The sequence below is a fragment of the Heteronotia binoei genome, chromosome 3 (genome assembly GCF_032191835.1).
Source record: "Heteronotia binoei isolate CCM8104 ecotype False Entrance Well chromosome 3, APGP_CSIRO_Hbin_v1, whole genome shotgun sequence".
Lineage (NCBI taxonomy): Eukaryota > Metazoa > Chordata > Lepidosauria > Squamata > Gekkonidae > Heteronotia > Heteronotia binoei.
Genome location: NC_083225.1, coordinates 50,224,829 through 50,369,007, shown reverse-complemented (window position 1 = coordinate 50,369,007; position 144,179 = coordinate 50,224,829).

Sequence of the window (144,179 nt, the reverse complement as noted above, 5' to 3'; positions counted from 1 at the left end):
CCATTACAATCTCCTGCAGTGCTTGCATTCCACTTTGTACAGACTTCTGGTGGTGCCTGCCCCTCAAATAGCTCATTTAACTTTGACCTGAACAAGGGCTTTTTCAGTTGTGGCCCCAACCTGCTGGAATGTTCTGTCTGAAGAGGCTTATGCTCTGTGGGACTTGTCTAGGTTTTGCAGGGCCTGTAAAATGGATTTAATCCTCCAGGCATTCCATTGTGGCCATCTGACTGGGCCTTCTTTAAGCTCCTCTGATTCTCATGCCCGATTGCTGGTGTGTTAAATTGTTTTAAGGAATATTTGCATTTTTAATTTATGTTTTTTTTATTCTGTCATCAACCATCTTGAGCCCCGATTGCTGGGGAAGGGGTGGGATAAAGTTGAATGAAATAAACAAAGTAAAATAAATAAAAACTCAGAATGCAAAAGGGGACTGAGCAGCTCAAAGTGGGTCAGGTATCAGTGATCTGCATAGCTTTGTACTGATCCCCAGAGTTAGCCAAAGTAGAATGCATGCAAGTCACATACCTGCTTTCCTTGGTCCCTAACCCAGGTGCAGAATTAGAAGGGTATGTGTGTTAATACAAAGTAGGCACAATCTTGTTTTTAGCTCATTGTTTATTAGTGTTGTTAAACTCAGTGCATAAAGCCTGTACAAGTTAGAAGCCTGCTCCTTGCTGTATTATTAACTTATTACACAAAACACAAGGCAGAACAGAGAAGGAGAAATGATGGCTTAATCTGCCAGCCACTTCAGGTTTAAGAGAGAGATTTTCTATAGCTGGGATGGGTCTCTAATGAGTAGCTTTCCAGATGCTCATCTTTTATGGATTAGAAGTTTCCAGTATTTAAGCAGTGGTAGAGGTATAGTAATTAATTTTCCTTAGATGCATCTAAATGGTCTTCACATGCAGCAGACAAATAAGATAAGTGGTGAAATTATGGTTTAATTATTTACCCAGCGACAGCTAAGAATCAATACACCACCTCCAGGTTGGTGCCAAAACGTAATCTCCATTCTATTCATATGATTATATGTGGCTGACACAAGAGGCAGGAGTGATTTCATGCAGGTTTTCACAGCTTATAAAAACATCCTTTGTTCAAAAAACCCAAACTAGTTCCTAGCCTTTTATATTGCTTGTTGTGATTTAGGAAGGTAGAAGGCAGTAGAATGGGTCTTTGGGGGTAAACAGTCTATGTGCAAAGGTTTATTATTTGCAGTTTTCTTTGTGAAAGAAGCATCACTCCCAAAATTTAAAATTGTTATAAGTCTGTATAAAAGACATAGAAAAAAGCCATTTTGGGGTACTGGTCAGAGTGTCAAACTAAGATCTGGAAGACCCAGGATCAAACCCCTTCTCTGCCATGGAGAGCTTGTTCATTGGTCGGTAATTGTTTCTCAAAATAACCAACCTCTGAAGTTTGTTGTTTGTGCCGGCTCCATATTGTTCATTTCTAAGCCAGGCAGTACAGGGCACATATGATTTGGTGGGAGATATCTAAAGAGGGGCATTTTGTCTCAAACTGCCCATCTGCAGGAGGGGCTTGGCTGCTAACAGTGGCATCTGCCTACATCTCTCCTGGTGTGTGTTTTTAGGAAAGGTGTGGGGCTTTTGCCCAGTAGGGTTTATTTTGGGCCATTTGAGATTGGATTGGCTGTGCGGATTTTTAAAATCATTGCTTTGGCAGTGGATGCCACCACTCCACGAGGGTCTACACTGCATGACTGAAGATAAATATTTCAAACAGTATGTTCATTTATAAGGCATCCCATGCAATATTTCTTTATGAAACATTGAAAAGTTATTATGATAGTTATGCATAACCTCACTCCCTAACCTTTTGTGATCGATTCCACCTCGTGTGGCAGCCATTTTATCATAGTGCTACCACCTTGTGTCAGAATTCCAGTGATGCCCACAGGCTGAAAAAGTTTTGGGACCCCTGTACAAGACTGTTTAAAACTCTTTCACAAGGGACACAATTTTTTCTCACATGGTTCACAGTGATGGCCATGAGATGGCCACATAGAGTTACCAGGGGTAATCTCCTTGAGAACTTCTTCATTGCCAACTGGCTACTAAAGTACCAGCAGAAGGAAATTGAATAAAATTGTGGGTGTGCACCAGCATACAGATGTCATTTCTGTCAAGAAATAGAAATGGCACGGCATCAGGGAGCACTCTAGGATTTTTCTACCTCTATGGTAAAACCCTGGAGTTTTTGCAAGTCCTAAAGTATGTTCCTCTCACATTGTGATGTGACTTCTGGTTTTTGATGGAAGTGACGTAAGTGCCCAGGTTCAATGCAAGCTCACCAGTCATCACCACCCCCAAAAGGGTCCTAGAGGTTGCCAGCTGCACTACACCTCAAAGGGAGGTGTAGTGTCTAGGATCAGACACCTTCATGTGTGGGGTTATACTGTAGAATGAGTCACTGTGCATTATCTTGGAAAGAACCTGTTCTGCTTGTGCAAATCACTGTGCTCATGTGGAATCCTAAACAAATGAGGCCTTCAAATGCCCACTGCCAGCTTCTTCCTGTGTTTGTGAAGGTAATTTTGAGGGGGCTGCCAGATGTGTGAACCAGCTAAAAAGCTGGGAAAGTATTGGCTAAAAAGTTGGAAAAGGTACCAGAACTCATAACATTGTGCTGTTCTTGATCAGATACTTCATGTATGCAAGGAGATTTGGAAAGATATTAACAGGTAGGGTGTTTTTTTGTTTTGTTTTGTTTTGCGGGAGGGGGGGGTTGCATTTTGCTTGCATGTGTACACACTTGGTACCACAATGGTTGCTGGAAATGCCAGGACAAAGAATGGCATCTCTGTTTGATGAACTCTGACAGTCAAGCCAATTAAGCATTCATATTTAGTCCAAGAACATGGTGAATATGTCACTATGTCAACAGCATTATAACAATAAATTATATTTTACTGGGTTGCTCTGGTAGGCAGACATAACACCTTAGCATAACAATTAGGCACACAATTCATGTTGACAATCTAATGAAAGTTTGTGACACAGGGTGGACCCATGTGGGAAAATAAAACAGGATTTATGTGTAGAGTACACAGTAAATGACTGCTCTTTGCAATAGCTGGTAATGAAGTCAGTAAAAGTGATATGATTAATTTAATCATAAATACTGCTGAAGATCTGTCACAAGATACCAAAAGAAGACCACTACACCCCCCCCCCCCAAAAAAAAACCTATCTATCCAGCATCTTGTTTTCCACAGGGATTCTGCCAAAGTTTCACATGTAGGCAGGCCTCGGATTCAGCAGGAGCTCACAGGAGCACAGCTCCTGAACCTTTCTGACAGTTCCGCCTCCTCCTTTGCACCTTGTCCTTTGAATAGTAGGTGCAGCTGCATAACAATCCCTGGATGAGCTCCACCACCTTTTTTTCTACAAAACAACCCCTGCATGTAGGAATACTGCCTTTCCCTAATGGTGTTTACTAGCAATGAAAAAGAAGGGAGACCTCTGTAAGAAACTAGTCCTATGATTCCTACCATAGCTAATTTATTCATGTGTAAGTTTGACCTGAATAGCCCAGGCTAGCCCAGTCTCATCAGATCTCAGAATATAAACAGGGTTTGACTTTGGCTAGTGTTTGGATGGGAGACCACCAAGGAATACCAGGGTTATGAAGTGGAGGCAGGCCATGGCAAACTACCTGAACATCTCTTGCCTTGAAAACCCTACAGAGTCATTTGAGGGCAAAAGAACAAAATGTTTTTCAATTTCCTTCCACCTTGTTGAATCATTTGAAAGTTTGTTATAGATATTACACAATTAAGGGCATTTTTTTTTTCTTTTTGTGACCTCTAGTACTCAGTTCCTTTTGTAGGCTCACCAGCAAAGGACATTCCATTAAGTTATCTTGACTAAGAGCTATTTTTGCAATAATTCTGGCACAAACCTTTGACAGTAAGAGGAACGGCCACAGTATTATCTATTCCAGTGCATGTGTGAACAGAAGCACAACATGGTTGTATTTGATTTTAGGAGTAAAATTGTTTCCCAGATGGTAAAATTAGTTATGTAGAAGCTGTAAGGTCCAGCTAGATCTGTCAAATCCCTGCAGCAGCCTTCAAGGTTATTTTGAAATGTGAATAGGCAATTCAAATAAAATATATTTCATGGGTTTAAAAGGTTGAAAGTGTCCAAAAGAAGGTCAGTTTGTTTAAGTAGCTGGGTCAAGGATGCGATAAATGTAGAAAGGGCTCATTTTAAAAATAAAACCTTTTTTTTTTTTTAAGATCTCTTGGTAGGCCAAGAACAAATTTAAAGTACAAAATGGCTAAAGGTTTTTTTAAAACTAATTAAAAAGTTTCCTTAACTATTTCTGAAAACAGAGGCAGAAAAAGCTAATGAAGGAACTGTTAAATGAAAACTGGATTAATTCTTCATACCTACTTTCACTGCAGAAGATCTTAAGTCACAGTGCTGGCCTCAAAGACTTGGGCCAGGCTACTCAAAGAACCATCTGCTCACAAAGTATTAAGCCTGCCAGTTAAGATCTGCCTATAAAGCCCAGTTCTCTGTGCCCTCCCCAAAGGTGAGGCAGATGGGGACTAGAGACCAGGCATTTTCTGTGGAGGCACCATGCCTCTGAAATATCATCCCCCTTGAGGGTCTCCTGGTGCCAAATTTACTTTCTTTTAGGCACCAGAATTAAAAAAACCCCATCTCTTCCCCCAGTCTTTTACCAAGATTTTTACTGGTTTGCCATGAAATGGATGTCCTCTGCAAAAGAGTCCTCTTTTTGCCAGAGGGGTAGCAGGGGGTTTATAAGGGAATTGACAAAGACCCTAGCCGGAAAAATCTCCTTGGTGTGAAGGAAATCTTTCTGGGACAGCAGCAGACTGGGGATCCTGAAACTGCTGAATGTGAGCATGATTCTTTGAGCCTGGTTTGGGCTGGTAAGATGTTCCACCATAATTAAATCAATTGACGGTAATTTCCCCCTTAGAAGGGCTTTTAGATGGTAAGTAGCCCATCAAATTGAGTTCCATGGCTTGTTTTGATGACTTGTTTTAATATTGTGACACTATTTTAAGTCACTTTAAGCAGGAGTCTGAAAAGGTGGCGGAGAAATAGCTATCAATAAATAAGAGGTAGTGCAAATTTCATTAAAAATCTGGTTACAAGAGACTGGAACCATGTAATTTATTTCTTTTGCAACCTGTGATGCAATCCTAAAGAGAGCTACACATTTCTAAGTCCATTCAACTCAATAGGCTTAGGAAGGGTACAACTTTGCTTAGGACTGCAGTAAAGACTCATGAGAAAACATAAGAGGCATGAAATAAAACCAGAAGACTGGTAATAGATTGCCATACAGGAAACAAAAGACAAGCAAGTCTGAGAATCTTCAAGGGAAGGAGATAGGACTAGGCTTCCAAATGACTCTTTCTTTGGACTGGCTCTTTTTATGTATTCCTATGGCTCGAAGTCAAGATGAGACTATCTGATCTGGTGAGTCAGTTACTCAATGTGCCAAGTAGACTGTGATGGCCTAACTGACTTCTCCAGAATCCATAACCCAAGCCAGTGTGATAGCCAGTGGCAGATTATTTTTAAAGTTTGTATAAGGATCATCTGTGTTTACTGATTGCCAGACACCCAGGGACAAAGAACAGGGGCCTGATTATTACCATTATCATACTCTTTCTCTACAGTACCTGGTTGTTGTTGTTGGAAAGCACCATCAAGTTGCAGCAGATTTATGGTGACCCCATAGGGTTTTCAAGACAAGAGACATTCAGAGGTGGTTTGTTGTTGCCTGCCTCTGCATTGTGACCCTAGTATCTTATCTTCCATTGTGACCTTGCTTATCTTCCGAGATCTGACAAGATCAAGCTAACCAGGGCAATCTAGGTCAGGGCAATGTAGCTTGCTGGCTACTTCCGAATGGAGAATTTTGGCCATTTGGTGTGATCCCACAATGTCATGACAGTTTTCATTTCTGTACTCTCACTGCCATTTGACCAGAAGGTTAAGATCCCTTTCAACTAATTGTCAGCACATCAACATGATGATGAAAATCTATCTTTGGCAATGTTTAATTCTTCACTCCATAAACTGTGCAATTCTCTTATCTTGCAGACTTTCAGAGTACTTTGTTCCTTTCCCAGATCTCAACAGCAGCTATATAGACCTTCAAAAATATTTGAAAGTGGTTTTCAGAATTACTGTAACTACAGTGAAAAGGTTTAAAGCCAGCTTCATTTAAGGTGGGAGGATTTTTTTCCTGTGGATTCTCAAGGTCCCATGTGGGCACTCTGTCTTGCTCTTTAGATAAAACAGCTGAATCAAATATTGGCAGCTAGGTGGTTCATCTTTCATCCCACACTTAAGGATAAGCTACAGCAAGTCTCTGAACACTTCTAGGCAAAACTGTGAAGGAGGAGGGGGCTTCACTCAGAGGTTAGGTTTCTGGGGAACAGCTTACTGCAGCCCTTTGTCTGCATACGTTGACGCTTTGCATATCCTTCCCTCGTCCTTCCTGAGTTCTGCCTGTGCTAACACAAAATGACGGCTTTGCCCATTTAGTACTCCAGGCCTTAACGTTAATCTCATTATTATGTATGAGCTCTATTTTCACTCCAATTTAACGTTAATAGGCTAATTTGCCGGCCTCTTAACCATAAATCTTTTAAATGACCCTTTTATTTGCTTTTGGGGGGATTAAGTTTCATATCTGCCATTTCTTCTAAATGTTCTTTTGTGAAATAGTCACACTTTGGCTCCACATGTGTGTGTATGTATGTGTACACACATGCAAATACTTCTCATTTGGTTAAATCTATTAAATAGATTTTTATCCCATCCTTCTGCTAAGGAACACAGAATGGTTTCTGTAGTTCTCCCTTTCTTCTTCCATTGAATGCTTGCCTACACAATGTCCAAAGAGAGACAAGCACAATAAAAACAGACACTAATAGGAAGAAACAAGGGCCTCCTCTCTGCCCCAAGTTTTGCTTGTGGTACTCAAGCAAGATGTACAGCTTCCCTTAGTGTAACCATTGAACCAACACCTGTGCCTTGTGAAGGGTGGCAATGGAAGTCTATCTGCTGTCTGATGGGGCAGTTCCATAGGCCTTCCATCCTTTAAGGCACATATAACTTTGAAGTTTAGTGAGAATCCCCAAGTATAGCGAATTCTGAAAATGTGGGTAAGGAGAAAACTTCAGGTTTGCACCTGGTGAGGAAAAAAATCTACTGTGGAAAATTTCACATAATGCACAGTTAAGAACATAAGAGAAGCCATGTTGGATCAGGCCAATGGCCCATCCAGTCCAACTCTCTGTGTTACGCAGTAGCCAAAAAACCAGGTGCCATCAAGAGGTCCATCACTAGAAGCCCTCCCACTACCCCCCCCAGCACCAAGTTTTGAGAGTATTTGATAAACATTGATAGTTTTAAAACATCAGTGTGCAGAAATTGGTCTTTGTTAATATCCTAGTGTTTGGGGGGGGGGGGTGGAGCTGTGGGGAAGGGTTTTTTACTTGAATTAACCTTATGGCACTGTGGTCAACAGTAGCTCTCCAGATGTTTTTTTGCCTACAACTCCCATCAGCCCCAGCCATTGGCCATGCTTATGGGATTGATCTGAGCTGCACCAGGAAGTAACACTGTGCCAATGTCACAGGACTATCCTGGATAGCAGGTCTTAGGGAACTGACCAGGTCCCACTTGGAATGCCCCTGACACCACCCAGTTCTATGCTGTTGTTGCTGTTACACCAGCATAGCGTCAGCAAGGTTTCCTGCCAGCTTGTTTCCAAGATGCCCTAGCATAGACCTTTGTTGCCATTCTAAACTCTTTTGAAACGGTGCTTAAGATGAGGTTGCCAAGTTGTCCAGAAATGAAAAAAAATGTTTCTGAAGCATGGAAGTGCACACATTTTTATCAGAATCCCTCTGTACTGTTGGGAGTTTTGAGAGTATTTGATAAACTCTGATAGTTAAGGAATATATTGAAAACCTTATAACTTTGAAACGAACCTGTAGTCATTAGGAGTTAAGGGGATAAACTAAGGCAATGATTGTAAATATGCTTACTCGGAAGTAAGTAGAAGAATGAAAGTCTAAATGAAATCAGTGGCACTTATTTCTGAGTAAACACAATGGACTTAGATTCATATTCGTGTAATGTCCAGCAGTTTAAAACCTTTAATTTGGTTTTCTGTAGCTTATTGAACAACCCAACAGGAAGCAGTGCTGCACATACTGAAATGAAAGGAATGGGAACCAGCACATAGGCCCAAAAGAATTCTTCTGTTGCTCCCTTTTATGGAGATGGGACTTGTGCAGAACAGCTTCCCAGTGGATTGCTCTTTGTCTCTATTTTTTCCCCAGATAGTGGGAATGAAAGAATAAAGAGCAGAATAAAATGCTCCCTTGGACATAAGATAGACATATCTTCGGTGCTTTCAACTGGCATTGCAAGTATTCAGTCTTAAACTTCAGAGTGTGAAGCACTATTCATATATTTCTTTGATATCCAAAGTACAGGAACCCTCTATTTATATTCTCTTGCATCAACATACAAAGAGCTTTACATGGATCCTCTTAACATAGTGTCTTTTCCCCCCCTCTTAACACAGTATCTTTTTTTTCCCAGTCAGAAATACCCAAGAATTTAAAAAATGGTGAAATAATCCCACCAATCTTTCAGACCTGAAAATCTTGGGCACTGCAAAGTGTATTTCTCTGAAGAAACTGTGCTTCTTGGTCATGTTTAACATTTTTTTCCCAATTCTTCACGAAAGCTGTCTTCAGTGCACTTAACTGACGAGGACAAACTGTGGCTACCTTGCTTTTTTGCTGCATACTCACTTTCAATGATCCAGTGTTCGAGGACTGACAGCCTGTTCCTACGTGGCCAGCAATTTTAGAATATTGAGAGTGGGGGGATCAAACAGAAGATAAATTCTACTATAGACACAACAGTGTTATTAATCTGCAACATCAGAGAGGGATTAAGAGTCTGGAGCTGTATGATAGGCACTCAAGTGGAACTAAAGCTTACTGAATAGAGGAAGCATCCTTCAGAGGAGGAAGTTACAAAGGGAGGGGAAATGAGTACATTCTTGGAAGCTTCAAACATATGTCAAGTCACAACCAGTTCGTGCCACTTTTCTCCTTTGATAGACAGCCTATGAAAACAACTTGTGACTAGAATATCTTTTTTTAAAAAAATTACCATTACCTTTGGCATCAATATGCAATGGGCCTCTGCTAAGGATCGGTAATGGACTCCATTAGTTCAGTGGTGCCTCAGAAAAAGATCACCTCATCCTCTACTTGCCAAATAAATATTTTCCCAGAGCTTGAAAAAGTAGTATAAAGATTAACCTGCTGCACTGAAGAAAAAAAAAAAACAACCCCTATGAGGTTGTTTTATAAAATCGTTTATGAAATATCAATAGGAATATCCAGCCAAGAAGGATATTAACATCAGTCAGAATACCAAATGTACCACGAACGCGGTCACACTTTGGCTTTTTTCCATCAGTCCACCACATCACTTGGAAAAGTACTTGCCTGCTTCTTCCAGACCTTCACTCTGAAAAGAGGAGAGAGTTTGAGCTTTACCCCATCCTCATTTCCCCTGACTTTCTCCTCCACTGCCTATAGCAGGAATTGGTCTGCCATCACCGGTCTCTCTTTTGCTTTTAGGCTAACCTAACGAAGAGGTGGGTTCCTCACAGTGTCCTGGTTCTCAGAGATGGGTCAGCCTTACCCCAAGAGTAGAGAACTGAGTTGCAATCCAGTCATGTTCTTCCCTGTTTTAACCCTATAACTCTTCTTTCATCTGGCAAGCAAGATATTCTTATCCCTGTCAATCAGCTATGTGATGTCTGTGGTATTGGCACTCTGCTGGATGGTGGGCAGGGTTCCTACCATGGCCAGAATGCATCCCCCTCCCCAGCTGAGCAACTCTCCAGTGCTTCAGTCTTACCTTTTGTAGGTGTCAGGGGTACCACCAATCAGGGCCTTTTTTGTAGCAGGTACTCCTTTGCCTATTAGGCCACGCACCTCTGATGTAGCCAATCTTCCTGGGGCTTACAGTAGGCCGTGTACTAAGAGTCCTGAAAGCTCTTGGAGGATTGGCTACATCAGGGATGTGTGGCCTAATAGGCAAAGGAGTTCCTGCTAAAAAAAAAAAAGCCCTGCCTCCTATCCTTACCAAAGGTCTGAAAATAAATGCCATCATCCAAATAATATTATTAACATTCCCAGCGAGGATATATGATTATTGTCAATCTAGAAACTTCAAAAAGTAAGGGGTGGGAGACAGGGGCTAAGATCTAGATCCTCTTCTCCAATGTCCTTCTCCGAGTGATCTCTGTAAAAACTAGTTGCCAGTTGATAAGGGTTTAACATGAATAGATATCTCTAAAGGTACTATTATTTGCCCCCCTAAATCAGAATTAAGAGTTGAACACAAGGTATTGATATAACTAAGGGCCACTTTATTAAGTATAATAATAAACAGCAAGGGCAACAAGAACTGCAGCCTGGTCAGGGCCAGGGGTCTCAACAGACCACTCCCCTGCCATTAGCGGGTGAGAGACCCAGCCCCCCCAGCTGGAGCTGTATGGCACAGCTTCCCCCAGGCTGGCCCAGCAAGGAGACAATTCCCAGAGGGCCCGACCACCAGACACACATCTCAATGGAAGGCACCCTCTAGTCAAGCCTCCAGGACGGACTGCATTCTCACAGCCCAGGTCATCAAACCCTAAGGTTGATCCTGCCAGACCCCTAACTCCCCCAAAGGGGGATGCTTTCTGGTCCTCCCCTAGCCACATAGAACCATAAACCCATTAATAACCTGCCACTACTAAGGCCAAGTCTCTATTTAGGGCTTAGCACCCACTGGGAGGCCTAAGGCCACCCGTAGCCCTTGCCGGAGATCTCTCAAGAAAAGCATGTTACCTGTTTCAGAGAGATGCACCCCATCCCCTCTGTAGAGGTCAGGAAATTTTGTAGAAATATCTGGATGGGGCAGAAAGTGGTCCACCCCCCCCCCCCTTCCAATGATTTCACCATTTGTATAAATAGGGAGTTGCCTCAAAAGACCAGCACAACTCGTTTAACTTTAAAAGGGGTAAATTCTCTGAGATGAGGAGGCATGTGAAGAAGAAACTGAAAGGAAAGGTAAATACGGTCAAAACCCTTGGGGAAGCTTGGAGGCTATTTAAAACTACAATCCTAGAAGCTCAGATAAAATATATACCACAAGTTAGGAAAGCACAAACAGGTATAAGAAAAGGCCTGCATGGTTAACAAACAAAGTATGGAAGCTGTAAAAGGTAAGAAGGACTCCTTTAAGCAGTGGAAAACCAGTCCAAGTGAGATTAATAAAAGGGAACACAGGCTGTAGCAAATCAAATGCAAGACTGTGATCAGGCAGGCAAAAAGGGACTATGAGGAGCATATTGCAAAAAACCTAAAGATCAACAATAAAAATTTCTTCAAATATATTAGAAGCAGGAAACCAACCAGGGAGGCAGTGGGGCCCTTGGATGACCAAGGGGTCAGAGGATTACTGAAGGAGGATAGGGACATGGCTGAGAAGCTGAATGCATTTTTTGCCTCCGTCTTCACTGTGGAAGATGAAAAGTGTTTGCCCGCTCCAGAACCACTAATTTTGGAAGGGGTGTTGACAGGCCTGAGTCAGATTGAGGTGACAAGAGAGGAGGTCCTATAACTGATAGACAAATTAAAAACTAATAAGTTACCAGGTCCGGATGGCATACATCCAAGAGTTCTGAAAGAACTCAAAGTTGAACTTGTGGATCTTCTGACAAAAATCTGTAATCTTTCATTGAAATCTGCCTCTGTTCCTGAGGACTGGAAGGTAGCGAATGTCACCCCCATCTTTAAAAAGGGTTCCAAAGGAGAGCCGGGAAATTACAGGCCAGTCAGTCTGACTTCAATACTGGGAAAGTTGGTAGAAACCATTATCAAGGACAGAATGAGTAGGCACATTGATGAACATGGGTTATTGAGGAAGACTCAGCATGGGTTCTGTAAGGGAAGATCTTGCCTCACTAACCTGTTACATTTCTTTGAGGGGGTGAACAAACATGTGGACTAAGGAGACCCAACAGATGTTGTTTACCTTGACTTCCAGAAAGCTTTTGATAAAGTTCCTCATTAAAGGCTCCTTAGAAAGCTCGAGAGTCATGGAGTAAAAGGACAGGTCCTTTTGTGGATCAAAAACTGGCTGATTAATAGGAAGCAGAGAGTGAGTATAAATGGGCAGTCTTCGCAGTGGAGGACGGTAAGCAGTGGGGTGCCACAGGGCTCAGTACTGGGTCCCATGCTCTTTAACTTGTTCATAAATGATTTGGAGTTGGGAGTGAGCAATGAAGTGGCCAAGTTTGCAGATGACACTAAATTGTTCAGGGTGCTGAGAACCAGAGAGGATTGTGAGGCACTCCAAAGGGATCTGTTGAGGCTGGGTGAGTGGGCGTCAACATGGCAGATGAGGTTCAATGTGGCCAAGTGCAAAGTAATGCACATTGGTGTCCAAGAATCCCAGCTACAAATACAAGTTGATGGGGTGTGAACTGGCAGAGACTGACCAAGAGAGAGATCTTGGGGTCATGGTAGATAACTCACTGAAAATGTCAAGACAGTGTGCGATTGCAATAAATAATGCCAACGCCATGCTGGGAATTATTAGGAAGGGAATTGATAACAAATCAGCCAGTATCATAATGCCCCTGTATAAATCGATGGCGCGGTCTCATTTGGAGTACTGTGTGCAGTTCTGGTCGCCGTACCTCAAAAAGGATATTATAGCATTGGAGAAAGTCCAGAAAAGGGCAACTAGGATGATTAAAGGGTTGGAACACTTTCCCTATGAAGAAAGGTTGAAACGCTTGGGGCTCTTTAGCTTGGAGAAACGTCACCTGAGGGGTGACATGATAGAGGTTTACAAGATAATGCATGGGATGGAGAAAGTAGAGAAAGAAGTCCTTTTCTCCCTTTCTAACAATACAAGAACTCGTGGGCATTCGATGAAATTGCTGAGCAGTCAGGTTAAAATGGATAAAAGGAAGTACTTCTTCGCCCAAAGGATGATTAACATGTGGAATTCACTGCCACAGGAGGTGGCGGCGGCTACAAGCATAGCCAGCTTCAAGAAGGGATTGAATAAAAATATGAAGCAGAGGTCCATCAGTGGCTATTAGCCACAGTGTGTGTGTGTGTGTGTGTATTTGGCCACTGTGTGACACAGAGTGTTGGACTGGATGGGCCATTGGCCTGCTCCAACATGGCTTCTCTTATGTTCTTAATGCCTTCCTAATTTCTTTGTTAGCTTTATAACGGGCCCTCTCTATACCTGCGGGGTCCAAAGCACTACGCCAAACAAGGCGGGGGATCATGGCTGACCAAATTATAGTGGTTCCAGGCCATCTCTCCGTAATGTACCATGTGTCCGCGCACCAATGTCCATGGAAATAAATCCCAAAACCTAAAGACCCAGCAGCATCAGACATGACCTGAAGCTCTGCCTCAACCCTCATGTCGTCTCTCCAAAAAGAAATCCCAATAAAGGACTCCACAAATTCTTGCCATACCCTTAAATCCTCCCTCATGCTGTTGGTAACCCATGTTCTGTGTTGGGGCAGTCGGAGGCCCGCCATAGCATCGCATAGCCTATGAAGAAAAGGAGCAACCACTTTGCAAGCAAAGTTAAGATGCCCAACCAGCTGCTGGAGCTCAAGCAATGTGACCTTTTTCTTAAGAAGGAAGGAATTAATCCTACTCCTCAAATCTTTCACTTTTTGAATAGGAATTCCGGACAGTTGCGCCAGGGTATCCAGCTCAATCCCCAAAAAGATAAGTTTTTTTGGGCCAGACCTTCCATCTTTTCCTGAACCAACGGAACCCCCAGTTCTGCAGCCCGCTCAATGAAGCCAGAAAACAACTGTGTGCAACGCCCAGTCCCTGTGGGACCCACAAAGAGTAGTCATCCAAATAATGAACAACATCCTGCAGACCAACTTTTTCACTAACTGCCCATTCCAAGAACGTGCTGAAACATTCAAAAGTCTCACATGAGACAGAATAGCCCATTGGCAAAGCTCTGTCCATGTAAAATTGCCCCTCAAAGGAAAATCCTAAAAGCTCAAAATCAGCGGGATGGACAGGTAGAAGGCAAAACGCAGACTTAATATCGCATTTAGCCATCTCTGCCCCCTTTCCACAGCGTCGTACAATGTTCACGGTCTGATCAAAGCTGGTATACCTAACTGAGCGTAAATGCTCAGGAATCCCATCATTAACCGACGCACCCTTGGGGTAGGAAAGGTGGTGAATCAAATGAAATTCACCAGGCACCTTCTTTGGCACCACTCCCAAGGGGAAAACCCTAAGGTTAGGCACTGGAGGATTAAGAAATGAACCCAAACTCCTGCCCTCTACTAACTCCTTGGCAATCTTATCCTCAACTACATGCTCTAAACCTTTAACAGAACTAAGGTTCCCAGACCAAAATGCAACCCGAGGGCCCTGAAAAGGAATTCTAAGACCGAACGTGAAACCATTTAACAAGTAAACCCTATCCGCCCTCCACTGCTCAAGAGGTCCCACCTTTATCGGACTGGGCCCCTTTTCCAGCTTGGTAAGTACTTCCCCCCCACACCTTATCTCTTTTGGTCCTTACGTGGCTGGGCTCTGGGGCAGTTACTAAAGGAGTGCGGGCCACCACACATGGGGAATTCATGATTGAACTGACAAGCTTTCCTGCTGGACACTCCTTGGGAGCCAAACTCCCAGCAAAGCAAGTGGGGTTGAACCACCTGCCCCGCAGAACTGTGGGAAGAGGATGACAAAGCAGAAGAAGTAGCCAATGTCCTAGCAATCAAATGACCACTGTCACAGCAGTCACCCAAATTTGGTCACTCCGGGGACATGACCTGAAGCCACAACTGCCGGTGGATGCAATCCCACTGAAGGGAAGGGTACAAAGCGGCCCTCATCCTGAATTCTTCATCATATTGAATCCAGGCGGGTCCACTAAACATCATGTACCCTTTATAAATGATATCCATATACTGCATAAGCACAGCCGCCCGCCAAGGCTGTGCGTGTGCAACCATGCCAGCATATATAAAAAACCCAGGTAGCCAATTGGTCCAAGTCTGATCCACTTTGCGCATCTTCAACTTCTCATTTTCTTTGTCATCCAACTCCTCTTTATCTTTCTTCTCCAACTCACGGAAGAGGAGGGAGAAAATGTTAACATACTCACCCTTTAGGATCTTATCCTTTGTTGCAGGCAACAAATGATCGCCTAAAGGTAACACTACGTCCCCGAAAGGCATGGCAGTAAATGGGACTGACACATATGCAGCACCAAAATGAGGGGAACAGTCCCATCCCCCCGAAAAGGGGCATGGCATCCCTTGCTGACAGGCCGAGGCCAGGGTCTATAGGGGCCAAACTGGCCCGTTGGCCATGACCAAGCTTGCTGTTGACCCATGCCCATGGAGGGAGAGGTACCTGAAGCCCTAGCAGCAGCATTTGGCACCACCTGAGAAGCGAGGACCCAAGGACCCCATGGCCAAGCCATGCCTGTGTATGACTGTGTAGTGCCCCCAGCCTTACCCCCGGATCCAATCGGCACCAGTGCTGACCCTGCTCCAGCATCCGCTGGAAGCAAAGCTGCACCTCCATCTGCACCGCCGGTGCCCTAGACTCCTCCAGCACCAAGTTCTGCAGACCTGCCCTCAAGGATGGACAACCTAGTTAATATATCAGCCTGCAATGCCACCTTAGAGGTTTTTCCCAAGCCCAAGCCTGATCTCTGCGAGGAAGGAATGTCTACCACCTTTTTCAATGCCAAAAGCCTTTGCAGAATAGCTGTATTAACCCCCTCATCGCCCTCCTCATTGGAAGAAGATGAAAGGGGGGCTGACCTTTTTGGTGGGGCCTTAGAGGCCTTGGGTGCCAGCTGCTTGCCTTTAGGCTTCCCAGACCCTTTCTTTCCAGGCATTTTGCAAACCGAGATAAGAATAAAAACAAACAAAATGCCTCTAAAAATTGGTTGCCCTTAAATTCGCTGAAACTGACCTAAAATGGCTGCCACCGGGCACCACTTAAAATGGCTGCCTACACCTTCACAAAGAACAACCACTGGAAACTGATACTGGATGCCCATATGAAGCCCCTATATACTGAAACAGACCCCCAAAATGGCCTCCGCTCCACTGCCTCCAAAATGGTCGCTGTCCTTATGTAGAAGAAGCAAATATGGCTGACCCTGCCTGAAGCAGTCCAGAAAACAAAATTCTTTGGCCCTGAACAAAATCCCCTTCCCCTTAGCCAAACTGAAAGGGAAAAGTACACAGAAAAACACCACCACCCTGAGTACTCTCAGATCCTTCGTTTGGGGGGGGGGGGAGAGGAAGAAATAACAGGCCGTGGAATGGAGCTCCTCTTCCTAAATGCCACCAGTCCAACGTAGTGAAACAGCCAGCTGCAGGGCCTTATCAGAGGCCCGATCGCAGCAGCTGAACTTAATACAAGCCCCTACAGCCTCCGTCCAGGCTGCTCTTCAGAAGCGCACCTTATCTACGCTCTGATCAGGCTGCAGAGGAGCAAGCAAACACACTGCCTCCCAGCCTGAAATTAACAAACGTAGCAGAGCAGCCCATGGAGCTCCATCTGCCCTGATCTCAGCCTGGAGACTGAGGTAGAGGGCGGATGGTGCTGCTGCTATCACAGCAAGCCCCACCCCTTCAAAAGTGCACCCAAATGGGCTGCGGAAGTCCTCCCTTTCCTCTCAGGGAGGCAAAGACGTTCCAGCAGCCTAGCAGCATGCTGCTGGCTGCTAGAAATGAATTGCACTTATTAAGTTACAATGACTGTTTATGTGAGGCAAGTGAATCATGTTCATATACATTCTTGCTCTTTCAGTGGTACTGACAACAGTATATTAGACGCATAGGACTCTGTGTTCACTTGCTTCGCTCCCACACTTTTGCTGTAGAGTCGTTACTGGAAACGGAAGTTGCTGGTTATACTGATGCTGATCAACTCTGTTGCACTCGTACAGCATTTGAAATAAGCTGACATTGCAATGCCTATTTCACACATTTATTCACCCATGCAATGTCTTGTGAAATAGGGATCCTGGAAGTGTTCATATCATTCTCAAGATATTTTTCGCTTAATTAAAGGAAGTGGCACGCTGTAGTAGATTGAGTTTTGAACTGCAAACCCTTTTGTTTTAGTGTTTAAAAATGATGAATTAAGGCAAGAAGGTTTTGTACACTGAGAGCTGTTAGCAAGTCCCAGATAAAGACAGAGAGTTCTATCACCCTAGCTCTGGAAAATCAGTATGAACACCACCGACTATTTTGCTCACCATCATACTGTATTGTGGGCAATTGACTGAAGGAGTTTACTATCACATGTTGTAGTAAGGGCTTCAAAACAGCATTAGAAAAGTGATGCGCAATTTTCTAATAGCAGACTAGAATGATGTTTATAATGTATAGATTGTTGCTGATAAATAAATTAGGTAGCCTACAACTAGGAAATATATGTCCTTCTGTGATTTGCAAAAACACCAATTGGCAGGGAACTTTATTACCTTTTATGGCTATCCAGACCAAATGGCCAAGTCACACTGTTGTATCATGTGACCACAGCCAGTTTGCACTCTTAAACAACAAACTACATGTATTTCAGCCCACAATACGTGATCCCCTCATCTGTTGAAATGTGTTTAGAGAGCACATGAAAGCTTACGTTCTCAATAAAACTTGGTTGGTCTTAAAGGTGCCACTTGACTTCTGCTTTGCACAACACACAGTGATGACTAAATGGATTCTTCGTGTTCAGAGGCAGTAACTCTGTGAATACTAGTGCTGGAGTGGGCAAGAACAGTAGAAGTTGTTTGGATTCCATGTATTGCTTGTTGGCCTTCCAGGGGCACTTGGTTGGCCACTGTGCAACAGGATGCTGGGCTAGATGGACTAACTGCCTCTTGTGTTCTTACTGTAGTATACCATTCATGCGTAAACTTGTTTGAGATATACAGTTTGTATGTGTGGCTGAATAAAGCATGCACGAACATTTCTGGGACCTTTAGAATGTTAGGTACAATAAATACAGAACTATAAATGGAATTAGGTCAAATATGATAGGCCAGGAACATTTTCCAGGGAAAGCAATAGTTCTGGACATGGTATATGAATTCAAATTTGAACTCTGCTTAATGCTGTGAAGCCAATATCTTCATATGGAGTTGCACATAAAGGGGAAAACATCAACATTTTTGCCTTTATAATACAAGAGAAAACAGAATTTTTCCAGTTCTATTTGGGTTGTTTTTCTATTTGGAAATCTATTGTTGTGGTTTCCTTCTGCTGCAAAAGCTGCCAGTAAGACTGCAGGTCTTTTAATGTGTTAATTTATTATATTTCAGCCAGCATGCATCAACCGGTAAAATGAAAACTGGGTAATATGTTTCCAAGCTGGTTGATGACTTTGAGAAAATATTTGCCTTGTGGTTGAAGCAGTGAACACTGCCATTAATCACACAGGAAATTATTCAGAGGATGATTACTGGCCAGCTACATGTCTGGTTAAAAAACTACCAGACATATTAGTGGGTTCCACAGAAAACAACAAAGTTTGCAGCATAATGTATCCAAACACTCTTCATGGGTACATCATCATTCCACTCTGCTACTGTTTTATACATGGCATGCTAATAAGCTTTTCTTTAAAAAACAAAACAAAACACCAATTACAGCTCATGTTTGAAAGCAAAACTATTGTTCTGTATTCCCAAAAAGAATGCGTTAGTAACAGCAATAATAGTTTCCCTCAGAAAATTTCCCTTAAATATTTGGGGGTTCTCTTAATGGTATTTGAATTATTTTTTTAACTTGTCCAGGAGGTTTTCTTCATATTTCACATACATTACTGTACAAAGTCGTAGTGTAAAGTGCTGTCATGTTGCAGCCAACTTATGGCAAACCTACATGGTATTCACACAAGAGATGCTCAGAGGTGGCTTGTCACTGCTGCCTCTGTACGGCCTTAGTGGTGTCCCATCCAAGTACTAAACAGGGCTGATCCTGCTTACCTTCAAGGCATCCTGGGCCATCAAAATGAGAGCATATCCATGTTGTTTTATGATATAACATTTAGCCTGAGAAATTTATCACCGTCATTCTTCCCAGCTCAACATCACTACCACCAAGATGTCTGTTTCCAGCTGCAGAATAAGGTTGGTCTTTTCTGTTGCCATTTTATGTAAGCTGAAGTCTTTATGAGCTCTTTTGAAAGGAAGAAGGGAGGAGTCAAATGAACATCCTCTAACAGCTCTGCCCCTCCAATTCTGTTGGCAGACTGCCCTCTGTGAAAGACTAGAGACAGGGCATGGAGAACTATTCACTATTTTCCTTAAGACACATAAATGAAGACAGGTATTAAGGGCCCTCTCAGTGAAGGCCCCTTTCTTCTTCAACTTAATGCACTAATATTCTGTATTCTTAGATGGACCTGTTTAATGGTCCCTACATTCTAAAGCTAACGGATTTCAAAGGATGTAACTCTGTTTCAGATTGCACTGCTAATTCTTTTAGGGTGCAGTCATTTGCACATTTCCTTGGAACTAAACTCAACTGAACTAAGTGGGACTCTGTTCTGACCTGAGTAAGCATGTGTGATTTAGGCTAAAAGCCTTAAGTCATTTTTCTTACCTTTTTTTTTGGGGGGGGGGGGGTTGTTGGACTTCTTCCCCCCCCAAAAAAAATATTTTTCTTTTTCTCCTGGAAGTGTTTCAGCAAGAGTGCACTCCAGCAAAGGTCAAACCAAGCGCAAAAATTCCTCCCATGTCTTTTAAAGGAATAAAGACAGAAATCTAAGGGCTTATTAAGAGCTGTGGGCAATCTTCACTAACCATCCTAAGAACAGAAAGTGCATGAAGTGTATTATGTGAATCATTTTTTTCAATTATATCTTCAAAAAGGAGAGCAACAGACAAGGAAATCACATGGGGTGATCAGCCATGGAGTAAAGGTTTATGTAATATATTATATATAATATAGTATATAAAATATACTTCTGCATAGCCACTTTGGGTCTCATCAGGCATGCATAGGCTTCTTATACCCAGGGATGATCATGGAGGATCTTTAGAAAACCATGTTCATGTATGGCATGGTCCTTTAAGAATGTGTCTGAGGTTCTAGAGCAGGGGTGTCAAACTTATGGCCCATGGGCTACAACTGGTCCACCCAGAGCTTTAATCAGGCCTGCAGTTCTTTTCTCTCCCCTCTCCTGTCTTCATCCTTTGATGCTCCAAGGCTGCCAAAGATCCCAGCTCCTTCTGCCTGTTTCAGCAGGAAGCTCTTCTGAGCTATAAGCTGCAAAGAAAATGTGGAATGGATTTCCACTAAGCTCTCTGCACCCAGATAAACTACTCTGGAAGTCGTCTACCTGGGCACAGAGACCTTAATGGAAAATCTATTCTGTGTTTTCCTTGCTACTTTGTCTGTGCTACAATGTATTTCAATGGAGTGGAGCTCAAATAATTTCATTTTCCATCATTTGTAGGCCTGTTAAAACCATTGTTTGCTGTTGTGGTCTCCTTGCAAACAAAGGACTTGATGCTTTGAGTCAGCTTGTCTCTTCTGAATGGATGTGAGAACTGGTGCCTAGTGAGTACTCTAAGTTGGGAACCCACGGGGGATATTACACTTGGAGAGCCATTGTCAAATTTGAGTAGACCCGAGGAAAGAAGAGAAGCTTGCAATGCCCAGCCATTTCATGTTTTTCTAGGCTCAGAGCGTTTTATATTTTTTGTTTATATTTTTAGCTTCTGCTGTGAGCCTTGTGCTTTTTCTTGATGTTTTATTTTTAAAATTACATAGCCAAGTCCCATTATTCCCCCACCTTTCCCTTTTCAACAAACTATTGGCAAGAGTTTTTTAGCATATTTATGTTTTAAGTTAAAAAATAATACCTTTAATTGTGTTTGTCTGTATCGTTTATATAGTTTATATCTTCACTACCTGCCATTACATTTTATGACACACATGGCCTGGCTTCACAAAGTCATATTTAAGTTAGCTTTAGTCCTCATAGCAAATGAGTTTGACACCCTTGTTTTAGAGTGGCTGCCATTCAAATAGTGATATGTTATTATGGACTAATGGTTTGACTCAGTGTAAGGCAGCTTCCTATGTATATAAATATGTACTACCTCTTACTACCTTTTCTAACACCTCTTAAAGAGGCTGTGGTCCGCCCCCTCCTGAAAAAGGTTACATCAGATCCAACCAAATTGGCACATTACTGGCCAGTCTCAAATTTTCCCTTTTTGGGCAAAATCATTGAGAGGGCAGTGGCGTTGCAATTGCAGAGTTTTCTGGATGATGCTTCCATCCTAGATCCATACCAGTCTGGCTTCCGCCCAGGCCACTGGACAGAGACAGTGTTTGTCGCCCGCATGGATGATCTCCAGCAGCATCTGGATCGAGGTGGTTCAGTGGTACTGTTGTTGTTAGACCTATCGGCTGCATTCGATACGGTCGACCACCAGTTACTGACCCGCTGCCTCGCCGACACAGGGATTTAGGGGCTGGCCTTGCAGTGGCTTTCCTCTTTCCTTGATAGTCAGGGACAAAGGGTGGTGATTGGGGGAGAACTATCCCAGAGACACCTACTTAATTGTGGGGTGCCTCAGGGGGCGGTCCCATCCCCGATGTTGTTTAACATCTACATGCGCCCCTTGCCCAAATTGCCCGAAGATATGGGCTGGGTTGCCACCAGTACGCTGATGACACCCAGCTCTATCTATTGATGGATGGCCGGACTGACGATGTCCCTGAAAATCTGGACCTGGCGTTGCAAGCCGTGCCATGTTGGCTTAGGCTGAGTGGGTTGAAGTTGAATCCAGCGAAGACAGAGGTCCTTTGCCTGGGCTGTGGCGGTGTTGGAGGGGAAATTCCCCTATTGGCTTTTAAGGGTGCCCCACTGAAAGCAGTGCACAGGGTCAAGAGCCTGGGGGTGCTACTGGAGTCTTCTCTGACTATGGAAGCCCAGATAGCAGCCACTGCTAGATCTGCCTTCTTTTATCTTAGGCGGGCGAGGCAGTTGGCTCCCTTCTTGGAGTGCGATGATCTGGCAACAGTGATCCATGCAACGATCACCTCAAAGTTAGACTACTGTAATGCCCTCTACATGGGGCTGCCCCTGTGCCGAACCCGGAAACTGCAGCTAGTGCAGAATGCGACAGCCAGGCTGTTAATGAGACTCCCTAGGCGGGAACATATACAGCCTAGGCTGCGGGAACTGCACTGGCTGCCAATTGTGTACCAAGTTCGTTACAAGGTGCTAGTTATTACCTTTAAAGCCCTATATGGCCGAGGACCTGCCTACCTTAGGGACCGTCTCTCCCCATATGTTCCCCAGAGAGTACCGAGATCTAGCTTACAAAATCTGCTGAAAATCCCTGGGCCAAAGGAGGTTAAACTAAAAGCGACAAGGGAGCGGGCCTTCTCGATTACAGCACCCCATTGGTGGAACCAGCTATCAGAAGAGGTGCGGGCCCTGCAGAGCCTTAATCAGTTCCTCCGGGCCTGCAAGACCACCCTCTTCCAGCTGGCCTTTTAAGGTGGAACCATTGTATCATCGCCATGAAAACTATGTTTATATGCATATACCAAGACTGTAGCACGATATCATACTGTGGTTTTAAATTATTAGTTTAAATGCTGTTTAAAATGTAATTGTACTTTTAATTGCTATGAATTTTATTGCTGTACTACTGTAATGATGTATTTATGTAATGTAAGCCGCCCTGAGCCTGCTTCGGCGGGGAGGGCGGGATATAAATTAAAAATTATTATTATTATTACTAATGAGGAAATCTGCTTATTTAAGTTGCTTACATGTTGGACTTTAATGATTTTTACTCCTTTTTAAAGATATAACTTTGGCAATCACTGTGCAAACACAAAGAAAGACACAACTGCCAGTAGGTAGAGCTTCCTGATGTCCTAATCCAAAAGAAAATAGTAGAATGCTGTGATTCCCTAGCAAAAGCCACTGAGGGTTTCTGTTTCTTAAAGCTACATGTGCTCGTTTTATCATTTGTAGCTTTTTAAAAAACCTCCCAGTCTATTTGATTTTTTAGATTTCACTTTTTTGGCATTCCTCAGGTTTATAGAAAGATCTGTTTTGCCCATTCACTGCATTTAAGTATCCTCGCTCCTCCACTTGCACCTGCTGGAATGGCCTTGGGTCAGCCATAGTTCTGGCAGAGGTTGTCCTTGAAAGGGCAGCTGCTGTGAGAGCCCTCTCAGCCCCACCCACCTTACAGGGTGTTTGTTGTAGAGGAGGAAGATAAAGAAGATTGTGAGCCGCTCTGAGACTCTGAGTGGAGGATGGAATATAAATCCAATGTCTTCTTCTTCTTCTATTCTCAGATTTGGCCTACTTTGCTATTAAAATATACAAGTGGGGACCTGCAATATTTGCTAGGGGATCCCTTCTCCTCTTAGATTTAATATTTTCCATGTCACTGCTGGCAGCCCATAGTGCGTCCCACTTTAAGTTAAATTAAAACAAATGGGAATCCCCCTGTGAGTCTTGTGGCTCCAGCCCTCTTCCATGGTTGCAGCCACCATTGATGACTCCAGTGTTGCATTCCTGGCCCCAACCCACTGACCAAGATTGATGCTGGTGAATCCAGTGTGGTTCCCTACCTCCACTCCATGGCTTACTGCAGATTCTCTTCCTGCCACACACACCGAGATTCCATCATCGCTGCCAGCCTGTTGTGGCTCCCACTTAAATTAAATTTAAGTTAAATTAACATAAAAGGAGGAAGGGACACCACCATAAGTATTGTGGCTCCCTCCCATGGTTGCAGCTGCTGTCTGTGAGCCTGGCATAACTCCTAGCCTCCACTGCCAGACCCACCACATTTCTGCCCCCCAACACTCCACACATACTGACATTAATGCTAGTAAGCTCAGCACAGCTCTTCAGCTCCTCCAACCCTCACAGTTGCCATGGGAGAGCTTGGCACAAACTCCTACCCTCCTATTCCCTGACATCAATGCCAGTGAGCCTAGTGTGGTTCCTGTGTTCTGCCACTGGGCCCACTGAGGCTCCCAACCCTTTACACCCTTGCAGCTGCTACCAGGAGCCCAGAGTGGTTTCAACCTCCCCCACTAGGCCACCTACAGGTTCTGTCACTAACAAGACTGTCCCAACTAGGGTTGCCAAGTTCAATTCAAGAAATATCTGGGGACTTTGTGGGTGGAGCCAGGAGACATTGGGGCGGAGCCAGGAACAAGGGTGTGACAAGCATAATTGAACTCCAAGGGAGTTCTGGCCATCACATTTAAAGGGACCGCACATCTTTTTAAATGTCTTCCTTCCATAGGAAATAATGAAGAATAGGGGCACCTTCTTTTGGGGCTCATAGAATTGGACCTCATGGTCCAATCTTTTTGAAACTTTGGGGATACTTTGGAGAGAGTCACTAGATACTATACTGAAAATCTGGTGCCTCTACCTCAAAAAACAGCTCCCCCAGAGCCCCCAAAACCTCCAGATCAATTCCCCATTATACCCTATGAGAATCGATCTCCACATAGAGAATAATGAAGTGCTCAGCAGACTCCCCCGCCCCCATTTCTGGTGACTCTGAAGGGGGATTGGCCTCTCTGTTCACGAGTTGCTGCCAACTTCTTCAAAGTAACACAGACACACCATCCCAAGAGGAAGCCTTTCAATCCGTGACTGAAGCCTCCGGAGGTAGAAACGCACATGATCCTCTGGGGGCGGAGCTCCCCCCCCCACCAGCCAGACTCCCTGAGGAGATGCCACCCGGCAGCCAGAGAGGACGCAAGGACTACGAGTCCCAGCATGCACCTCGCGAAGGAAGGCCGGACTGAAGCGAATAGCAGGCCGGCGGTGGGCGGGTCTTTGTGACCCGGAGGAAGGGAGGAGCCTGAAGCCTGTGAGGGAGGGAGGCGGGCAGGGAAAGAGACACGGCACCGTTCCCCCCCCCCCGCTTCCGGATTTTTGGAGAGCGGGGGAGGAGGCTGCTAATCTGGGGGTCCCCCGGCAGGGTGGGGGGTTTGGGAAGCCTAGCCCCAACAGAGGTCTAGGGAGGGATTTAAACCCTTCAATGTAATCTTTAAAAGTTTTCAGATCTTTCTGCATATCTGGGGAATCCCCAAATTTCAGAGAAAAATCTTTCTTTCAGTTTGGGCCTGATCCATGGATTTTGTTTTGATATCTGACTACTGGTCCACTATTGAGAAATAGACATGTTAGAATATATAATGCTTGGTTGGATCCCAGGGAAAATTTCTGCCTATGCAACAGCAGTCGCACATGCCAAAAATGCTAAAATTACTCCTTGTTCTTTGTTTGCGTTAAGTGAAAGCAATTGTATTTATCCTTTCTGCATGCATAAGCCATACCACAAGGTATTTCTTCTAATACAGTTTCAAAACAAAGTAAAATGAAATAATGTAAACCATCTGCTGTACATTACACTGTTCCATATGGACACTGTTGTTTCATTAAAATTATATTAAAGCCCTATGCGTAGCTGCCACTGCTTAGCTACTGCTTTCCCAAACAAAACTGTTTCAAGTAAAATTTCCTTTTTTTATCATGTATTGCTGGATCCAACCCAATTGATTGAAGTTATTATATAGATAGTAACCCAATTAGAGTGTCTCCTATGGCACAGAGCATCTCAAATCTTTACTGGAAGTGTGATATCTTGGCAAGAAATATTTTAAAAATATTTTAATGAATAAATAATTGGACTAATTTAGTTTTTATTTATTGGCAGTCCTAACTGAAGGTTTTAAATTGTGGTATCTTATTTATGGTTTTGTTTATATTGTAAGCTGCCTTAAGTTCCACAAGACAAAAAGACAGCTAGTAAATTTTAAATAAAACATATTGACTTACAAAGACATTGTTGGCCCACTTTTGGAAATGGGCAAGTTTACAGAAACAGAGACGAAATAGATGCATGGTTATAGAAAGTGTAGCATACAATCTTAATGAACAAATTATCTGTAGAAGAAAAAGTAGGAAACACTTTTTCAGCAATGGCAACCACTTATCAACTGTTGGAATAATAACAGAAAAGGTTCAACAAGAAATATTTCAATATGTTTAAAGTCGAGTTTGGTAGAATGCTTGGCATAATCTTTTGATATTTTTCTTTCCCTTTTAGCTATGTCAGCTCATTGTATATTTTTGTTTATTTAGAAAGAAAGAATGCTTTCAGTCAATTTGATCTTCTCCTTATAGATATCTCACTTCTGGACTCTGTGCTAAGATTATATTCATGAAAGGGGGGATTTAGTCACTGCATCTAAAGATACATAATAGAGCTCTGATACTGCTCTTATAAGTATTCAGGTTACGTTGGACATTCTTTACAAAAGCATTAATTGTTTAAATACATAGAGAGAAAAAGGCCTTAGTAATTGTGCAGCTGTTTATTTCAATAATGAATTGATGGTGATGTGCAGAATATCATATTGAGTGGCACTAAATCAAGCTCAGTACATTAGCTGGCATATTTAACAAACCTAGTCATTTTGTGCCTAATGATGATGAGATTGTGTGTCACTGTGAAATGTAAGAAACGGAGGCAGGTTTTTTCCTTTTTCTTTTTACAGTCAAACAGAAAATTCACGTTCTGCTTAATATGCCTCTGTGCTCTGGTTACAATCTTCTTGAAGCTGATCCATAATTTGGGACATTGTTTATTGTTTGTTTTTTACTTATTTCTAGGCTTCCAGAAAGATCTCTGAAAACCAAGACAGAATTAAAAGATTTATTTATTTATTTATTTAGAATTTATATCCCGCCCTTCCCACGAATGGCTCAGGGCGGCTTCCAATAATGAATCCAACATAAAAATTAAACAATATTTAGGCATGTAAAGGGTTAAACATTTAAAACAGATAAAACAGATAAAACCTTAAAATTAATAAATAATCCATGTGTATATAAAAGAGATCTGGCAAGTACGTTAAGTTCTCAAGCTAGGTATAGGCTAGCCGGAAGAGGGTCGTCTTACAGGCCCTGCAGAACTGGACAAGGTCCCGCAGGGCCCTCACCTCTTCCGGCAGCTGATTCCACCATGTAGGGGCCATAACAGAGAAAGCCCTTTCTCTGGTGGATTTCAAGCGGGCTTCTTTCGGGCCAGGGACAGTAAGGAGATTTTGTGTTTCCAACCTCAGTACTCTCTGGGGAACATGCGGGGAAAGACGGTCCTTCAGGTAGACAGGTCCCAAGCCATATAGGGCTTTAAAGGTGATAACCAGCACCTTGTACCGGACTCGGTACATCACTGGAAGCAGTGCAGGGTCCGAAGGCCCGGCTGAATGTGTCCCCACTTTGGGAGACCCAATAACAGCCGGGCCGCGGCATTCTGCACCAGCTGTAATTTCCGAATTCGGGACAGGGGCAGCCCCATGTAGAGGGCGTTACAGTAGTCCAACCTCAAGGTGACCGTAGCATGGATCACTGTTGCTAGGTCGTCGCGCTCCAGGAAGGGGGCCAACTGCCTTGCCCGCCTAAGGTGAAAAAACGTGGACTTGGCAGCGGCTGCTATCTGAGCCTCCATCATTAGGGAAGGCTCCAATAGCACCCCCAAGCTCCTGACCCTGTCTGCCGCTATCAGCAGCGCACCGTCAAAGGCTGGTAGGGGGATTCCCCTTCCCGGGCTGCGGCGACCCAGGCAAAGGACCTCTGTCTTCGCAGGGTTAAGCTTCAGCCCGCTCAGTCTGAGCCACTTAGCCACGGCACGTAATGCCCGATCTAGGTTTTCCGGGGCGCAGGTCGGCTGGCCGTCCATCAGTAGATATAGCTGGGTGTCATCAGCGTACTGGTGACACCCTAGCCCGTACCTTCAGGCAATCTGGGCAAGAGGCCACATATAGATGTTAAATAACATTGGGGAGAGAACCGCCCCTTGGGGCACACCACAATCGAGTGTGCACCTCCGGGATAGCTCCCCCCCAACTGCGACCCTTTGTCCCCGTCCTTCCAGGAAAGAGGAAAGCCACTGTAAGGCCAACCCCTGAATCCCCGTGTCGGCGAGGCGGCCCTTCAGTAGCCGATGGTCGACCGTGTCGAACGCAGCCGACAGGTCTAACAGCATCAGCACCGCCGAGCCGCCCCAATCCAGATGCCGTTGAAGGTCATCTACTAGGGCGACCAGCACCGTCTCCGTCCCATGTCCTGGGCGAAAGCCGGACTGAAATGGGTCAAGGACGGAAGCATCCTCCAGGAAAGTCTGTAGCTGCATCGCCACTGCCCTCTCAATAAGTTTGCCCAAAAAGGGCAAATTTGAGACCGGCCGATAGTCTGCCAATTGGGCCGGATCTAAAGATGGTTTCTTTAAGAGGGGACGGACCACAGCCTCTTTGAGCGGCGTTGGAAAGTGCCTTTCCGTCAGGGATCTATTTATGATATCCCGTATAGGATATCTAAGATCACCATGGCAAGATTTAATAAGCTAGGAAGGGCATGGGTCCAATTTACAAGTTGTTGGGCGAGCAGATAAGAGGATCCTGTCAACTTCCTCCAGGCTGAGGAGGCCGAAGCCATCCAGCGTATAATCCGAAGATATGTCCTTTAATCAATTTCACAAATCAAAATAATAAAGAAGCAACAAACCAGAGAAAAGCAAAAAAAATAAAATAAAAACCAGCAATAAAAAAGAAACTAAATTATCATCTAGGATATATGGAGTTTAAAAATACTCACTTCTGGAAATTCAGAAAGAGAGAAACAAGCAAACACAACTGAATCAGCTGAAAACACAGCAAACAAAGAAAAAGTCTTAAACTGATGTGGGCTTCTTAATAGGCATGAGGCTAGGCAAACTGCTCTGAGGAAATTATTCCAATGGATGTATTCCCATCTCAGAAAAGACTTTGTCTCTTGTCTTTCTCCATATTAGGCAGTAGAGTTGCCAGGTCCAACTCAAGAAATATCTAGGGACTTTGGGGGTGGAGCCGGAAGTCTTTCCATCCCCTAAAAATAAATAAATAAAAATACAGCAGTGCAGTTCCCCTGAATACAGTCTATTTCCTCCTTCTCTTTTCTGCATTCAAATAGTTCCACAGCAGCTGCACTTCCACTAAAATGAAAGTTAACTCATACACACACACAAAGTAGCAAAAAAAAAAAGCAGTTTGCATGCCCACACTTTTATGCTCTCCCTGGGGCAATGGTATAGATAGCTTTACTCACCGGAGTTGCTGAATGTAACAACCTGCTGTATTGCAACCAACATACGGAGAGAGAGGTCTTTTCCTCTATCCCACACGCAGGTTCTAGTTAACTCTTTACTATCCTTTTTACTACACAAACAGCTCCTGAAAGGAATGCAAAACGAACAGAGTGACTCGGCTGTCTTGCTTCCTCTCTCTCTCTCTCTCTCTCTCTCTCTCTCTCTCACACACACACACACACACACACACACACATGTGGCTCTTTCTGTTTACTCCTCCCTGCAGTTTCAGTTTTGCTGAGATTTAAATGTGCACACACACTTTCCAAAATAGAAGCAAGCTTTTGAACCTGCCTGAGATCTAAAGGCACATCGCAGCTGTTGAGGCAGGGCTTCCCCCCACCGGCCAGCTGGCTGGTGGCAGGGAAAAGCTTGCAAAACTGGGGTATCCATTTATTTTAAGCCACCTGTCCCAGGTTCCTGGAGAAGCAGCATAAACATTTTCTAAACAAATATATAAATGTATAGGATCATCTGAAAGCAACTGAAAAGGTACTGGCCTCCTAATTTAATGGATAAAACACAACCTTAATGAGCAAAACTTGGGCTCTTTTGAAATGTTCTTATCCATGTACATATGTCAGTCAAAAGCCTTTTCCTGTGCCAATCACCCATATTAATGAACATACATCCTTGGTGTACTAGTGCTGTCATTGGGCTGTCTATGTGGAAGAGTAAGTAGTAGCTTCAAGACTGCAACTGTGAGTAGTGGAAAAGAACCTGTTTCCTCATAAGACAAAGTATGGACTTTATTAGTGTCCAAACACTCTGTAAGCTGTTGATCTGCTTGGGAACATCTGATGATGAACCCTAGCAACTGTCCATTGTCAGTCTTTCAGACAAATTCCCTAGTCCTCAAACATATCTGTGAGACCTAGGGTTGTGAATCCCCAGGTGGGGGCAGGGGATCTCCTGGTTTGGAGGCCCTCCCCCCACTTCAAGGTCATTAGAAAGAGGTGGAGGGGAGGGAAATGTCTGCTGGGCACTCCATTATTCCCTATGGAGATTGATTCCCATAGTGTACAATGGGAAAATTGATCTGCGGGCATCTGGGGCTCTGGGGGGGCTGTTTTTTAAGGTAGAGGCACCAAAGTTTCAGCATCACATCCAGTATTGTACCTTTACTTAAACCACCCTCCAAGTTTCAAATAGATTGGACCATGGGGTCCAATTCTATGAGCCCCCAAAGAAGATGCCCCTACCCCTCATTATTTCCAACAGAGGGAAGGCATTTAAAAGGTACATGGTCCTTTAAATTTGATGGCCATAACTCCCTTTGGTGTTCAATTATGCTAGTAACAACCTTGCTCTCGGTTCCACTCCAAGTGTATCCTGGCTCCACCCGCAAAGTTCCCAAATATTTCTTGAATTGGACCTGGCAATCCTAGTGAGACCATCTGCCAAAACATACCTATGTTGAACATTTATTTGTAGCATTCTCTTTTTGGATGTATGAAAACTGCCCTGCATTGAAGCAATTAATACCTGCTAGTCAGATTCCCCAGGGTAGCCCAATCTCATCAGATTTTGGAAGCTAGGCAGGGTCAGCCATGGCTGGTATTTGGATGGAAGACTTCCAAGGACTACCAGTGTCATGATGCAAAGGCAGGCAATAGCAAACCACCCCTGAATGTCTCTTGCCTTGAAAACTCTATGCAGGGGTGTTAAACATGCAGTTAGGGGGCTGAATCAGGCCCTTGGAGGGCTCCTAACAGCCCCTCAAGCAAATGGCTGTCACTTGCTTCCTTCTCCCTATATCTTGCTCCTTCTGCAAAACACCTTGCTTTGCAAGGCTTGCTCAGTTGCACAGGAGCTACAGAGCAAAACCTCTATTTTCTCCATTGGCTGAGGCTCCTCCCTTGGGGAGGGAGGGGGGAGGAATAGCTTGCTTTGCCAGGCTCTCTCAATTGCATAGCTATTGGCTGAGGCTCCTCCCCCCACCCATCCCCTAGGGAAGGAAGGAAAGAGCCAGAGCTTCCTTTGCTCAGTTCCCTCGATCCCATGGGAGAAATACAAGGAGAGCATCTTTAAAACCAATGAATGTTAACATTTTAAGCATGTTTTAAGTTTTTAAAAAAATATATTTATGTTTGTGTTCTTTATAAAATTTATATCTTTGCTACCTAATCTTAAATAGGTACACACATGGACTGGCCCAGCATGGCTCAGCCCAACCTGACATGGCCTGGCCCAACAAAGTCTCATTTATGTCAGATCCAGCCCTCATAACAAATGAGTTCAACACCCCTGAGGGTCACCATAGGTCAGCTATGACTTGATGGCAAAACAAAGTTTCAGTCCAGTGACACCTTTAAGACCAACAAAGTTTTATTCAAGGTATGAGCTTTCATGTGCATGCACACTTCCTCAGATACATTCACTGATATATGTAGAAAGTGAACAGCAAATTAGCACACGACACAATTACCATTTTTAACAGATGTTTTAACCTCCAAGGTTGGGAGTAGAGGAATGGAGCATGAAAGCATGGTCTCGGTTGATCGTTCTTAGCATTCCACAATTAAGAAGAACATCTTTACACAGTCTCTCTTTTTGACATATTTACTGTGTTTTCCCTCTTGCTGAACTGAAACAAATGGTGAGCATATAAACTTAATTGATTCCTGTTTCGTTTTTCCATCTGTTAAAACATCGTCACTGTGTTGTGCGTTGTGTGCTGATCTGCTGTTCACCCTCTACATATTTCAATATTACCTTCCATTTCAATGTAACTGAGGAAGTGTGCAAACACATGAAAGCTCATACCTTGAATAAAACTTTGTTGGTCTTAAAGGTGCCACTGGACTCAAACTTTGTTCTACTGCTTTACATCAACATGGCTGCCCACTTGCCTCTATCTTGATGGCAAAAAAAAAGCTGTCACAGATGATTAGATGAGTTGTTATTAGTGATTAATTAGTCCATTTGTAAGACTAATAACAGAAAGTGCTAGACTATAAGCCTTTTCCTGTTTAGGAAAATAAATAGCCCACATATCTCTTTTTCTTGAAAAAATATTGAATAGAGTATGGTGTATAGGTTAGAATACCAGACTAGGATCTGACAGTCCCAGGTTCAAACCCCCCAGTCTGCCTTTGAACACTTCTGGGTGAACTTTGAACCAGCCACACATTCCTAACTTACCTCACAGGGTTGTTTTGAGGATACAATTTATTTTGAGGAGAAAGGTGGGCTATAAATGAAGTAAATAAATGAATAATCAACTATGAGGCCTAAGACAGGGTAAGTGTAGCAATAAGTAAATCAGCTATTTTAAAACCTGTGGCTTTACATTTACATTTTTTTCTGCAGTAAAAAAACTTAGTTTTGTATTAATTCAGTAAAAGACTGGCAGGTGTATCAATGAATGATGTACATTTTATGAATCTATGAATGCGTTGTTTCACTGTGGGGGAGATGTGTTATTGAATATAAGACCTTAGGAAGCATTAGTGTGCTTGGGAGATTGCTTAAACACAGAGGGAGCCCTTGAATAAGTCTTGGTGGAAATGTACTGATGGGATAAAATTGCATAATAAATACATAAATATTCATGTAAGACGTGACCTTGGAGAAATATATCTAGTATATTCATGAGCAGATGATATTGTAAGACTATCCAGGACGGAATCTCTTCTTTTTCATTCCAACCATCCTTCATTTTTATCCCATGCCCTTCATCAGACATGGTTTCTTCTTCTACCAAACAGATACAGGAATCCAAAATAATATGCAACTCAGACATAATCATCTGAACATAGCTAAAAATACCATGCTAACTAATATTAAAAGCTTGCTAAAATGTGTTTTACAAACACATTCAGTGAAAAATATGTAGCTTTTCAAGCAAAAAAAAGAGCAATGATTAACATGGGGGAAAGATATTTTATTTTCTTCACACATTACTAACTCCATGGTGTAGTGTTTAGAGCATTTGGCTTGGATCTGGGAGGCCTGGGCTCAGACCCTGCTCTTCCATGGAAGCTTGCTGGGTGAACTTTGGGCCAGTCATACACCTAACTTACCTCATAGGGTAGTTGTGAGGATAAAATGGAAAAGAGAAGAATGGTGTAAATTGCTTTAGGTCTCCATTCGGTAGCAAAGGAAGTAAACAACTAAATTAGACCCAGCTTCTCAAAGCTAGATGCCACACAACTGAGCTATCACGAAGCAGGATCTAAGTTAACCTGTGTATTGTTAAGAAACATTGAATATATAAAGCTGTCTTCTGCTGAACCTGCTCATTGGTCCATCCCACATGAATCTGCCTTTCACTGAATCAGAACATCAATCCATCAAGGCCAGTATTGTCTACTCAGAGCAGCAGTGGCTCTCCAAGGTATCAGGTACAGGTCTTTCACTTATTGCCTGAATCTTTTAGCTGGAAATACTGAAAACTGAACTTGGGACCTTCAGCATGCAAAACATGGCTCTTCCACTGAGGCACAGCCCCTCCATCTACCTCAGTACTAACTACTATGTCTCAGGGTTTCAAGAAGATATTTCTCAAAACTGACTACCTCAGATCTTTTAAATGGAGATGCCCCAGACTGAATCTGGGACCTTCTATATCCTACATGTAAATTCCAGTGCCTGGAAACAACTGTGAGTAGAATCCTAAGAATACTTTCCTGGGAATAAGTCTTGTTGACTACAACATAATTTATTTCTGAGTAGACCCACATAAGATTGCCCTCATGTTTGCTACACAGAGACAGGGGAATGACAGCAATATACTCTCATTATAAATAGTCAGCATGCTTTCTCCCCCTAAACACAATGACTAAAACAAATAACATATTTCAGATAGAAGTGTTACTTGTCCCCCTGTTGCAGTGGATAGTCACTTCCTGTTTCTTTAGTGTTATTGGCAGATGATTAAGGCCAAGAAGTTCCCACTAAATCAACTGAAGTACTGAGTATTTAAGATCATAGTTAAGAACTTGATTAAACTCTAGCTTAAAGTCGAATGTGGACATCCATTATCTTGCATATTAAAAACTTGTTTTGAGAAAGTAGAGAAATATTATTACTTGAGTGATGTAATTTTTAAGAATGTTGAAAGATAGAATATATGACATCTATATTTATAAAGTCCAGTCCCCAAGTTTCTATTGCACCTGAGCAAAACCAAGTTGTGCAGATGAGGATCTCGGACAAAGAAATGGGAAAACTTGTGAAGTCTTTCAGGATCTGGTGTACCACTATGCTCAGGAAGAACTTGGCTGAAGCACTAATTCTAAGAAGTTGTGGCTGAGAAACAGAAACATTCCAGTTGCAAATGTCTGCATATGATAAAAAGGAAAATTGTACAGTAGCAAGAGATATAATTTGGTTCAAAACTAGTCAAAGGTCTCTTTCGCATGAATAGTCTTGGTGTAAGGTTTTGCCAGTTACTGATGCAAGTTAGCCAAGCACATATGAATATGGTCAAGGCTTAATGGAGATCAGGTACAGAGAAGAAGAACAAGAAGAAGAAGAAGAAGAAGAAGAAGAAGAAGAAGAAGAAGAAGAAGAAGAAGAAGAAGAAGAAGAAGAAGAAGAAGAAGAAGAAGAAGAAGAAGAAGAAGAAATAGGATTTATATCCTACCCTCCACTCCGAATCTCAGAGTCTCAGAGCAGTTCACAATCTCCTTTATCTTCCTCCCCCTCAACAGACACCCTGTGAGGTGGTTGAGACTGAGAGAGCTCTCACAGCAGTTGCCCTTCAAGGCCACCTCTGCCAGAGCTATGGCTAACCCAAGGCCATTCCAGCAGCTTCAAGTGGAGGAGTGGAGAATCAAACCCGGTTCTCCAATATAAGAGTCCGCACAGTTAACCACTACACCAAACTGGCTCTCTGCCAAGAGGCCATTGCTGAGAGTGGGGGGGGGAGGTGTGCAAAACATAACACACACACCCCGAGCCCACTACAGTTCCCAGGCTTTAATGTGAATGCAAGACTCTGGGCTCTCAAGATTACTCTAGTAATTCCAGGCATTGCCATAACTACTAGATAGCTAGTCCACTACAATAGCCACCCTCCTGTGCAACATAGAAAAATGTTACAAGCAAACAGACGCTACATTATAGAATGAATATCTTTGGCAAGATAATACAATGAATATACAACTAAGAGAATAAATGCTATAAATGATCAAGACAGTGAATACTTGACAGTACAGTGCAATGATCAAGACAGTGAATACTTGACAGTACAGTGCAAACCAGCAAAACAATGTCAAGGAACCTGACACTAGGAAGAGAAGCAAAGAACACTTATACAACTTCTTGGAGAAAAACTGCCTTTGGGTAGCAACATGCCAAATGAGGAAGAGGAAGTATATGGAGTCGAGCAGAACTTGACTAAGTTTGGTCCATGAACACAATATTTGGTTTGAGGAAGAAGAACAAAATTGTTCTTGGAGAAACTGCCATTGGGTAGTAATATGATAGATGGGGAGGAGGAAGTATGTGTAGTTCTCTAGAACTTGAACATGTCTGGTTCATGAACACAAGATTTGGTACCAAAAATAGGATCTTCTTGTTATTGCAAAAGAGTCTTTTTGAGACAGATGTTGCATCTCATTCTTATCTTCTTAAATTAGAGGTGCCTTTTGATGCATGACTTTTGAACTCACGCAATTCTGAGGACAATCAAGACTGATGAGAAGTTAAGATGAAGAAACCACCTGGGAGCTTGTGTGTTATCTAAGATCTTACTGTTCTTTGCCATTAGGATAATAATAATAATAATAATAATAATAATAATAATAATAATAATAATAATAATAATATTTTATTTTTATATCCCGCCCTCCCCGCCGAGGCGGGCTCAGGGCGGCTGACAGGCATGGGAATCCCATGAATCATAAACAACATAAACAATTTTAAATATCAATTACAGTAAAATTATTTAAAAGTTAAATATATAATAAAATAGGTGCTAAATGCTGTAGTCGTGATATCCACAAGATGACTAGTTGTCCATTCATCAAATTAGTCGGGTTCCATCTCAAAGGCCAGCTGAAAGAGACATGTTTTGCAAGCCCTGCGGAATTGGTTCAAGTCCCGCAGGGCTCGCACCATCTCCGGAAGGTCGTTCCACCAACGAGGGGCTATCACCGAGAAGGCCTGCTCCCTAGTGGCCCTCAGCCTGGCTTCTCTTGGCCCAGGGATTGTCAGTAAGTTCTGTGAGCTGGATCTCAGTGCTCTCTGGGGCACATATGGGGAGAGGCGGTCCTTTAGGTAGGCAGGTCCTCGGCCATATAGGGCTTTAAAGGTTATAACCAGCACCTTATAGCGAACACGGTAGACAACCGGTAGCCAATGTAGATCCCGCAGCCCAGGCCGTGCAGTTTCCCACCGTGGTAGTCCCTCCAACAGCCTGGCCGCCGCGTTCTGGACTACCTGAAGCCTCCGTGTTCAGTACAAGGGCAGCCCCATGTAGAGGGCATTGCAGTAGTCTAATCTCGAAGTGACCGTTGCGTGGATCACAGTTGCTAGGTCGGTGCGTTCCAGGAAGGGGGCCAACTGCCTCGCTCTCCTAAGATGAAAGAAGGCGGATCTAGCAGTGGCAGCTACTTGGGCCTCCATTGATAGAGAGGATTCCAGTAGCACTCCCAGGCTCTTGACTTTGCGCACTGGTACCAGTGGCGCACCGTCAAAGGCCGGTAAGGATGGGGAGGCTGGTCACTTAGGAATTCTTGGAGGGTATCTTCATCCAGATTACTATGGAAGAAATAACACAATATATTACTGAGCTTTCTGTTTTATGTTAATATGTTGCTGTTCTTAGTGAACTAAATAATTAATAGGGTTCAGCATGGATTTGTGTTTCAACTGAAAGTGTAAAATGATTTGGTATATGTTACTACTTAGGGAGTGGTCTTAACCGGGGCTACTAAAATAAACCCCATGTTACTCAATGAGGCTTATTCCCAGAAAACTGTCCTTAGGACTGCAGTGTGACTAAGAAGAAAATCTTAGGCACACCTAACTTTCTTCGGACCACACTTTATGCAGTTCAGTCAAACATTAGAAAACCCACTTACATATCAGCCTTTAAGGACTTTTCGTTAGTAAATGTAAAATGCATTTGTATAATAGTAATTTTGTAGTTCTTATGCTGATTAAATATTCATAGCAAAAGCAATTACTGTGGCTATCATTTTATGCGATGAAAATCTTTATTTCTGCACTGTGGTCATTAAGGGAAAGTATAATGTTTGTAGGAATTCCAGCTTGTGTTTATACTGAGCCTAAGGAGTATTATTGATCTATTTCAAAGCAGCAGTTAGCATATCTGTATGCTACTCTTAATTGGTCAGACCATTTCCCAATATTAAAATTTTCTTTGTACACAATCATCCATAAAGTATACATGCTTCTGTGGAACATAGTTTTAAAATTGGTTAATTTTTCACTCATGTTGTTGTAGTCTAATCCCAGATGTACGCAAAATATGACTCTAAGACAATGCATTGTCCTAAATAATTCACCTCCTCATTTTAAAAAATCCCTTTGTTATACTGCTCATACTTAGACATTTTAAATTTAAGAACATAAGAACATAAGAGAAGCCATGTTAGATCAGGCCAATGGCCCATCCAGTCCAACATTCTGTGTCACACAGCGGCCAAATATATATATATATATATATATATATATATATATATATATATATATATATATATACACACACACACACACACACACACTGTGGCTAATAGCCACTGATAGACCTCTGCTCCATATTTTTATCTAACCCCTTAATTTGAAATTTATATATCAACACTGAGGATATCAGTTCAGTCTCCAAATGTATTATTACCTTCTATTTAGTCTTTTTTTAAAAAATCTGTGTTCTCAGAAAGATCATATTTAAGGACACATGAAGAAAGATATTGACTTTGTGTAGCTGAAATAAAAGTTCAAGATCTTATTATCAAATTTCAGCCAGGAAATCAAACTGGGCTATGCTTCTCATTCAGACTCATCTAAACACTTTCCCCCACATAGCAGCTGAAATTATCATATGATATAATGATTTCTAGTATTCCTATCATTTTCGCTCTCTCTATAATCTTTTACACATGAGTAATAGCACCTGATGAATATCATTGGTAATAAAATACAATTTCAGAGTATCAATGATGACTTTTTCTTTTGATTGTGGACAGGACTTTTTTGGTAGAAAAAGCCCAGCAGGGACTCATTTGCATATTAGGCCACACCCCCTTGATATTACCATTGTTTCACACAGAGCTTTTCATAGAGAAAGCCCAGCAGGAGCTCATTTGCATTTTAGGCCACACCCCTTGACACTAAGCCAGCCAGAACTGCATTCCTGTGCGTTCCTGCTCAAAAAAAGCCTTGATTGTGGATATCTGTTACTGCATATCATAGCATGTCAAATATGTATACTGCATGTCAAATACACATAATTTCATGTGTTACTCCTTGAAGAGAATTCATATTCACAAAAAATAGCCTCAGAAACCTAGTATGGAAGAATGACTTCTGTGGCCTCTCACACTAAGGCAGGGGTGTCAAATCTCCAGCCCATGGGCCCAATCCGGCCTCCAGAGGGCTCCAATCAGACCCAGCAACAACTGGCCATTGTCTGCTTCCTTCTCTCTCTCCTGCTTCTTTTGGTCACTATTTTGTGTTTTTCCCCTGAGATAAATCAGCCAGCAAAGCAGCCTCTCCTTTCTTTTTCCCTCTTCCCCCTCCTTTTTCCCAAAGAGAAGAAGGGGAGGAGCCTCAGCCAATGGAGGAGTTTGGTCTGTAGCTCCGCTTTATGATTAAGTTTGTCAGGCTCAATCAATCACACTGCAGAGCTACTTAGCCAAGCCTTTCTTCCTTCTAGTGGCTGAAGCTTCACCCCCTCGTCATTCCCTGGAGAAGGAGGGGATGAGAATGAGCTTCCTTTGCCCAGTTCCATTGGGAGAGATACAAAGAAAGCAGTTTAAGACTAGCAACATTTTATTCAAGGTATTTTTACCTTGCTAGAGAGAGAGAGAGAATTTTCTTGGGCTTGTTATGGGTGTATCTGGGTTCCTTTCCTCTTTTTCACTGTATTCATGCCTTTCAATCTTTCTCAAATAAGAAGCATGTGAACTATTTAGAAGAACAACAATGGCAAGCCAATGTTAGGCTGAGTGTGTGTTCAGACCAAGTTTACCCAGCAGATTTTCTTTGATTTTTTTTTCACATTTTCCTTAAATTGATTGGGGATTTTGAATTTAAACCTCCCAAATAGTAGGCTTATACTGACCACTATACATGGCTGTCTCTCTATTCTTGCACTACCACATTGTTGTAGTTATTTTTCTGGGGAAGACTATAGTTTTGTAGACAACCACAAAGCCCTCAATCTGTGTCATAGTACCTTCACATGTTCTTGACCAGTATATGAAGCAGTTTATGTACAAAAGCTCACAATACCCAACCATTTCATATTTTCCTTTGGCCCTTAGGCTCAAAATCATTGACCATGAGATTTCTGTAATGAATATCAATAAATCAAAATTAGGTTTGCAATTTACAGATACAAACCTGAACAACACTTGGAACGCATACTTGATTGCTACAGCACATTATCTCCAGTTTTTGATGCAATAATTCAGAGCAAGAGGTGTGAGTTATCTGAGGCTGTTAAACAAAATACTATAAGTGAGCTAATGTTTTAAGCATGTTTTATTTTAAGTTTAAAAATCTTTCTGTTTGTCTGTGATCTTTTTAAAGTTTACATCTTTGCTACCTGGCATTACATTTTATGACACACGTGGCCAGGCCCAACAAAATCTCATTTATGTCAGATCTGGTCCTCATAACAAATAAATTTGACATTCATGATCTAAGGTGTGGGTTTTAGCATTAGGGATGGGCAAGTTTGTGGGGTCTCATGAACGTGAACCTATTTAATGAACCAGTTCAAGGTTGGTGAAACAGCACAGTTTGGTAAGTGCTAGGGTTAGGAAAATAAACATTTTATTTATACTATGTAAATGCTATGCAATACTATGGCCAAGGTCAGACGCACATAAACTGATGAGATGGGCATGGATGAAAGCCAGATGCATGTCGAATTTTATGCGGTTGTCCAAACATCAGCAACTGGCAATGGTCGTCAGCTCGTTCGTGTCCCGAACTGCCATGAATGAGACGCGGACTTTTTTGATAGTACATTAAATCCGGAATAAGAATGCTTCAGACGACTCCCACATGTACTTTCTATGTTTGAACTAACTAGCCAACTCATCGCAAGCGCACATCCTCTTCCCTGTGAGAGCCCACTCCAAATGATATCATTGCGCCAGCAATTGTTGACTCAGCCTTCCAACCTTCCGAGGTCGGTAAAATATGTACCCAGCTTGCTGGGGGGGGGGGGAGTGTAATGACCAGGGAAGGCAATGGCAAACCACCCCATAAAAGGTCTGCCATGAAAACTTGGTGAAAGCAGCATCACCCCAGAGTCGAAAATGACTGGTACTTGCACAGGGGACCTTTCCTAAATGGGGGGGGGAGGCAGATCGCCCACCTTTGCTGTCTCCCTGCCAGGCAGGGATATGGCAAAGGCAGTTCCCGGGCTTCCTACCCCCCCCTTTAAACACCCAGGTGGAGTGTTTAATTGTGAGGAAAAGGCAGATCAGTCACCTTTGCCTTCTCCCCACCACGCGGAGAGAAGGCAAAGAGAGTTCCTGTGCTCCCCCCCATTTAAACACCCTGGCGGGGTGTTCATTTTTTGTGACAGTCTACATTGTTTGATGCCCATTCCGGCCTGTTCCGGCCCATTTCGGCTTTTACCCTGTCCCGTTTAAATGGAGGGGGGGGAGGAAGATGACCCACATTTGCCATCTCCCCACCAGGCGGAGAGACAGCAAAGAGAGTTGCCGTACTCCCCTCCCCATTTAAACACCACGGGGGGGAGGAAGATCACCCACCTTTGCTGTCTCCCCGCCAGGCGGAGAGACAACAAAGAGAACTCCTGGGCTTCCCCTCCCTGGCTGGGTGTTTAAATTGGTGAAGGGGGTGGGGGCAGATCGCCAACCTTTTCTGGCACCTTTAAAAAAAAAAAGCCAAGCACAATATCCCACAGTACTGTGCTTGCGCGAGTGCGGAATGCCATCTCAAAAAATGAGGTCCGGTTGAGACCTCTGATCAACCAATGACAGAACCAACACTGCTTAGAACTGAAGGATGGAGGGATGTCTGATCAGGAAATTTGTTGTAAAAAAGCTGCGGGGTATAATAGTGACAGGTTATGGGTGGATTTAATGGTGAGTGTGACCATGGCCTATGTGATGTTATGTATATAAACACCAAAATCATCAAACAACACACCACCAAAAGTTTTATCAGGATGAATGGCATCACTATAAAGGAATTGTTAACTATATTAATTGTATATCTTTATCGCGGTACTGGGGAATTGACTTCTTGAAACCAATGCCATCGGTGAAACCATTGGGCTACTTTAATCGTTCTCTGTTCCTACATTTGCACTTTAACTAAATAATTGATAATATAATTAACACTGTCCTGTTCTTATACATTTCAGCCCATCTGTCCCTAAAAAAGCTACTTAAAACAATCAGGTTAATCAGATGTTAATCAGATGTGCCATAGAGCAGGGGGCCTTCCTTTTGGGGGGATGAGTGGAAATGGAAGTTGATATTAACTGTGGAAGGTGTCATACTTGATCTGGCTGCTCATAACTTTCTTCAGGCTCCAACCCTGATATAATTGTCTCCCAGACAATTGGACCAAGGTTAGGGATAGGGTTCTGGTTAGGTTACGGTTAAGGTTAGAGCTAGGGTTAGGATTAGATGGATCCAAGTTTTGTCCTTTTCATTTCCCCCACAATTCATCTGTTTTTGAAAATTGATTATAAGTGTGGGGGGGAGGGCACCAGAAGTTAGCCTTGCCTAGGGCACCAGATAGTCTAGGGCTGGCCCTGGGCAAGAGACATGCTTCTTCCCTTCCTTGTTTTGTTTGGGGGGGGGCAGGAGAGCTTTCATGGATATCAGAGCATCATCTGCTGTCTCAGAGCATCCTTAAACAAATTCTGAAACTGCTAATGAATATTACCTTCACTCACTTGGGTGGGGGTAGAGCAAAAAGAGATGGAACGGGTTGAGAGAAGCCTGCTGGGGAAAGAATAGGATTTTTAGAGAAGGAGGGAAGAAAAAGTGAAGAAAAAGTTTAAAACGGGAAGAAAAGGAGAACGAGAAAGAGAAAGAGGGGGGGTGGGAAGGTGAGGGAAGTAAAAGGCAATACTGAAGGATGCAAGTGTGCGAAAGAAAGAAAGAAAGAAAGAAAGAAAGAAAGAAAGAAAGAAAGAAAGAAAGAAAGAAAGAAAGAAAGAAGGAAGAAAGAAAGCAAGAAAGGCATTTGGAAGGAGAGGAACAAGCCAAGGTGAGAAAGAGGAACAACTGACAGAAGGCGAAGCGGGAACCCATGTGTACCTGATGGGGGTGGCCACCAGGCTTTTGAGGCAGGGGGAGCGAGCGCAGGCTACCAGCAACTGGCAGGAGGCACTTTGTGGGGAAGGTTGCTTGCAGGTTGCAAAAAAGAAGAAGAGTGGTGAGTGCCTGTGCGAGGCTTGGTAGGGACTGCAGCCACAGGCCTGTGAGAGGGGCCGGCTATGGGTGGGAGAGGATGGCCAGCAGCACAAGACTTGCCTGGGTGAGGTAACAACAGGAAAAAAAAATACAAAGAGGGTGGCTGGCAGCACAAGACTTGTCCTTCTTCCTACCTTTCCTCCCTTGCCCTGCCATGATGACCCCAGCCTTCTCTCCCTCCTTGACTCCCTCTTCCATCCTGGGTATTGAAGCCACTCTCAGCACCATGGAGGAATGCCACCTCTCACCTCCAGCTGCCAGGCCTGGCTGCAGTGCTGCTCCCATGAAGCCTGCTCAGCTGGGAAGGACACAGCTGAGTTTAACGGGAAACCCTCGTACCGCCACCAATACATTCACTCTCTGAGAAATGGCCCACTGCGTCCCTGCCAGTCACACTGTGTCTCTCAGACTCCACACACACACACACACAGAGAAGTGCACCTTTCACACTCCACACACACACACACACAAACAGAAGTGCCTGCTAAGGGGATGAGAGAGTGAGCTGCCTTGACAAGATGGGTTAGATAGGATGGATGGATAGATAGATAGATAGATAGATAGATAGATAGATAGATAGATAGATAGATAGATAGATAGATAGATAGATAGATAGATAGATAGATGATAGATAGATAGATAGATAGATAGATAGATAGATAGATAGATAGATAGATAGATAGATAGATGATAGATAGATAGATAGATAGATAGATAGATAGATAGATAGATGATAGATAGATGATAGATAGATAGATAGATAGATAGATAGATAGATAGATAGATAGATAGATAGATAGATAGATGATAGATAGATGATAGATAGATTGATAGATAGATAGATAGATAGATGATAGATAGATAGATAGATAGATAGATAGATAGATAGATAGATAGATAGATAGATAGATAGATAGATAGATAGATAGTGTGAATATTTGAACCCCAACCCCAATAGTGCAGTGTCTGAGGGAGGGGTGATTATTAAAGCAACCCTGTCTGGTGGTACCTCTGTTAGTGTGACAGGACTTGGGATCTGAAATGGTCATGGCTTTCTGTACATTTTAAGAGAGGCAAGATCGGTGGTGAATTGTGACAGCCTGACCTACCAGTAACTCTGACCTTTTTTGGAAGCCTCATACAAATTTTGCTGCAGTTTTTGAGGCAGCATTAAACAAAACCTCCTTGTGGAAACAAGTTTTGCAATATGAATATAAAACCCTTATGCCAGGATGTTATCCACATAACAAACATCTGCCATCTGCATTAAAATTGATCCAAAGTTCACATGGCCCAAGAAATACTTGAGGATATCCTAACCCTCTTAGCCTTAGCTTAACCTAGATTCACCAAATTGGTCCTTCCCAGCAAGCTCTGCCTTTCCATCTTAATGAAAGTAATCGCATGCACATAATCATTGACACATTAATTTGCATTTCTTCCAACACCACCATCATTTCTGCACTGTAAATTGGTGATGTGATGTGAATGGCTACAAACCTCCTAGAAGCAACATTTGAGGATGCTGCATTGACTGTTTATGAAATCTAAACTAATTATTCAACTGATTCAGTAATAACGGAGTGATTTGACAGGACCTTTAGTCTACAATTCCCAGTAGATGTGCACATTCAGCTCCGCTATCCACAACTCTGCTCATCTATCCCTCTGCTGCAACACAAACTGTCAAATCATCTCTTCCTGACTTTAATTGGATCATCTGCCAAATGGGGAGACTGATGGAATCCAAGATGACTGGCAGAAAATAGCTGTTATCTTGCCTATCAACGCTGACGAGAGTGACACCGGAAGGGCCCTTCTTTATCCTATCTAAACATAAAGGAGAGGGGAAAACAAAGTGCTTATATCACCCATATTTCCCATGCTTCCTTCTGGAATGTTTAAAGCCAGCCTGACATGCCATAAACAGAAAGTCTCAACAATAAAAGCACACTTCCTGGCAGAGTGAGTCATTTAACAGAAAGCAATTATCTCAGCCAAATATAAGGAGATCCTGCTGCTTTCTTAAATGACCTGCTTGATGCATGAATGGAATTATATGACAGGGAGCGACCATCAGCATGCCTTGAGTTCTGCTTTCACTAGGGTAGCAAAGAAAATAAATGCATGCAACCTATAAAGCCAAGGAAAAGAAGCAGAAAGAATTGCATTTTGCCTCTAAGATTAACCTGCTGTCTTGAAAGAGTATTAGTGAAATCATTCCCAACTGCTTATAGAAAACTATTTTTGTACTTAAAAAAAAAAAAAAAGAAAACCAGAAGGATAATCCTCTGGGAACTTTCAGCTTGTTCCTTCAAGTAAATAAACTTTTGATTGCATTTTAATGAAAACATAAATACCATTTAATACGGTATTGTGAGTTCTGTCCGTTTTTAAAAATGTACAGAAAAGAAAACCTAAATCCAGTGTTAAATATAAACAAGCTGAATATGTCTAGTTAATATTTGTCATTGGGATGAAACCTAAATCCAGTGTTAAATATAAACAAGTTGAATATGTCTAGCTAATATTTGTCATTGGGATGAACTGGCTGTACTGACAAAGGCAATGTCTAAGCTTCCACGGAAATTACTCCACAGAGTAGAAATGTGTTAATTTCACTTTTTTGCCACTGGATTCTAACTCTGAATGCTTAACCACTGCCCAGCAGCTATCTGTAGCACTGCTCACTGTACCCTGTTTCATCATCTCACAAAGCGTGCATGCACACAAATGCTTACATTCTGAATAGTTAGTCTTAAAGGTGCTATTGGACTCCAATTTTGTTCTATTGCTTCAGACCAAAATGGCTGCACATTTCGATCTATCATGCACTAGTGCAATACCAGCAACTCCCTCTCCCATTTTCCCCACCAGACTTAAAGCAGTTGTAGGAAACAGGAGCTGATTCCAGGAGAATTCCTGCTACAACAAGGTGCCTGGTCCCCCACCCCAACCATGGTTCCTCCCCCTAAAAAAATCCAAAAACAAAAAAGTGAATTATCTTTAATAAAAATCTTCCCAAAATGAGGAAAGCTGTTTTTGCTGCTGAAGCAGCCACTAAAGGAGAGCACTAATAATACAGAGCCTGTTTCCAAAGTATGGGGTCCTAGTACATTTCAAGATGAATTGTTCATTCCTGTTTGTAAATTCATACTTAAGGAGGGGAAGTGCTTACTGTTCTACCCCATGCTGAGATCCAAGAAGCCATATGAAGGTTGCCTTGGAGATGTGTTTGCCAGTATACCTTATAACTGCCTCTTGAGGCAGTTAGTAACAGTGCCGTTCTGAGCAGTTCTGCATCCTTCCAAGCATATTCAATTCAGTGGTTAGAACTGCACTGCAGGAAGGGTATCGATTGACTAGTAAATTAAAACCCTAAATTACTGAATTATTGCCCAAATGACTATGCAAGCAATTAATATATCACCAAATTAAAAAATTTGAGAGCACTTTTTTTTGTTGCTTGTATACTGTTTTTCCTCTTTGGACACACAATTTGAAACTGTGGATTTCAAAACAAATGGGGGGAAGGAGGGAGCCCAGTTATTTTGTGCCTATGCAATTGTTCTAAAATGTTTGAAATGTCTCTGTTCTCTTTTGTAATATTCCCATATGAATGTTAAAAGAACATGTTAAGAAAAATGTTAAAACAGCAGGGATGTAATTTTCTTTTACCTTTTTGCAGCATGCATCACACTGACAGCCTTCCAACAAACAAAAAAATCCTCTATCAGGCTTCACCATATGGAAGGATCATCGCAGCTTGAAAGGTGCAGGAAACTTCATTTCTGTGCCAGCCACCTGAAAGCACTGCAGGTGTGAGAGCAGATGCCGGCTGTGCAGCAGGCTATTCAAAATAAAGTCAAAGAATTAATAATCAGAATAGATGAGCTACATAATTATACAATACTATTTTAAGCCCAAAAAGGAGATTTTTAGAACACCAACTACATCTTTAGTGTATAAGAACAGTGAATGCAACGGGCATCCTAAGGTTGGTACTCAGAGATTATTTTGTAGGAAAAATAGGTGGTGGAGCTCATCCAGGGATTGTTATGCAGCTGCACGTACTATTCAATGGACAAGGAGGTGAAACTCTCAGAAAGGTACAGGAGCTGAGCTCCTATGAGCTCCCACTGAATCTGAGGCCTGTTGGTACTAAGAACATAAGAGAAGCCATGTTGGATCAGGCCAATGGCCCATCCAGTCCAACACTCTGTGTCACACAGTGGCCATATATATATATATATATATATATATATATATATATATATATATATATATATATATATATATATATATATATATATATATATATACACACACACGCACACACACACACTGTGGCTAATAGCCACCGATGGACCTCTGCTCCATATTTTTATCCAATCCCCTCTTGAAGCTGGCTACGCTTGTAGCCGCCGCCACCTCTTATAGCAGTGAATTCCACATGTTAATCACCCTTTGGGTGAAGAAGTACTTCCTTTTATCCATTTTAACCTGACTGCTCAGCAATTTCATTGAATGCCCACGAGTTCTTGTATTGTGAGAAAGGGAGAAAAGTACTTCTTTCTCTACTTTCTCCATTCCACGCATAATCTTGTAAACTTCTATCATGTCACCCTGCAGTCGACGTTTCTCCAGCTAAAGAGCTCCAAGCGTTTTAACCTTTCTTCATAGGGAAAGTGTTCCAAACCTTTAATCATTCTAGTTGCCCTTTTCTGCACATTTTCCAATGCTATAATGTCCTTTTTGAGGTGCAGTGACCAGAATTGTACACAGTATTCCAAATGAGACTGCATATGTTTTCAATTCCCTTCCTAATAATTCCCAGCATGGCGTTGGCCTTTTTTATTGCAATCGCACACTGTCTTGACATTTTCAGTGAGTTATCTACTACAACCCCAAGATCTCTCTCTTGGTCAGTCTCTGCCAGTTCACACTCCATCAACTTGTATTTGTAGGTGGGAGTTTTGGCCCTAATGTGCATTACTTTGCACTTGGCCATATTGAACCTCATCTGCCACGTTGACGCCCACTCACCCAGCCTCAACAGATCCCTTTGGAGTGCCTCACAATCCTCTCTGGTTCTCACCACCATGAACAATTTAGTGTCATCTGCAAACTTGGCCACTTCACTGCTTACTCCCAACTCCAAATCATTAATGAACAAGTTAAAGAGCATGGACCCAGTACTGAGCCCTCCGGCACCCCACTGCTTACTGTCCTCCACTGTGAAGACTGCCCATTTATACTCACTCTCTGCTTCCTATTAATTAGCCAGTTTTTGATCCACAAGAGGACCTGTCCTTTTACTCCATGACTCTCAAGCTTACTAAGGAGTCTTTGATGAGGAACTTTATCAAAAACTTTCTGGAAGTCAAGGTAAATAACATCTATTGGGTCCCCTTTGTCCACATGTTTGTTCACACCCTCAAAGAAATGTAAGAGGTTAGTGAGGCAAGATCTTCCCTTACAGAATCCATGCTGAGTATTCCTCAATAACTTGTGTTCATCAATGTGCCTACTCATTCTGTCCTTGATAATGCTTTCTACCAACTTTCCCGGTATTGAAGTCAGACTGACTGGCCTGTAATTCCCGGATCTCCTCTAGAACCCTTTTTAAAGATGGGGGGTGACATTTGCTACCTTCCAGTCCTCAGGAACGGAGGCAGATTTCAATGAAAGATTACATATTTTTGTCAGGAGATTCACAAGTTCAGCTTTGAGTTCTTTCAGAACTCTTGGATGTATGCCATCCGGACCTGGTGACTTATTAGTTTTTAATTCGTCAATCCATGATCAGCAAGTGTAAACCAGAACTAGCAGCTTTGAGGTATTCTGAATTAGTCTGGGATATGATGGGGTTGAGGGACTAAACTCTTCCACCTCTCCACAGTTTTGCCAGTTGAACCCTCATATCCTCCTATTAGCCTTGGGGAAGGGGGGACAAATTTTGTTTTGGTAAATGAAACTGAACATGAGTGAAAGAGGTAACCACACCCAGCAGTGGTTTGATCAAATTGGGGCCCTCTACAGCAGCAATTTCTATTTTAAATATGCAAAGGAGATCCAATTATGGGTCTCCCAGCATCTTGTCTAACTAGACATTGACAGTGCAATCCTAAAAACACATTCTTGGGATTAATAGGCCTGAATAATAGGCCTGTTGAATAGGCCTGAATAAAATTCTATTTAGGATGGCCCTGTGAGAGTCTCAGCTATGCCCTTGACATCTGCTCCTTACAAAGAACACACCAGAATCCCATATACCAGGGGTGGCCAACGGTGGCTCTCCAGATGTTTTTTGCCTACAACTCCCATTAGCCCCAGCCATTGGCCATGCTGGCTGGGGCTGATGGGAGTTGTAGGCAAAAATGGCTGGAGAGCTACCGTTGGCCACCCCTGCCATACACATGTTATTTCCGAAACACGCGTGTATGGATTGTCTTAGGGACATCATGTTTTCTTTTTTTAACACCTTATTTTTACCATTTATTGTTGAAATCCCATTGTTCTGCATCTCAAGATATGACTCCCTAGACATCTACAGCATTACATTTTCAAAACACTTTGCTAACATTAGCTAATTCTCATATTGCATATAAGAGAGGGAGAGAGAGAAAAAATAAATTGCTATTGCTGAACCGTTACTGTTATGGTTGTAATGCTACTAAGTGGATGGAACATAAATGTCACCTTCTTGCATTTGTCTTTGCTAGAAGCTCATGTATGCTTCCATAAATGGCTGTTCATTACTCTGAAAAATATTTTTAAAATCCCATGAGAACCATAACCAAAGCTGGGTTTGAATTTCTGGACTGAGACATTCCCCAATAACAACTGGAATCAGAAAAGGTTATACAGCCACATAAACAAAAAACAAACTAACAAAATCAATTAGAGAATAAATACCCCGAATAGTAGCATCATACATGTATCCTGAGGTTAAGCAAGCTTAGTGGGGCTTTCTAGGCTGGACTTTGGGGGAAAAGTTTGGAGGTCCAAATGTAGGCTATAAGAAGAGATGAATAAGATCTTCCCAGCTCTCTTAGATTTTCATTTATTCCTCTACTTCCTTCTCCCCAGTGCTCACTGACAACTATATTTCTCAGAATATCTTACATTTACTAAGTGCCAGTCCAAACGAAGAGGAGGACCCCACTAACCAAGAGGGTCTTGGCTGGAGGAGAGGGTGGGGTCGTCCTTACAAGCATCTCTTTACTCAGACCTCATGATGAAGAGGAAGTTCCCCTACAAAACTAAATCTAGATTCAAAAATAACTTACTGCTAACTCAGGTAGTAAATTCCACTGAGACCAATGACAGAGTCTCCCAAGGAAGTGTGCATAGGATTGCTGCCTTACAGTGTAAATTAAGTGTAAGTTACTTAACTTGGAACAGGGATAGCCAAACTTGCTTATCGTAAGAGCCGCATAGAATAAGCATCAGATGTTTGAGAGCCACAAGACTTGAACGTCAGAGGCAGGCAGGCGGGCAGGCAGGAAGGAAGGAAGGAAAATAAATGGGGGAGGGAGATGGAAAGAAAGCAAGTTTAACTTTAAATGCATTCTTCCAGCTGCCAGCTGGTTTGCCTCGGAGAAGTGATTTAAAGACACAAATGCCTTCTCTATGATGGGGTAGTTTCTTCTAAACTCTACGGATTATCACACTTTTCTAATCTACCAGTGGTGCAGCAAAACGTGAAAGAGGATGTAGTTTATGGTGATTTGGAGAGATGGAAATTGTGATCGGGTCTCTGAGATATGGGCCACTTCCAGATTCTTGATTGCAGCAACCTTAACCTATAACTTCTTATTTCTTTTTTTTCCCCAAGCAGCTAATCCTTTACTCTGAAATGTAAAAACTTCTTAGGATATTGCATGATTAGCTTAAACATTATTTTCCCAGAGATTTGCATTTTTATAGAGTTTTAGCTGATGTGTGAAATACAGTACGCTAAGGGAACAGAGTAACTGTATATTTATGGCATTCAGTCTGTCTTGTTTAATGGCATATTATCCATGGGAGTATATGGTAAATGTTATACTTTCTGCTTGGCTCAAAATAACAACACATATTCACTTCTTGCCCCACTGATTGCAGCTCAAGTTTCAGTGGGAAATGCACTGATCTCTTTATAAGAGACCACTCATCAACAAAACCTGCATCAACTCACATGTCTGGCTTCTTTAGATGTCCAGCCTCCTGCAAACGAAGATTGTTTAATGTGTGTGAATGGAGCAAAGGCACTTTGGGCATGACCAGGCACTCACTGTGGCTTAGTAGGTAGCTCACCCTTTCCAGAAGTTTCCCGCCATCAGCTGGCAACCCTAGGGACCATCTCTCATTTCCCGCCAGAAACAGCCTGGAAGAATTAGCAATGCAGATCTTTTGAAAGACAGTTTTACTATAATCCTTTCTCTAGATCCCCCCCCCCCAAAAAAAAATTAGGAAAGAAAAACAGGAAACAGAAGGGGGAGTAGAACTGGACCTGCTCAAGCCCTTAAGAACTTACAATATCCTGTATGGCATGACGAGTACGTTCTTTTCACCCGGAAATTCCCAGGAGCCAATCTTCCTGAAAAAAATCCCTAATATAACCAGGATGAGAGGGGGTCTATTTTCAAAAAAATTGCAGATATCTTTGGAATGCTGACATATACCTGAAAAATACTGATAAGGCCCCAAAATGTCTGTGTGAGTGTAAACTGATACCAAGTCTTATGGCGACCCCATAGGCTTTTTTAGGCAAGCGTAATTAAGCCAAGATGGTTTGCCATCTCTGCAAAGTCTTCCTTTGACCTGGGTATATCAGAATGCACCTATTATTACTTTCAGGTTCATGGCTAAATGAGCAGTTTCCTGCTTATCTAGTCCCCAGTCTTCAGCAGTCAGAGTGCTAAGATTTTAGATTCAAGGCTTGGTGAGCAGAGAGTTCCTCAGCTATCCCTGAAGCTCATCTATGGAGGGAGATAATTCCCTCCCCCCATCCTCATGATTCCTGTTTCCACAATTTTGTATTCTTTAATTTTTTTTATATTTCCAAGTTAGGCCTCTAGCATGAATTTATTGTCTCATATAAACAATACAGATTCTTTAAAATATTCCCTACAGATTTGCTAAACAAGGCAGTGACAAACAAAACTATCCCTTATCCTGTATCTATAACTCTTGTTCAGACTCCAATAGGGTTAGTTCAAAAAAAAAAAAGTGTATTGAAAAACATTGCATAATTTCTATGACAGATACCCTTGGAGGCTAGCCACTACCCTACACATGATTTTTTTCTTTTAAATTTCAATTTTCAGTCTGCCCTAATGCACTGATATTCCCAGCAGGAAATTTAAAAGGATAGAAACTGGGTTTGAGAGTATAGGCTTTGGGCCTGAAACAGTAGAAGAAGAAGAAGAAGATATTGGATTTCTATCCCGCCCTCCACTCCGAAGAGTCTCAGAGCGGCTCACAATCTACTTTACCTTCCTCCCCCACAACAGACACCCTGTGAGGTGGGTGGGGCTGGAGAGGGCTCTCACAGCAGCTGCCCTTTCAAGGACAACCTCTGCCAGAGCTATGGCTGACCCAAGGCCATCTCAGCAGGTGCAAGTGGAGGAGTGGGGAATCAGTCCACCCAAGCGTGTAAAACCAGTGGGGGGATTTGGTAGCAGGAACTCTTTTGTATATTATGCCACACACACCCCGATGTAGCCAATCCTCCAAGAGCTTACAGGGTTCTTAGTACAGGACTTACTGTAAACTCCTGGAGGATTGGCTACTTCAGGGGTGTGTGGCCTAAAATGCAAAGTTCCTGCTACAAAAAAAACCCCTCTGTGTAAAACTGACAGGGACAGGATTTCTTTTAGAACTGGATTGGGGGGGGGGTGGAATCTGACTTGAGATATATCTTACCAGTTTGTTTAAAATCACCCACAAGACCTAATGTTATTTCAGCTTTATAACTATCTCCCTCTAACTCCTCTCTGTGAGCACTTAACACACTCAGTACAGGTAGCCCCTGTTTGTGGATTCAGAGCACTGCTCTCATTGGCTGCTCTGTTTCTGGGGCAGATTTCTTAGGATTAGTGGTCACAGTTTCTTTGTGCAAAGATGACACTATTATATTTTAGCTATACAGACAGGTTGGCATGTAGAACAGTATAATATAGTCTGATCTCCTCAGATTTTAGTACTGTACAGTACTGTACTCAAAAAGCAGGTCAGTACTTGAATGGGGACCTCCAAGGAAGACTTTGCAGAGTAAGGCAATGGCAAAGCACCTCTATTTAATTACACTTGCCTTGAAAAGCCTATGGGGTCACCATAAGACTTGGTATCAATTTATACCCACACAACATACAGACATATTAAAAATAATTGCTCAAAAATGGAAGGCATTTTGGGGCCCTTAAAATGTATAGGAAATAAGGGTCTTGGGGCTTTTAAAAACACTGCTGCAGGACATAGTTATACCTCCTCCTTGCCCATATTTTTTTTTCTAAACATCTCACTTCTCTCTCTCTCTCTTTTTTTTTTATGTAGCTCTGCTCAAAAAATTCTAGAAGGAAATCAATCTAAGTCAAAGCACAAGAGCTATGCTGAAATCAAACACCTAGAAACATAAAGCAATCTTTCTAGCTGCAGAGATCTTTATGGGGTTCCATACCAATGCATTATCTTTCTGCCTTGGGAATGAACAATAAAGGGGCACACACCAATTGCAGGATGCTTGCAGGTGTATTGTGCAACAAATTCTGTGAACTTCCTGGTGAGAGCAGTCAGTAATCACAAGTCTATAGCCCCAAAACACCCACTGTGGCCTTTTCAGCCATCACAAGTTATGTTGGTTACAAAAAAAAAATAAACTGTGTGTGAGGGAAATGCATCAAACTGAGCATTATGGCCTAGGAGCAGTGCAAAATTGGTACTCCAGAACTGTAACATTCTGCGAGTTGAATCCAGTGCAAATATTCATAGAAGAAAATGATGGAGTAGCTCCTTCTGCATATTCTCCTTCTCCAAGCAACCTGCTGGGGAATCAGGTAAAACCACCTCCTTTTCTATTGACACAAATGTTTAGCAGGAGAATGAGGCTGTTGCATTTTATTCTCCCATACTGCTAAAGCTCCAAGTACTTTGTGGGGTTCTCCCAAGAGGATTTCCATCTCAAAGAACAAGTTGTTTGGGAAAGAGGAAGGCAAGGAAAACAGGCTCCACCTGCTCCTTCCATGACTTTGCTACTAGATCTAAGGCTGCCAATCCCCAGTTGAGGGCAGGGGATTTCCCAGTTTGGAGGCCCTCCCTCCACTTCAAGGCCATCAGAAAATGGGGGGTGGGGAGGAAAATGTCTACTAGTCACTCCATTATACTCTATGGAGACTGATTCACATAGGATATAATGGAGAATTGATCTGTGGGTATCTGGGGTTCTGGGGAGGCTGTTTTTTGAGGTAGATGCATCAAATTTTCAGCATTACATCTGGTGCCTCTCCTTAAAATACCCCCAAGTTTCAAAAAGATTTGACCAGGGGGCCTAATTCTATGAGCCCTCAAAGAAGGCGCCACTATCCTTCATTAATCCAAATGGAGGGAAGGCATTTAAAAGGCATTCAGTCCCTTCAAATGTGATTGCCAAAACTCCTTTGGAGTTCAGTCATGCTTGTCACATCTTTGCTCCTGGCTGCACTTCCAAAGTCTCCTGGCTCCACCCCCAAAGTTCCCATGTATTTCTTGAGTCAGACCCGGCAACGCTAGCTAGATCCAAAGTGTGGGTTTGCAGGTCCCTAACAGTAGCCTGGTGCCAGGCCTTGCCCCACAAACCCCAAAAGATTTGGGGGGCTGGGAGGAATGTCTGATCATAAGTAACTTCTCTTCTAGATGATGCTCTGGGAGTCCCCCCCCCCCTAAAAAAAACCTATTTATGGTAAAAAACCATAAACATTAGGAGGATTCCTAGAGTACAACCCATATGTTATGTCACTTCTAGGTCAGACACCATTTCCTCCCTACACTTTCCCCCCCTTCCATTGTGAACATCAGTGGAAGGGGGAAAGCAAACACAATGGTGAGGGATAGTCTACTGGAAGTGGGCACTTGGTAAACCTAATCAGCTAAGGTTTCTATACCATTTTCAAAGGCAGTTTTGTGCAAAGCTCATTACAATAATCTAACCTGGATGTATTCAAAGCATGGATAACCATGGGCAGATCTTGCATTTTGAAAAATGGACATAACTGATGTATCAGACAAAGCTGACACAAGGAAAATACCGTAGCCTCCAATCATAGGCAAAGAACCAATAGCACCACCAAATTATGAACCTGCTCTTTCAAGTATTCCCTGCATTCCAAACTTTTGTCTTGTTATGGCAATTTGTAGTGTTCAAGAAAAGGGGCAGACAGATTGCAAGCAGATTAAAGATTTTCCTGAAGAGAAATGTTTAGCGATAATGCCATGAGCAGGACACATGTTCATTGTTCTTCAGAGCATCAGCCTAATCTTGCTAGAAAAGGCTTTTGGTCCAGCCTGTATTATATTCTAAGTGTGAAGGGAAATGACTCACAATGAATGAATACTCATGTTGCAACATTTGAGCATCATTAAGGCTAGGAGAGAATGGAGGCAACACAAGAAGTCCTCCAGCCCTCTATGTGGGAAAGCTTTGTGGTTCTTAGATGAAGTTCACTGGGTCATTGGTTTAAGGCTGGTTACATTTTCAACATATTATGTGCAAAACCAAAGATTTTGTCATAGCAAGCTATCCTCAGTTTGTTAATGTTATGTTTTAACATGCTTTGGAGTGTTCCTCATACAGACTTCTCCATAGAAACCAAGTCTCTCTGGCCGGATAAGTACATCTTTGAATATATGGCTGATTTCTCCCCCATACAGTTTCGACAAAGTTAGAACAGGGGACAAAAAGGAGCTTACTTATACCATCTCTTTGTAGTTAGTCCCCAAAGACTGTGGTTGAAGTATCATTGAACCAAGCCAGGAAAGGAAAGTTAATGGAATGTATATGTTGGAGCACTTACTGTATTTTCTGAAAGAGTTGGCAATAAGAAGAGTAAGCAACACAAAGTTTTAGAGCAAGTTAAAATTGATGTTTCAGATAATGTTGCCACAAGGGATGTGGTAAATAGTATTCTAGTTCTACAGAGCTAGACATAAAAAGTAGCTGAACTTTCACATGTATCCTGTTACTGTAACAATGAGAAATGCCTTTTACAAGCTCCTGAAACCTTTCTAATATTTCCATTCCATCTCTTTTTCTTTTTTTTATGTAGAATCCCTGCTTTTACACACACACATTTCTTCTTGCATTTGAGGAGGGTCCTTCTCCCAAATATGTGTCCAAGTCTGGTTAAGTTGCAGTTTTGAAACGAAATCTCTCTTGGGATCTCTTAAAAGCAGACCCTTTCCAGTGGTGGTTTATGGAACACCATTGTGAGAAATATATGGCAGGCTGAGTCATTGCAAATCTCTGTTGCAGAAAGCCACAGAAAAATGCTTGACTACCACAGAAGTGGCATTTTCCTAGGTCTCAAAAGTTGTGGAAAGTCCCATCAAGTCATGGTTGACTTAGGGCAACCCAGTAGGGTTTTCAAGGCAAAAGAGGAAGAGATGGTTTGCCATTGCCTATCTGCATAGCTTCTCAGACCTTCCTTGGTGGTCTCCCATCCAAGTACTAACTGCAGGGCCACCATGCTTAAATTCTGAGAACTGAATAGATCAGGCAAGTCTGGTCCATCCAGGTTTGACCTAATGGGTTTTAATACCTGTTGACAGGGCCTTTTGGGTAGAAAAGGCCCAGCAGGAACTAATTTGCATGTTAGGTGTCATGAGCCCTGACAAGGAGGAGCTGGAAGGGTTAACAGACCTGTAAGAGTTGCCAGCCAGTTCCTCAGCTGAACAAACAGCAGCTGGCCCATCAATCACTCTCCAGGCACCAGTGTCAGCTGTTGACAATCAATCTCCTCCAAGCTCTCCTCCTCCCATCTCAAGAGTTCGAAGCAGGCTCCGGAAAGAACTTTCAGAGTGAAGACATGAGGCACGCCGATGCTTCAGATCTCTCAGCCCTGAGTTCTAGCAGAGTCACTGCCACCCAGGGAGCAGGCTGATTGAAATTCCCATATAGCTCCCACCCAGGACCTGGTAACCTTGTGGAAGCAAAAAGTCTATTCTCTGGCTTGCATCCACGCTCCTTCCTGATCCTGACCTGCTTGGTTTCCTTGGCACCTTGACCTTTTGGCTTTTGGACATTGACTTCTGATTCCAGTTTGTGATTCTGCATTGGTGGCTTGGCTCCTGCTTGACTTCCTAGACTTTGACCTTGGACTAGCTTTGGACTCCTGCCTGCCTGTACCATGAGGCCACATTCCTGATGTCACCATTGTTTTGCACATGGATTTTTTGTTGGAAAAGCCCAGCAAGAATTAATATGTGAGTGAGAGATCCCTAATTTCAGTTATATACAGGCATCGTAATCACCCAGTTGGTTGCCAGGGTGTCTGGAAATTCAACTTACACACATCTGCTATGAAACGTGGGTTTTATCTACCAGTTTATAAGAGACTTATTTGAGTACTAAAAGCCTCAGCGTTACAACAGCACACTATATCTCCGGAAGAGTGCTAGCCAGAAGTACAGATGGGTTTCCAGCCGCTCCATGCATACACCATCTCGGCCGTTGCAGTGGAAGAAGTTGTGCCACCAGGAACTGTCTGGGTAAGCGGTTTTCAGCTTTGATCTTAAAAGGCATGTTGGTAAGCTTACATCACCAACAACCTGCAGTGCCAGACTCCATGACAGCGAAGTGAGAGGCTCACGTACTCAACAGCTGTTACTTTTGCATAAGGCAACCAAGCTTATCTTAAGCATAGACCCTGCCAGACTGCTTAAGCTTTTGTCCAACGGAACCCAAGACAATAGATGGTGCCAGTATAGAAGTAAAAAAGAGGAAGAACATCTTCACCTAGAGCCAGAGTTCTTTGTATAGATCGAGTGTCACCTTAGGTAACGATTTGGCCCTCTATTGTCTCCTTTAGATAAGTGTTGATAGCTTGTTAATCACTTCCACCCCAATACCATAACCTATTCTCTGCCCTAATGGTTACCCTGGAGCCTCCCCTTGTGCCCATTGTTATCTGGAAACCCAATCAGGTAACCAGGGCCATGTCCGCTCATTGGCCAGGTATAGGCATCCAATCAGGTACCCCGAATAAACTGGCCATTGGCCACTGCACAAGTCCAGCCCTTATGGTCACTGCAGACTAGCCTCCCCTGTTCTCTGAGGTCATGTACCAGCTGACCACCTGTCATCTGCCCCTGCACCTCCTACCCCCTAAAGGCTCAAGGTAGTCCTTATAACCTCTGACCCAACTCCCCACACGTGTGCATCTGACAGTACCCCAAACCCCACTGTTAGATACACCCCCAATACCTGATCAGTTGAGGGTCCATCCCCCATTTTCTTATTTGTCACCACTGGAGCCTTCCTTGAAGACTACGATAGGTAATTATTACCCTGTTTGTCAATCCTTGTATGTACCCCTGTCTATTTCTGTCTTATTTTTATTAGGACTGTATGTGAGTTGTATGACTTTATACTTTTGTATGTTTGTCTTTATTTCATAATAAACCTTTTTATATTATATTGTCTCATTATTGGGTAAGTTCCAAAGCAGACACCTTCTGTATACATAGGTTTTTGATCTCGCTAAAAGGCAGATTGCCCTCCACTCTAAATTCCCCCAAATCCTATTTTTAGGGCAGTTTGCTTAACAAATATGCATATTAAGCCACACCCCCTGATGCCAAGCCAGCCGGAACTGCATTCCTGTGTGTACCTGCTAAAAAAAACCCCTGCCCGTTTACTAATTTAAGTTCACCAAAGGTGAACTTCAGTCAAATATAAGCCATTTTAATTTTTGTGTAGCACTGTGGGAGATATTAGTCTCTAGCATACAACAACAGTGGTTTTAAGTGAACAAAGTTGCAGAGACTTTTCTGTTGGGATTACAAATGGAAAAATTTCCAAAAGAAGATAGAACTTTAATCTGGTACTTGCTCTCAGCTGCTAGGACATTGTATGTGCAGTTGTGGAAGCAAGAAAAAATACCAGAGAAATGGGATTGGATTGTAAAAGTTATGACATGGAGTGAAATGGACAAGTTAACAAGAACCTTAAGAGACTATGATTTAGAAGTATTTAAGATGGAGTGGAAAAAGTTCAGAAGATACGTAGAAAAAGAGTGGAAAATAAAAGGACATTGGAAATTTTTTTGATAATGACTAAGTACAAGAGGGAGGAGGATATTAATTTTGGTTCTTATTAATTAAGGGTACCTTTAATATTAAGATTTTAAGTATATAACACCGGCAGGGGTCAAGTAACGGGGGGAGGGGTGGGTAGAAAGTAATATATGGGATAGATAAAAAAGGTAATTATTAATGATGTAAGAAATTGAAATTTATTACCATATGTTACTAATAAAATTGTTTGAAACTAAACAGTGGTTTTAAGTGAACACATCTGCTGGTGTATTTTAGCAGAGAAGTTGTCCACATTTAGTAGGCTTCCCCCCACCCCCCCAAAAAACAACCCTCTTAAAATGGGGTGCCAAACATGCAGCCTGTGGGCTGTATCCATCCCATGCAGGGTTCCCATCCAGCCTCCAGCCTGGCTCTGTCTTACTTACTTCTCTGGGGCTGCTGCTGCCATTGCATCACAGCTAGCTTTTGCCCAGCTCCTTCTTCCTGGTCCAGCTTCATTCAAGAGAGAACCAAGCCATGCCTCCTTTCCCTCCATTGGCTGAGCTCGCCTCCTTTGAGAGGAAGGGAGGGGGAGGGGAAGTGAAAGCCAGTGCTAGTGCAGCAGACCAAAAGCAAACCTGACTCCTCCCATGCTCCTTTAAGAGTCATAAATTTCCTGATCACCAAATATGAACAAAGTCTTGGAGTTCTGCAGTAGCAAGTGAACAATCCAGGCAGAGCTGAGATTTTCCTGTTGGGGCGGTGAAAGGATAATCTTGGGATAGGACTAGATCTCTAGATGAAATTTCAAGAGACCAAGTAGAAGAAAGACAGTCCAGGAAGAGACTGAGCCTAAAATGCTTGTTTGGAGTAGGTTGTGAAGTATAAAACTGCTAAATTCTTTTTCTACATGGTCAAAGAAACAAAGCTCAGGGAATTACATGGGGAATGCTAATGGGACGTGGGGTGAGGTAACCTGCCAGAACATTGGCTTAATAAAGTTACTGGGTGGGTCGGTATGGTAAGGGATGCTCTTGAGTCAAGTAGAATATATGGCCATTGTCCTGTAAACATTGGCAATTTGTTTTGGCATAGGTGTGAGGGAAATCCAGACATTGGCCTACCAGGAACTTTCACCATAAGAATGAGGGCCAATCTATTCTTGAGTCTAGCATCCAGACTTTCAGTTTGTAAAGGCTGTCATCACAGTTTTAAAAGCCTGAATTTACAACCAGATCAGAGCAACTTTGATGTTGTGATAATGCCCAAACAGTAGCTCTCCTGGTTTACTTTTATCTCAATATAATCTTTTAAAGAATGCTTTGAATGTAATCAGGGGTCATTCTGTAGAAAAATAGGTGGTGGAGCTCATCCAGGGATTGTTATGCAGCTGCACCTACTATTCAATGGACAAGGAGGCGGAACTCTTAGAAGGAGGAGGTGGAACTCTCATAAAGGTTCAGGAGCTGGGCTCCTGTGAATCCAAGGCCTGGATGTAATAGTTATTGTTGTTAGTACCAGCAAAAACTAGAGTTTGATCCATCTGATCAACCATTAAATATATCTCTTTATGCCTCCCACCCTTTCTGTATGTTCTCTCTTTTTAAAACATTTATTCCAAAAATATGCAGGGTGCAGAAAAGGACAAGTAAAGTGAGCAAGGAGTTGAAAACTGGGGGGGAGGGGTTAGTTTAGGGGGAAAATAATAAATATTTATAAAATTATGTGTGGTATATAGAAAAAGGACAGAGAGAACATTTTCCTGCTCCCTCATAATATTAAACAACTATTTAATGTATGTCTTACTTTGGTTTTGCCCTGTTTTATTCAGAAGATATTTTATTCTGAAAGCTTAGTCCCAGTTGAAAACATGTTATACCAGGTTTTCTACTAAGGAGTACGAAATGCTGTGGCTGGGAAGTCAACTATCTTTAAAAAAAAGAAATGACCAGTATAAACCTTTACTGGCTTTACTCCTGTCTTTTTTCACAACAGACTAACACAGCTCCCTCTCTAGAATTCATTACTCATTCAGTTATCCTAAGGTACTATCCCTATAAAGCCAGTTCATATGAATCAGCCCTAACAATTACTGAAGGTCTATTCCTGTTAAAATAATTGGGATTTGTCCCATTAATTTAAACAAGGTCAGTGACTGCAAACCCAGGGAGTCAATACTGAAGGTCCATTCTGAGTCATAAGAGTCAGTCACAAGTGTTTATTCACAAAAGATTGTGTAGCAGATGGTGACTTGTATGTTTATTGATTTTCTCCCTCTTTTATTCATTATTTACTATGGTTTGAACTTGGACTAAATAGAGGCCACAGCAATGAGCAATAATTCAGTGTAGCTTTCCACCTTCATAAGTACAAAGCACCCGAAAGTGCAACTGTTAGCTAAGTACTGCTAATCTCTTCATCATGAGACAAGTGGCAACTCAATAATATACATCAATTTTAGCTGTTGTGGCAGCACAAACAATAGTTGGCACTACATCAGGCCAAGGAGCATCCTGAACGATAGAAGAGTTTGAAAGAGGTGTGGGCTGCCTTGGCCACCAGAAAACTACCACCACCACTACCACCAGGGGTTTTTTTGGTAGAAAAAGCCCAGCAGGAACTCATATGCATATTAGGTCACACACCCTTGATATCACCATTGTTTCACACAAGACTTTTTTTGTAGAAAAAGCCCAGCAGGAACTCATTTGCATATTAGGTCACACACCCTTGATATCACCATTGTTTCACACAAGACTTTTTTTGTAGAAAAAGCCCAGCAGGAACTCATTTGCATATTAGACCACACCCCATGACACCAAGCCAGCCAGAACTGCATTCCTGCTCAAAAAAAGCCCTGACGACCACCATCACTAAATTTAGGATGCATAACCATGCTGCTGCTTCTGGTTGTTAGCAGAGCCGGGGAAAGAATCTAGTCCCAAAACTGTAGGGTATCTATTATGTTTACTGCAACAGGATTTTCAAAAGTGTTAAGTACTGTAGACCTTTCGACAGCCATGAGGGCTTCAGGGTATACCAATTTATAGGCACAGAGGAAACACCTAGGGATGTACATTCAGATACTTCCCTTCTGAATATATATCTGAAAAACATCTTAGCAGTATTTTCTGGATATTTTCAGTTGTCTGGATAGTATCTGAGGTTTACCAGGATACTAGGAAACCCCTAAAATATTTGGGGTTAACCAAGAATATCAGACCCCAGGGCTGGTGCTGGGGGTGCTGCTGTCCCAGGCAGGGCCCCACCCCATCTTCCAGTTGGGGGATGACGGGAAAGTTGGGTGGGGTTGGGGGTGGCCACCTTTGCATGCCCTGGGCCTGTGCTTCTAAAGCACAGACCTGGGGAATGCGAAAGTGCTGGGTGGCACATGCACTCCATGGACCCTGCCTTCCCCTTGGAGCACACATGCTGCCAGGAGGAGGGGGCACCTGGGAGGAGGGGGTGCCTGGCAGCACCCCTGTAAGCCAGGTGGCACCTTGAGCAGCTCCCCACCTAGCCTAATCCCATGCACTGGCCCTGTCAGGAGCCAGTGTCTTAATGCTCACAGCACTCTTTATTTAATTTTGAATCTCTCTTCTTGCCAGGGTGTAGTGTTAGATTGTCAGGTTGGTTTGGCTTGAATTCTGTCCTTTGAATTTTGTTGGTCTTGCAACACTGTGTTCTTTGCTTAAAACACTTTGGTCGTTTTCGCACTTAGCGTTTGCTCCCCTTATTCCGCGGCGCAATTATGTCCGGATCATTTTTCTCGTTTTCGCACTAGTGACTCTTTGCGGAGTCGCCTTCCCTGAAGCCCCGGCTCAAATCGTTTTCCCACTGGCATCGACTTGAGTTCGATGCCCTGTCAATCATTTTTTTTTAAGCGCAAGTTTGGTTGCGTAATGACGTACTAACGTAACATCGAGCAGGCACAGCTGTTCCCTCCCCTTCTTTTCGTGGACAAACCGCATCATGTGTGCTGCTGCTGCTTATGGATTGGCTGCAGCTGTAGAATCCTCCACAGCCCTTTATGTATTAACAGAAGCATTCACAGTGGAGAATCCTAGCACTAGATTCCCCCCCCAAATTCTGAAGTTGCGAAATATCGCAATAACGAAGAGAGAGAAATCGAGGGGTTTGTGTGTGTGTGTGTGTGTGTGTGGCAGCTTCTTCCTTTCCCAGCCTCGCTCCCTCCCGGGTGGCGAAGCTGGGATTTCCTCCGCTCTCTTTCCCCTCCCCGGCTGGCGCTTGCAACGGGGACCTGACTGATTCCTGCTGCCAGAGCTCCCCCCCCGCCCCATTCTCTCCTTCCCCTTCTGTGGCGCGTGTGAAGAGCGAGCTCGCGTCTATTTTCTAACCGAGCGGAATGTAGCCAGGGAGAAGAATGCAGGACTCCAACTTCCCATTTTATACATGGCGATTTTGTGCAGGTCCAGAAATCCTGGTGGCACAGCTGAGGGAGGCATTCCCTTTTTAAAACACACACACGTGAACGCTTTGGCCCGCACCGGCACTAGATTCCCCCCCCCAACAATGGTCGTTTTCACATTATCGAGATAACGCAACAGCGAAATAACGCAACTAAAGTCAATAATAATAATAAAAAATTCTAACGAAACCAATTGAAGTGGCAATTGAGGCTATTCCAGGAGGGTTTTTTTTTTTCTATTTGTTAATTTCGAAATATCGCTATTACGCAAAACTGTGAAGTTTAAAAAAAAAATGGCCGTGCCGGCACTTTGGGGAAGCGCCGCGAAAGGCTGATGATTGGCCAAGGGGGTGGATGGGGTGGGAGGACGGAAAGGGAGAGGGTGACGCCCACAAAGCAGTCGATCCGGCGTGGATGGATTTCCCACAGCAAACTCCGAGGACTGGATCCGGTGTGGATCCGGAGGTTTTAAAAAACTCCGGAAGGAGGTGGATCTAGATACTCCGGCGTGAAACCCCTGCAGCGCCGGAGCAAACCGCAGCGCCGGAGCAACAGGTGGGAAAACCAGGAAAAGATCCGGAGGTAAATGGGGTGCTACGCCGGAGTAAACGCTAGTGCGAAAACGGCCTTTGTGTTGTATTTGTGGTTTGCATTGGATTCTCTGGTGTGACATGGGCTTAGATTCTCTAATTTGCAACAGTTCCATGTTAAATAGGTTAAACTTGGAAGATTCCCTGATCAAACATTGGATTGGATTCTCTGATTCATTTGTTGTGTTCAGCTTGCCACATTGTCTCATGCTTCTGCTACCCACTTGGGTCTGCAGATCAATTGTAATTCTGGGAAATCCCCAGGGCCCACCTGGAGGTTGGCAACCCTGCAAGTTGTCTGTTTCCTTAATATTTCCACACAAATTTCCATTTGTCTTAGACTGACACTAGCTTTTCCACACTGTTTCAGAATTACAGTTCCTATTTGCTTTATGATAACAAATATGACAGTGTGGGATGTGTAGTTAGGCTCAACCAACACTGCAGTGGGCAGGGCTGTCCTCCCTAAAGTCTTCTTTATTTCAGGACTGGTTGTGGAGGATCATGCCCACTGTTATCTTTAATTCTGAATGGACTGCATCTATGGGAAGGGACAGAACATCAAACCCATTGGCACCATTGTGATTTATCAGTTAATAACACAGTGTTTTAAAATGAGCCCTTTGTAAACTTTTTCTTTTGTTTATTTTCTCTCTGGTTGGTAATTAAAGCAGTCAACATGTTTAGACAAAGAAAGCCAAGTGATATCAGCATCCCCACGCTTTCCTGAAATGAACCTCTCCTGTTTGAATCAGTTTATCACAGATTATACTGTACGTAATTATCGTTGGGAGGGTGTTTTGTTTTTTGGGAGGCTCTCAGGGGATTCTGCAATTACCTTTTCAAATTAAAATTGATTGAGCCTGAGTATCCAAGGAAATAGGAATTAAAGGTTTATAATGTGCAGGCTGCTACTGGAGGCTTGAGTGTATGCTTTAATAAGTCCTATTGGACTGCCGACAAAAGACTGGCATGAATTCATTGACAAACTATGCCTTTGGGGGAGATGCAGAGGATGTTTTAATTGGCAAGCATAATCTAGAGGCGCTACATTCAATTGTAGATATTTCTAATATGCAGTTTTGTATCGCTGTCTGCTGTGTTTGCCACGCAATCTGAAATCCATGAGCCAATTCATGCTGGTAAAATATGACATGAATTTGTGCATTGCAGCAGATGAGTGCGTGGAGAAGGCTGAGCCACAGCGTTCTGGACCAGTCAGAGTCTTCTGAACAGTGGGGCTGCATTACTTGAAATAAGAGAGAGCTAGAGGAAGCTTCCGATCCCCACTTAAGCAACTGGTTGGTTGGGTCACCAAAGTGGCACAAGGCGCCAGCTGTTATCTCCTCCCTTGTTCAAAAGAAGTGGAAAGTGAGCATGCGTTCACTCTCCATGCATTAATGCTGCTGCGCACCTCAGTATGCAGCCCCTTGGAGCTGTGGGGCAGCACAAATGGGGAAGGGCTATGTGCTTCCTCCCCTCATGACTCTCTGAAGTTCATTGTGAAGTCAGTGGTGAAAACATCCACCCACCCACAGACAGATACACTGAACCTTTATTACTAAGTTCCCAGAAGGAATGACGACTGTCTTGGAGCCAGACAGCAGCAGCAGCAGCTTGGGGGGAGGTCTGACTTTTCCTTTCCCAAACTCTCACCCCTTGAATTAGCTGGCTGTGCTGAAGATGGATGTGTTCCTCCCCACTCCTCAAAGACTATGTATTTCTCACTGGGCCTCTAAGCTGCATTAGGCCAGAGAGAGTCTTGTTGCTCTTGCTTCTAGCCTACTGTAAAAAGAACAGCTGATTTACAGAGATGGCTGCAAGCTCAATGCATTTATGGCCTGTTGTATGCCAATGGTATTCTGTGTAGTCATGACCCTGCATATATGCAGAATGAACTAAGCAGAATGATCTGGTTCTGCCTGATTTTAATCCTGTTTTTCACACAAACATTAACTGGCATTTTGAGGTAGTATATGTAGAGGTTAGAGACTAGAATCTGGGAGACCCAGGTTCTAGTTGTGAGGATAAAATGGAGGAATGAAGTATGGTGCTTTTGGGCAAGAAAGGTAGAGTACCAATGTAAATAAACAAACAGAGGAGTGATTGCACTGCTAAACTAGAGGTATCAAATTCATTTGTTACAAGGGCCAGATCTGACATAAATATCATTTTCTTGGGCCTGGCCATGCGTGCCACCATAAATGTAACACAAGGTACCAGAAATATAAACTTTATAAAGGTGATTTCAGATGTCAGATGGCAATAGCAGGTGAACGACAATAGCAAGCTTGATTGGATTAGGTACAGGGGCAGCTCTGCCACTAGGCAAAATATGTGATTGCCTAGAGCACCGGCCTTCTGGGAGCACCGAATTGGGTGCCCTCCATGTGACTCGGTGATGTTAGTGGGGGGGGGGGGGCACCAGAAGTTAGCCTTGCCTAGGGTGCCAGACAGTCTAGGACTGGCCCTGATTAGGTGTGATATGTAGAGGGGTAGAAGGTGTGGTGGTATCAGTATTGGTAATGAGACAGGAAACCTAGGACTCAGTTCCATCCAGGAGGATTCAGTCCAGGAGGATGCAAAGAATAAGTGGACATAAGTCTGACATTAGAAACCACAATATTCCATTGCTGGTCTAAGAGTAGCAGTGCTCTTGCAAAGGAATTTCAAAGGAAGATTAAAAAGAGAGACTGCACTAAAAAAAATCTTCTAAAAAAATTGCTCTATTTCCAGGTTTCTTCCTGTTTTACCTGCTCTCCATATCGCCACAGATTTTCCCATTATTTTCTCACAAACTTCCAGCAGTTTCAATTGCCAGTATTTTTTAACAATATCTGAAAATCTAATAGCCTCAGATCTGAAGCAATAGAACTGAAACCATCTACCAAAGAACTGGGAGACCAAAGACTTACTTGCTATAATATCTATTACTATTGATTAATGAATCAAATGGCATGAAGCACAGATGGATACAGTGTCGTCTGCAGTTTTGAAAACAGTCTTGCTGTTATAGCAGGGTGCTGTGACCATCTATTATTAGATTGTTTTCGTTGCAAATGCACAAGGAATGCAGTTCCGCAGGGCTTGTAAGACAGAGCTGCTCCACCAGGCCTTCAACTTAAGTGCTGAATCTGTGGCCTCCCTGCTGCAGTGACCCTGCTGAAACCATTCTGTCGAGTCGACCCGCTACCTTCGGGTTATGTCATCTGTCTTACACTAGCTGGGGGATGTATGGGAGGAGAGAGTGTAATTTGATACTGCCATCTGCAGAATTTGAGTTTGTTTTTTTAAATGCTATATTGCTTTATATGATTTTAATTTTAATATCTGTATATTTATTGATTGTTGTTACCAGCCCTGAGTCTGTTAAGGAAAGGGTAGGTTATAAATCAAAAATAATAAATAATAATAATAAAAAAAAGGTAACTGTAGTCTGCTGTGCAAGCACCAGTCCTTTCTGACTCTGGGATGACGTCGCATCATGACATTTTCACGGCAGACTTTTTACAGGGTGGTTTGCCACAGCCTTCCCCAGTCATCTACACTTCCCCCTCAGCAAGCTGGGTACTCATTTTACTGACCTCGGAAAGATGGAAGGCTGAGTCAACCTTGATCAGGCTACCTGAACCCAGCTTCCACTGGGATCGAACTGAGGTCGTGAGCAGAGAGCTTCAACTGCAGTACTGCAGCTTTACCACTCTGCACCACAGGGTTAGTTAATAAATAATAAACTGGAAGACAAAAGACAAAGGCCTTACAGCTGTCCCAATTCTTTCTTCATGTGGAGAAGTAATGTCCATCAAGGACCTGCAATTGAGGTCAAGTGCATTTTGTACTAAATATGAAGTTTTAATTTTTATTCTAGGACAAGTAATGCTGGGGTTTTAAACCAATTGTGGCATTCATAGGCTGCAGTTCTGAGAATCTGTTGAGTAAACTGGGACTTAATTCTGAATAGATCTGCTTAGGATTGCTCTCATAGAATCCCTGAGAAAAATCGCTTCTTCCTTTCCAAGAGTGCTCAGTCTAGGCTGAGTAGACTGATACACACACCATGGGTTGCCTTCGAATGTGCCACTCACCCAGGGACCTTTTTTAAAAATGGAATAATGCAAGGACGACCGCACACGTTTAGAAGGCCCAGAGCATCCACATCCTAAATGGAAGAGTAGATTAGGAAACATCTCTCTAAGGTAGACAACTAAGGTGCAGTTTAGAAACTATGTTAGCTTTGTGGCATTGAAGACAAGATCTCTGCAGAATCCCAGCTGAAATAGTCATTTGATTACTCAGTCATATTTCCCAGTGGTGTGCGTATGGATGTGTATGTACATACATGAATATATATATGATGTCTGTGCATGAGTGACAGAGAGATGGAAGAATCACATTTAAAAAAAAAAAAAAAAGATGCTTCCATTTATTGTTGTGTATGCCCTCTGATGCCAACACTAATATGAATCCCGGCAGCAGAAAAGACAGGCAGTCTTCCATTCTCCTGCATTTAAAGAAAGAACAAGTGGGAGCTTGTATTTTTGAACAATATCAGACTTGTCGCTCCCTTGCTCCAGTGACTGAAGCTTTTAATTTTCTCTCTCAGTTTAGCTACAGTTCCAGGAAAAAAAATTAATGGAATCAACCAAATGCAGCAAGACAAGGCAAGGAGGCCGGGGTCTGGTTCCCCTTTCCCATCTGTTGTGTTCTTGTTTACAAACAGACCCCTTCCTATCACTTCAGAAGCCCAGCTGAAGAAGAACACTCCAGTGGACCTAACTCCATTAAACACTTTCCTGTATCTGTCCATGGGTCATCAACAGGTGTGTTCTGGGAGTTCTGGGCTCAGAACGTAATCCCCAGGTATACAGATGGCCTGATTTGGATTGGAATGGGGAGGTAGGCCTTAAACTTCTAACATGCCATTTTTCTGAGCTGCAATGGTCCTGGAGAAATATCTTCCTCACTGTGGAAGATTAATGTGTACTGCTACTATCAATCTGATAGCGTTACATGCAAGTTTTCCCAACAGGGAAAACAGCAGCTACCTGAATCTCTTTCAGCCTCTGCAGTCCTTGGCATCCCAGAGGCTGAAAGCAAAACTTTTTCTTTGGCAACCCGCTTTGCCTGTTTCTGCTAGAGCAAATAGAACAGGGGGGAACTCACTCTGCCTAAATAACTATTACAATAAAGTGCCAGAGAGAGAATAGAACAGAATACCTCAGCCAAACATGAGCCAACTTCTGCTTCTAAAGAAACAGGTAAACCTTTGCCAAGCTAATGCTGTCTGATGGAAACACTGCAGAAAGAAAGACCAATAATGGGGAAAATCTCTTTGGCTGACTGTGATTATTGTAAAGCTCCCTGACAGTTTCATGAACTCTAGTTTCATGATCTCTGATCCAAGAAGCAATTGGATTTATACCCCACCCTTCACTTGGAGTCTCAGAGCATCTTTCAGTTTCCTCTCCTTCCTCTCCCCACAACAGACACAACAGGGTAGGTGGGACTGAGAGAGCTCTTTCAAGAACTGCTGTTGAGAGAACTGTGACTTACCCAAGGTCATCCAGTTGGCTGCATATGGAGGAAGAGTAAGGAATCAAATCCGGTTCTGTAGATTACAGTCTGCCGCTCTTAACCACTACACCAAACTGCAATATTAGGCCATGCTTTCAGTGAGTCAAAATCTTGACTATAAGTCTACGCCAGGAAAGTGGTATGATTTCTGACAAAGGCACAGTAATACATCATCTCCTAACAGCTGTCATTTCTGCACAAATGTTGGTCTCAAACCTTTAGAAGGCTCATCAGTTTTTGGAGATGTGGAAAGTAGAATATTTCTCACAGGGTGATTAGGGAGGCCATGTAGCCTTCTTTGAGGATCTGTATAAATAATCCATCTGCACTGCTCAATCAAATGTATGAAATCAGATCCCTTGTCTCAAACATGCATTTCTAACTTCCACCATTTCACACATACATCTTGGAGGACTGGAAGAATGTAGCCCACTGCCTTATTAAAATGCATTACATGCATAGGTTAAGAATAAGCATAAATGTACAGGCTGCTTTTCCGAGTCCTATATATGTGAAAACTAGCTAATTAAATTAATGGAGATCATTAAATCTCTAGGCGAACATAAGACTTCTACTCTGAAGCTGCAAGACAGTGGAAGTGGGTTTATTCAGAGGATGCCTGGCATAATATTGCAAATGTGCAAGCATACAAAAATACCCTAGGAAGCTAAATTATCACATGCAATAACCCTTTTACTCTGCAAAGGTAACTTATACTTCTCTTGGCCCACATGGGTTGCCACTTGCCAGATTTTTGTTTGCTTACAAGCCCTTGTGGTTTTAACATGTACTTGCTCTGCTTCCATGAGCAGGTGACCATGTTTCTTTCCAAGACGGAATCCACGCCTGCTGGTATCTACCTCTGACTCTGCTGTTAAAAGCACAGGAGCAAACCAAGCCATTTTATGCTAGTTTAACCAGTCCTGCTTTCTTCCGTAGAGTTTATATATGGCTTGATGCTCTTCACTTTTCTCTTACAGGAACTTTGTGAAGTAGATTATTGGGAAAGAGTGACCAATATTGTCCAGTGAGCTTCCTGACTAAACAGGATCTGAAGTTAGGGTACCTTGCCAACTGAGGTTTGGGAAATTCCTGGAGATTTGAAGGTAAAGCCTGGGGAGGGTGGGGTTTAGGGAAGGGAAGGACTTCAATGTGGTATAATACCAGAGAGTCTGACATTCAAAGCAGCCATTTTTCTTCTAGGGAACTGATCTCTATAATCTGGAGAGCAGTGTTAGTTCTGTAGGTCCCATCTAAAGTCCAAAATGGTATTCCCAGAAGGATTGTTTGAATACCATTTTGGACTGAATTTTTTTTTTATCGGGGGTGCCTTTGGATATGGGTTAAGATACCTTTTCTATGGAAATGTCACTCATAAGTGATTATATTTTGTAGACGGAATATACCTTCATGTATTTACATTATGTGTGAGGTTTTTGAGGCTGGTTGGTCACGGAAACCTAGGTTTGGTTTGGTTTTTTTCCTTCCCACCTGGAGGTTGGCAACACTAGATCTGGGCTATCATGGAGGAGAATTATGAATTTAAGTCTTGAGATGCACCACTTGAAATCACAGGTGGTGGGTGTCAGCTTCTATACTAAAAAAAAAATCTGGGCATGTAGAAAATTACCACAAGAAAGGTTCTTTGCTATCTGGGCTGGTTTTATAAATGCAGGGAATTAATATATGAGACTGGTCTAAAATTCAACCTTTCACCTGCAGTGGGAAGTATTGAAGTCTCTTTCACCACTTCAGCATCATACCACTTCATTAGCTCAGTGGTAGCTCAGTGGTAGAGCATCTGCTTGGTAAGCAGAAGGTCCCAGGTTCAATCCCTGGCATCTCCAAAAAAGGGTCCAGGCAAATTGGTGTGAAAAATCTCAGCTTGAGACCCTGGAGAACCGCTGCCAGTCTGAGTAGACAATACTGACTTTGATGGACCAAGGGTCTGATTCAGTATAAGGCAGTTTCATATGTTCATTGACCTGCATGTGTGAGCCAGAATTTATCTCTAATGCCTGGATTAAGAAGTTGCTTCATTTCCCATTCCCATAAAATAAGTGCAAGACTCTTTCACCCATAAGTACTTTCTTTTGCATCCATTCATATTATTTCTTATTTGTTCTTTTTGCTCTAAGACACTTTTTATTATATGCTATTCCCCCTCTTTCCCCCCCCCCATACACCACATAATGGTAATGTGAGACTGGGGGCTACAGCCCTTGACAGATGCTCTCTTGACTGTGATCTGGAAAAACAGGGTTGCCCTTCTTGGAGTGGGTGTGAAAAACTGAGAAGTGAAGAGACTGGGAGAGGGGGAGACACAGAGGGAGGGCTGTGTCCCAGGTCCAGACCTGTTAGATCATATATTGTAGGAGTGGCCAACGGTAGCTCTCCAGATGTTTTTTGCCTACAACTCCCATCAGCCCCAGCCAGCGTGGCCAATGGCTAGGGCTGATGGAAGTTGTAGGCAAAAAACATCTGGAGAGCTAACGTTGGCCACCCCTGAGTTGAATCATATTTCTCAAGGCACAAAAAGACGTTACTTTTAGAGCATAATGTGAATTGCTGTGATTCCATCAAGTAAATTAGTAGGATGTAGTTGCTAGATGGTTGACTCAGAAACTGAGAGATTCAGGTAGAATTTTTACTCTGCCATGGAAGCTTTCTAGGTCACCTTAGGCAAGTCACACGCTTTCAACCCAACCTACCTCATAGAGTTGCTGGGGAATAATATGGAGAACAATATTGTAAGCCACTGAGGGTCCTCGTTGGAGAAAAGGGATGGGTACACACAGGGCTTTTTTGTAGCAGCAACTCCATTGCATTTTAGGACACAAACCCCTGATGTAGCCAATCCTCCAAGAGCTTACAGGGCTCTTCTTACAGGGCCTACTGTAAGCTCTTGAAGGATTGGCTGCATCAGGGGTGTGTGGCCTAATATGCAGAGAAGTTCCTGCAAAAAAAAGAAAAAAACCTGGGTAAAACCAAGGTAAATAAATTGACATGGGATGGGAAATACACATCCCAAATGTTTCTCATGGGGGGAAATATTTTGTAGAGCAAATTCCTCCCACCCAGATCCGACAAATTAATTGAGTTTCCATTTCCCTTTAATACACTTTGGGTTATGATAGTTGTGGTCAGAATATGTTAGATTATGCTACACTTACTCAAGCCTGTGGTGTAGGAAGTTTGAAAAATGGAACTGTATGCATATTAAACCATTTCACTGCTTTCATAGCACAGCTTGAACCACTTGGCAAATAAAATATATTCTTCTCTGGTGGTAGAAGACAAACTTAAGCCTCCACCCAAGAGTGCTCTAATTTGCCATAATGTTCTTTCTTCCCAGTTTTCCCTTAGTGATCAGCACTCTGTGAACAGAGACTGCATGCTGAGATGAATGGAAGCATACAGAGCAGAGAACACTGCAGTCTTAATGCTAACCTCTCTTAAAGAGACATGAAATGCATTATTTGATGCAGTAAGATTATGACCAGTGAAGAAGTGAATTGCAGCACATGAATAATATAAGCCATTCCTTTTCACCTGGCCAGATTTCCATCATTAGTTAAAATTTTCATCTTGTTTAACAGTTTTTAAAACACAAAATTGTTGTGAAAACACATTCCTTTGGGGGCCAAGCAGACAGAAGAGAGAAAAAATAATGTCCATTCTTTTGAGCTTGCTTCGGCGGGGAGGGTGGGATATAAATTAAATATTGTTGTTGTTGTTGTTGTTATTTTGTCTTTTTTTAGAAAAGTTGAACAGTCCAACTCCCTCAGTGCCACTAACAGTATTCAAAAAGTATATCATGCAACACTCTTAAATAGGTTTGTTTTTGTCACAGAACTCTAGATAGGAATAGATGCTTTCTTTTTTAGCAAAGGAAGTGCAATTTATTGTGTCACTCCTCCCTCCAATTTACTACCTGATCCTTTAAACTGGAGGCTGAATTTGGGACCTTCTGAATGCAAAGCAGATAGCCTGTCACTGAGCTACATCACCTGGACGATGGGAGGGCGGAAATCAAATAAATATCTCAAAGGATCAGGCTGAGGTAATAAATACCATCCTAAGGATATTTTTTCTTGTTTTTGTAGTTAATTTTTTTTTTAAAAAAGGGGGGGGATCATGAAAGGATTTAAATCTGTATTTTTGTGTGGATGAGGAAGGGAAAAATAGAGTGATTTTTCAGTGAGTTAAATTCAATGGGAATGTTTCAAAGAAGATAAAATGAAGCTAAATGAAACCTCTTTAACACAATGGCTCATCAGACTCAAGGGCACTTTTAGAATGCTGGAGGCTGTTATTAATGATGAACATTTTGAGGGAATTCATGCATCCCAGACCCATTTGACACGGGTTCACATTTATCACCTTCTACCCTTTCTGGACTCCATTTAAATGAGAATGAACGTCATTAAGGTGGCTTGAAATATATTGCCTGAAAGGAATTGGGATTCCTATAAAGCCAGCTTTTTTCCTAACCCCAAAAATAATACACACCCCAACTGATCCTGCAGAAATCTTGTCTGTGTCACAGATGCAGTGAATTCACATCTGCAGCAGGTTCTTTGCTGAAGATTGATACTTCACATGTTTAGCACAGGAAGCCCTGCAGCAAATGTAGTTGCCATATAAAGTGCAAAACGGGCCTCCATGAGGAACCTATAGCCAATCCTGGCTGCTTCAGAATTATGTATATATGTAACTCATCTTTAGGGGTGTGTAGTTGGGTATTGTTGACCCTAAAAAGTGATCCAATTTAACTAGCATCAGATCAGGTAGATTATATCTGAGGTAGTCAAAGACATCCCAGAGTAATATCATGAATGAATTGTTGGGATGTTAATGGACCCTACCTGCTTTGCCTCCCATTCCTTGGGAACCAGTATTCCTCGCAACCAATCTTAGCCCTGGGACCAGTCAGGAGAGATGCCTTGGCCAATCACACAGTGTTTTTAGAGAGAACAGAAATTTTAAATGGCGGGTGTAACAATTGCTCATAGTCTCAGAATGGACACTAGATTGTCAGGCCCAGGGGTAGAATTTTAGCAGGAGCTCCTTTGCATATTAGGCCACATACCCCTGACATAGCCAATACTCCAAGAGCTTACAAGGCTCTTTTTTGTAAGCTCTTGGAGGATTGGCTACATCAGGGGTGTGTGGCCTAATGTGCAAAGGAGCTCCTGTTAGAATTCCACCCCTGGTCAGGCCCCTTGGAATCCTCCTCAGACTCACCAGTCTCCAGATTTCAGTCCTGCCACCATGCTTTCCCACCTTGCTGTCCATTCAGTGATCCCCTTACACCACCATGCCTTCCAGTACCTGGGAGGCTTTTGATTGATGGCCACCTTTTGGTAGGCTATTCTGGGCTCCATGTCTTCTTGCTGATCTGCTTTGCTTGAGGCACAAGGGCTTGAAATTTCCTCTGTAGCCTTCTGCTCACTGCCCTGAGTCCCTCCTCCATCCCCCTTGCCTTCTTGGAACTCGAAGCCCTTTGCCCAGGGTGCTGTATGTTTTAAATGATTAGCTGCTAACCTGCTAACCACCCCTGATCACCTCACTGCCCTTCCACCATCATCCTCACTGTCCTTCAGGCCTGGACATGTTTTCTTCTGGCCAGGCCATCAGGAGTGTCCCCAATGCCATTAGAGTCCACAGGGCTGCCCAGGCAGTCACAGCAGCCATCAATTACATTATTTTTTTATTTTTTTATTGTTATTTACAAAATTTCTGCCCCTACAAGGGCCATCAAGGCAGCTAATCATTTAAAACATACAGGATAAAACCATTAAAATAACCCCACTAACGTACCACATTAAAACAACTTTTAAGAGATTTTCAAAATAGTTAAAATACATATAAAACAGTTCAAATACAAAGAAAACATAAAACATTGGTTAGGAAGGAGGGGTCATTGAGGGACAGCCAAATGAAACAAAAAGGTTTTCAGTCACCTGTGTAAGATGGCAACAGAAGTTGACAGTCACATCTACCTGGGAAGAAAGTTTCAGAGCTTTGGTGCCATGACCAAGAGGGCCTCCTAAAGAGTTGCCACCCATATAATTTTAGAAGGCAGAGATACCCAAAGCATAGCCTTCAAAGATGGCCACAATAGCTGGGCAGGTTCATTAGGGTTAGGTGGTAGCCATTTTGTACTGAGTGTGTTGCCCTGATTCTCATCTCCTTGCTTTGTTGGACAGTTCTTACCTAAACTGCACTGGGCTCTTTTCTTGACATACTTGTTTAATTCATAGCTGGATTTTCCTCCATCCTTTTCTCCCCAGGGAGGGGAGGTAGTAAGGGAGGCAACATTTGGTTGCTGATGTTTGGAAGAGTTACTGTTTTCATTGTTGTTTGGGGTTCTCTGTGAATTAACTCTGGTTTGTTGTAGGCACATTTTCACCATATGTGTCCATTGGGTTTTCTTTTTCATTCTGCATTGTTTTTCCTCACTTCAGCACTCAGTTTGCTTTCTCTTCTGGGAGTGCTTTTGTGCCACTTTTCCCCTTGCTTCCCTTGCAAGCCAAAGGCAATTTAAAAGCATCCAGAATCCCTCAGATTTCACCACCACCACCCTTTTCCCACCACTTGAAGGTCATTCCACAATGAGGTCATTCCACCCACTCTGCACCTTCCACCATCCTCCCCACTTCATTGATGTAGAAGTTCCATTTCCCCCTAGTTGTTTTAAATTTTTAATTTTTTAAAAAAGTGGCATGAGTCTAGTGATATGGACTGTTGCTAGTCTCAGATTGTTGAATATTTTTTTAAAAAAGTCTTGAGCCAGCTCTCCCTCCACTCTTCTACCCCACACAAGGCTGTAGTTCTTCTAGGGATCTCTGCTTCTCTTCCCTCAACCTTCCCTTCTCTTTCTCCTTCTCTGCCTCTCTGGTTTGCATCCTAGTCTGCCAAGGATCTTTCCCCTGTGCTTTCCCAAGCTGAGAAGCCAAAGCTAGAGGGAAGGGAAAGGCAAGGAAGAGAGAGGGGCCATCCCAGCTTTTCCAGCTCTCCTCCCCAGTCAGCCTAGCCTACTGCTGCTGACCCCTGAGGACAGCAATCCTGTCCCCCCAGGATTGCCTGGCTTGCAGTGCTTGGGAAGCTCTGCTTGGGTACTTCTCCCCTCTGTTCCCCCAGGGCGGCAGCCTCCAAGCAGGCAAAGGAGCTGCCCCCGTCCCAGGTTCTGTTCCTGGAGATCAGAAAGCAGACAAAGATGTCTTCTCTTTTTTTCTCCCATGATTCCACATTTCCTTGTGATATGGAGGAACATCTGATACAAGTGAGTTGTTGATGTGTGATGAGTTTATTGACCACTATTCCATACGGGTCAAGTTACTTATGTTAACTAGCAAACATATGATTTCCTCTGATAAGGTTAGTTCCTGTTGGCTTTGATCATATTCTCTGGGCACAGACTTGTTGCTTCTGTTTCAAATATTTTACATGGATTCAAGAGAACACAGTTTTCACTAAGAAGAACAGGAAGGGAACTGAACGAAAGTCAATTAAGCACATGGTTTGATCAATATCCATGGCAATTTGATGAAGTGTTCTTTGGTGACAAAACAGCTCAAGAGTAGAGGGTTTGTTTGTATTCTATGTCAACTTCAGATCACAACCCAAGAAACTGCATTTTGTAAAATTGAAAAGACTTTTTCTGGGGAAGGGGAGAGGAATCATGGAACTAATCATAACATATATCCATTCTAGAGTTAAGAGCGCAATTCCCAGATACCTGTCCTGGATCCTCATGCTCATTGCATCCTCCCCTACTCTACCTCCTGCATTTATTGTTACCAAGGGATCACATCACACACTACTATTTAAAATTCTTTATTTTAAAAAGAGAACCTGGCATACACCTGCATCATATATTTCTTAGAGAGCTCTGATTTTTAGCCCCCTGTTGAGTGTGCATTCATTCATGAATACGGTTGCCAGCTCTGGGGTGAGAAATACCTAGAGATTTGGGGATGGAGCCTAGGGAGGGCTGGGTTTAGGGAGTGGAGAGATCTCAGCAGGTTATAATGCCACAGAGTCCACCCTCCTAAGCAGCCATTTTCTCTAGAGGAACTGCCCTTGCTTGTCTGGAGACCAAGTGTAATAGTGGGAGAGATCCAGGCCCCACCTGGAGGTTGGCAATCCAATCCTAGTCATGAAACTTATTTTGGTTTTGCATCTTATGGAAAAGATCTCTTGTCTCTTGTGCCAAGGTTTTCATATCTGTTATCCATCTCTGCCATTACATTACCTTTTCTAAGGACTATTTAATTTCTTATTACAGTTGAGTCAGACTGAAGATATTAAGAGTCATTAGTGCTACAAGGCTGGGTATCTTCACACAGCCTGCCTAATGTACAGTCATATGAGTCCTGTAAGCCAAATGCTTCCGTTACGCATTCCAGAGATAGCACTTCCAAGTTACTGTCTTTTTCTCCCCATGTAAAAGCAGCCCCCAGAAATAATGGCAACTGCTATATTATGCAACACACTACAATGGCTAAATATTCCAGATTGTGCCTCCTTCCCGCCTTCCCACCCCACCCCCCACTACAATGCAGGAAGCAGGAAATGGGATTTTTTTCAACAATGACAGAGCCTGAGTAGGAAAATAGCTCCCAAGATTGCCATGCTGAACTGCAGAGACAAAAAGGCAAAAGGGGAGAGAAAGTTGTCATCCTTTAGCCCCATAGGATAGCCAAGGAGCTGTAGCCTAGTCATGAAGTGGAGATTAGCTACTGCTACAGAGGTGAAAGGATATTCTAAGTGCAAGAATTCTCCAAGGCCTCTCCCAGGGTCTTTGCCTAATTCTGAACAGTGTTTACTCATGGGGCATATAATTTCCACAAAGCCTTCTTACCGGCTTCATGCATTAAATTAATACCTTTTCAATGTGTCACCAGGCTGTGCATTATCTCTGCCAGCAGACAAACTGCTTAATTTTCTATTAGAAATGTATTTTACTTTAGTAAAGGTTTAATTCATTTTCTTGATAATACATACTCCATTTTAGCCCCTTTAATTCTTCTGTCACCTTTCCACAGCTGTTATTTTTTTTCACCTGAAGGCATCAAAATGAGCACCAGCAACACTCACAGAACCATCCTATCCAGAGTTGCTCCAATATTTACTCAGTGACCTTACACAACAGTAAGTCTGCTCAGGACTGTACAATTAGAGATGGTACTTACATCCTGAGATGCTGAATCCATAAATAAATCTTTAATCCACTGAATTAAATGGAAGACTGTTGTGTATGCGGACTTGAAGAAAGACTCTTGTGTGTGTTCCTGCATGGCTCATTGGAGCCATAAGGACTGAGCTTGGGGACTCAGAAACAACGGACAGCAGGATCTGAATATTTGTTGTCCTGATCCAATCACGAGCCCCTGACCGGTTTGAATGATCCAATAGTGTGCTAGCGCGGGAACCTTGATGTGCATATAGTTGGCCCCGGTGGCCCAGTTCCTCTGAGTGCAGCCCTATTCTATGCTGCATCTAATAAAGAGCTATGATCAATACCACCTCACCTCTTCATTGCATTGAACCCCCTATATTATAAAGATGTTCCTCACATCCATTCCAAGCCTTAGGATGGATGTTGTTGTTTGCCGTAAAGTCACAGTGACCCCATAGGGTTTCAAGGCAAGAGACACTAAGAGATGGTTTACCATATTCTTTCTCTGTGTAGTGACCCTGGTATTCCTTGGGGTCTCCCATCCAAATACTACCAGGGCAGACCCTGCTTAGCTTCTGAGATCCCACATGATTGGACTAGCCTGAGCTATCCAGGTTAGGATAAACCTCAAGATACGCATTTAGAAATCAAACATTCACATCTTCGGAGCTGTCAGTGCCTTGTTCCATAGACAGATTCCATGCATGCAAGACCCTGGGCGTTTTCGCACTGACCTTCAAGTGGTGCGACCACCCTCCTCACGCCGGCGGATCTGCAGGGATTTCGCACCAGATGCGCCGGCGCACCCAAAAGAGCCGGCGACTTCCGTCGCGAAACCAGCTCAAACGGAAACCGCCAAGAAGCAGGAAAACGTTTGAGCTGGTTTCGCGACGGAAGTCGCCGGCTCTTTTGGGTGCGCCGGCGCTTCTGGTGCGAAATCCCTGCAGATCCGCCGGCGTGAGGAGGGTGGTCGCACCACTTGAAGGTGAGTGCGAAAACGCCCCCTGTATCAGAAGCACATAGGTCCAGCAATACAGATGACTGAATTTCCAGGTTTCTTGTCTGCATGTAAGGAAGTTGTACATGCATGGGAAATCCACATGCCTACCAATTCACACATGAGATGAACACCACATGTATCAGGTGCATTGCGGAAATCACAAGTACAACTGGTAGGCTCCCCTTTCACGTAAATGAACTTATGAAGCGGCCTATTGTGTCGAGCAAGTGTGTTTGCCATTTTTCTCCTCCTCCATTTGTGTAATTTATTTGAGTAATTCTCCTTCACCCTATCAAGTCTGAACAGGAAACTTTCTAAAGCAATGTATACTATAGTAGATTACAAGGTACGAGACAATGCAGTAAAAGGAAAATGACACTGCAATGAACATTGCAAGAGACTACAATTCTAGTCCCTTATCAAAAGCATCCTCCCAAGCTGTTCCTTTACGCAATAGCTCTAATCTCTTTATAAAAACTGCTCTCCAGAATATTTCTGTTTTGTACATTCTGTCGAATGATAGAAGTGTGAGAGCCCACCTGACCTCCCCAGACAGGCCATTCCACAAAATGGAAGCCACCACTGTGAAAGCTCAGGAACACACAGCAGCTGATCTTACTCATTTGCAGGGTGGCCCCTTTAGAAGGATTTACTCTGGTGAGCAAAGCTCTTGCAGTGAGAGCTGGCCATTAAGGGCTGTGTAGGTAAGAACCAGAATGTTGAATTGAATTTGGCAAATGATCAGTAACCAACGGAGTGTCTACAGATTGGGTGTCACAGGTTTGATTCACACAAAGGAGCAATGGTTTGGGGGGTGATGTGAAGATCAAAGCCACAAGGACAGGTCTATATGCTTTTTGAAGTTGTATTCACATGGGCACCATTCCATTCTTAAAATGGAGATGTGGAGTACAAGAGCATGGATGGAATGCTTGGTCCTGGACACAGAAAGAATATGCAGCATTACTGCCTTAAACTCATTCACTCTGCTCCAGCTGGTGCATTTGCTTGTGCATGGGAATAATAAGTGTATAATGACCATTCAGCATTAATGTCATGCTTTCCAGCTCTGCATTTTAACTATTGAAGTCTCCCAAGTATGGCAACTGTGATTATACCATAATCTCAATAAATCCCTTGATGTTTTTACTCCTGTAGCTCAATTAATCCAATGACTATTTAGACTGTGTGTAATCTGCCAAGGGGGAAAGGAGAAATCCTATCCAGGAGCCCAGCCTTCTGGATAAAACACACACACAATATTAGCTCAACCTAAAATTTACCAAGGCTGCTATCCTATCAATAGTTGGGTTGTTTGACCCCTAGAAGATTTAAGCAACCTGCCTGCAGAGGGTACCCTGCAGCACATACAGGGTTAACATATTCACTGATTTACAAAATAAGGGGGGAAATGTTCCTTCCCTGCAGTGAGTTAATTGGCATTGCAAAGAAAAATCCCCGGCTTTCTAAGCCATTGGCAAAACTTCAGCTATTCAGCCCGGCTGGCTGCTAAAATCAGTCACCTTGTGAAGAAGGGCACAGTGCTGAATGAAGGGGTGAGTGTAGCCTTTCCAGAGTCAAGAAACAGAAAGTGGGAGGGGGAGAAGGTTTTTATTTTTGTTTTGAAAAACTGAGCATTCTTGTCCAAACCAATCAGCTGAGAAGCATGCCCAAAAGGCTATCATTTCTTGAATTACTTAAATCAAGTATGTAAAAGAAGATGCAGCCTTACATTTATGCAAAAGCTTGAACCTGTAAAATGGGAGTGCTCTGCATGTTCCTTGCAATGTATCTTCAAAATCGCTGGAATGCAAAACCTTTAACAAAGTCATGAATTCACCGGAGCCAAAGTTTATTTGAATTTCTGCTTTTCATATGGCTATGTCTTGAATGTTAACTGTCTCTGTAATCAGTGACAACGTCATACTGAGTCTTATTTAAACAAACAACAGTCACTGTTAGTATCAAAGAATACAAATAAATGAAAATGAGTTTGAAGCGCAGAATTCCAAACCTGCCTTGTAATGAGACTTTCCCAGCAGAAGTTGTCCTGAATATTTCTGTTTTGTACATTCTGCCAAATGATAGAAGTGTGAGAGCCCTCCTGACCTCCCCAGACAGGCCATTCCACAAAATGGAAGCCACCACTGTGAAAGCTCAGGAACACACAGCAGCTGATCTTACTCATTTGCAGGGTGCCCCCTTGGCTGGGTCCAGCCAACACAGGCACGGCCCCCAGATGGATTTTAAAAATCAAGTTCACACATACACATCTGTCTCCTGTACCTACCCCATCCCCTAGCATCTTTGAGGCAATTCAGAAAGCTACCACTTTAAAAAATGGTACAAATCTTTCTGCTACACGCCATCTGCTGCACGCCATCTGCCTTTCCAGGCTGCTCCAAGCCATATGAGCATGACTACTAAAATATATGGGGGGAGGATCCGAACTGTGCTAAGGGAATGGTGCGCAACAGCTGTCTGACCATACCAAAGTGCCCGCCGTGTGGGACACGGGCAATTTGTGCAAAAGTGTCTGATTAGGAATAATCTGCTTCATTTTGAACTGGCCTGATTTGGGATGCCTCCCATGTGTCCAAAGCTGCCGATCTGGACTCAGACCTTCAGAACTACTTCCTCTCTTGAGACAGACCTCTCCATGTACCTTATCCAAATCTTGCTTTGTAATAGCAGAAATTCATGTAAGCCAAAGCCTCTGATAGCTGTCCCTGAAGATTGCTAGAATATTATATTCTTAGGGAGGAAATGTATGACAGCAGAAGGCCAACGTGATCAGAGACAGGTTACCACCAACTCCCTGTTAAGCAAAGTGGAAGATTTCCACTTGAAATAGTAGATTGTGAGGGAAGATGGTTGATTTAGGGTTGCCAGGTCAGTGCTGGAAAATACCTGGAGACTTTGAGGGTGGATCTGGGAAAGGGTGGGGTTTGGGGAGGGGAAGGCCTCAGCATGGTACAGTGCCATGGAGACTACCCTTCAAAGCAGCCATTTTCTCCCAAGAAGCTGATCTCTGCCAGCTGGAGATCAGTTGTAAAAGCGGGAGATCTCCAGACCCCACCTGAAGGCTGACAACCCTAGTTTGATCTGTTTCCCATCTCCCACCTTCTTCTTGCACCAAGACATTAATTCCTCCAGTTGGGTTCATTTCTAGTTAAGGAACCAGCAGGAAGGGCTGAGAGAACCTGATGGTGGAAGAATTTCCCTCTCTCCCACCTACATTTTTTCACTTAGTCTTTCTTCTACCAGCTGCAGCTTTATGGGCTATATGTAAATAGCCCCCAACCTGCATTTGAAGACACAAGCTGAGTAACTGTCATGTGCAGTTATGGTCTGAGGCCTTCTCGGCTACTTCATAAGATTATAAGAACTTTAGATGACAGTAACTACAGTTGGCTTTCTTATTTTGTTTGTTTTAGAATAGAATCTTCTTTAGAAATAAATAGATAGATAGATAGATAGATAGATAGATAGATGAATTTATTGTCATTGTTCTCAACAAAAAGAGAGCAACGAAATGAGGTGCTCTTCCACAAACATACCAACACATCAAACACACATATTCATAAACCATTTAAATACATCTGAAACCATTAAACCATTTAAACCATTAAAACCATTTAAATACATCTAAAACGGATAAACATTCATAAAACCATTAAAACCATTAAATAAACATTCATAAAACCATTAAACATTCATAAAACCATTAAAACCATTTAAACCATTAAATACATCTAAAACAGATAATCCTTCATAACCCTGCATTTAACCTAACCACAGCACTTGGATAGAAACTGTCCTTAAATCTGTTTGTCCTAGCCTTCAACACTCTATATCGTCTACCTGACGGTAAGATCTCAAAAAGCAAATGGCCCAGATGTGTATGGTCCCTTAGGATCATTTGTATCTTCCTTTTACATGCCATATTATACAGATCCACCAATGAGGGGAGAGAACATCCACAAATCTTTTGTGCTCTTCTCGTCACTCTTTGGAGCACCCTTCTCTCTGCTTCCGTGCAGCTCCCAAACCACGCGCAGAGGCAATAAGATAAAATGCTCTCAATGGAACTACGATAAAAGGCAACCATCCTATCTTGATAAATTTTACAGACTATTCCAATGTACGCAAAAATGTCCCACTAATGTTAGTAGGGTGTACTGCAAAATATGCATTCTTTGCAATTGCAGCCCTAAGCAACCTGCAGTTTCAACCAAAGCAGAGTTACAGCTTTCTAAGCCCAACGAAGTAATATTTGAAAAATACTTTTGGATTATCATCAAATGTCAATTAGATGTGATTGTATTTGTCAATCTGATACATTTAGCCACCTTTAGACAGTTGCTGTAAATGCCTCTGCCATATAAAATATTGATAAGGGATAATGTATGTAGATTAATATTGCAGAGATTTCTTTTGAAGATATCAAGGACTGTATTTGTCAGTGCTTTTTTGGTAAGTAATGAGTAAAGAGTTGCTTTTCATAGATGTATGTAGAATTTAATCAAAATTCGTATGTGGAACACTCCACAGGATTAAGCAAGTCAGAAAATAAGTGGCCAGTTTAGCAGCAGTGCTGAAACGTAATGTGAATCCATGATTCTTTCACGGAAGCTGTGAGTAGTCAACTATGCCAAATCTAACTGTTAGGGATTTTTTGAAGTATAAACACTTTTCTAGGACTCCCATTCTCACTGGGTTTGGTAAGGGTGTGGGCAATGACTGACAAGAACCCTATAAATTGAGAGAGAGAGAGACTGATTCCCCACTCACCGTACACTGCTCTCACATTCCTCTTCTCAGCGGGGCTTCCTTCCAATTTCACACCATCTGCCCCGGGGCTGCAGCTAGCATCGGCATTTTTGCACAGCAAACAGAAATCTCTAAAAACCAGTTTCTGTTTGCCACACAAAAAAGCTAGCTGCAGCCCCAGGGCAGATATTGTGAAATCAGAAGGAAGCCCCTCTGAGAAGAGGAACATGAGAGTGGCATAAGGTGAGTGGGAAATCAGTAAGAGAGAGAGAGAGAGACCTGTTCCAAAGTTAAACCCATTAATTAAAATTAAAACCTTGTTGTAGTTATTGTTAATCATATAATATAGTATGCAGCATACAGAATTTATTATGTTAAACAAATATCCAATTAAAGTGCACTAGTACTTACTTTTAAAAAAATAATACATACTTTAGTATGAAATATTAATAAATACAATAAAATGTAAAGCAAACAACAGATATCATTACAGAGATTAAGATACTCAGGATATATATTGTAACTACTACCGTGTAAAACATGAAGTAAGTATAAAGGTGAGTTATTGTGATGAGTCACTCATAAGTGGGTTTTTCAGGTCAGATGTAAATTAGTATTTCTTAAAGAATGCATCCTGATTGCTCTGCCCAAAGACCGATAAGGTGTTTGTCCAGAACAAAGGGCAAGAATAAAATCACATATTAAATACTTTTTCCCATCCATAGGAACTAATGTAATTGTCAGCCAGGTCTATGATGAACATTTGACATATCTGATAAAACCCAACCTCTATCATACATGAATTTTGACAGTCAAAACAATAGTATGAGGGTCAGACTATCCTGGCAATTCTTCAAGTATATTATCTGTACTGGGGGTCGAGAAGCTCTTAGACAAATACTATATCATAAATTCCTAATCTAATGTTTAGGCTTTGAAGCTAGTACCATTGATACTGAAAATATAAACTATTTTCTAGGACACAGGTCAGTTGCATAGAGACAGTGCAGCTGTGCTGTAGAGGATCATGGGAAAGAACCAAAGTTTCTAACAGTGAACAAATAAGAACATGAATCTTTAAGTCTCATCACTAAAATTCCGCCACACAAACCCAGCATGAGTAATCTTATCATAGTTCATAGAAGGGTTCCACAAACAATTCCCCTTCAGGTGTGGGTTTTAAAGGCAGAAAGTGTTTCACATGCATTTCTAGCTACTGGATTCCACATTTAGACCCCAAGCTGTGTATACAGTTCCTCTTGCTAGTGCTGAGGCTCCATGATGAGCAGAAATGGGTTAACAGGCCTGACAAGTACAGTCACTTTGTTTGATGAGACTGAACCCAGGTTTCTGTTTCAACCATTTGTACTGTAGTCAGCCTAACATTTGTATGGTGGGTACACAGAGAGAAAGAGAGAGATAGAGAGAGATAGAGAGATTGCTGTGTATTACAAGCCTGCTATTGTTAGGAGTACTTTGGACTGAATCCATTGAAAAAACAGACTGTCAAAAATCCATTCTTCTCCAAGAATATGTGTTCAAAACAATGTTTCTCCTTAACTAGGCCCTTGGATATCTGGAGCAAACAGCAGGAAGGTGGAATGACTTAGGCTAAATAGATTAGGAATAGACTTTATTCAGAGGCCATGGGCCTTTCTAGAGACAGAAAAATAATAGGAATGCACAAATGTGTACATTTTAGTTCAATATTTTTGTTTTTAAGGACCTCTGTTTTGTCCCTTTCTGAATTATTTTCCCAAAAAGTAACAGTTTGGTTTAGTCATCTAGATTGGTATTGTGTTGTTTTAATCAGGAGGGATTTTTTGTAGGAAAAAGCCCAGCAGGAACTCATTTGCATATTAGGCCACACCCCCAATGTCACCATTGTTTCATGCAGGGCTTTTTGTAGAAAAAAACACAGCACACTCATTTGCATATTAGGCCACATCCCTGATGCCAAGCCAGCCGGAACTGAGCCCTGGTTTTAATGCTAGTTGTATTTTTAATATTGTAACATCTCTTTTTAATCAAGTAAAATGACTTACTTTGTGGGAAGTGTTAAAAGCGCTCTTTTTCTTTTTCCAGTATTGTGATTGCCTCGGACTGGCATTATGCTCTATTTTCCCCCATGACAAATTAGAATAAGGAATGTTTATTTCTTATGTGTACATCAATAGAGCTCTCCTGGATGCTTCCAATCCTCAATAGCCAGGGTGAACACAATAGCAGGGGACCATAATGACATCCCAAGTCATAAAAGGAAAGAAACTAAGGCAGGGAATGATTATTTTTAAAAGTGGGGAGGGGGGAGGAACAGAATAAAATTACAATAAAAATATATGCAGACTTCAAAAAGCAAGAAACAACTTGTACTTTCCCTTGGACCATGATACGTAAGAAACCATTTATAACACCATAGTTCAAGATGAGCAGGTGAACCTAAGAAGTTTATTTTTATCCAAGGAAATGACTGATGACTGAACAGCACATTCCAGAACTTCCAAATACCAGTAATGAAGTGAGGAAGGCAAGAAAATGAACAAACTAGAAAAGCATATTAAAATTATAATTCAATTGTGCATGCCATAAGCATAGAAGAAATTCATACATTTTGGGAAACAATAACACATGCACTGGGTGTAATGATTTATATAATAAAGAGAAACATCTAGATGCTTTAAAAGGCAAGGTCTAGGCAGTATATTCTGATGACCACAATATCTATTAGACGACTGTGCTATGCAAGTCTTCGTGTGTTCTGCTCAAACAGACCTCCTAAGAGAACATTCAACATGACACGAATGGTACTGCAGGTATTAGTACCTCACCCATAAGGGTAAAGAAGAAATCCTGAAGTATCAGTCATATAGATGTGCCTTGTGCTCTGGTCATATTTTCACAGAAGGGCCATGTGTACAGAAAAGCTTTAATAAAAGTTGGTCCTCTCCTCAGCTAGTTTCCAGCTGGCACCACAGTCAATAAAAAAGGATTTAAAGGCTATTATTTCATCAAAGCTACCTTTTGGATTCCTGAGCTGTATATCCCTGTTCCTACATGCAGCCAGCAGCAGAGTAACATTCTCAAAACAATAATAATCTTGCTGAAACACAGAACACTATTTACCCTGGTAACGGAAACAACTCTACTGCTGAAAAACTAACAAGTGCATTTGCAGAGATGCCAAACCAAACACACCACGTCTACATGCCAGCTAGTCTCTGTGTCCACTCAATTTAACAGAGCATTCATTTCCTGCAAGAGAGCTGTCATTTAAAAAAAAAACATGCTTTAAAATATTTGCTCATTCGGAGAAAGCAATGATAGTGTAGTTGAAAATCATGTCTACACTCAGGCGACCAGAATATTTTTGTTTCCCGTGATTTTTTGTTCTATTGTTTATTTTGGGGAGGATTTTATGACTGAAAATGTATTTTTAAAATGACAGGAGTTAGATTGAATTTTTTCTTCCCCCCCCCCCAAAAAAACCCCTTCTGCATAACTGTGTTTACTTAAATATTGAAGTACAAAGTATTGGTAAACCTTCCCTTCTCTATATGGAAGATCAGTAACTAAGACTTCTTAACCTAATTAAAGTTTATCTGTTTCTTTCCAGGAATAGTGAACCTATTATAAACTCACCAGGAGGAGGTCAGAGGTGAACAAGAGTTACCCAATATATGGACAATACCCTACTACCAATTCCCTGTAGCTAGGTTTTCTTGTTAAATGCTCATCATAATTACCCAGGCTCTGTGGTTTACAGGGATGTGTATTTATAGACTAACAACCTACACAGAAATTCATACAAAAAAAACAGCCAAACCTCCATCAGTTCCTTAGTTTACATTAGGGTGACATGCAGGATACAAATTTGAAAATTAGTATGGAGTGTTAAAATAAAATAAATACACAGCGAACAAACCTTACAGTCTACTTCTACGCAAGTTAATCATCAGTAATTTACAGTGGATTCACTGACTTGACTTATGCCCAAGTAAGTGTGCATATGACTGCAACCTTTGTTATGTCTCTCTCTAGTAATCCAGATTTATATGAATCTTTGCTTGGATTCAGGCTAGACATTTGCAAAGGCATAAGGATTTCTGCCACTTCTCCCATCCCACTGTGGCAGCCCAAATGCTTCTTGAAATTTTTAGAGGAGAGGGGGCCCACAGAAACAAGATGGAGGATATTTTCAAATGCCCCAGGAGGGGGGAATAGCAGAAACATTGATCAGGGTTGCCAATCTTCATATCTCCCAGAATTACAACTGATCACCAGACTGCAGAGATTGGTTCTCCTAGAGAAAATGGCTGCTTTGGAGAGAGGAGGCTACATGGCAATATACCTCATTGAGGTCTCTCCCTTTCCCAAAACTCTGCCCTCCCAATTGTCCACCCACAAATCCCAGGAATTTTACATCCCAGAGTTGGCAGCCCAAAAAAATCTGCTCTGTGGGCAGAAATAAGTTGAAACATTGGTCTGGATCCAACCCAATGGCTCCATCTGAAAGCATGGTAGAGTATTTAGAAAATGAATGTGTTCAGCCTGAAGGTTAATCACAGAATCACTGACATCACCAGAACTTCCTTTACAGCTTGGCATACTGAAATCTCACTTTTCCAAGACCAGAGAAGACTTTGTCAGTAATCCTTCCTAGCAGGCTATACTTTTCATATACAGTTAGAGGGATCAGATAATATTTCTTGAATATATGAGTTCAGACAGAAGGCAGAGCTTTTCTAGTTTTGATAGTTGTACAGAAAATATTATTTTAGGAAGTGATGTTTTCATGTCTTCTTCAGGACCATGGTACAACACATACCAAAAGTAGGAACATGCACAAAGATGTTCTAGTAGACTTAATGTACTCTTTTTTAATGTCTGAGGGTGCCTTTTAGGAAGTCAGACCATATGACTTGGATGATATGAGTCATCCAAGTAAATATTACCTACTCTGACTAATCACCTCTTCCAGGGCTTTGAGAACTCATTAGTATAAAGCAAACTAAGCAGGGCCAGCGCGTGGGAGTTGGCAAACTAGGCAATGACCTAGGGCACTGGCTCCCGCAGGGCACCTCCTCCCTCCGCGTCGCTGGAAGCCCGCGGTGCATTCCACTCGCCCCGCCCCCCCCCCCGAGCCTAGGCTGGTCCTTACCAGCCTCAATGGCTGCACGTGGCTTCTAAGTGTTTGAAGATCCCGTGAGAGGAGAATTCACTCCCCCTCATTTCCAGTTCCAGGAAGGAGGCGGAGCGAACTCTCCTGCAGGCCCTTCAAACGCTTAGAAGCCACGGCGCAGCCATTGAAGCTGGTAAGTTTCAGCGACGAGGAGGGAAGAGAGTACAGCCACGATGGAGGGAGGTTGGGGGGGAGGGGTGACAGAGCGACAGATCAGCCTCTGGTGGGTGGGCGATGGAGCACGGTGCTGCAAAGCAGCACCCCAAAGGGAAGGGGGGAGGGCGCCTGCTCTTGCCGAGGCTTTGTAAGCCTCAGCAAGGTGGGAGCCTGGAGGGGTGCCCAGCTCTCTCATGGGGGGGGTGCCCAGCTCTCTTCCGCCCCTGCACACAGCCTGATGACATCATCATGATGTCATCAGGCCGCACGCTACGTGCACAAAAAAAGTTTTTAAAGGGGAGGGGCGGGGGGCAAATTTTGGCCTGGGGCGCTGGAAACATCAGTGCCGGGGCTGAAACTAAGCAATGATAAGTTATAACTGGGAGAAGAGAATTCAACATAGAGTTGGAAGCCTGATATTACATATAATGTTTAACGTATTTATTTATTTGCTTAATTTATACCTCGCTTTCGTCCCCAGTGGGGACTCAGGGTTGCTAACATCGTATTCCTGCCCTCCATTTTATCCTCATAACAACTCTGTAAAGTAGGTTAAGCTGTGAGTTTGTGAATGGCCCCAGATCACCCAGCAAGCTTCCATGGCAACATGAGGATGTGAACCTAGCTCTCCCAGATCCTTGCCAACCCTGGGAGGGACTGTGATACAAAGGTCAAGAACAAAAAAAGCCCAAACAATCACACTTCACTAAACCAAAACTTCAAACTTTGCCATTTGAACAGCAAAAGATTCCTAAATGTATTAATCATGTGTGAGGATTGGAATGTTGGTAGTAAACTATTGCTGTTGGAACAGTGAAAGATTCCTTGATGTGAGTATTCTCAATGGATGTGTGATGGTTGGAGCTTTGGCTATTGCAACAAGTCCCATCTAGAAAAGGCATTGGGAAACAGACTACAGGTCGATGAGTTCGTTAGCAGTAACTATGGAATAGCATTGCCTGGTTCCTTTGGACTGTTATTCAAAAAAGACTTTGGACTCTAATTATCATTAAAGAGGTTTTCAATCCATATATGGCATATATAGTAATGCTTACTATGGTGTACATGAGAATATGAGCATTCATGATTGTAATATATGATGATTATAAGCAATAGATTGTATAAGGTAACACACACAAAGACTTTCTCTCAGATCCTTTGCAGACATTATAGCCACGAAACCACACTGTCTCTCATCCTCAAAAGTCTTTTTTACTTCCCTCAAAATTCATTTCATTTTATCAGAACAGAAACTTCCACAATCACCTAAAAATTGCACAGAATTTGTAGCAAACCTAACCAAATCCCATTAAATATAAGGGACCCCTGCCTGGTTCAACTACCCTAAAATGTCCTTCAGCCACCATGCACCCCGTATGTCAACACAAATCTATCTAAACACAAAATAGCATTGTCATGAGTTTGCTGTTCTGATTATCTAAACACTTAAGGCAATGCTATATAAAAAAATGTGTTTTTTTTTAAGGTGATCCTATTTCAGTCTATTCAGGCAGTACTATTATTGGATTGAATTACATCACTGATACAATCCAAGGCTTATTCATTTCTCATCACCTGTCAGCACTGCTCTTCTCCTGTTTGCAGGGCACTGTCTGTGAAATGAATGAAGAAAGCTGATTCATTTGAGCTTTACAGACTGCTAAAAAGACAAATAAGTGGGTTCTAGATCAAATCAAGCCTGAACTCTTCCTAGAAGCTAAAATGACTAAACTGAAGCTATTGCACTTCGGTCACATCATGAGAAACGTCACTGGGAAAGGCAATCACGCTAGGAAAAGTCAAAGGCAGTAAGAAAAGAGGAAGACTCAACATAAAATGGATTGACTCAATAAAGGAAGCCATGACCCTTGGTTTGCATGAATCAAATCAAAGCTGTTAGCGATAAGATGTTTGAGAGGTCATTAATTCATAGGGTCACCTTAAGTCAGCAGGGACTTGACAACACTTAACACACACACACTATGTACAAGATCAATATACAAAAAATGTGGTAGCATTTGTAGTTGGTGAACATTTCCATCTCTGTGGTCTTGAAAGTTTTGGACTCTGTGTTAATCTCTTTCATTTTCTACAACCATGGCAGGTTTGTTGCCAAGCCCACACCACAGGGGGCAATAAGAGAGCCATTTTTGTGTTGTTTTTGCAATTAGGGGTCTGTGCTTTGTGAAGTCACGAGACGGTGTTGATGCGAGTTTTTTCATCATCCCTCATTATTTTGTTTGTTCTGCAAGCTGAGAACAAGGGCATGTGTTTATTATTGTGGGAACAGCATGTCTGCCAAATTCACAGAAGACATTATTTGAACTATAGTTTAGTACAGGAGTGGCCAAACTGTGGCTCGGGAGCCACATGTGGCTCTTTCACATATATTGTGTGGCTCTTGAAGCCCCCACTGCCCTCTCAGCTGGCTCTGAGAAGGCATTTCTCTCTTTAACTCACTTTTCCAAGCCAAGCTGGCCAGCAGATTAGAGAATGCATTTAAAGTTAAAGTTGCTTTCTTTCCACTTCTCCTTCCCTCCTTCCTCATCTATTTTCCTTCCTGCCTGCCTTGCAGTTCTCAAACATCTGCTTTTCATGTCTTGCGGCTCTCAAACATCTGATGTTTATTCTATGTGGTTCTTATGTTAAGCAAGTTTGGCCACCCGTGGTTTAGTATGTGCTGTTACATTTTAACTGATGGGAGGGTAGATTGCTTTGAAGACAAAGAGACAATGAGAGTATCTTTCTGTTCATGGTATTGTGTTGATCTTGATCTGGCCAGAATTAGGCAGTGGATCAAAGACTTGCTAAAGTTCAAAGAACAAATTTATCTAAAATAAAACTACAGGAGGAATTCATGGAATTCAGCAACCAAAATCCAAGAAAATGCTGCAACCAAGGGGAAAAAATACAAAGAGGTCCACATGTATTATGTTTGGAAACTGGATTGTTTTCATCCATCCTTGCAATGAGTAGTAGTACTTTGGAATTAATTCTGTTGAGAAGCTGATAGGAAGGAATTTGTCATATGCACTATGAGGTGCACTGAACAAGGACTGTGTTTCAATATGCGAGATGCAGATTTGCAATCTGCAGAAAGAAATGTGCAGACTGCACACAACAAATGAGATACTAGTGTGCTTTTTCTGCAATAAAAATCAGCCATGTGATACACCCATTAATCTAGGACAGCTTTTAGATATGGACAAATAAGCATATTCAACCTTATACTATAACTAATGACTTCAGTAAAAGGAACATGGGCTTGTCCCCCCCTCCCCCTTCTAATCTAATGGCCTAACACAAGAGCACACTTTATGACACCATATTTCAGAGCTTGTGCATTGGTAAAGCCCAAGATCTGGCACAAACATAAACACAGACTATAAATTAGAAACAAATAGGGCACTGTGCAGTTCAAGATCCCAGGCTCTTTTTAAAATTTACTGGCTGTTTGTGGATATTTTGAGACTAATGGCGGTATAAAATATTCCAGCCAACTAGTAAAGCAAAGGTTTGGAGTGATTGAGAAGTATAGATCCGATGCTCCTGATTAATGATGGGTAAATTATGGTTAATGCATGCAGTAAATGTCAAGGGTAGTAATTCATCCAGCAGCTTCTGGAGCACCAAAGAGACTTTTGCTCATTTCAAAGCTGAGCAAGGAACAATGGCTAAGAGCAACCAGGAAAGTGTCAAACTTTGTGCTACATTTTAAGATGAAGCCTGCTGAAGCCAGGAATGCATTTCAATATGCACTGAAATGGCAACAGCCATCCCTGGAAAAGGCCTGTTGCTCAGGGAAGCATCCTGCACATGCTTCCCTAAATCCCACTGATGTCGATGTAGGTTTGATGCTAGTGGGATCTGAGCAGCCTGTGCATATGATAGCATCCATGCCACTCCTTCGCCCATGGGGCAGCACAGCTGTTAACTGCATTGCCTTCCCAGGCAAGCATTCAGCCAGCACTGCACCAATTGCAATGGCTACCAGTTGAGTACCGGATCCACTTCAGGGTTCTGTTTTTGACATTTAAAGCCTTACACGGCCGGGGACCAACATACCTGTGGGACCACCTCTTCCTATATGTGCTCCAGAGATAACTGCAATATGTTTTGCAGCATCTTCTGACTGTCCCTGGCCCAAAGGATGTTTGACTTGCCTCAACCAGGGCCAGGGCCTTTTCGGCCTTGGCCCTGGCCTGGTGGAATCAGCTCCCTGTGGAGATCTGGGCCCTATCTGACTTATTACCATTTTGTAAGGCCTGCAAGACGGAGCTATTCCGCCAGGCCTTTGGTTGAGGCAGTGGGCATCCTTGTTTCATCTGCTTAGTCTCCCTTGCTGTGGTGCTATCTAATTATTGCCATCTCATTATTACTATCTTTAGAGTTGGTAATAACTGGAGCTGGACAGTTTAGAGACATTGCCAATATTTCTGGGCCTGTAACTGTACTGATTGTAGAATGTGCCCCATGGAAGTTGCTAACTTTGGTATATCTTATTGTTTGCTTTTATTATATTGTATGGGTTTTAATTGTAATTTTTAAATTGTTTTAATCTATGTTGTTATCCACCCTGAGTTCGCTTACGGGAAAGGGCAGAATATAAATCAAGAAAATAAAATAAATAAGTAAATAAATTATGTTAATATCATATTTTTCTGTCTGAAATTTTCATTACATTTGTTTTCGGTTTATGAATCTCCACAGGAGTGTTTGTTTGCTTGCTAAACAACTCAGGGCATGGGGAAATGCATCACTTTCCCCCTGGTGCTTGTCCAATTAGAAAGGCAATACTTACAGATCCAGCTGCCACTACCACTGGCAATTTAGTGAAGATTGGGATGACTTTTCCCCCATGATTTCAGGTTATCTATGATTGCTTCCATACCTCATTCAGTTCTTCCACACTACAGCCTTTTATGTATACTTTTCGAAGTATACTTTCCCCCCACAATCAGCTGCAAACAGAATGAGACCGTCGGTTTCATGCAGTGTTTAATAAAAATTCTGTATTCCCCATAAAATCTGGAAATGCCCACAGCAAGATCCTGAGAAAAGTCAATAGTACTGGACAGTCTGGAGCTATTCATGTTTTTTAAAATAACCACAAATCAGATCTGGAAAAGATGGGAGGAAAAAAGTGAAAACACTGGAATACTATGGGCTATCAACGATATCACCTAAAATTTCCTCTCAAAGTAAGTGAGATGGCAATTCCAGACTAAATGTCTAAATGTTGAGTTGACCCAGGTTGTTGCTTTTAGAATTAATGTTACTCTAGTTGTCAATAAGAAGAAACAAAGTTCGGGAAATGCATTATTTTCCTGGAAATGCATGTAATATAAGAACAGGCTGTTAAACTATAGGACCTTTGGCATGGGTCCTCTCTGTTTCTCCACTAATCTAAAAGCTTTATTTTGTGACTTCATGTGGGACTCTGTGTAACCAAGAATCAAATGTATTATCAAGAAAATTTGAGAATACTTCCAAAAATAGGATTTAAATGAGGGCGATAAAAGACTGCAGCTGAAAAAGAGGTTATAGTTTTCTTCTGCTTTCAGTACCTGCTGCCCTTGTATTTAGAAACTAAGAAGGCAGTTATTGTCACAGTATGCTGCAAAATAAAATTCTAAAAGTTTACCCTTTACATTCCCAAATGTAGGTTTGGTCCTTCAAGTTTTCTTTTTGCCTTAAAATCTATTTGAAACAGGACAATTTAGAGACATTCATTATAGATTCTGAGCAATACTAAATCCTTGTGCATATCATCTTAATGTAACACTATTAAGAATTTTTTAAAAGATTGCAGCTGTAAGCTTTGTAAAGATAACTTAAACCACAGATTTGAAATAGGTTTGCAAATTCATTGTTCATTTTTGACACTTTTTTAGAAGATGCAACTTTGCATTAAAACTAAATGTTCAGATTAAATGGAGAGAAGGTGACAATAATTTATTTCAGTGTCCTTGATAAATGTCACCCGGCACTCAAGGCTAGATATTTTTAAATTGCACGCCACTGATAGCATCTAAGCAATAAACACAGAATGCTCCCATTTGCAGTCAGGGAGGAAAGTGTTCTAATGTCTAGCCCAGTAGCTACTTACATACTTCTAAATACTGGTTGAATCTCAATTTACATACAAAGCAAATGCATCACTGCCCATGCCAAACCACATATTAAAAAGTTGTTTGTCTTCAAGAGGGCTAGCTTCCTGGCAAATAGATTTCAGAGTGCAATTTGGCCTGCCAGAGCTTTTTTTCTGGGGGAACAGTTGAACAGAATACTAGAACCCATGTATTTCTCCTTCCTTTCTCTCCTGAGAGTTCTGGCACCTCTTTTTCCTCATTTTCCCTTTATTTCCTTTTTTCCCATGTCTTCCCCCCATTTCTTTCTCTTTCTTCCCCTTTCTCCCCCCATTTCTTTCTTTCTTTCTTTCTTTCTTTCTTTCTTTCTTTCTTTCTTTCTTTCTTTCTTTCTTTCTTTCTTTCTTTCTTTCTTTCTTTCTTTCTTTCTTTCTTTCTTTCTCTCCCTCTCTCTCTCTCCCTTTCTCTCTCTCTCTTTGTCTGTGGAGCCTGAGTGGTGGGCGTTGTGAAGGACTGCTGCTGGGGTATGTGCAAACTCAGTACTGGGGTTTCCAGCACCCCAGGTCAAAATTCACCCCCGTCCCCTTTTTAAAAAATTTTTCATGTGCGCTATGCACGCGCGTCCTCCCCCATTCTCGGCTTTCTCCCACTTAGAAGCGGGAGAGGGTCGGGCACCTCCCCCCAACCATGCAGAGGCTTGCAAAGCCATGGCAAGGGTGGGAGGACAGTGGGTGCTGTTTCAAAATGAGCAAGATATGTTCTCATCAACTAGCCCCTGACAACAGTTGGGCTGCTGCATTCTGGACCAGGTACAGTTTTGGGGATGCCTTCAAGGGCAGTCCAACATAGATTATGCTTATAATAATCCAACCAGATAGGCCGAGTCTAAAAAATTAGATAACTGGCAAACCAAATGCAGCCACTTTGCCAACCTGCTTTTCAAACAGCAGGAGTAGGCCCATGAGCACCCCCAAGATCTGCAAATACAGAAGCATTCACTTATTTAAAACATTTCTATGCCACTGTTTCACTCAATTCAGGATCCTCAAGGCAGCAAACATTAAAATAGTAAAACATTTCAACTTGCTGGAGGGGGAAAAAAAGTTCTGTCCCTTTCATAGAAGCATAATGTTATTTTACCAAATTATGTCATTTACCTTCATGCCATGAAACATTTCAGCTGCCCATTTCCTCACATTAAACCTCTCTTAAAGAAACAGGACATTTTCTCCAGGCCTTTTAGCAATCTTATTCATAAAGCTGAATGCAGCCTGTAGTAAGAGGCCTCACAGTCCCTTCTGTACCACCAAAGAATGTGGAATTTGCCTAACTGGCTCAGGACCCATGTTATTCAACCCTAACGAGAAGCTCATCTTTCAAAACTCCAACAAAAGTAGGGGTAAGGTTTGCAGGTCCCCCCAGCAACCAGTGGGGGGCTTAATTTTGTTGGGGTGACCCTCACTGGTGAATTAATGATGTCCCCAGTAATGTCACTCCCCAAGTGCCAGGAAGTGACATCAGTGCAGTGCTGAGGGATACCAGGGACATTGGCATTTGAGCAAAAGGTTAAACCATAGAATTTTGCTCAAATGCCACAGTGCCCCCAGCACTGCACTGATGTTACTGCTGGGCCCACAGGGTATGACAACAGTGAGCTGGGATACTGCTGACACTTCCCATTCTGGATTCCATCATTATTTCTCCTGCTGGGCAGCTGAGCAGTGGGGGGAACCACTCACTGGGCAGAGGTTCCCCTGCCACCATCGGAGGTTGACAAGCCTAAGTGCAAAGGTTTAAGGAAAAGCCCCCTTACAGAACATTGTGATTATCAGCTTGGTTGCCAGAGCACCTGGAGAAGTGACTCGCACACGTCTGGCCAGAGAGTGTGAGTAAACCTATCCAGGGGCAAAAGGGACTTATGTAGTACAAGCAGCCATAACGCCACAAAAGCACTCTAAGCTGGTACAAGAGTGCCTACCAGAAGAACGGACGGCTTTCCATTGTTCCGTATACCAGCCATGGAGTGGAAGGAAACTGCGCCACCAGGAGCTATCCAGGCGAACGGTTATGAAGTTCTGACAATGGAATCCACTGTGGAGGGCTAACACCATGCAGCCATCTTCCTACCAGGCTTGACTCCATTCCATCGAAGCGAACGGCTCACGTACAGACGTCACCTTTGGCCTACAAGCAACCTACCCACCCCAGGAGTGGTTAATCGTCCAACTGCCACTTTCTTTGTTCAACGGAACTCTAGACAAAGACTGGTGCCCAGGAGAAGACAGAAGAAGAGGAAGTCCATCTTCAGCCAGAGCCAAGTTCCTTTGTATATACTGGGTGCTACCTAGGCCACAATTTGACTCTCTATTGTCACCCTTTCAGATAAGTTCCCTAATCTTAAGTATTCCCCACCCAGTAGTCACTTCTATTCTTCTTTCCAACTGTCACTTTGGAGCCGCCCCTTGGTCTGTTTCAATCTGAAAGTTTGCTCAGGTATCCAGGATCCAGGAAAGTCCATTGGTCAAGAGCAAGCAGCCAATTAGGTGCCACCAATGAACTTTCTATTGGCTACTGCAGTAGTCCAGTCCTTATGGTCACTGCAGAGCCTCCCCTTTCTCCTCCCTCTTATCTCCCATCCCCCGAGGGCTCAGGAGAGTCCTTATAATCTGTGGACTAGCTACCCACAGGTGTGCTTCTAGCAGTATTCCAACTTCCTCTGCGTAGATCCATCCCCGATTCCTGATCAGTTTCGGGTCCCTTTCCCACTTCCTCGCTTGTCGCCATTGGAGCCTTCCTTGAAGACTATGATAGGTAAATATCACCCTGTTTGTTTACCCATGTGTTCCCCTATCTATCTATCTATGTTTCCTAGGACTGAATGTGTGTTTTGATGAGTATTTTATCTTGTATGGAAGCCTATTTTTTTCTTAATAAATTTTAATTGATTTTACTTAATTAGAATCCCAATATTACTTTTCTGGACAGTTAATCTTGTATACACAGGTAAAAGATCCTGAGTGAGCCAGGTGCCCACCTGACTAATTCCCCAACCTCGTTTTGAGGGCATTTTGGCTCACACAGGTAAGTATTTCTCTTTTTCAGATATTTGTGGGATAGTAATTAGTTGCAATTACTACCCCACAAGTTACTAAAGAGGGTGAAAGAGGAGAGCACAAAAGTAGGCTTGAAACTCAACATCAAAAAAACTAAGATCATGGCATCCGGCTCCATCACACCTTGGCAAATAGAAGGGGAAGACATGGAGGTAGTGACAGACTTCACATTTCTGGGATCCAAGAACACTGCAGATGGTGACTGTGACCATGAAATTAAAAGATAAAGTACCGGGTAGAGAGGAACTTATATCCAAACTGCTAGAAGCAGCCGAATCAGATTTATTGTCCACAAAGTTGAGAGATGGTAATGCTCAAAAATGTCAGGAGGAATGGGACCCAGTTTATAGTTGGGTTAAAAGTAAAGGTTTTGATATGGAGTAATAGAATCTTAACTGACCCTCTCCACTTCTTGGGTGAATGGTGATTGTTTTTGTCTAAACTGTCTTGGATATCTGTATGTATGTTTGATTTTTGTTGTTATGTCTATTTTTATGTTAATAAAAATTTAAATATTCAAAAAAAAAAAGAAAAGAAATTAAAAGATGCTCGCTCCTTGGGAGGACAGCTATGGCGAACCTAGGCAATAAAAAGTAGAGACATCAGCCTGCCAACAAAAGTCTGTATAGTCAAAGCAATGGTATTTCCAGTAGTAATATATGGCTGTGAGAGCTGGACCATAAGGAAGGCCGAGCGCAGAAGAATAGATGCTTTTGAGCTGTGGTGCTGGAAAAGAATCTTGAGAGTCCCTTGGACTGCAAGAAGATCAAAACAGTCAGTCCTAAGGGAAATCAGCCCTGACTGTTCCATGGAAGGTCAGATTCTGAAGCTGAAGCTCAAATACTTTGGCCACCAAATAAGAAGGGAGCACTCGCTGGAGAAGGTCCTGATGCTGGGAAAGACAGAAGGCAAAAGAAGAAGGGGACGGCAAAAGATGAGATGGCTAGACAGCATTACTGATGTAACTAACACGAATTTGAGCAGACTTCAGGAGGATGGTGGAAGACAGGAGGGCCTGGTGTGACTTTGTCCATGGGGTCGCAAAGAGTCGGACTCAACTGTGTGACTGAACAACAACAACAATTAGTTGCAAATCAGGAATATGGAAGAGTGTTAATTAAACAAACCTGCTTGTAACTCCTGAACTCTGTGTATGTGTGTGTGCTTGTATGCGTGCTGCTCCACTTTCTGGAGCTGTTCCCTCACTCTCTATCTTATCTTGTGTCCCAGATTTATTCCCCCTCTACTTTCTTAACTCTCGAAGTTCCACATACATCATTGCACTTTCCTCCATCATTACTTACCATCATTTCTCTTCTCCAAGTTATGCAGACTGTATGGACATGTGTATGGGATGAGGAACAGATATTCTGTGAAAGTTATGCAGACAGACAGGCTGAGATGGAACGCCAATGACTATCAAGGTATATGAATCAGTGCACTTCACTAGATATAGAAGGTTTTCACAACCCAAAGGGGAAAAATGCCATCTCCTTGATGTGTTGATTTCTCTTGGAGAAACTATAGTCTGGGAAGTATGAAGCCTAGGACCTGGCACCCAGATTGGCTAATGCCCCAGGGCTTTTTTTGAGCAGGAATGCACAGGAACACAGCTCCAGCTGGCTTGGTGTCAGGTGGTGTGGCCTAATGTGCAAATGAGTTCCTGTTGGGCTTTTTCTACAAAAAAAAGCCTGGTGATGCCCTATGAGCCCACATGGGAGGGGACTGAAAGGAGAGCTGTGCCTTTGTGTGAGAGAGGAAAGTGGATCAAGAAGACTAAAGTGAACTGGGAGATGAGTGAAATGTTGCTTGCTTGTTGCTGCAGGCATGAGAGCACATGATGCATTCAGCAGCCAGCCTCCCATTGAGGCCAGACCAGTTACTTTAAATTCACTAATCAGTAATCTTTCTTTCATACTCTTTTGTTTACTTAGCTGCAGGGCTTTTTTGTAGCAGGCTCCTTTGCATATTAGGCCACACCTCCCTGATGTAGCCAATCCTTCAAGAGCCTACAGGGCTCTTAGTACAGGGCCTACTGTAAGCTCCAGGAGGATTGGCTACATCAGGGAGGTGTGGCCTAATATGAAAATGAGCTCCTACTACAAAAAAGCCCTGCTTAGCTGCACCTACCATTGTCTTGTAGTTGTTCAGTGAGTCTGTGCCATGTAGTAATAAAGCAGTTTAATTCAGGCGCCTTGCACTAATTCCTTAGTCACAGCCAAGACTGCTCACCAGCACTACTGTAAGAGTCTCCCAAGATGCTGTCCTTCTAGACAGCCCCAGGAGCAAGAGCTGCATTAATGAAGCCTCTAAACATCTATTATTACCATTATTACCATTATTTATTTATTTATTATACACTATTTCACATGTAGGAAATATGTGAACGTTGGATCTAGCCACCTTAATTCCTCCATAAGTATAATCTCACCAAAAGCCTGCCAAACTAAACAAATCTGACAATGATTGCTAAAAAAAAGTTTTACTTTAGTGATTCTGCTCTGGAGAAATGTTCCATAATTGTGCAACAGCCATGAAGAATGCTTCTGTCTGTGAATGTATAGCAAGAAAATCATACTTGGCTGAGTCCTGAGATCATGATAAGATGTGGATGTCTTGGTGGTCTCCCCTAACTTTATCAAAGAGTTATCAGATAAATATTATCAGGATCTGTCTCATGGCCTGAATGATAACTTGTTAGTCATAAGGCAAAGCTTTGTGCACACAAAAGAGCAGGCAATTGCTTCTTTGTCTCTCCAACAAACCAGCATGAGAGTCACATTGACAAAAAGACACAGACCAGGATTAAACTGAGCACATTATCTCTGGGTACACATCTAAAATGTTACACCCTTTCTGAAAATATTAATGCAAAGATCAGCCCAGAAAAGAAGTAAATGACTGCCAGTGGTACCGCTTTTTCATTATCTGTCATACACAACAAGCACAATGTTCTTTCACTGAGATCTCAGCTAATACGAAACTGTATTCTAGAAACAACTAAAACTTTTTAAAAGTATGATGTTGGGCTCATTAAAAATCAATTAATTGGCCCGTCCCCCCGATTATAATTAGATTTCTGAAAAATGCCCTACAAATTAACTTCTTAATAACCAAACAGCCAATGTGACAATGCATGTTCTTTCCACATTTCTGGAGAAATTGTATGTCTTCTGACAACCAACATTTATCATATTAGAAACCTATTAATTCTTACTATGGTACAGGCTGTACATCAGGCAAATAGAGCAAAAGATGTAGCACTGAAAATTTTTAAAAATACATTAGAATTAACGTAAATTACATAATATGCAAAAATATAGGCTTCTTGATTCTATTATACCCTGCAAGTGGAGATTTTTAAAAAAACATTGCTTAATTGGGCTGAGATAAAAGTATTAAAAAGATAAGGAATAGATATTAAAGGCATGAAAAGGTTGAGTCTTAAATCTTTCCCTAAAGAGACAATACTTACATTATGTATTTTAACATAATGTTTAGCTCTGGGAAGAAGAGATGGCAGCAGGATTTAGCTTCCTGGGCTCAGGTCAGGTGCTACATTTTTGTTTAAAATTAGACTCCAACACAAACTACCACTTGCTTGGGAGACCCATTGTGGTGTAGTGGTTAAGAGAGGTGGACTAATCTGGAAAACCAGATATGATTCCCCACTCCTCCACATGAAGTCAGCTGGGTGACCTCGGGTCAGGCACAGTTCTGTCAGAACTCTCTCAGACCCACCTACGTCACAGGCAAGGGTGCTTTTACAAATACTAAATAATTCAGATTCAGCCCATTTTCAGTGACTGTAAGTGGATTTTGCCATTCCAGACAGTAAAATCCAGTTGCATAGTGCATTGAAAGTGCATTATTTAGTGTGTGTGAAAACATCTGAGTGTGTCTGTTGTGAGGAGAGGAAGGGGAGGTGATTGTAAGCCACTTCAAGACTACTTCGGATAGTGAAGGGCAGGGTACAAAACCAGCTCTTCTTCTTCTTTGCATGGGAATGAAAAGTGCCCATCCTTTAATGAGTCCATCATAAATCAGTCACTAATTCATAGCACTTTCCCTTGGCCACCCAACAAGGGGTTAATGAGGGCTGCTGGGGTATGTAATGTAATGTCCACTACATTAAAGAAACACCTTTCAGAAAAGCAATGTGACCACTTATCTCCCACTCCCTAACCTTCCCATTCTGGAGAAATTATTTGAGGGAGCAATAGTGGACCAAATCTAGGTCTTCTTGGCAGCTCATCTGCTCTGGACCCTTTTCAGTCCGGTTGCAGGCTGAGCTATGTCCATGCTTCTTTGTTCCTACGGGAGTTATCCACAGCCTTTGAGCATGCCATTATGATAAGACATTTGGAGGCAGAATCAGGGGATGTGCATCAGACTGGTTTAAATGGTGGCTCATGGATCAGACTCAAAAGGAGACCAGTGATCTTCAGTGAGTTGTCCTGTGGGGTTTCACAAGGTGCAATCTTATCCCCTGTTGTTATTCAACCTATATGTAAAACCTTTAGAAGAACTCATTTGTAGCTTTGAAACTGAATTCCATCAATATGGTGATGACACCCAGCACTATATCTGTCTGTCCAAATCTCCTGGCAATGTTATAGAGTCACTGCCTGACTGCTGTGGTTAAATGGCTGAATGTGAACAAACAGAAACTCAACTCAGACAAGGCAGAGGTAAAGCTGGTTGGGAAGTCTAAGGTCTTGAATGACTTTGTTCTTCACAGTTTTGGTGGGGTTCAGCTGACCTTTGCTGACTCATTTAAGAACATAGTGGTTATATAGTACCCAATGTTATTGCTGGAGAAGCAAGTTGACACAGACACTCATGACACAGACACACACACACATATATATACAGGCCTCAGATTTAGCAGGAACTCACAGGAGCACAGCTCCTGAACCTTTCCATTGTTCACTGAATAGTAGGTGCAGCTGCATAACAATCCCTGGATGAGCTCCACCAGCTATTTTTCTACAAAATGACCCCTGACTAGGAGTAAGGCCTGTTGTTAAGAAAAATACACCCACCCAAGTGAAGGCATTTACTCCTCCCCTCACCTCAAGGGGAGCTGATCTCTGCCATCTGTAGAGCAGTTGTAGTTCTAAGTGATCTCCAGACCTCACCTGGAGATTGGCAATAATGATTCCCCAGGAAGAAATGGCATTGTACCCCACCTTCTCCAGGCTGCACCCCTTAAATCTCCAGGAATTTCCTACCTTGGAGTTGGCAATCCTATCTCCTTCCCTTTATCTGCCCCTCTGACTTCAGCTTTCCATCACCTTCCCCCTCCCTGCAGCTTCTACATAGGAAAAAGACAGGTTTTCTCCACAGTGGGGGAGAGACCAAAGCAGCTTACATCATTCTCCCTGCCCCCCCCCCTTGATCTGAACAACAAGTCTGGGAGGCAGGTTAGGCTAGAATTCTGTGACTGGTCCAAAATCACCCAGTCAGCTTCCACAACAAGAACTTGGGTCTGACAGACCCCACCCTGAAGCTCTAACTTGTGTGCTCTCCTCATGTCCACCACAAAATCTCCAGGAATTTCCCACCAACCTGGAAAGGTATCACTAAAGGCCTCTGGGTGAGTGCCCCCCAGCCTTGCTGTCTTCCCACCAACTCAAGTGAAAGCAATCACTCCCCCACCACCACCTCAAGGGGAGCTGATCTCTGCCATCTGGAGAGCAGTTGTAATTCTGAGTGATCTCCAGCCCTCACCTGGAGACTGGCAACAGTGGTTCCCCAGGAGGAAATGACTGGTTTAGAGCGTGGCCTTGTACCTGTCTAAGGCTCCACTCTTCCTCACACCTAACCCAACTCTCTCCAAGCTCCACCCTTCAAATCTCCAGGAATTTCCCAACCTGGAGTTGGCAGCCCTACCTTCTTCTCAGCCAACTATCCTGGGATGAGGCTGAGGGGAGGAGGGAGACAGGGAGTGACAGGAAAGAGGCAGGAAAGATAGGAAATGTGGGACAGCTCCCTGGCTATTTTGGCGGCCTTCAGAGGCTGCCTGTGCTGTGAGGCTGCGTGGGCCATTGACAGGGCAGCAGAGGTCTGTTTCCAGTGGTGGCCACAACACCTTTTGTGAGGCTGCAGTACAGCAGCAGTCCTTTCTGAGGACTGTTGACAGAGAGCACACAGAGAAGAGTGGGAGATGTGTCCTTCTCTGAGGTAAGACTGCTTTTGGAAGTTTGTTCAACATCTTCGGGCCAGAGTAGGCGGGGGCAGAAGGGTCAGCCAATGGGAGGCGAAGACTCTGACTGAGCTGTGATCAGCCAATGGTTTCTGGAGTGCATGCAATGCACCCCTAAATAAATGGGAGAGCTCCATTTGGCCACCCCATGAGAGAATTATGATAGAATCAGAAAGCCTTTTCAATACCAATGAGATGTTGCAGTGATCAGCAGAAAGCATGAGTTCTGTGATTGGAAATGTTAATTGCCAAGAAGATGGGCTAGATGTGTGGTTGGAAAATGCCCCACCAGGCATATAAGTTACACTCTTCCTGTCTTACCTTCCTGGAAAAATTATATGAGATGGCAAGATTCTATAATAATTAGTCAAACTGTAAAGCTGTCAATGGCTCCTGAATATTGGAAATATTCTGTTTTAATTCAGAGCATGCATGGATATTTATGAACTAGGAGCTAGTCAGTTCACATCTTGATTATTACATTTCAGATTGCACATTCCTAAGAATATGTGACCATAGTTCCATAGCTGGCTCACAGCTTAAGCGATATACATCTGTATGCAACTCAAGTTGAGCCAGGATTTGCAGATCTTGCCTTGTGGTAAGGTAGATTAATATATATGATCATTTGGGCCTAATAATAATAATACTTCATATTTGTTCAGCATTTCCAGTGTTCCAATCACTTTTCATAGGTTGCCACAATAACTCTCACAGCTCCCTGATAAAGTAGACTGATATTATTATCCTGTTAACTAATAAATAAATTAATAAATAAAAATAAAATGTACATTAAATCTTTCCGGGATATTGGATGTTGATTGGCTACTATGTAACACTGCCTTTGCAGTCATTATTGGTGCTTTTGGTTGGGATGATCATTTGTTGCTTGTTCTCCTGGTACATGAAGTAGTAGTGTCAAAATTATTGGAGAAGGCTAATATAAAAATATGCGACTTGCCAAAATTCATTACGCATCAATCTTCTGCTGTATTTGTAAATGTGTTGTATGGGTAGGAGAGAATAGTTAGTGTAAGTACATCAATCTGTGTGCACAAATGAAATTACCTTTTTTTTTTGCTGTTAGCTTTTGAACGGGCTTCAGTGCTTGAGAATTAAATTATTGGGAACAATTGTTATTTATTTCTCATGCTGAGAAAGTTTTCTGGATCCATATAAATATGTACCATAAATGTTTCATAAGCAGTTTTCATAAGCATTCATAAGTAATGGCTGCATTTTCACTAAAAGCACAGCACAGCATAAGTTTGAGTAAGAACTCTTATGAAATGCCTTACTTAAAAAGTCCATGATTTATAAATAAATCATACTTTTGCCTTAGAAATATCTTAGCTACAATAACTGCAATATAAGAATGGAAGATATTTACTGAGGATCAGAAAGCCCCTTTTGTGTGTTTCCATAGATTCTATCCATATAGGGAGTCTTTTAAATACAATTCACTTTTTTTAAATACAATACTTTTAAAAGTAGCTTGTAAGGGCCAAACTGAACGCAGTGTCCGAACTTGTGGTTTGGCTCTGAAGAGCAGTCAATTATAACCCAATACATATCACTGTGCGTAATGCAGATATATAAATCTCCTATTAGTAGCCTGTAGAAGTTGCATTGTAGGTAAGGGAGCATGATGTATGTCATTGGTAATATTTATGTAATGAACCATAGTGCGAATGTATCCCAGGACAGATGATGAAAATCATGTTGGTCAATTTCAGATTTGAAATGAAGCACAGCTTGTATTTGCTCTGAGATCTATAAATCCTCTAGGTCAGGGATGTGAAACATGCAGCCTGTGAGATTGATCTGGCCTGCACAGGGCTTAAATCCATCCCCCAAGAAGCTTCTTTCTGCTGCTTCCTTTCCCAATGGAGCTGCGTCATGGCTTGCTTTTTTCCCAGCTCCCTCAGTGGCTCATTGTTTCCTGCCTCTTGCCTCCCTCCCCCGTCCCTTCCTCCCTCCTCTTTCTTTCTCTCTCACACACAGACAAACAGGCATTAGGGTTTGTAGAATCTTTCGGGATCAAGTGCCGTGTTCTACTGGAGAAAGTTTTCTTTCCAGACGTTTCGTTCTCAGCTGCGGAGAACATCCTCAGTGGCGTTGCAGCTGGAGCAGGCGCTCTGACCTTCTTGGCTGCTGTGCATTGAGTGGGGCCAGGGCTGCTGGAGAGCTGCTATTTCTAGGCTGGAGGGGGTGTGATGAAAGGGCAATTGGTTTGTGGATGTGCCCATTGTTTGGTGGGGCTTCCTGGAAGGGTAGTGATAAGGAAACTGGCTGTTGAATGTGCGCATTGTTCCGTGTTAATTGCTGGGAGGGTTGGAAGGGGTTTGAAGATAAGGAAGATGGTTGTTGACTGTGCTGATTGTTCTGTGGAATTTGCTGGTTGTTCTGAGACTTTCTGCAATTTATAGTCTGTAGGGTGCCATTCCATGGCAGCTTCAAGACCAGCAATGTTTTATTCCAGGTATAAGCTTTTGTGTGCAAACACACTTCCTTGGAGGGAGAGTGGGTGGGTGGATATTTGCCATACCTTGTAAGCCGCCCTGAGCCTGCCTCGGCGGGGAGGGCGGGGTATAAATAAAATTTTAGTAGTAGTAGTTGTAATGTACCAGACTTGGAGACGAGCGTAGGGCAACATAGTTTATTGCAGGTACAAAACAAGATGGAAGAGAGCGAGCACGCGGGCCGGGCCCCGCATATATACAGTCCCGGGACTATTCAACCTGCTGGCCAGTCCAATGCTGGCCAGCCATATTTCCCGCCACTGACTGGGATTGGCGGATGATCAGCGCCCTGCGCGGAGGCACCTGGGTGTTCTCAGTCGCCTCCGCGGCTTGTGCTGTTACGGTGTTCTGAAATGGTTGCGTTCTGCGAACGCCATATGCTACACTCCTCCCCCCTTAGTTAGCGCACATAATCCTGGAGGTAGGCGGGCGGCCGTCGCTCCCTTGTTGAGCGCCGGGGGGTTGCTTGCGGTGCCGGGGTGGCTTCGGCTCTCGAGGTCTCGCTGGAGTCTTGGGCGTCCGTGGGTTGTGGGTCCGGTTCGGGGGGCTGGATCACCTCTGCTTGTGGCTGCGGACTGGGTGCTGGTGCAGGGGTTGTTGCTGGCTCCCTGGACCCCACTTCTCCCATTATTTCCGCGGGTGCCTCGGGTAGGGTCCGGCGGCGCATCTGATCTATGTGTCGGCGTAGGGTCTGGCCCCCCTCGGTGGACACTTCATAATGGCGGGACCCCACGACCCGCAGCACCCGCCCTGCCAACCATTCCGGGCCTGAGGCGTAGTTGCGGGCGAACACTGGGTCCCCTGCGAAGAACCCCCTAGCCGCGTCTCTGACCTCTGGGGACCCTCGCACGTCAGAGGCTTGGTCGGGGTGTAGACGGTCCAGCCTTGTGGTGAGCTTTCGCCCATGAGTAGCTCAGCTGGGCTGACCCCGGTGACTGGGTTTGGGATGACCCGGTTGTCAAAGAGGAACGCGGCTAGCCTGTGTTCCCAGTCGCCCTGCACAATTCTCCCCAGGGCCTCTTTGGTCGTGCGGACTATCCGCTCTGCCTGGCCGTTGGTGGCCGGGTGGAAGGGGGCAGACCTGATGTGCCTGATGAGGTACCTCTGGAGGAACGCCTGGAACTCCCCCGAGGTGAAGGCTGCCCCGTTGTCCGAGACTAGGGTGTCTGGGATGCCGTGGGTGCACAGGACCCTGCGCAGGGCCCGGATGGCGGCTGCGGTGGAGGTGGACGCCACGGGGATGACCTCTAACCATTTAGTGTAGGCGTCCACTATGATTATGAAGGTCTGCCCCTGGAACGGCCCCGCGAAGTCAATGTGGAGCCGAGACCACGGTTTCCTTGTGGTTTCCCACCGAGTAACCGGGGCGCTGGGTGGGTCCGGCCGTGACTCTTGGCAGGCGCTGCATCTCCGGACCCAGTTTTCTATCTCCCCGTCCATTCCCGGCCACCACACATAGCTCCTGGCTAGGGCCTTCATTCTCACTATCCCCGGGTGCGTTTCATGGAGTGATTCCAGGACCCATTTCTGTAGAGGGGGGGGGACCACCACCCGGCTCCCCCATAGCAGGCACCCCTTGTGGGCCGCGAGTTCCTCCCGCCTCATTTTGTAGGGCTTGAACTCTTCCCCCATGTCCCCTTCAGGCCACCCCCTCACCACCCAGTCGAGCACCCTTGCTAGAGTTTTGTTTTTCCCGGTGGCCTTAGCCACTTCTGCAGCGTGGAGGGGCTGGTCTGGGAGAGACTCGACTGACATGACATGGTGTGCTGGGGCAGGGTCGGGGCCCGTGTCTGGAAGCGGCAAGCGGCTGAGTGCGTCAGCGTGGCCCATCGCTTTGCCCGCCCTGTATACCAAAGTGTAGGTGTACGAGTTGAGGAATTGGTTCCACCTCAACACCCTTTGGGACAGGATTTGGGGAGTTTGGCGGTCTGGGGCCAGCAGACCCAAAAGCGGCTTATGGTCGGTCGCTATTGTGAACCGCCGCCCGTACAAATAATCGTTAAATTTGTGGACCCCCGCTACGATGGCCAGGGCCTCCTTGTCGATTTGAGCGTAATTACGCTCCGCCGATGTCAGAGTGCGTGAATAGTAGGCGACCGGTACCTCCCGGCCGTCCGGTAGCTGGTGCCCCAGGACTGCACCCACCCCGTACGGCGACGCATCGCATGCCAGGATGACCGGAAGGCGCTCATCGAAGTGGTGCAGCACCGCGTTAGAGACCAGAACGTCCTTTACTGCCTGGAAAGCGGCGGCTTGCTTCTTCCCTCACACCCATGGAGCTTTTTTGTCCAGTAACCGGTGTAGGGGTTCCGCGATGGCCGCTTTGTGGGGTATGAATGTGTGGTAGAAGTTGAGCACCCCCAAGAAGCTCTGTAGTTCAGTTTTACACGTGGGGGCCGGGGCCTGAACGATGGCCCTGGTTTTCTCCTCGGTCGGATGGATTCCCTCCGCGTCCACGGCGAATCCTAGGAACTCCACCCATGGCACCCCCAGCAGACACTTCTCCCTCTTCACCTTCAGTCCCGCAGCTTGGAAGCGACGGAGCACCTCCCTGAGGCGGTTGCTGAACTCCTCAGGGTTCGGGGCGGCGATTAAAACGTCGTCAAAAAAAGGTTGGACTCCGGGGATCCCTTTAAGGAGAGCATCCATTATACTCTGGAAGATCCCCGGAGCCACGCTGACCCCGAACTGTAGCCTGTTCACCCTGAACGCCCCCCTGTGGGTTATGATCGTTTGGGCCTCAGCCGTTTTGGCGTCCACCGGGAGCTGCTGGTAGGCTTGTGCCAAGTCTAGCTTCCCAAAAATCTTTGAGCCCGCGAGGGCGGCCAGGACGTGGCTGACCACCGGCACCGAATAGGGGTTATCCTGGAGCGCCTTATTGATAGTGCATTTGTAGTCTGCACATATCCGCACGTCCCCGTTGGGTTTGACCGGAGTCACAATGGGGGTCTCCCAGATGGCGTAATCGACCGGCTCTAGGACCCCTTGCGCTACTAGGCGGTCCAGCTCTGCCTCGATTTTGGGCTTCAGGGCGAAGGGGACCCTCCTAGTCTTAAGCCGGATCGGTCTAACTGTTGGGTCGAACGGGAGGGAGATGGCCGGGCCCTTATAACTACCCAGTGACCCGTCGAATACATCGGGGAACTCTCTGCACACCTCCCCGAACCCTCCCGCCGAGACCATTTGCGCTACCCCCTCTACGCGGATTCCCAGGGGGCCGAACCACGCGAGGCCCAACAGGGTGGTGAGCGATCGCTTCACCACCAGGATGTCCAGCAGACCCCTGAAGGATCCCCGCTCCACATGCACCCTGGCCCACCCCGCGATCTGTACTGGGTTGCGTTGAAAGTCCCGCAAGGTACAGTCGGCCGGCCGCAGCGGTACTCTCCGCTCGGGGCACAGCTTCCTCAGGGTCTCCTCCGAGATTATGGAGAGGGAGGAGCCTGAGTCCACCTCCATGAGGCATGGGGCTCCTTCTATAAGGACTGCCATCTTGATCTTGCCGGGGGTGGCACAGGGTAAGTTCAGTACCTGGGGTGTGGTGGAGGCCAGGGAGTGGGACTCAGCAGCCTCGTGGTGTGTGGTTGGTCATGGGCGGTTTGACTTGGCTCGGCAAGCCCGCGCTATGTGGCCGGTCTTCCCGCAGCTTCTGCAGTCCCAGGTCCGGTACTGGCAGTCTCGCCTGTCGTGGGGGTCGCTGCAGCTGGCGCATTTTGGCCGATCACTGGAGCGTTGGTTCGATCGTTCGCTCGTTCGGGGGCGCTGTGGAGCTCGGGAGGTTGGTCCTGTAGAGCGGCGCATCTGGAATGCTTCTCCCTCATCCGGGTGCTCTGGGTCCATCTCCTCGTGGTGGACGGCCTCTGGCTTGGCTCTGGGGAAAGTCCGGGTGGTCCTTTCGAACGCCACAGCCTCGCTGAAGGCGCCCTGCAGAGTGAGCTCTTCCTTCGCGAAGAGCTTTTGCTGGAGCCTCTCGTCGCGGAGGCCCCAGGCGAACCGATCAGCCAGGGTCTCTTCCAGATTCGGGAAGTTGCAACTCCCGGCGATCTGTCGCAGGGCCGCTAGGTAGTCGGCAGCCGATTCGCCCTGGAGCTGGTCCCTCTTGTGGAAGAGGAACCGACAGGCCACTCTCGAGGGCTGTGGCAGGAAGTGCCCCGTGAGGAGGTGGACGACCTCTGCGTAGGTCTTCTCAGTGAGACGGGCGGGGGCCGAGAGACCCTTTGAGATCTCGAAGGTGGCGGCCCCGCAGACGCTCAGGAGAACGTCTCTCTTCATGCTGTCCTCCGTTATCCGATTCGCCCTCAGGTAGCAATCAACCCTTTCCGAGTAGGACTCCCATCCGTCGGCATGGGCAGGGTTGAAGGCTTCAATGTGACCGGTGTTCCCGCTTGAGCTGGCCATGGCGGCGGTAGCAGCGGCAGTCGTGGCGATGTTGCGATGTGCGCTGTATCGCCCGGTTGCCCGTGAGTCTCCTCGGTAGCCCGGTTGTCTGCAGGGCTAGGATCCCATCCTCGTTGCCACTGTAATGTACCAGACTTGGAGACGAGCGTAGGGCAACATAGTTTATTGCAGGTACAAAACAAGATAGAAGAGAGCGAGCACACGGGCCGGGCCCCACATATATACAGTCCCGGGACTATTCAACCTGCTGGCCAGTCCAATGCTGGCCAGCCATATTTCCCACCACTGACTGTGATTGGCGGATGATCAGCGCCCCGCGCGGAGGCACCTGGGTGTTCTCAGTCGCCTCCGCGGCTTGTGCTGTTACGGTGTTCTGAAATGGTTGCGTTCTGCGAACGCCATATGCTACAGTAGTAGTAATGAGACAAGAAAACTAGCTCTCAAATCAGTCCAGGAGGATAAATTGTCTGAGTTTCATTATCAATTGCAATTCAGCAGTCCCTAGTCACTCTTCCTTTGTAAGAGCAGTGCTTCTCTAAGGTCAGCAACTGAATGTTGCTGTTTCTAACATCAGATTTATGTCCATTTATTCTTTGTATCCTCCTGGAATGAATCCTCCAGGATGGAACTGAGTCCTAGGTTTCCTGTCTCATTACCCAGGCCTACACCTCTGCCTATGACACCTAATCCAATAAAGCCTGCTATTGTCATTCATCTGCAATTGCTATTTGACATCTGAAATCACCTTTATAAAGTTTATATCTCCAATATCTTGTGTTACATTTTTATGGTACACACTAACAGTAAGGCCCTTTGTGGGAAAAAAATACAATGGGCTCTAGAAAGAGGCTCTGGGCAAGTGCCTGCCACCCTTGCTGTCTTCCCACCCACCCAAGGGAAGGCATTAACCTCCCCCCACTTCAAAGGGAGCTTATCTCTACTATCTAGAGAGCAGTTGTAAATCTGAGTGATCTCCAGTGGTTCCCTAGGAGGAAATGGTATTGTACCTGTCTGAGGTTTCACCCCGCCTATATCCAGGAATTCCCTAACCTGGAGTTGGCAACCTATCTCCTTCCATTTATCTGCCCCTCTGACTTCAGCTTTCCATCTCCTTTCCCCTCCCTGCAGCTTCTACATAGACTGTCTTTCTCCACAGTGAAGGGTGTGGAGCCAAAGCAGCTTACATAATTCTCTCTGCCCCCTTTGATGTGAACAACAACCCTGTGAGGCAGGTTAGGCTGGAAGTCTGTGACTGGTCTGAAATCAGTCAGTCAGCTTCCACAGAAAGGACCTGGGTCCAGTAGACGCCACTCTGAAGCCCTAACTGCTATGCCCTCCTCAAACTCCACCACAGAATCCCCAGGAATTTCTCACCAACATGGAAGTGACAGCTGAAGTCAGCACTGGGCCCAATGAGTTTTGCCTCAGAGGCCTGTAGTGAGACTTTTCAGACCAACAGTCTATCTCTGACAGATTGTTTAATAGGGAGGAGTCATAAGCCATTACATCAGCTTACAGCATTCTCCTCTCCTCTCCCCCTTTTGATCTGAACAATAACAATCAGTTTCCATGGCCCTCACCTGGAGATTGGCAACAGTGGTTCCCCAGGAGGAAAGGCCTCCCTCAGAGGGCTTAGGAATTTCTGACCAACGTGGAAAGGTGCCACTAAAGGCCTCTTTGCGAGTGCTCCCCCCAGTCTTGTGTCTTCCCACCCACCCATGTGAAGGCATTCACTCCCCCCCCCTCAAGGGGAGCTGATATCTGCCATCTGGAGAGCAGTTGTAACTCTGAGTGATCTCCAGCCCTCACATGGAGATTGGCAAGAGGAGGAAAGGCCTCTCCCTCAGAGTCCATTCTGTCATATGAGCCCACTGTAGCCTAATTGGAATAGAAAGAGTGAAGAGTATTGGCAGGCAGAAAGGCCCCCTGCCTGCTGTGAATGAACATTTCTTTTGCCTCAGTTGAAGAGAAGGAACCCAACTGTTTCCTCATGAGCACAGGCCCGTAGCTGGGGGGGCAGTCTGGGGGTCCAGGCACCACATATTTCCCCCCCATTTTACACCCTCGCACCTCCTTGGCTGCTCTCAAACAGACTGTCCTGGACTTCCTACAACAGGCCCTGAGGAGAGGCCATGCTGATCAGAAAGCCCCCTGTCAGCAGAGAACTGTCTCCCTCGAAGGTCAATGGGCTTATGCTGGAGTTATTGCCTGATGGGGCTGGCGGTGGGCAGGGAGAGCAGAATCAGCCAATGGCACGGCAGAGACAGTGTGAGCCAATCCTGTGCAAGCCACATCTAACGAATGAAAATCCTCAGAATTGCCACCACGGTTGGGCTTTCATTTATATAACTGATGGTCTGACCCAACAAAGTGACATTTATGTGGGATTCAGCCTTCGTAACAAATGAGTTTGACACATCTGCTCTAGGTCACCTTCACAAAACTACCTGAATATCCCTGATCATATAAAGTAATGTTTTATGGCACCCAGTTCAATATATCAGAAATAATTCCTAAAGGTTAAACTCAAATTGTGATTATATTTTAAAAAAACAAAACCCTTGGAATGGAGTCCAATGCACAAAGCAGCTGTTGAATAACCATACGCAAGTTTTTCATTAACTGAGATTTAAGTGAGCTCAGTGTCTATTAGCTGTTTAAAGATGTGAATAGTAATGAACATCTAATTGGTTCTGATGACAAAGGGGGGGAAGGGATATCAGGAAATTAAGCTTTGAACATTAGACCTTGAAATATAGTATAAAAACATTATGGTTACAGTCCAAGAGTAAGCTAGGCATGCTTAAACCCAAAAGCATGATTTGATTTCAGTGGACTTAAGAGCACCTTTCACACCTAATTCTGGATTGCTGCCGCTTTACTTCCGGGAAGTGTCTTAATACTGTAAAAAAAATTGGACTGTGTTTCATGCATTTTAAAAAATTCAATTTGAAAGAAGTCTTGAATTCTGTTATTAAACAGATGAGGTAATTGTTTTGATACAAACATATAATTGAATTATAATGGCAACCACAAAAGAACCCTGGTTGATCAACCAAAAGTTCACTACAGTCAGCATCCTGCTTTTCCTACGATGGCTAGGCAGATCTTTCCGGGAAGCTCACTGAAAGCTAAGAATACAACAAGTCTCCCTACTGTAGTTCTCCAGTGTCCATTTAACATGGATAAATGGCTGCCCTTGCCTTGGAATATGGGTCGACTACTCAGCTAATGCAGCTAGAAGCCTTTGACAGACCTATTGTCTATGCCTTTGTCTTTTTCAAAGAAAGGTAAAATTAGATACATGAATCCAAAGTGATTTTAAGACTTCTTAAACAGATCCTCACCACCACCCATGCTGCATGACAAAGTATTCAGAAACTGAAGAAAATGAAACTGTTCAAAGTGTTGTTGTTTTTTAAACAAATCTATTTGGTAGCCCCTTGTATCAGATTCAGCAGCATTTTTGGATCCCAGCCAAAATTTCCATCATAACGCACTTCACAAATGAAACAGGAAAGCAACAAAGTATGTAGCTGATCAGAGGTGTCACAATATTATATACATGCTGGAAATATTAAGAATAAATCTTCTATAGTCGTTAACTTCTCAGCTATGGCAGCTGCTTGACTTATTAATGTCTGTCCTTTTAAAAAAATGTAATAAAATAATGATGTTTTTATAAAGGTTCCAGATGCCTAATCTGAAGTCTTTAAGTTCTGGTATGAGAGAATTTCTTTATTAGGGATCCAAATACAGCAAGGGAAGTATGCCTATGAAATTGCAGCTGATCAAATGAACGAACAACCTGACAAAGACGTAATTGTTCACTGCAGGTATTCACATTGCTCTTATCAGCTGAAACCAAGATAACTTCTAGCAAATTTTTATGGTCTATTAAGTGTTGAATGCTAATCAGAATAGCAAGGCTACCCCTGAACATTGACAAAAATGCTGGGCATTCTCAATTGTATTACACTTTTGTATTCTCTATTATATTGCACTTGTGGCAGTGAAGCCTCTAGTTTTGATTGGCTGAGCTGCTACAAACACTTGGAATAGTTAAGTATCCAGGAAACAAAGAAGTCTGTAGTCCAACATCTGTGAAGAAAGCAAATCACAAAAAGGGCCTCACTAGAGAGTGAAAGATTTGGGGGAATTATTTGGAAAAGGAATAAAGTCATTAATAGAACAAGGAACTCCTCTCCAGGACCTTCTCTTGCAGTACATCACTTGAAGAGCTCAACACTCTGCAGACCAACATCTGCTGGTGGTCCCCGGCCCAAAGAACATCCACTTAGCCTCAACTAGAGCCAGAACCTTTTCAGCTCTAGCTCCAGTCTGGTGGAACAATCTCCCAAGTGTAGGGTTGCCAAGTCCTGCTGCTGCTGCAGTGGGGGACTCCTCTCATGTGCATTCCACGTACACAGTGCAGACATCACCTGGAAGTGACATCATCACACAAGGCACGTCACACGACGACAGGGTTCTTTGGAGGCAGAGATCCCTTTGGCAGGTTGGGGGCCCCCAAACCAGGGAATCCCCTGCCCCCAGCGGGAGCTTGGCAGCCCTACCCAAGTGAGATCAGGATCCCGCTGGACTTATTACAGTTCCACAGGGCCTGTAAAATGGAGATGTTCCACCAGGCCTATGGTTGAGGCAGCAGGTGTCTAACAACATTGGCTTCCCCCTGCTCAGCCTAGCATCATTCTGCTTGTTGGTTGCAGCTGGCCACTTGCTCAGGTCTTTGATTAAATCAAGCACCCATAGAGATAGTCAGCTCAGAGATTTATGAACTGCGTTTGATTGCCATCCTGTAGTTTTAGGTTTTGTTAACCATCTAATGTTTTAATGGTTTAAATTATTGTTTAACAATTATTTTATGACTGCTATTGTCATCTGCCCTGAGCCCTGCTGTGCAGGGGAGGGCAGATTAAAAATCCAATTATAAATAATTAAACATATTTTTTTTAAAAAAATAGTTTGCTTAGAAATAGGGATGAAGGGTTGGTTGTCATAAAAGAGAAGAATCTAGACCATGTTTGCCAGACATAAGAAATCCAACCAAACTTACTTTTTACATTGGCCAATTACAAGCAAAGTAAGAAACAATTTTATTGGATTGCTAGAAAAAATATGAACAATCACTCTACATTCCCATGCATGAAAGTGTATCTACATTCCTGTACCTTTTGGCTAACAGTTTAGTAGCATTTCCCAAAGAGGTAGGTGTTTCTATAGATTAAAAATGTGTGTGTTGTGCAATGTTCCAACACAAAAATGGAAACATCTAGCACCCACTATGCCAGGTTTGCAAAACATTTTGCAGATAATTTTGCTTAGAGTCAGTCTGTTTTAGATGCTTCTAATTTGAATGCAGAGTCTAAGCCAGGAATGTCAGTGTGCATCTCTGCATAGTTTATGAATAATATTTAAATCACTGGTGGCTACCAATGTCACAAAAGGTGCTTGGAGTTGACTAAGCAATCTGTTGCAAATTGGGTAATTTCCTTTCTTAGTCATCACAGGCCAACCAGGAGAGACTTGGTACTTTTCTCACATAGATTGCCAGTACTGGCTTGTGGCAGAACATGATGCCTGCCAACATCAAAATACAACTTGCCAGGCTCCTCTTGAAAAAAAAAACCCACCAGTGTCCCTGCCTGGCATTATCATGCCATGTCAAGCATTCTGTGTTTGGAAAAGATGGCTGAACAGATGGTTTCCATACAACTACAAGCAAAGCTGGGATTTCAAGGCTGTGTCAGAAGGGTTTCCAGGCAGGCTACAGGACAGAGACAAAGTTACTTAGGTGGTCTTCTGGTAAATCATCCTTGCTTAGAAAAATTCCCAAGCTTGAACTTCCAGCAGTATGTCTTATGGTGTTGATGTTCCAAAGAGTATCTTTGGTTTGAGAGGCCTGAAGGCACCTAGCAGCTGATTTAAGCTGGAATAGCACCATTCATGGCTGACAGAAAATTGATACAGAACAGTTGATAATTAAGGATGAATTCCTATAGTAAGTCCCACTTGTTTTGACCTGGCACACCCACTTTCTGTCATCCTGGCTGGGGTCAGGAAGACTTCCCCACCAGCCTCAGAATGAGAAGGTTACCACCCCTGGCTGTTTCCTTCATTTGGCTTACTAACTTGCCCTTTCTCCTGGGTCACATGGGCTCAGCCGGTTTTCTCCTTGGCCCAACCTGGAAGCCTTCCTTTTATTTGACCCTGGCCCACATCCCACCCCCTTCCCTGGGCCTAATCTGGCTCAGGTTCAACTTCCTTCTGGAATTTGAAGAAATTTGCAGCACCATCCTAAGCAGTTACACCCTTTTCAGTCCACTTAGACTTAAAAGGGTATAATTCTATTTAGGATGGAGTGTTGCTCCACAACATCTTAGAAGCCCACCTGGCCTCATGTTATCTCTTGAGCTTCTTCATCTCTCCCTCCCATCAGTGGCCATTTCCCCCCTTACAGCCACTTTCTCACAGCAGAATTAGGCCCCTGCAGGTGGGCAACTGAGAACCTGGGCCAGCCCATAGGGTCAGGAGCAGTGCCCTGCTATGCTTTGCATCCCTGGACATATATTTATAAGAGCAGTAGCTAGGCCCAATTCCTTAGGAGGGGAAGGGAGTTTCATATGAATAATGGTGTTCAATGACGTCTGGTCACTTAAGTGACATAAACCCAGGGCTCTTTTTCAAGCAGGAACTCCTCTGCATATTAGGCCACGCCCCCATGATGTAGCCAATCCTCCAAGAGCTTAGAGGGCTCTTAGTACAGGGTCAACTGTAAGCTCCAGGAGGATTGGCTACATCAGGGGGGCATGACCTAATATGCAGAGGAGCTCCTGCTAGAAAAAAAGACCTGCATAAACCAACCACTTGAGCCAGCAAAGGAGAAAAGCAATGTATGAACAGATTAAGCTACAGTTGTTGTTTTTTTGAATGTCTGGACTTGTCTCTGTACTATCAACAATGTCAAAGAAACATTGCATTCATTGATGTAGCACGAAAATGTTCTGATATGGTTATTCCTATGGTGATATCTTGAGAAGTTCAGCTTTTTGTTTGATCTTTCAATCAAACAATGGCTTTGAAAAGAAAACTGGATTCAGTATCATTGAAGATTCTTGGTACAAGAGCAAAGCAACATAATGCAAAAAAAAGTTTAAATGATCACTAGCATAATATTATTCATGAGCAATTCGAGCAGCCCAGCTTTGAACACATGAAAGCAGTTTCTAGGTTGCTTTATATTCATTAATATTTTTGATAATCCTATTAAATGTAACACTGAGCAGCTATCTTCATTCTCATCATATTAGTTTCCTATGTCTGTCAGACCTATAGCTGCATCTTTGACATCATTATACTACAATTTTATGAATTTTGTAAGGAGAATGTAATGGAACTGTAGACATGCTGATTTAATCAGCTTCCTGAAACTGCAATCTGTAGCTTTTACAGCACAAAAAAACCCTATCCTAAAATGTTCCTGTTTATATACTCTCTTACACTCCTGTTGGGAAGGAGCAGGGGGAATCTCTCTTGGCTCTCAAATTCTCTATAGTATTTCCTACATTGTTCCATGAAAATTTCAGCTAACACTTTGTTTCAGAGGGCAGCTGTGTTGGCCTGCCATAGAACAGCTAGATTTGAGTCCAGAAGCACCTTAGAGACTACAAAAAATTGGGAGATATGAGCTTTCAAAAGTCAAAGCTGTACTTTTTTTTAATGTCTGGACTTGTCTCTGTATTTTAGGGTTTGTAGAATCTTTCGGGCTCAAGTGCCGTGTTCTACTGGAGAAAGTCTTCCTTCCAGACGTTTCGTTCTCAGCTGCAGAGAACATCCTCAGTGGTGTTGCAGCCGGAGCAGGCGCTCAGACCTTCTTGGCTGCTGTGCATTGAGTGGGGCCAGGGCTGCTGGAGAGCTGCTATTTCTAGGCTGGAGGGGGTGTGATGAAAGGGCAATTGGTTTGTGGATGTGCCCATTGCTTGGTGGGGCTTCCTGGAAGGGTAGTGATAAGGAAACTGGCTGTTGAATGTGACCATTGTTCTGTGTTAATTGCTGGGAGGGTTGGAAGGGGTGTGAAGATAACAACCATCTTACTTATCTTCACTATCAACAATGCTGGATTTTGTTTGGATATTGTTGATGTAGCGGGAGAGCTATACGTTACCAATTTCAGTCAGTTGGATCAATCACAGAGGCAGCGTGGAGACAAAGTCAGGAAACACAGCTTCTTTATTTAACGTGCACGGGCCCTGTGCACAGGCTGCAGACTCTCAGGAGAGGCTGAGAGACTGAGCCTCGAGCGCAGAAATTCACAGCCTTTTATTCACTTCACCGGTCCTGATGCTTTTTATACTGGTGACACATTTCCTCTCACATGACCCATTTTCATCCTTACTATTCAGTGTACATCTTCACTACCTAGTACATCACATGACCCACCTTAGACATCACATGACCCACCTTAGACATCACATGACCCACCTTAGAACATCTTCCTGAGGCACCTTCTTATATGTGGACCTGAACAGTAGGGATGCCTTGCCCATATTTGGTTAGAGGACCTAAAGCCACTACTCCGACTCTGTGTGACTCGGTGTTACTTGGGGTCACTTTGTGGTTGGATATCTGAACCTATCTGGTTTTAACCGGTTTCTCCCATGTACTTCATTTGTGGCATCAAATGGAATAGTATTCAGATCTACCACCATGAGACAGTATCTCATAAACATTCAGAGTTACTAACAAGTAGCTCAGGCCATATAGGGACTTCCCATGGGCTGAGCACGAGCTCTTCACGGGCCTGTTTCCTTTGCAGTAAACACCTGTGGTCTGTGGTTTAGCTGTGTATCCTATGTAGCAATCATTCTAGTAATCAGTGTACAGCTTGCTAGGTTAGTTCCTCTTTTCGCTCTGCTGCAGCTCTGCCTCTTATTGCTAATAAAGCTCTTATGTTTTGCCTTATCAAAGCTTGCATTACTGCTTCCTATATTGATTATATATTATTAAATAATTTATTCTGGGGGTCCGCTACATCTCCCCCCTTTCAGACAAAACCTGACTCATCACGGTTTTTGTCTGACTCTAAACATACCGCTGTCTGATTGATTTCATCTCTTCATATACTGGGTCTATCTGCTTTGGAGACCAGTATATGGGTCATTCCTTCTGAGCTCCTTTTAGAGCCTTCAAGCCTTGGGGCATGCATCTCATACAACCATAAACAATCATACATATTACAAGCTGTACAACAAAAAGACTCAGCCTGATTTCTAACATCACATTATCTAGGCTTTTAACTTGATCAGCTGGTGGCTCCTTTAGGGGTCTGTGGACCCAGCCATGCCGGTAGGCTAGGGCCCAGAGGTCGGGGTTAATGGAATCTTCAGTTGACCCTCTTCCCAAGTTGCCTGTGAGTCCCACCGTTTCCGGTAAGCGGGACTCTCAAAAGCTCATACCCCCCAAATCTTGTTAGCTTCTAAGGTGCTACTGGACTTGGTTCTAAATGTATACATATTATATTACACATGAAATCCCTAGGTTGGATCCCCTGGTCCATGTTTAGAGCTCTGCTCAGAGAATGGAGTATTCCCACTTCCCCCACTTCTTTCATCCTGCTATAACGGTCTATGACCCATTCTGTGGGAAGATGCAGACTGATGATGGAAAATTCCATGTTAGCCCCAAGGACACATTGACTCCACCAAGCTGTTTATTTTGTAAGACTTTACAGGAACTTGTGATGCAGCTGTGTGCTTCTTTTCCAAGTTCATCCAGCTAGTAGGCTGTTGAGTTGGCTACCTACTTAGTCCTATCCACCTAATTCTCCTCCTTCTTGGCCTGGCATTGTTACTCCTTGGGGCTCTCACTTCAAAAAAGTTCAGCTTTAGAATACTCTGGGAATTCCTGAGATCTTCTGAATTCATCTGAGTCAAACTGCCCCCATTCTCTCCACCATGTACAATCAACCTCTGCTTTCTCAGCTTCCACCTTTTCTCTGACCAGCTCCTTTAAGGAAAGAGACACCCTCCTCACCTCAGGTGGGGTCACTTTCCCAACTGACATAGGCCCAAATGAGTGTTGGCTGCATACCTCTCTTTGGTATAAATTGATTGCCCCATTCTGGCCCTAAATACGATTTTCATTCCAAGCCTGTGGATGTTAGAATTCTCTTGCCCTTCTTCAGGGAACCCACAATGAAAAAGTGACCTGAACCCCAACTCTGGTAGGCCAGTACTGACAATGGAAAATGATCTGTGCCTTACACCCATGAAGTCCTGCTCCAGAGTTCAGGAGATACCTTCTCAGCATGATAAACAATGGTGAGCATCATTTGGGTCTGCACTGGGAGGAGAGAATCAATGCAAGCCATTCCAAGTATTTTAGCTACCAAGACTGGTATGGAAGTTATAGTCTTTCTGTGTATGAAAATATGTATTCAGGATTAAAGTTCAATGACCATCCAATCAAAACAGATAAAGGAATCAAAATCGCCCTTTAAGGTAGTACAAAATATCATCATTCCTATACTGGTGATTACAAACTGAGCAACAGCACCTACTGAATTTCTGTCCAAAATATTTCTAGTCTCCCAGAGAGATGCCAGCTTCCAGGTGGGACCTGGGGAGCCCCTGGGATTACAGCTCATCTCCAGAGATCAGCTCTCCTAGAGAAAATGGATGCTTTGGAGAGTGGACTTTATGGCATCGTAGCCCACTGAGGTCCCTGTCCTCCCCAGGTTCCATTCCCAACTCTCCTGGAGTTTCCCAACCTGGATCTGACAACCCTAGCCCCAGTTTCCACTATAAATATCAGCCCCTTTAGAAACTTGCTCACTGCCATTAGAGTGCTCTTGTAAGCAGATAAGCATATATGCTATTTGCTGGATTTTGAGAAAAGATTGGGGTAGGGGGGGACTCAGTAGTATTCTGGGTTCCAATCAGTGCTAATACATGCCTTTATGCTAAATATGTTTGCTTTCTTTCATCATCAGAGTTCCTTCTATTTTCTCATGATTGCTACATAGGCAGAGATTTGGTTCCATTTGTTTTTGTATAATATTCTATTTGAATATTTTCCAAGTCCCCAGGTAACTCTAAAAGGAAAGGAAAGGTCCCCTGTGCAAGCACCAGTCGTTTCCAACTCTGGGGTGACATTGCTTTCACAACATTTTCACGGCAGATTTTTTACGGGGTGATTTGCCATTGCCTTCCCCAGTCTTTTTACTCATTTTACTCATTTTACCAACCTCAGAAGGATGGAAGGCTGAATCAATCTTGGGCCGGCTACCTGAATCCAGCTTCCGCCAGAATCGAACTCAGGCTGTGAGCAGAGAGTTCAGACCACAGTACTGCAGTACTGCTGCTTTACCACTCTGCACCACGGGGCCACTAACTCTAAAAACTCTCAAGCTTTTCCCATCCTGCTCTGTGTAAAGCAGCAACTGAGGGTCAGTTCCTCTAAGGAAATGTCCTTCACCTGCGGAGCACACCCGATAAACCAGCATATAATGAAGAATGTAGCCTTCACTCATTTTGTAGTCTCCAGTCCAGATTGTTGCAGATCTTAAATGGCTGCTTAGGATGGGCATGTCCATACCAAAGGACATGATATCTTGTTCAGCAAGAACCATAATGTTGCAGACAAGAATGCCCATACAGATGTGAGTTTCTATTTGTATTGACCATTCATAGAGAATCACTTTTGTAGGATCATGGCCAGCTAGAGCTGCATGGGTTTTCCTTTCCTTCTTGACTAGCACCTTTACAACCATATGTGCCTTACAAAACACGAACCTTGTCTACTTGCGGACAGACTCTCACAAAAATGGCATTAGATAAAGGGACAGCAAGTGCAATATATATTTTAACACATTGTTTTATTATTTGCAGAAGGGCCTTAAGGAAAATGTCTATTAAGTACATTAGGCACATCACAAAAGAACTCAGGTGTTACAAAAAAGGAGCTAATCATAAAATAAACCACAGTGCATGTAGTTCATTACCCAATTTGCTGATTTGCACAAGACATTGACTTATTTATAGCATTGTGCTGAGTTTGTCTACTAGCCACATTCACTCTTCCAAGATTATTATATTACATCATTGGGGAAAAATACGTTTGCAGCACATTTAGCAACTTTCCATGCATTTGCAGGTCTCAGAAATGACTCCCCTATGGTAATCTGAGCCTTTCCCTTGCCAGGCAAGACCCATTTGCTTGCTGGTTCATTTATTCACATGCAATGGAAACTATCAACTAAATATCATACTAGTGAATTTCAAGTAGCAATTCATAAAGTCCACAAGACGTATAACATCGACTACAATTAAAATCAAGTCAACCCCAGGAGATGCCATATGACGCCTCATTTCCAAAGTCCACAGAAAGGAAATGATGTAAAGGAAGTGTTGAGGATTATTTAATTTGATACAACTAACCTATATGGCCAACTGTCAAGAAACTCTCAAGTAGCTTGGCAAACAGCCGTCTTGGTAAGTTTTTATTGTCCTGCCATTAAGTTGTTATAATTATCCAATATTAGGCCAGATGGCAAGTAATTTTTGAAGTCACACCAGGTGTTCAGAGATGCAAAGCTAATCATGAAGCTGATGAGTGTGGTGAAATTAATTAAAAACGTGTCGCGACGGCTGGATGGGGCTGTGCGGAGGAGGCTGACCAAATCATAACAAGATAGCAGGGAAGATGTCTGACAGGCACTGGCTGTGCAGCTTTAAAAATAGAAAACAGAAACAGACAGAATTGAATTAATTTAGCTGATCAGAAACACGAGAGCTTCTCACTCAACCACTCCAGATTGTAATCTGGCATGGATTTATTTATTTTATACTGACCTAATCAAAGTCATTTGCATTGAGATAATCACCCAAGCAAGAAATAATGAACTAAGAAAGGGGTTCTTAATTCAGAATCAGTATTGAAAGTGGCTGGGTTAAACTAGCCAAATTGCTCTGCTTGGGTTGCCATGGCAGGGACAGGAAGGATCTATGACCTATTTGACTTGGCTGGAGAGATATTTATTCTCTGCTAAGGAGCGTAATCAAGCCTTGAGCATAACCGAGCTGAAGGTAATATGGATGCAGGGTTGGATGCAAAAAACACTATCTAATTAAAGCACTTATTATTTCCTCCACACCTAGCCATTTAAATCTGCTACCTGCCCTCTCTTCAGTCTTCTGCTTGGAAGCATCACCATTTCCCCTGAGTGGGTGTAGAGGGATGATGCCCACAAACAATGCTGCTGGGCTACTGTTGTTTTGAATAGTATCATTTGAAGGCATTTCCTGAAGGAATTTCTGTTATCAGCCCACATGGAAAATTATCAGATGTTGCTGTTTCATGTAGGGACAGATACAATTTCTGGGTTGTTGTTTTTTTTAATTCTTAAAAAGGTCACCCATTTTTGTTTAACTCAGTACAGTGGTACTGCCTTCATTTAATTTCAATTAAATTTCATTCTATTTATTTTCAGATTCATAGAATCATAGAGCTGGAAGGGACCCCCAGGGTCCTCTAGTCCAACCGCCTGCACAATGCAGGAAACTCACAAATACCTCCCCCTAAATTCACGGGATCTTCATTGCTGTCAGATGGCCATCTAGCCTCTGTTTAAAAACCTCCAAGGAAGGAGAGCCCACCACCTCCTGAGGAAGCCTGTTCCACTGAGAACTGCTCTAACGGTCAGGAAGTTCTTCCTAAAGTTGAGCTGGAAACTCTTTTGATTTAATTTCAACCCATTGGTTCTGGTCCTACCTTCTGGGGCCACAGAAAACAATCCCACACCATCCTCTATATGGCAGCCCTTCAAGTGCTTGAAGATGGTGATCATATTACATCTCAATCGCCTCCTCTCCAGGCTAAACATGTCCAATTCCTTCAACCTTCATAGGACTTGGTCTCCAGACCCCTCACCATCTTCATTGCCCTCCTCTTGGACACGTTCCAGCTTATCTATATCCTTCTTAAAATGTGGTGCCCAAAACTGAGCACAATACTCTGGGTGAGGTCTTATCAGAGCAGAGTAAAGCGATACCATCACTTCACGTGATCTGGACACTATACTTCTGTTAATACAGCCCAAAATTGCATTTATTTTTTTTGCCACCACATCACACTGTTGACTCATGTTCAGCATATGATCCACTAAGACCCCTAGATCCTTTTTGCACATACTACTGCTAAGACAAGTTTCCCCCATCCTATAACCATGCATTGGATTTTTCCTACCTAAATGCAGAACTTTACATTTATCCCTGTTAAAATTCATTTTATTGGTTTTAGCCCAATTTTCCAGCCTGTCAAAATCATCCTGTATCCTGTTTCTGTCTTCTATTGTATTTGCAACCCCTCCCAATTTAGTATAATCTGCAAATTTAATAAGCATTCCCTCTATTCCTTCATCCAAATCATTTATAAAGATGTTGAACAAAACAGGTCCCAGAACAGATCCTTGAGGCACTCCACTTGTTACTCCTTTCCAAGAGGATGAGGAACCATTCACAAGCACTCTTTGGGTGCGACCTGTCAACCAGTTACAGATCCACCTAATGGTAAGAGGATCCAAACCACATTTTAGCAACTTGTCAAAAAGGATAGTATGTGGAAGCCTTACTGAAATCAAGATAAATGATGTCTACAGCATTCCCCTTATTCTGCAAGGTAGTCGCTAAAAAAAAGAGATCAGGTTCTGACATGACTTGTTCTTGAGAAACCCATGCTGGCTCTCAGTAATCATAGCCATCTTCTCTAAATGTTCCAGGACTGACTGTTTGATTATTTGTTCTAAAAATTTTCCAGGTATAGACATCAAGCTGACAGGTCAGTAGTTACCCAGATTCTCTTTTTTCCCCTTCTTGAAGATGGGGACAACATTTGCTCACCTCCAATCTTCTGGCACCTTTCCTGTTCTCCAAGAATTCTCAAGAATAATAGCCAGAGGTTCAGAAATTACATCCACAAGCTCTTTTAGAACCCTTGGATGCAGTTCTTCTGGCCCTGAGGACTTAGTTTCATTTAAAGAAACTAGGCGTTTATGTACTACCCCTATGTTGATCCTAGGTTGGAACTTCATACCCTCATTATGTGTTCTGTTTTTGCCATGTTGAGCACTATTTCCCTCAGAAGAGAAGACTGAGGAAAAGTAGGAATTGAGCAGTTCCGCCCTCTCTTCATTACCTGTTACAATTTCACTTTCCTGCCCTCACAATGGACCTACTATGTCCTTGCTCTTTTTCTTACTCTGAACATAAGAACCCTTTTTTGTTGTTTTTGGCAACTTTGGCCAGCCTAAGCTCATACTTTATTTATTTAATTTGATTTTTAGCCCACCCTTCCCGTAGAACAAGCTCAAGTACTGAGCTTTAGCTTTCCTAACTTTTTCTCTACAAGCACTGGTGATTTGTTTATATTCATCCTTGGTTATAAGGCCCTACTTCCAATTCCTAAAGGAGTTTTTTTTATTTCTCAAATCTTTAGAGAGCTGTTTATGAAGCCAATTCAGATTCTTTAGGCTTTTTCCATTTTTTTCTTTTCATAGGAATCGTCTGTGATTGTGCTTTCCCTTTCAATCCCCATGCCCTTCCACTCACAGTTCCAGTGCTGGAGCAGTCTAAGGCTCTGTGGCAGGAGGGTAATGAATCAACCAGCTGGATTGCCAGCCAACCAAGAGGTCAGTGGGAACATCTGTCAGTCCTTCAATACCCTGAACTGCTTTTCTGGTTTGTCCAAGTCACAGTGACCTCTGGGAAATGAAATGCCCAGGATGCACAGAGGTACCAGGGGTGGGAAGCAGAAAGACATTTTACCACCATCCTACTAGCCTGGCTACTGTGCCACAAATACCACCAGTAACAATCACAACCAACTGTACAGGCAGGCATGGGGGAAAGAAGGGAGGATGGTGAGGAGGAGGATAGCTCCAAGGGAAGGTAATGAATGAACAAATGGTGTTCATTGATTAATGCATATGCCATTATTTTTGATGCCTAGATAACTTATGCTAAACATGGGAGTGGGGCTATCTTTTTCATTTCATTTGGAAACACCAACTGAAGATCTTGCCATATTTAATGATAGTTCTTTTACTAACTAGTGCACAGTTCTTGGAGCTCAGGTAATTAACGGCAACTACTTGTTCAATCAATAAGGCGCAAGTATAGATAACAAACACTGAATAATATGTATGAAGAAAAGAAACAAACTTGGTTTTCAGTCATGCCCAATAGCTCGTTTTTTCCCCACCACTCTCTTTTTTTTTAATGTTTAATATACATCCCAAAGAAGTATTTTGATAAATTCCAAATTTACTCACTACTGTTGCTCTGGAATTTCCCCCCCTAATGGACTGATACCATTGTGGCAGAACAGGCCTGCTATGTCTTGCAGGCCCTATTCTGTCCTGCCCTTCTAGGTTTTTCTCAGCACCTGGAAAGGCTTTTCCATCACTTTCAGGTAGTCTGTCACTGCCTTCCCAGTGAAGAAGTCTGCTTGCTCCAATGGACTCTGCACCCAAGGGAAAAAGATCTACTTCCAAGTCAGGCCAGGTCAGAGAAGCATTTCCTGCAGCCAGGGCCGGCTCGCCCACCAGGCAAACTAGGTGGTTGCCGAGGGCACCAAGAGGTGGGGGGTGGCAAATTGGGCTCTCCCCCCCCCCCCGGTGCCCCAGGAAAGCACTTAGTTTACCTCCCTCTCCCCGCCTCTGCTGCGGACACCACTAGCCCCCTCTGGCCCGCCACTGCCGCCAACCTCCCCCTCCCCCCGCCACCATCTAACCTTGACTCAAGGGCTTTTTATTTTAGTTACTACCAATACTTAAACTTTTTCTGGAAGATGCTGTTTTATCCTCTCTTTCTCATTGTTCTTCAACAATTTGTTGAAAGTGTGGCGCAGGCTTCACTGCCAAGTGTTTTTGAACCCTGAAAGCTATTTATACACTTACATAAATGTCTGAAATGTTTTGTGTCTAAAGAGATTTTTCAATACCTGTGAATTTTTCTTTAATAAAGTTGATTCTGTGCCAGTCACTCAGAGAGCAATGCAAGTATGCACGCTATACTTCATCATCAGAAGCAATGCTGTTTGTTTTCTGTGCGTTCAGGTACTTAGGAAGCAGATGTTGTTTGCTTTCTCCCTTCCACATAAATGATCAGCCAGTGTTTACTCCAGTAAGGTTTTGTTCTTTTCCACATGTAAACAAAAGTGAGAGTAGTATTCCTTCATCAAAAACTGCTATTAAGAAATTCAGAAAGGTTCGAAACGTGAATATAACCTGACAAGGAAGTATAAATTTGCATTCATAGAATCATAGAGTTGGAAGATACCTCCAGGGTCATCTAGTCCAATCTCCTGCACAATGCAGGAAATTCATAATTACCTCCCCCTCAACATACCCCCAATGACCCCTGCTTCATGCCCAGAAGATGGTGGAAAAGAAAACCCTCCAGGATCCCTGTCCATATTGGCCTGGAGAAAATCACTTCCTGACCCCAAAGTGTTGATCAGCATTTCCCTTGGTGAGTAAGAAAGGGCCACAAGAACTAAGCACTGATACAACCCTTCCTGCCTTCCCTCTCATGATCTGCCTAAAATCCTCTCTAAGTGTGGGAATTGCTACAGATTATTAGCAAATGGTAACCTTTTTTAGTCTATAAGGTGGTGTAAGTTGGGAAATGATCCAGCTGAAAAGGGATAATATTAATTAGCTGAAATAACAAAAGGTCATTCTGGTGATATTATTGCTTTGGTGTATGTGTGCTTGTAAAATAATTGTTATAAAATGCCACTTACACACTCTGAGTGCCCAGCAGCTACAAATTAGCACTGTGTTTCTGCTGTAGCATCTTATAGATTACTAAGAAAATGTTTATCATTATGAGAGGGGGGCTGTGTATAGTTTCTATACTGCAAGGACCCCTGGATCCTTAACTTTCTCCACACTAGAGTGAAGAACAATTATTCATTTATATAAAAGAAGTTAATGGAAACCAATGTGTGTGCATGCAGCTAAGCTAAAGCTGTTCCCTTCCTCTGGTGGCTTTAGCTCTTAGCATGAAGCCTGCTCTTCCCTGAATCTGCCCTAGGGTTGCCAGGTCCGATTCAAGAAATATCTGGGGACTTTGGGGGTTGACCCAGGAGCAAGGCTGTGACAAAGGGAGTTCTGGCCATCACATTTAAAGGGGCCATGTGCCTTTTAAATGCCTTCCCTACATTTGGAAATAATGAAGGATAGGAGCACCTTTTTTTGAGCTTCATAGAATTGGACCCCCAGTCTACCTCTGCTTCAAAGAACAGTTGCCCCAGAGCCCCTGATACCCATGAATTGATTCTCCATTATACCCTGTGGGAACCAGTCTCCATAGGGTATAATGGAGGGTATAGGGTATAACTATAGGGTATAATCCAGCAGACATTTCCCTCCCCCACCCCATTTTCTGATGACCCTAGAGAGAGGGGAGGGCCTCCAAACTGGGGGATCCCCTGCCTGCAATTGGGGATTGGCAACCTTAAATTCTGTCCACTATCATCCTGGCTTTTGTTTCTTGGGTATTCAAGAAAGCGATGGGCAATAGTTCAGAGGACAACATGCTGCTCAGTTATCTGGGTCCAGGATACTCAGGGGACCACCTTCACCATGTCTAGCAGTAAATCAGATAAGATATCAAAGTCAAGCCCATCTTCATATGTCCTCAACCTTCTTAAGTAATGGTAGGAGGCACCAAAGGAGAGGGCCTTCTCTGTGGAAGAAAAACATTTCCCCTTGGTTGGGCTTCAGACTGGGATCCTCCCCCACGATGGCGTCAAGGCAGCTGCTCTGATTTACAATGCACTGCAAGTGACTTCCTAAAATTTTCCCTTGGTGTCTACAGTTAACAGTCTAGACTCTCTGGAAAGGGTGAACATTCTTTTACAGAACTATTTCCCTCAGAAATTTATCTTGCACCTAGTCTGCACAGTTCAAACAACAGAAAAACATAGAAGTGGTCTGGGAAACAAAAATAACTCTGGAAAGGGCACTAACAAAGGGGAGAAAAAAAGTATTTATTTTTTTTTATCTTATTTTTTTTTATTTGTATATCCCGCCCTACCCCACCAAAGCGGGCTCAGGGCAGCTCACAGCATAAAGTAAAAGCCAGCTTTCTCATCTCAGCTACCACTCATCCACCCCACGCAGGGCCCAGGCAGCCAGCATAGTCACTACACAGTTGCTCACCCACCCCACATGGGGCACTGATCATCAGCTCACCACAGGAGCTGTTACAAAAGCCGCCTTTTCCTTTGTGGCTTGGCACAGCAGTGACCATGAGGGCTGCCCCTTGCTTGGAACTAGCATGGCTATGGCAGGGAAGGTACCCCCCTCCCAACCATCAGCCCCCTTGGACTTTTCCAGTCATCCTGGGTGAAAACATTCCTTTCTGCTCAAACCTTGGTCATGGTTCTTGGTTTGTTTTTATGCTAACCTGTTATCTGCTATTTTGTTGGATTTTATAGCTTGTTTATCTGATTTCAGAACAGATTCTATATGATTATATGGCTGTTACTGTTATATTGTGGGCTTATTGACTCATTGTCTATTGTGTGTGTTAGAAGTTGCCTGGAAAAATCTTGTTGGTTAAGATGTTAAGGGTTGGTTAAGATGGCATCTGTGAATGGTGATTACTTACATGGAGAAAGTAAAGGTGCACACTCAGAGGCAGCCTTGGCCATCATTTGTTCACTAGCCCAGGATTTTAGCCTGCTAAAACATGAACAGGCCATCTTTTCAACCCATAGCCTGTGTTCACATCCTTTGTTATATCGGTTCCTTTAAAATTTCATTTTCAACAGTTGTCAGGCATCCCATCCTGATATCCAGCAACTACATTATATAATATTTAGATGGTTCAGCCCAACTCTACAAACAAATGGCTTTACCAGGCCTTGGAAGAATTTATCAAACAAATGAAGAAAACTTTAGGTAGCCAAGATTGACAGCAACAGCTGGTGTGGCCATATTTGACTAATCCCTTCCTACTGAATTTTTAAAAACTTTCTTGGCAGCAGCAATACAAAACAGAGTGCAAGGTAAATTTTATATGAAGGATCAATCTATAAACTAGTTCTAAGCACCAAAGTAGCCACTGGGATCAACTGGGATTTAGAGTGACCAGATGTTATGGAACAAAAGATTTCTTCATTTGACAGTTGTATAGAAGCATAAATTTGGGCAGATACCATGTTTTTCACCTCTGAAGCATTATGGCAGTGATGATATTCTGACTGGTGAAACAGATGCCTTTGTGTGTATGAGAACCTATTTTTAATTGTATCAGTTATTCTTTAATAGTGGCTCGGATCCACCAGGATTTTCCCATGGGCACAGTGGATTTCCACTTACAGAGTGCAATGTTATCAGCTCCCCTCTCCCACAGCAGCTCCAAATGTCCCCTGAAATGCTGTGGGTGAAGGAAATTGGACTTTCCCAAGAACAGAATTTCCAGGGGCATTTCCAGCTGCCACAAAAGGGGGAAGCTGAGAAAGTTGGACTTTGAGGGCAAAAATCCTTTTGCTCACCAAAAACCTCTGGTGGAGCCACACCAAAATTTGGCTACAGCTTAATTTAAGGTAATTCCAGCTGATGATTTATTTATTTTATTTATTAATTAAAATATGTTTAAAACATTCATATCTTGCATTTCCTCCTAAAAGCTGGAAGGAAGGCAAGAAGGAAGAAAGAAAGGAAGAAATCTATTTCTGGGAGATTTTTGTTTGTATAAAGGATCAAGTAATAAAAACTAATATTATCAGAAACCAATAATGAAGGGAAATGTTGCAGTTAAGCATAAACTATGCTTCAATCCAGGAAAGACTACAGTATCAACGGTGTACTTTATTCTATCTGGCAGTGATGATTTTCTACAGTCATGAAAACAATCCATCAGCCAATAGCATTTTAATAAAGCTCTTGCATTGAAATTTAGAATCCTCTTATGAACATGAGCCCAATTGTTGCCATAAGGTATAAAAGACAAAATGTATGAGGATGAAAGTATCATTACCACTAGGAGTTATCATTCACAATAAGCCAGATTCATAGCATATTGGCAAACAAGAAAAAAGAAAAAGCATTAATATAACAATGCTGTAGATCAAATGAACAGTGAAAATGTACAGAATTAGCCCATGAAACTGAAGATACATAGCAGCAGAAAAGCAGCACAGCACTGCCAATTATATTTTAACCATGTGGCTACAAATTGTCTTGTCATCCTTTCAGGACATTTGGAAAGGCCTGTTTCATTGAAAATACCAAATCTGCTCCCAACCAAAGAGCAATTCTTGATGCATGAAAAAAATTGACACATAAAAGTTTGGTCTAGAATTGTTGTCATGTGGGCCCACTGGGACAAAATGCCCCCTGAAATGCTATGAGTGGAGGAAACTGGACCCCAACCCCAAGAACAGAATTTCCAGGGGCATTTCCAACTGCCACCAAAGGCAGAAGCTCAGAAAGTTGCACTCTGAAAACCTCTGGTGGAGCCACACCGAACTTTGTCTACATCATTTTATAGAAACAATAAAATGATGTAGGCACTATGTGTAGCTCTCCAGGGCAAATCTGGAACAGAAGATCAAGGGGAGAGAAGCAAAAGCATTGATTTAGCAATGCTGTAGATCAAATGAACAGCTCTTACCAGAGGCATGGCGGACTGGGTTTCATTGTGCAACTCGAGCAATGTGTCCGAATTCCATATTGGAGAATCTGGTCCTCTATGATTCTACTGATGTCCTCTGGTGCACACAGGTGGCCCTTCTGAGGCCACAAGAGTCTTGTCAACTTATTTTAATACTCTGGTTCCTTTGTCACTTCTTGCTTTGTAGGTATTACCTGGTGTTATTAATCTTTACTGATATGCTGTGAAAAGCTTTGTCCACTGCTCTATACAGGTGCGGGAGCAGCTTGGGCTATATTTTCTGGTCAGTTGGCAAGTCTCAGTGGTCAGGTAATGATGGCCAGGTAATGTGTTCAGCACCCAATCCCAGCATGGACTATCACTGGGGCTGAGAAAAAGAAGTATAATAAATGATTCCCTACCGATCAGGCTGATAAAAAGGTGGCAATTAAGGTGGCAATTAAGATAAGAATCTGTTACTAATTTTGAATTGATCTGCTGAAGATGTTTGAAGAGGTAAAAGCTCCCATGTGTCTGCAGGAGGCAAAAGGGGATGATTTATTGAGCACTAAGAATAACAAGCATGTTTACAAGCCTGCTATTCTGTTTTTAACTGCCATTTTCTCTCCTCCCAACTAAAGCTGTTTATTTTTTTACTATTATCTGAGCTAATTGGTACTTTCCTTGGGCTAGTGAATAGGAAGCAGGTTTTTTCAGTAACTCATTTGCTGACTGGCAGGACCAGCCTTAGACATTTGCACACCTGAAACGAAAGCTGGAATGATTTTCTTTCATCCTTTCCTTTGAATTGGAAGTTCAGTTTGTTTTTTTAAAAGAGTGTAAAAGAGCGACAGACTCTAATCTTGAGAACCAGGTTTGATTCCCCACTCCTCCACATGCAGCTGCTGGGTGACTTTGGGTCAATCACAGTTCTCTCAACTGTTCCCTCAAGAGCAGTTCTCTCAGAGCTTACTCAGCCCCACCTACGTCACAAGGTGTCTGTTGTGGTGAGAGGAAGGGAAAGGAGATTGTAAACTGCTTTGGGACTCTGAGTGAACAGTGGGGTATAAATCCAATCTCTTCTTCTTCTACTACTACTACTACTACTTCATGCCAGCATTCAGTGGGTTTAGAAAAGTGTAACTCTACTGAGGATTGTACTGTTCAAGGCCCTTCATTCCCTTACATTTAGTTTTCTCCAAGAGTGTACAGTTTATTCATTTTATTTCTTTCATTTATACTGTATCTTTCTCCTGAATGGGGACTCCAAGCAGCTGACATTGTTCTCCTCTCGTCCATTTTATTCTCACAAGAGCCCTGGGAGGCAGGTTAGGCTGAGGATATGTGACAGGCCCTGGGTCACCCAGTTGGCTTCCATAGCAGAGCCGGGATTCAACATGTATCCCCCAGATCCTAACCCAACATTTTGATCACTACATCACTCTGGCTCCCCCTATTGTTCATCATTCCAAAAAGATGGCCTGGGTGCTGCAGGATACAGCTAGATCTGTCATTCATTTATTTAGAGCAAATCCCAAGGCAGATATAAAAACAAAAAGATTTGAATTTTTAAAAAGAAAAATATTGTTTAAAAACAGCCAGTAGACTTTGTAAGTAATGTTTATTGAGAGATCCCCTGCTCCCAAAATTATTAACTTCTCTGCTATTGGCACGATTTCTTTATCTTTTCCCTCTTTCTTCCCCCCCCCCCCCACTTTTTTGCTAACTGGATTTGTTGGGAAATATTTCTACTGACATCAACTCTTTACATGTGGTAGGCCATAAGTGCAAACAGTAGCTTTGTTTTCAGTGTTACAGACCTGCTTTCTAAGAGTAGTGAACTAATACTTCTCTTCATTGATGCTTGCTCAAATCGATGAAAAAGCCTGTGCTTCTAATGACTGCAAAATGAATTCACCCCAGATTTTAATAACCTCATCTTGTGAGGGTCTTGTGTTTAATTAAGATGGAAGATGAATGGGCTCAAACACTCTGTACTGGGCTTTAAAAAAAAAAAAAGTTAGGTTTATCTCATTTATCTCCCTGTTCCAGCCACAAATATTGGACATAAGTAAACAGCAAATCGAATTAGCAAGATGTCCAGAAAACTACCTACATGATAGAATCACTGTTTCTGCTGCTTCATCTGTATCCTTCCATCTGCAGCCCCCTTCTTTTCATTCTGTAGCCTCTTGCAGCCATATTGTGGCTTCAGTATCATCACAGCTTGCTTTCCAGTTTAAGTTTGCAATATTCAAACATATAAAGTGGGAAAATAGAAGATTGCTCCATTGGGTGCTGTCATGTTCCAAAAATCCTCAGCTCTGCACTGAGCCTCTTTTCCTTACTGCTGTTCTTGGGAGAACATTGTGGAGCTGGATGGAAAAGTGTAAGTTACCTGCATATCACTTTTTCTGTTCCTCTCATCTTTCTGATAGTACTTCTCCTGCCTAGTCCAGTGAATTAGTTCTGAAATAACAGATTGGCAGACAAAATTTGCTCATATTCTAGAAGTCAGGAGGTTGTGGCATCTGTAGAGGGTTTGCAACAAAGTGAACTGGGAAGCATTATATCACACATCTGATGTTCAGATAAGCTTGGAAAGCAGTATGTTCACAGAAGTTTAATGTGGTTTATGGATACTGTGTGTGTGTATTGTGTCATCAAGTTGCTTCTGATTTTTGGCAACCCTATGGATTAATGACCTCAAAAATGTCCTATCGTTAACACCTTTGCTCAGGTCAGGTCTTGTACACTGAATGTCATGGCTTCCTTGATTGAGGTTTGATTGAGCCTGAAGTAAGTCAGCAGAAAAAGAAGCATGCTGGGGGTGGTCAGATTGTGCACAGCCCACTGCTGGAACAGGGATGGGCTGCGTGTGCCCCAGAGGAGTGGTCAGACCATTCAAATGCTTGAGCAGCACTTCCCAGGCACTCCCCAGGCATTCAGATGGCTGGGAAGGGTGGCAGGGAAGCGCTGTGGCAATTTCCTACCACTTCAGAAGTGGTAGCTTTTTCTGATGCGCCAATGGTGCTGGAGGATGGGGTGACTACAGGAGTGGTATGGTCTCCAGATGTTCATATCTGGACTTGATTTTTTAATCCATCTGAGGGCTGTCCCTGTGTCACCTCAATCTGCCGGTCTGGACCCAGCCTGAGTCAATTCATCTCATGTTGTGTCTTCCTCTGTTCCTGCTTCACTTTTCCTAGCATTATTCTCTTTTCTAGTGCTTCTTGTCTTTTCAGAATGCGACCAAAGCACAATAGCCTAAGTTTAGTCATTTTACCTTCCAGGGAGAGTTTACACTTTATTTGATCAAGATCAGGAGGTCCACAGTATCCATAAAACTCTCCTCCACCACCACATTTCAAATGAATCCATTTTCTTCCTGTCAGCATTCTTCATTGTCCAACTTTCACACCCATAAATAGCAATGGAGAATACTGTGGCATGAATTAACTTGCTCTTGGTCATCAGCGACATATCCTTACACTTAAGGATCTTTTCTAGCTCCTTCATGGCTACCCTTCCCAGGTTCAGGTGCCTTCAGATTTCTTGGTGGCAGTCTCCCTTTTGGTTGGTGATAGAAACAAGGAACAGAACATCTTTAACAATTTCAATTGCTACATCATCAGTCCTAAAGCTATGTAATTCCTCAGTAGTCTTAGGGATGACTTCTCCATGGGAAGACCTACATAGATCCAATTTAGAGGATAATTATATTCATTAGATTAATGGAAGAAAGCAAAAGTACTCCTCCTAACTCAGTATTCTTATAAATTATAAATAACCTTCAATTTGCTCTAACTCCATAGAGGAGACAGTGCCCTTAATCTTCAGATGGATCTCAAGCTTGCGTTTTCATTAATGAGAACCAGGGGGGTGGAAAGAGCTCTTTCCAATGCATTTTATATTTTAGTAAGCGATAGCAAAGGTGACAGCAAGTCTTAGGTTGGGGGATAAAAATGAAATCCTGCAGAGAGGAAGCGACTACAGATTACTCTAGAGAACATTCAGTAATGTAATAATATTCTGTTTCAAGAACATCCATAAGCCAAGAGTTCACATCTCATTAGTTTAGAGGACAGGCAGCCTGGAGGGACTGAATTCTGGGATTCAAATCTACGGGCAAGGCAGAGTTCAGTTTCAGTGGTGTGGTACAAGGCTCCGCTCTCAGGAGCTACTGAATTGGTAAGCTGTATGCAGCGTGGCATGAGGCTAGAGACTTTAGGCCATGATTGCTTATGGTGTACTTCTATCACTTAAGTTTTGTCTACTTCTCTTTGAAGCTTGTCAGAGTGTAATGGGAGATAAACAGCTACAGCTGAGGTGATTAGCCAGGAAGCAGAATGCACTTAGAGAATTGGAAGGGCAAAGAACAGCTTCGGGGAGTTTATTTCTGATTTCTCACAGTTCTAGCTATCTTGTGCCCCACATTTCTGCAGACTGATGGTATCAGTCCAGAACCTTCAAGCAGATTCCCTGTTCTCTGGCAAGAGAAAGCAAAGGGAAAAAGCTAGAGGTCACAGGTAATAAACTAGGCAGTACAATTCTCAACCATGAAAGTAAATGGCTTGGGGAAGGCAATGGCAAACCACCCCTTAAAAAGTCTGCCTTGAAAACGTTGTGAAAGCAACGTCAGAGTCGAAAATGACTGGTGCTTGCACAGGGGACTACCTTTAACTCTTCTTAGGATGGTACCACGAGTCATCTCCAGTAACGGGACAATGATGATGAACGAGAGATCTGATACAATTCAGATGGGCCAGTTCTTAGCAGTAGAATGCAAAAACAATACAGATTTAGATTGTTCGTTCATTATTGTCTTGTGTTTCTTAATACTCATTCAAATTCATTTATTACTACTTTGTTTCCACTGATTTCAGTGGATCATTTCTGGTTTTTTGTTTCCCATCTTGAAATATCCTGAGTTCGTATCTCTAGCACATACGTATCCTCACTGCCAAATTTCCAGTATGTAAGAGGAAGCACCTTCATTTTACAAGCCATTAAAGGCAAATTACATTTCTGGATGTAATGTGTTTGTTTTTATCCTATTGTAAAGAAAGAATCAGAAATTGGACCCCTTCATCCAAGGGATCATCTCTGAGAAAATTCCAGATGCACTGGAGAACAAAGCATTCACAGACCATTCATTTTGCTCTTGCTGGGCAAGCACTGGAAAGCATCTGGCAAACCCAGAAAACATTTACCCTGAAAGAACAGGTTGTGGTGGCAGAGATGTTGATTCCCAAGTCCCCAGACAGGTAGGCAGGTATATATAGAACAGGGGCAACGATTTTGGTTGCACAGATATATAAACAGTCTATGAATTATGGTGATGAGTTGTGAGAGGAACATTTAGAAGAACTCATCCTAAAATATTTGAATTGTGTGCCCTGCAAGACGTAAGCCAGTACAGCAGAGATACACAAAGCAACAGAAGTAATTAAGGGTGGAGGCATGGGAGGGAGAAAACCTTAAATCAGTTTATCTAAATCAAATCTTTCTCACATGTACATGCAACCAATTCATCACAGAGCGCGCAAGAGAGATCAGTCATTAGCAGCTGCTCGAAGCCAAGCAAAGTCCAGATTCCAGAACCTTTCAAAAATGTGCAACTGTACTAGAAGAATAAGACTTGCAGATTTATACGCCACCCTTCTCCCTGAATCAGAGACTCAGAGCGACTCACAATCTCCTATATCTTCTCCCCCCACAGCAGACACCCTGTGAGGTGGGTGAGGCTGGAGAGGGCTCTCACAGCAGCTGCCCTTTTAAGGACAACCTCTGCCAGAGCTATGGCTGACCCAAGGCCATTCCAGCAGGTACAAGTGGGGGAGTGGGGAATCAAACCCGGTTCTCCCAGATAAGAGTCCACACACTTAACCACTACACCAAACTGGCTCTTAAACTAGTAGTGGAGGAAAGGAGACACTATGGAGGAAAAGTGGGTCTATCAATATTTTAATACTTAAAATAATGAATACAACTTTCTGCCTGGGTTTACAACTTGAAAAGCTCCCCTGAAACCATAAAGCAATAATTGATGAGAAGTGGAAACTTTAAATACAAAATAACCCAAAAAACTGGGAGGATCTAATTCAGCCAGTTAATCTGATGGATGCCATTCCTGTCACACGGATGATATCCCTGTCATTTTTAGATGTACAGAAACACTGTCTTCCCTTGCTGACCTTTTCACCTCCTGCCCAAGAAATTCAAACCAGGCAGCAAGACACCATCAGATCTAGATAGTTTCCAACCATTCCCAGAGTATTCAATTACACCGTACATTCCCAATGGGGACCCAAGCCGCCCTGAGCCTGCCCCGGCGGGGAGGGCGGGATAGAAATAAAAAGTTATTATTATTATTATTACGTAATTCTCCCCTCATCCATCTTATCTTCACGACAACCTTGTGAGGTAGGTTAATCTGAGAGAGTGTGAATGGGGTCATCTAGTGGGTTTCCATGGCACTAGTGGGGATTCAAACCTGGGATCCCCCAGATAGTAGTCAACACTCTTAACCACTATGCCACTGTCCCACACTGGCTCACACAGAGTATGGAGGGTCATTCCAGTGGGATAAACCTTGATTAATAAAGTTCTGACTGCACATTCTTTGGTCTCAGTACATGTAGTCTCCCTGCACTGAAACTGGAGGGGGGGGGGGCAATAAAAAGTTCTTAAAGGTTCTTATCTCACAATATGTGCTGCATTAATGAAATCAGCATTCAGCGGTAATTTCAAAATTTAGGGAGGCTAGAAGCAAAGAACCACATGGAATAAACATGGTTTCTTGGCCCAGCATGATGTGTGTAGGAAACAGCCTCTATTCCATGCATATTTCAGAAGCAGCAAAAGGCACTGGGTGGACAGAGCTGAGAAAGGAGCACCCTTGCCTTTATGTAATATGTTTAAATAACGCATTTAATAGCATGAGATATTTAATAGCAGCAGAGAGTGAAATATAAAGTAAATAATTTTTTTAAAAACCTAGTTTCCTTTCATGAATCCCACTGCGCTTATACTAGTAAAGCATGTTCATTTGCCACAAGCATATGGAACTGGGACAGCTCTGAGTTAAGGCAACATGGAAAGCAACAGGGATTCGTTGCCCTATATTAAACTAGCTCTTATTCTGAAGCATTTGCACAGGCAGAATATGCCCTCCAATGCAGTTGTGCAAATAATCCATTAGGAAATATGAAAACGGAACATATTGAGGCCTGAAGCCTAGCAGCATGCTCCCTAGCATCTCACTCCGCCAGCTGAGACTACACCCGGATCGGCTTCAAAGCTAAGATTGCTTATTTGACAGCAAGTCCTGTTGAATTCATGGCCAACAAATTCAAATTAATATGTACTCACCTGGACTGAAGCATTTGACAAAAAAAAAGTTCTTGAACCTGAGAACTGTGCAGAAATTGCAGTGGACATTTAAAATTCCCTTGTTCAAAATGCCAGGTTTCTGTTGAATTGAGCCTCTCTTTTGATTGTCTCAAAGCTTTGCTGTATGTAGATTTACATCATGTGGTAGCAATATTGGTTAAATGTTGATCACACATGTTTAATGAATGTACTCACGGTCATCATGACACATCTCTTTTTTAAAGCAGCTAATTAGGTTGCATGTGCTGTTTTGTGGTTCCTCACCGGGCAGCATTTGTCCCTCTCTTCTCCTTCTCTTGGGCTTCACAGCCAGGACCTTTTTGTTCTGTCTGTCTTCAAGGTGTGCATTTGTGCAGCTACAAAAGCCTTCCTTAACGTCATTTCAAGTTGCTAGGCTCCATACTGCACTCTTCCTAACTAATACACAAAAGAGCCAAACTAGATGTGATGTTTATTGCATATGCAGACAACAATCCCACCCCCACCCCACATGGGGCAAACAATACCCGCAGAGGATGTTTTGAGTCAAAACAGCATGAGGAAAGGTTGAAGGCCTTCCTCTCCCTGTGCCATGGTCCAATTCTGAATCAGGCTGCTGATCCACATGAGAACTAGCTGTTATCTGACCAGAAGAGTATGAATATCAGGTCAGGGAACCCAGACCCAATTTGGGGTGAAGGGGTGGCGAATCACATCTAGTCTGGCTGGATATCTGGCTTACTCAGTATATTGAAAATGAAATTGGTCACACAACTATGGAAGCCTTGGTCAATATCATATAAAATTCTTCAGCTCCCAGATTCTTTTCTCAACCAATATGCTTAAGAGTGTTCACCCCATTATACCAAAGATGGAACTGTCCAAGGGTTTTGAAACCTACATATGCTGGATCTATCTGAATGGGCTTAGGCTGGAGTGATTCTGCATAGCAATGCAACCTATTCATTTGCAGGAACATACCTCCCACCCAGGATCTATGGAACTGACCAAATTGTTCTTAGCCACAGAGGTAAGAAATACTGAAATTCAACTCCTCACAAAAGAAAGAAAGGTTCCTGACTATGGAAAGTGCATTTTTAATGGGGAGACAAATTGTTTTGTGAGTTAATCTGTTTTTCTTTGGGTGAAAAAATAGTTTGGAGAGTCAATGATGACAGCAAGCAATCAAGAGAATGCATGTGCCCCCTTTGTAAGCCAGACAGTTTGCCTGCTGTTCCTATTAACAACAACTGGTCAAGTGGCTATAAAAAGACACCTCACATCTGTAGGTTAGTCACTATAAAATGAAAATGTTTTGTATACTTAATGAATGGGCTCAAAAGCAGATGGAGGATAGATGTAGCAGCAGCAGATGGGAAAGCCAGAGAAAAATGGTAATGCACACGTATGTGCCTTTTTGCAAAACTAAAAATGTGGGCAAGCTCTTCAAATGCGAACAGTTTGTTGGATTTTAACTTGTGCCAATCACAGCCTGCAGACAGTTTGTAAATTGGATTGCTGGTTGCTTGAGCATCAGATTAAAATAATTAATGCTCCCCATAAATGTGTCATTGGCAGTTTTTAAACAAAGGACTTTTATCTTTCACAACTTCTCTTGAAACCATTCTATCCATACTATTAATAATCTGATCTCTTGGCTCATTTATTATTGGACAGGCAACAATCTATGAAATTATTCATCCTAAAACAGTGTTTCTCAGATTGGGGTCACAGGACTTCTGGGGATTTGTGAAAGAGTTCTGGAGTTCACAAGTCCTTTGCAAGGGAAGGACAAGTCCTTTGTGAGGAGGAGGAGGAGGAGATTGGATTTATACCCCACCCTTCATTTGGAACCTCCGAGTGGCTTACAATCTCCTTTCCCTTCTTCTCCCCTCTGGCTGAGGTAGGTGGGCTGACAGAGTTCTTTTGAGAACTGCTCTTGAGAAAGCAGCTCTTTCAAGAACTGTGACTGACCCAAGGTCACTTCAGCAAGTGCATGTGGAGCAGTCAGCCCCAGCGCTAGGGGTTCTACAGCTCAAGGCAGCCCCCTGCACTGTGCCCCCTGCCCCCCACAAGCTCCCTTTATGGTGCTTATCGCACGCACACGCCACGATGACATCACCAGAAGTGACATCATCGTGCAGGGTGGTGAGCTGGGGATGAGAGAGCAATGGGCAGCACACAAGAGTGCTGCCGCAGTGCCGCTTTCCCCCTGCACTATGCTCTTTGGAGGCTTCCGGGTTGAAAGCGGCCAAGTGGCAACATCATGGGAAGGCACCTCTTGACTGTTTTCAACCCAAAAGTGGCTGGGCACCACTAAAACAGTGCACTCTTTGGAGGCTTCCAAGGAAGCCTCTGAAGAGTATAGTGCACTGTGCAGCACTCCTCCAATCCTGCCTTCAAGGCAAGCTTGGAGGAGCACTCTGTGCAGGCAAAAGGGAGTAAGGGGGTGCCTGGTGGTGCCCCCAGGCAGGGTAGCACCCTAGGCAGCTGCCTACCCCGCCTACTCCCACACCCCAGCCCCAGGAACAGTGGGGAATCAAACCTGGTTCTTCCAGATTAGAGCCCACGCACTTAACCACTACACCAAGCAAGCTCCTCTCATGTTATTTAACCAATGCAAAAACAGAGCCTTCCTCATGGAATTAACTTCCATGTCATTTGAAGGGCACCCACCACCTACAGTCAC